At 40.9% G+C, this 137,769-nt stretch overlaps 2 protein-coding genes and 2 long non-coding RNA genes across 10 annotated transcripts; 2 read left to right on the plus strand and 2 right to left on the minus strand.

Annotated features, from left to right (window-relative positions):
• Positions 1-13,267: 13,267 nt before the first annotated feature.
• On the minus strand, positions 13,268-15,771 carry LOC140524864 (uncharacterized). Its single transcript, XR_011973859.1, has 2 exons — positions 15,445-15,771; positions 13,268-14,582 (listed from the first exon to the last, which is right to left on the minus strand). It is a non-coding gene; the product is annotated as an uncharacterized lncRNA (long non-coding RNA).
• Positions 15,772-15,793: 22 nt separating this feature from the next.
• On the plus strand, positions 15,794-87,083 carry LOC140524855 (golgin subfamily A member 3-like). Of its 7 annotated transcripts, none has more exons than XM_072639698.1 (12): positions 15,795-16,106; positions 45,053-45,251; positions 45,627-45,823; positions 48,771-48,889; positions 50,185-50,278; positions 76,475-76,675; positions 77,011-77,208; positions 80,246-80,362; positions 80,652-80,791; positions 81,682-81,775; positions 82,609-82,769; positions 86,721-87,083. In XM_072639698.1, exons 4-12 carry the CDS (start codon positions 48,867-48,869, stop codon positions 86,815-86,817), a joined length of 1,125 nt encoding a protein of 374 aa, XP_072495799.1. In that variant the 5' UTR covers positions 15,795-16,106; positions 45,053-45,251; positions 45,627-45,823; positions 48,771-48,866; the 3' UTR covers positions 86,818-87,083. The 7 variants fall into 7 exon arrangements, with proteins under 7 accessions (XP_072495805.1, XP_072495799.1, XP_072495800.1 ...); XM_072639699.1 differs by having other exon boundaries at positions 45,627-45,719; XM_072639704.1 differs by lacking the exon at positions 77,011-77,208 and having other exon boundaries at positions 15,794-16,106.
• LOC140524862 (uncharacterized) lies at positions 51,239-58,682 on the plus strand. The gene is made up of 2 exons (XR_011973857.1): positions 51,239-54,648; positions 55,151-58,682. It is a non-coding gene; the product is annotated as an uncharacterized lncRNA (long non-coding RNA).
• Positions 87,084-130,601: 43,518 nt separating the features above from the next.
• On the minus strand, positions 130,602-137,737 carry LOC140524861 (golgin subfamily A member 3-like). Its single transcript, XM_072639723.1, has 6 exons — positions 137,555-137,737; positions 137,323-137,439; positions 136,894-137,033; positions 135,911-136,004; positions 134,917-135,077; positions 130,602-130,964 (listed from the first exon to the last, which is right to left on the minus strand). Exons 2-6 carry the CDS (start codon positions 137,371-137,373, stop codon positions 130,868-130,870), a joined length of 543 nt encoding a protein of 180 aa, XP_072495824.1. The 5' UTR covers positions 137,374-137,439; positions 137,555-137,737; the 3' UTR covers positions 130,602-130,867.
• Between the last annotated feature and the right edge of the window lie 32 nt (positions 137,738-137,769).

Raw genomic sequence — 137,769 nt, forward strand, 5'->3', positions numbered from 1 at the left:
TGACAAGGACGTAACATTTTGAATTGTTCATTGTTTTTCTTTTGCTTCTTTAGGTAGAGGACAGAGTCTATGTGAGAAGCTTCTGTGCTCCTGTGATCAGACTGCTGCCAAATGTATGGCTGCTGCAACATTCAATGAAAGTCACAGGCGCTGGCGTATATCCAGGTGCCAGGAGAATGGAGCACTCTGTGAAGACAATAACTCTGAATGGCCTTTGCCTCCCACTGGTTTAGTGACCAGGAGCTTAAGCTTTGATGAAAACAGCAGTGAAGAGTTGTTGCTTCTCTCACAGGGGGTTTCAGAAGAAAGAAAAGATTTCTGGGAAACTCATTTGACAATGCTGGTTCCACACCAGCCCGCGGACAAGTATTTGAGTTTCCTTCTTCAGTGAAAAACACCAAAAGTAGGTCATCTAGATCTATATTATTTCAAATTTAAGGTTTCTGAAGCCTTGGATGCCTCACCTGCTGAATCATCATAATAATGACTCTGCTACATTTTCCTCCCACAGGCATGATGGAAAGATTGATTGAGAAAATAAAGAAAGTACTGTGAAAGTTAGAAGTCCTACACACATACACGTGAAACATTATTATTGCCAGACTTCTTAGAATGCAAGACCAGAGGGCTCTGGATGTACCACTTTGTCTGATTTGTACTGCATGTATTGTATCATGGGAATTAAAGAAAAATTCAAATTAATTGTGTTTTTACAACTTCACTTTTGATGACGATGCAGAAGTGCTCCTGGGGGCATATATGGGAGAGTGAGTGAGAGGATCACTACCAGAACACTTAGTCTTTGAATGCTATTCCTGGCAAAGTTGAACCAATGATAAACCTGAAGTTAGCAGTTTAGGTAAGGGAAGTTTTACTTAAGTTATACCACTTACTTTCAGCCAACTAGGTAGCAGAGTGGAGAGAGCGCTGTATCTGAAGTCAGGAAATCATCTTTCTGAGTTCAAATCTGGCCTTAGATACTTATTGTGTGACCCTGGGTAAGCCACTTAACCCTGTTTGCCTCAGTTTCCTTCCTCATGTGTAAAATGAACTGGAGAAGGAAATGGCACATCATTCCCACATCTTTGCCAAGAAAACTCTAAACAGGGTCATGGTGAGGCAGACACAGCTGAAAAACAACTGAACAACAAAAACCCCCACTTGTATAGAAGTACACACGTGACTGAGTAACTAGTCATTTCCCAGTCCTAGAGGTAGAAATGTAATGTGGTGCACTGAGAAGAACTGAGCTGGGAGGCAGAAGACATACCTCATGGTGCAGTCACTGAGCAAGTTGCTTTCCCTCCCTGTTCCTCCATTGAGGGAATTGGACCCTTTATTATCTCTAACAATATACGAGTACAATTCTACTCAATTTGAGTAAGATTCACCACCTGCATCAAGAGCTTTCTTTTATGGGGTTGTCTATGAGGAGCACAGTTTAGCTTTTGCTTCTTTAGGTAGAGGACAGAGTCTATGTGAGAAGTTTCTGTGCTCCTGTGATCAGACTGCTAGCCAGTGCAAAAAAAGATACTTCTTTAACAATAAAGTACGTTCTCAACACTATGAAAAGAAATTTCAATATATATGACTAGGCTTTTTTTGAGAGGATGAAGGCTTTCAGAGGTTTTGTGTAATTATGAACTATATGCTTCTATTTTACAACTTAAAGCCTACAAATTTTAGCTAGGAAAATTTTAAAGTTCTTATATGCTTACACCTTGGAGTGGGAAAAACATATACAATCTGAAAATACAATGATTAGAATTAGAAGGAACTTCAGAGTTCATGTGGTAGGTGCCACCCTTATTTTATTCACGAGTTTTTATATATTTGGTGTTTATCCAAAATCTGCTCCAACATTCTTCATGATGGAGACCTTGTTACTTCTTAAGGCAATCTTTTTGGACCCTTTGTTGGGAAAGTCTTATCTTGAGCAAAACCTGCACCTTCACCTTCAGCGATCCCATTAATTTTGCATTCTAAGCCAAGGCATGCCATGAAGTGTAACATTAAATAACTTCCAGCACAAGGCACTTTAAGGAAACTATTTTTCTTCCATCCTCAATACTAGCATTTTACTCTGCTGTCATTTGGAAACCCCCAAAATACCTCCCCCACCTCCAGAAGTGCAGGACTCAAATTCTATCTAGAATTCCATTTCTTTACATAAATGCTTTGTCAGTCTATGAAGTTAGAAAAACTTCTCATCCCTATTCCCTGCTAAAAGATAAAGATTTTTAAATCTTAGTCCTTTACATGTAGTGGAAACATATCCTTTCTAGAGAAGAGGTTTTCAAAAATATGGAAGGAATGTGTATACAGCATGAGCTTTTTGAGGCATCTGAAAGTGATCAGAGAAGGACCAATGCTGGAAAGAACACGGGAGGCTTGAGGGGGTGAATATCTATGAATTGATAATTTATGAAATTATGAAATGGGGACAGGCATATCCAGTGTTTCGGATACCTGCCAGAAAACACCATAAGTTGGCAGTGAGAAAGGAGGTGGCAATAACACTTTAATTAAACCGAGGATGGGGCAAAAAATCCTGTAAAAGCAGAGACAAATGATGAAGAGTGATACAGAGACAGATCTCATGGAAACATATGGAGTGGAAGGAAGGCAGGTGGTGTGGAGTAAAGGAGAGCGAAGGGGAGAGGCAGAGAATGTCACTCATGTAACTCTGGGCTAGAGTTAGCCAGCAGAGGCCTGATTCAGATGGAACAGTACTGTAGATGAGGAAGAAGCAAGAGTTTATTTTTTGTGGAAACAGACCAACTATCTATGACAGTTTGGAGATAGTTCATGGACATATCCACATCATCTCAAAGTCATCAACACCTCTTGGATATTCTGCTGATCTGAAACTGCAGAGTCTGGATTTTGTCTGGAATTCACATTTCCCAGCATCAAAATCTTGACATCACAACCTAGATGGTTTCCTCTGATCTAGCACATGTTACCGAGATATAAATTTTCGTTAATGTATGATATAATTTGCAAATCATGCTCCTTTGACCTTTAAGACAGTTTGTACATAACTTTCAGGCTCCTCTTTGCAACCTCATTTCCTGGTATTGTCCCTTTATAGCGGTTACCTATAAATTTACTTACTATATTGATTAGAAGGAGAGGACCAGAATAAGATACAATTTTCACACAATCCACTTCATTTGTTGCCTAATTTTACCAAAACTGTGTCCTGCTTAAACACATTTCCAGCTGGAGCTAAGTCATTAGGAATTCAATATTCCCTAGGTTGAGGTGGCTCAATATCAGTCCTTTAAACAAGTACTTTTTTGGAAGCTATACTTAGGTATTTTGGAACAAACAGCTTGGTTACTTTGTGAAAGCTCCAATGCAATTGTAATTCTCTCTCTTCCATTCTATTTCCAGGCTTCCCAGTCTTTCTCTGAGACCCAGCTAAAATCCCATGTTCTGCAAGAAGCCTTTCTCATTACTGCTACATGTAAGTGACTTCCTTCATTCCTTATCTAATATTTCACTTGATTATATTTTGTTTGCTCATAGTTCTTTGCCTGTTGCTTGCTTATCTGAAAGTTAAAAGGTCATAGAAGGCCACTTACCTTCAGATGAGTACGACATAATTTAGAAAGTGATGGTTTGGGTGGCAAAAGAAGAGAAAGGAGGAAGGAGGGTAAGGGGAACAAAAGGGAGAGGGAAGGCTCCTGTTCCAGGGGTGGGGGAAATCATAGCTTAAAAACTAGAAGTTGATCTGTAGAGAAATATTTCCATTTGCCACTTTTAGAGATGAGGAAACTGGGGCCCAGAGAAGAAACTGTCTGAAGTTAGCAAATGTTTCTTCTAACCCCAAGTCTGGTGCCGTTTCATTGGTTAGAGATTTTAGAAAAGTTAATTGAACAAGCACATTTTATATATGCTAAGTTCTCGTGATTCAAAGAAAGGCAAAAAATAGATCTTATTCTCAAGGACTTCGAATTCTAATTGGGGAAGCAACATGTTCAGAAAGAACCCAGTTTTTATGTCGTCAAACCTATGCCTAAAAGAGTCCCCACTGTGATACAGTCTATGGGAGGTCAGGTGGCCTTTGGAAAATCACTGCTTTACACAAGGCAGACCATTTCAAATTTGAAGAGTTCTAACAATTATTTTTTTTCGGACTGGAAGTCCAAATTTGTCGCTGAGACTTCTACCCACTTATTTTGCTTCCACCCTCTGGAGCCATATGGAACAATGTAAATCCTTTCCCATGTGACACAGTTTTAAATGTTTAAAGACATTGTGTTCCAGTTTTGTCTTCTACAAGTTAAATATCTCCAGTTCAACTGACCTTCTTTCATATGGTGGAATCACTACCATTTACAATCCAGTTTGCACTTCTTTAGGTGCTGTCTAACTTATTTATGGCCTTTCAAAAAAGGAGAACTCAGAATGGAACCCAATGCTCCAGATGTCATCTGACATGGGCAGAGTGCATTGGGACATCTCATTACTAAAAGCTACAATTCCCTTAACGCAGCTCAATCACATTGCCTTTTTTGATTGCCGCATCAGTGTTGACTCAGTTCGACCTTAAATTCTGTTAAAACATTTTCCCCCAAAATAATTATTACCCATGCCTACTTAACTTGTACCTGTAGAGTTGTTTATTGATGGAAAGTACAAATGGTTACAATTTTATTAAATTTGTATCCAATTTTATTTTTAATAATCCAATCCCTATATTCTATTGTGTTAAGATCTATTTTGGATGAATATTTTTTCTTACATTTTGCTAGTTATATCACACAGTTCGAATAATCTAATAATTAGTCATATCCGTCTATGTCTTTGGGTCATTGACAAAAGTATTAAACAAACTGAGCAAAGATGCATGGGACATGGTAATAGAGAATTCTTTCCTGGTTGGCATCAGCTCATTAATCAATACTCTTTGAGGGATGTCATTAATGTTCCAAAGTCATCTAATGTCACTTCTAAACTTATCTCTGCCATCTGATTATACTATACTCTCGATCTTCTCCATCAGAACAACATGAGATAGTTTATCAAACTCTTCACCAAAATCTAGTGTGAGAGGGTATGGGTTCTTTTTGGTTGACCCATGGAGATAATGAGAGCTTATGTGGGTCTGTCTAGATTTGACTTTCAGGGAGGCAAAAGCAGATATTTCTAGAATCTCTTCCTTCCATCCTTCTCCAAGGAGTCTTTGATTCTTGTCAGGAAGGAAAGCAGGAGATTGGAGGTAGTAACTAGTCACTCTGCTCTTCTTAGAAACGGTTAAGATTTATAGTTTCTTCCTTAAATACTGTAAGTCTAGGGGAAATAATTTTTAGGCTTAAGCTACTCTTTTAAAAAAATTTATTTTGAGTTCAAAGTTTTCTCCTTCTCTTCATTCCCCTCCCCCCATTAACTGAGAAGGTAATATGATACCCATTAAAATCATGTAAAATATCTTCACATGACTTATGTTGCAAAACAGCAAGAGAAATGAAGTGAAAAGATATATGCTTCAATCTTCATTCAGAATTAATCAGTTCTCATTCTAGAGGTGAGTACCATTTCTCATCATGGGACTTTTGTAATCATCTTGGATCACTATATTAATTAGAGTAGCCAAGTCTTTCATCGTTGATTAATGTTACAACAATGCTATTACTGTGTACAGTACTGTGTAGTTCTTCTCACTTCATTTTCATCAGCTCCCAGATTTTTCTAAAACCATCGAGCTCATCATTTCTAACAGCACAATAGTATTCCATCACAGTCATATACTACAACTTGTTCAGTCATTCCCCAACTTATGAGCAGCTTCTCAATGTTCAATTTTTCACCACCTTTAGAGCAGCTACAAATGTTTTTGTATATATGAATCATTTTCCTTTTCCTTTGATCTCTTGGGGTTATAGAACTAGTACTTCTACTTCTGGGTCAAAGAATTTGATAGCTCTTTGGTCTTAATTCCAAATTGCTCTCCAAAAAGGTTGGAACATTTCATAACTCCACCAATAGTGCCATAGTGTAACTACTCTTCTACATCCCCTCTAACGTCTATTATTTTTGCTTTCTTTCATATTAGCCGGTCTGGAAAGCATCTGAGACTTGTTCTGACTTGCATTTCTCAGATTCTTAGTGATTTAGAGCATTTTTATGACTCTTGATAGTTTTGATTTATTCTTCTGAAAACTTGTCTGTACCAACTGGATAATGGTTCCTATTTCTATAGATTGGGATCAGTTCCCCATATATTTGGGAAATGAAACTTTTATCTGAAGCAACTTGATGTCCAATATTTTCCCGTTTCCTGCTTTAACTCTAATTTGGACTAAATTAGTTTTATTTGTTTAAAATTTTATTACATGCAATCAAAATTAGCCATTTTACTTCCCTTGCTATCTATCGATTTTTTGGTCATAAAATTTTCCTTATCTGCCAGGTAACTTTGTCCCACGTTCCCCTAATTTGCGTATGATATCACCTTTGTCTTTCAACTTTTTCTCAGTACACGGTGAGAGAAATTGGTTTATGACTGGTTTCTGCCAAATTGCTTTCCAGTTTTCTCAGAACTGCTTTTTGGTCAAATAATGACTTTTTGTCCCCAAGGTTTGAATTTTTAAGTTTATCAAATTCTAGATGGCAGTGGTCATTTACCTCCCTCTATTGTGCACTTAATCTTTAACACTGTTTTACTATTGTCTTACCCAATGCTAGATTGTTTTGATGACTGTCACTTTGTAATATAGTTAAATCTACCTTCTGCCTGTATTTTCTATTGATTTCCTTGATATTCTTCACCTTTTGTTGTTCTACACAAATTTTGTTACTATTTCATCCAACACTATAAAATAACAGGGTAATTTGATTGGTATGGCACTGAAGAAATAAATGTCAGTAGAATTGTCTTTTGAGTTATATTGGTTTAGTCTGCCCACAAGCAATGAATAGTTCCCAGGTTATTTAGATCTTTTTATGTGAAAAGTGTTCTAAAATTGTATTCATATAGTTTTGTAAGTGTGTCTCTTCAAGTAGACTCCAAGTATTTTATACTGTCTGTAGTTATTTTAAATGGAATTTCTCCTTCCTCTTAATACTGCGTTTTGTTGGTAAAGTTTGGAAACGGTGATGATTTATTTGGGGTTTATTATATTTCCTGAAAATTTTCTGGAAATTTTAATTGTTTCAATTTGTTTTTTTTTGCTTGATTGTCTAGTTCTTCATTATCCACAAAGAATGACAGTTTTGTTTCCCCACTGTCCATTTTTATTCCTGCAATTTCTTTTTCTTTTATTATTATAGCTACAATTTCCAATGTAATAATGAATAGTGGTGGTGATAATGGACATCTTTGCTTCACACTTGATCTTCTTGGAAAGCCTTCTAACTTATGTCCATAACAAATGTATGCTCTTGGTTTTAGAGTGATACTACTTACCATTTTAAGAAAGGCTCCATTTATTCCTATGCTTTCTGATGTCTTTAATAGGAATGGATGTATTTTGTTAAAACCTTTTTCTGTATTCATTAGTATAACCATATGATTTTGGTTGTTTTTGTTACTTAGATGTCAACTACACTTATAGTTCTAGTGATGTAAAACCAGTTCTGCATTCCTGGTATAAATTCCACCTGATCACAGTGTTATGATCTTTGTGATATATTGCTGTAGTTTCCTTGGCGTTTTTTTTTCTTTGAATTAGGAGTTCTGGAATTTGACAGTAATATTCCTAGGAGTTTCTATCTTCATATTTCTTTCAGGAGATGATTCCTGAATTTATTTTTGATTTTCTATTTTGCCTTTTGATTCTAGGAAATCAGTATAGATTTTCCTTAAAATTTCTTGAAATGTGTCTAGGTTCTTTTTTATGGCTTTTAAAATTTCCTCCCATTGATCTACTTTTCAATTCACTTGTTTTTCCAATGAAATACTCATTTTTTCATACATTTTCATTCATTTGTCTTTATTCTGTTCCCTGATGTCTCATGGAGCCATTATCTTCTATTTGCCCAATTCTATTTTTTTTGAGGCAATTACGGTTAAGTGAATAACCTAGGGGCACAGAATTAGCAAGCGTCTCAGGCTGAATTGGAATTCAGGTCCTCCAGTCTTGAAGGCAAGAAAGTATTCTATCCACTGTACCATCTAGCTGCTCCTTAATTCTAATCTTTAATTAATCATTTTCTTCACTGAGGTTCTAAGGTTCTTTTTCCATTTGGACAATTCTACTTCTTAAAAGGTTTTTTCATCAGCCTAGTTTTGTATCTCTTTTACAATTTGCTCAATTAAGTTTTGTAAGGTATTTCACCCTCCCTCAACCCGTTATTTTCTGCTCATCTTTTACCAAAATGTTTCTCTTTTCATAATTGTCTTGCATCGCTCTCCCATTCTTACTTGGTTTTTAACATAATTTTTCTTTTGCTCTTTCTTTATCTCACTCAGAAATAATTTTTGAGCTTGTGTCTAGTCTGCATTTTTTCTTTGCGGCTTTGCTTCCAAATCTTTTTCTGCCAATGGCTTCTGAGTTTGTTATTGATTTGCCATTGCCAAAGCAGCTTTTTATGGTCAGGGTCTTTATTTGTTCTTTGCTCATTTTTCCAGCTTTTTTTTTATTGACTTTGAACGCTTTATATTAAAGTTGGGAAGTAGGAGAGCTGTCCCTAGCTCGTTTTTTCTCAATCTGCTGTTTTCACAAATAATTCTTTGTGAAAATTTAGGGTTTCCAAGGTGTTGGAATGCAGAAAGACGCAGTCAATGCTACAACCTTCAAACCAAAGATCTGACAACACCACTGCACTCCTGCATGCCACCCCCACCAATGTCAAAGACCTTTTTTCATACCTCTTAAGTAAGCTGTCCTGTTCTGAAAAAAATATCTTACCCTGAGCTTTTGTTAGCTATACTACTCCAAAATTTAATTTGAGGGATTATTTTGAAGTTTTTGGTGTGGAATGTTAGGAGAGTTCAGCAGGAATGCTTATCTTGGTTGCACCCTCCCAGCTTCACTTTGGATAACTATTCCTTAATGGGAAAGAGGGTCCCAAGCACTGTGTGTGTGTGTGCGTGTCTCTCTCTCTCTCTCTCTCTCTCTCTCTCTCTCTCTCTCTCTCTCTCTCCCTATCTCTCTCCCTCTCTCTCTCTCTCTCTCTCTCTCTCTCTCTCTCTCTCTCTCTCTCTCTTTCTCACACACACACACAATGTGTAGATGTGTGCATTCACTAGTGCATGTATAGGACGATACATTTAGTTATATCTACACATACACACAGGCATATATGTATGCACATATGAACGTACATGTGTGCATACACACATATACATATCTCCAAGTTTGACCCCATTCTGACGAAATGTGTATTTCACAATGGACAAATATAGCATAGCAGATAAATCCATTTGTCCAGGTTAACAAATTGGAAATTAGAGAAAAAATATGTAGAATATATGACAATCAATATACACAGTAGATGAGTCCTCCCATTGGGATTAAAAGAATTCAGCTCAACCAAGTGAGAGAGTCTCAGATATCTCCTATTCTGCACTCTTGTGATTCCAGTCTTCATAATTTTTCGAAGATCCCTGATAGTGATCAAGCAATCATTTTTTCCTCCAGTATCTGAGGATGTGTGTGAATCAATACTTGGACTGATTAAAGACAACAAAGTGACCTTATTATCTTAGACCTCACGTTCCTAGTAGCCATTTTTGCTCTGTTTTTTTTTTTCTAATCCAAGTCATGCTCCTTGGCAGAGAAAACAGAAGCAAAATAAACATTGGAGAAACACTTCAGCCCATAGACCTCTTGCCAGTAATTGTCTCATCCATCTGGAAGAGCTGTCTTTATACCTACCTCCACTCATCCTCTTTCCTCTCACATGGCTTTAGAAACAAAAATTCTCATTTTCCTGCATTTAGCTTTCGTGGGCTAACTTGCTTCTGATTAAGGTAAAAGAGGATTCTTCAGATCAGCACTTTAACTTTGAGCTCATGTGAGACTAAATCAGTCTTAGAAATTCAAAGCTAGTAATTTATAAATTACCAATTAATTTAATAAAAATGACTGTATAAAGAAACAGAACTATGGAACTATAACCATCACTATATAACTATATATAAATATGTATATTCATATATGTCTGCATACATGTATATAGATATATAGATATGTATATGTCAATATATATAGATAGGTAGATAGATATGTGTATATATATCTATATATAGAGATGTATATATGTGTGTGTATGTGTAGATACACACACACATACACACATATATACAACTGTATATATGTATGCAGTTATATGCAGGAGATCTTCCCTGTGTGAACATGATTGGTACCTGGAAAAGGCCACTTCAAGCAAATCAATGGACAATATAGACCGGTATGTTTCATTGAAACAGTGGGAAAAATTTTGTTTCTGACCCTTTATTATACATTTTATTATTCTAGGACACTGGCTCTGGAGTCACATCATTTCACTCCAAATCACACCTCTGTCATTTGCTACTTAGGTGACTTTCAGCGTTAATTAACCTCCTTCGCCCTTCATTTCCTCATCATAAAATGAGGACTCAATAACTAAAAGCTGGAGGACACTAAACGATTTTTAAGGTCTCTTTCAATTCTACACTTACAATCCTGAAAAATGAATCTAAAATCTACGAACAGAAATTTATTTTATTTTATGTTTAACACAACGTTGGTGATGACTGCAACCCAGAGGTAATTCTTAGAATGAACAGAGATTAAATGTTACCAGAGAAAAAAGGGTTTCATCAATGTCCCCAAGATCTTCTTATATTCGTATCATTCGCTTCTGAAATATCTACTGACAATTAGGAAGAAAAGGACCAGACAAAGACAAAATAGGATGGTCTTGGAAATATGTCAGTCTTAAGTATGAATGGTGGCATCTAATTGTATAAGTGGTCAATCCCTGAATATATATTCATGTTACAATTTTGGTTTGCCTCATCAACTTCCAGGGGAGGCAGCGTTAACGGATCTCTGTAGCATGAAATTTTGTGTTCAGATTGTGCCAGTAAAACGCACTAGACTATTACCATCACCTTTCAATTATTTGGGCAATATTCTGTGATCATAAATAGCAAGATAATTTCTCATCTGCGGACTGGTTAAAGTTTTCTCACTGGGAGTCCCCTAAGCAGCTCCCATGAAACAAATCCAGACTCAAACAAAATGTAACCTCATAACTTGGAGGACTCAAATAATAAATACCCAAATGATGACTAACATGTATTTGTATGTATATGAATACATAGCTTTTTCTGACTAAAATAAAATAAATAATAAAGTATTTAAATAGATGTATGCATACATACACAAATATGGAATTCATTGCTTCATTACTTGGCCATGAATTTATCTATTTATAATTACTTCTAATAAATAGGTTTGTGGGGGTGTGTGTATAAAAAATGATCAATTTTATTTCCCCACATTTTGAATTAAGCACCACTGTGTGCTAGAAAGTGCACTGAATTCCAAAAGGCGTCCCTTGTTTCAATGGAGAGTGGCAGAGCCCATTAAAGGCTCTGCCCGAACCCCAGTAAGCGTTCCTTGTGCACGAGTTGAACCTCAGCTATAGGGCAAGGAGAGGGGAAAGCTCAGCAAGCTTAAGGGAAAAGAAAGCTCACCTTGACTTGGAGAGGACTTGAGATGTCAGATTATCCTCTGGAGGAGTCGCCAAAAATATGATGAGGGTCAAGAAAGGTTCAGGAAGCGCTAGAGATCCCTGTCAACCTAGTCTGGAAAGGATTCACTGGACTGAAACAATCTTAAGTCAAGTAGGCAAAACAGTTTATTATTATTACACTTTTTAGCGGGCAAGAATACTTAGGGAACCTGCCATTTAAAGGAATTATAGATAAAGTTTATACAGATTATTGTATAGTAAGATGGGTGCCAAATACGCTAACTAGGTATTCTGTGGTGTGATTAGGGAGTAGTCAGTTCTTAAAAGAACATGTACTTTAGGTATGTACTGTGTAGGTATTTTACTCAATATTTATCGGGAAATAGCCCAAGGGGGAGCTACATGGAGGTGTGGTTTTAAGTCTGAAACGTCACTAAGTCAAACGATAGTCAGGATTGATCATAAAAAATCATACTTCTGTCACCAATGTCTTCTTAGACAAGATTTATGTAAAGGAGCTCACATAAATCTAAGTTGAAGATGCATATCACTGGTCAGCGAGGAATTAATGTCGCCATGAACCAGTGCACAGCTAGTTTAGTCAGCACGCAGCTGGCTCTAAGTGATAAATTCTATAGGTGCAGCTGGCTACTATGGTAGGAAGGGAAATAACGGTTCCTGCTGGGGCAGGCTGTCCTTGAACTGGAGGGAGACTGACTGAGAGAGTGTTTTGAGGTTAGAGAGAAATGTGATTTTAAAGAGAAATGTGATTTTTAAGAGAAATGTGATTTTAGAATTGGGGTCCAAGCACATGCACCCAAGCACCCCATCATAGTCATCCACCAGTTGTGAGTCCTCACTGCGTTATTCCTGCTCTCTCAGGGGAATTTGTGGTTAGCTCCTCAACCACAGCATGAAGTCTCTGGAATATTTAGGGTCTGGTTCTTCCTGCAGGCAGGACTGATGTGGGTAGAAACAGTGCCCTGAGAGGTAAAGTAATATTGATTGACTTTGTGAAGCCCTTGGTGCCCTAAACATCTCCCCTTACCACAACCTCCCCTTATCCTGGACCATATGATTCCCCATTCTCACCCCTCATCCTGGGGAAACAAAAAATTCCTGTTCCTACCCCTGATCCTGGGGAATGGGATTTCCTTACCATGTGTCCATCATAGTCCTCACCCTGTGTCTTTATCTTGCAAGACCCTAGATCTCCTACACCCACAAGGAAACCCTAAAGTCATCCTACATAAAACTGGTCCTTTTTCTAAAGCAAGGCCTTTGTTTAGCTCCTTACTAAATCTCAGCTTCTGCATCAATAAACCTCCCAATGGCTACAGAGAAGATCTAAGTGAATTCATTCACATTCTGAAGCAGTTCTCCCATCTCTCTTTCTTCAACAGGACCTGAGAGAATTCCAACACATGTTGGAATGATTACATGTAGAGGGCATGGCAGACTTTTTGATGATCTGTTTTCCTGGACAAACATTAGTCACTACAATTCAAACTGCTTCCTTTTTTCCTCTGTTCTCTAAGATGGTGTCTTCTTTTTCTTGACACCATTGCAGTCATAGTCTGTGGATTCTCCTGGTTCTGTTTACTTTGTATGAATGAGGAACAAAGAATGAATGGGAAAGCTTTTATTAGACGTTTATGAAATGAACTGGGAATACATTTAGAAAAGTAAGTCTGTCCTCAAGGAGTTTATATTTGAAGACAAAAAATAGAGGACATTCCAATTGTGAGTCAGATGGAAAGAGCTTCATTGACCTCAGGTTGCAGCATACAAAGGACCACAGGTGAGTATTTCTTAGCAATAAAAAGTTCAGAGGTTTCACTCTGGTGCTGGAGTTGCAGTTTCGCTTTTAAGCAAGGCTCCCTGACTGAGGCCAAAGTATTTGAGGCTGAACAGTGAGGAGCCAATTTCCAGGAAGGAAGGAGGGAAAAGATGGGGAGCTATGAGAAGGCTTTGGAGGATGCCTTTAGGAGGGGTTGGAAGGAAGATCAGTCATGCTGGTCACTCATGGCAGGTAGGTCCATGGTCTCTGCCTCTCATTATATATATATATATATAATACACACACACACACACACACACACACACACACACACACACATCCCTCCACTGTTTAGATTGATCTGGTCCTAGTAGGTGCCATGGCTGCATTGACATTGAGGCTGAAAACCAAAATTGTTCCACCTTCATGGTAGCAGTCTTGTCCTTTGTGGAAATGGTAGCATGTGGAAAGTCTGATCTGACAACCAAGCTCTTGATCATGGATAGATCTTTCCTGTCATCACAGGATTCCCATGTGAAGACAGGAATAGCCATTTACTACCTTCAGCAGGGGGAAGCAGCTAGATGATTAAGTGAATAGAGTGCTGGGTTTTGAGTCAGGAAGACCTGAGTTCAAATGGCCTCAAACATTTACTGTGTGCCCTTGAGCAAGTCACTGAACCCAATTTGTCTAAGAGCCAACTAGGTGGCTCATGGTGTAGAGTACTGGGCCTTTAGGAGTCAGGAAGCTCTTAGGTCACATGGCCTCAGACATTTACGACCTGTGTGGCATTCTGCTCCCACAGTTCCTCATCTCCACAGAGTGGGAAGGCAAGCTTCATTTCCTAAATCTCTTGGACTAATCTCGAAGCTTAGTCATCAGAATTACAATGCTACTGTCTTTGGGCGTTTCATTTCCACTGTGATTTTCCTTTTTTGTGCTGTCCTCCTGATTATGTTCACTTAATTCAATTAGTCCACATACTTTTTCCCATCTTTCTCTGAATACCTGTCATGCACTATTCCCCTTTTGTTTTCTTTTCCATTTTTTTTCAGACCTGGGATTTTACTAGCAATTCTAGGTGTGTTAACTCCTTCCACTTGCGTAGATTCAATAACTCATCCGCAATCTTAGGGGCTTCTAGGAGAGCTGCCTCAGAACCCTGAAAGGTTAAATGACAATCCAATGGTTATACAGTTTGAATATGGCAGGGTAGAACCTGAACTCTCATTTTCCTGAACTCAAGGTTAGCCTTCTATCTACTGTGGCCTCCTGTGTCTCATCATTTTTTTCTGTGCAAATAATCTAGCACTTTCATGTAGGTATGTATTAGGTACATTTTGAAGAATTTATTTTATTGCTTTTTTCAGAAAGATATCTACCTTTTCTCGTCCAATTGCCCTACTCCTCATTGAGAAAGAAACCAAATCAAAACTCCTATTATGTGCTTGTCAAGTCAAGCAAAATAAATTTCTGCATTGGCCATGTTAAAAAAAAATAGTCTCATTCTGTACTCTAGCCTTACTTATAATCAGCTGAACCTGACATATCTTTTCCCAAACAACTGCTGTAACTCCCTCAGCCCCCACTCTAATAAAAGCATCAATAGGGCAATTGCAGTTCTGCACAGGCTGGGCTCGAACCCAGGGCTGCCTGGTTAAGGCCAGCTCCACCCTCCCTGTGCCAGGCTCCCTGTCCCAGAGGAATCATTGCCCTGTCCTCCTGAAGGGAGAATCAGAGGAGAGAGGAACCTAGACTGCGTTTGTCCCAGGGCGTCCATCAGGCATCAGAGCACCAACATGGTGCTGGCTTTCAGTCTGGGCTTCACAGAATTATTCATGGCTGGCAGACACTTGGGAAGTTATCAAGACCGAAGTCTGCGTTGTACAGAAGAAGGAACTGGGGCTCAGAGAGGAAGTGCTTTGCCCACCTTCACAAATGGAAACAACAGAGCGGGTCCAGGATTCGACGTTCGAACCCAGTTCCTCCCAATCCACATGCCCCACCCTCCCCTTAGGTTTCACCTGGCCCCCATCGCCTTCCCCCGTCTTCTATGCATCCTGTCACAGCTCCAGGCTCCAAAGAACCTCCAGCACAGGAAGCAGCCAGCCCAGGGCTCAGCCACCCTCGCGATCTTGAGCTGTGGACCCCTCCCGCGGAGACCTAACTGACCTGGCACGTGTGCACTCGCCCAGGCTTAGCTTTACCGTTGGGCCCATGCGCGTGACTCCTGCATCTGGAGAACGCGTGCTCATTTCGGTCCCCCTCGAGGCGTTGCTAGGGCTACAGCCGTCTCTAGGATCGATTCCTTGCTGTTACTGGCTTAGGAGTCACTTCACTTGGAGCGGTTGACGTTCTTTTTGGAGAATAGGTGAGGGCCCAGAGGAGGCCAATACATCAAGGGAGAACTCCTCGTGACTTCCCCCACCCTCTCTGTGACCCCCTGCCAACATGAAGAACATTTCTAACATCTTTAGGAGGAGCGTTGTGTCCCCATCTTCCTCCTCCTCCTCCTCCCCCCGCGCAGGGACAGCGGGGTCCCACCCTTCGGCCCGGATTCTTACATCATCAGAGTCAAGGACCTCGATAAGATACACAAAGCTGCCGAGCTTGGGGATGTGAAGAAGGTGCAGGAACTGCTGCTCCACGAAAAGGCCGGAGTCGACGATCTGGATAAAAAGGGCAGGTGAGAGGGCGGTGGGGGAGAGTGAAGGGAAGGCCCCCAGGAACAGCCTCAGACACCCCCCCCTCCACGGGGGCGCCTGTGCCTCGGCTACCCCTTGGCCAAGCTCTTCCCCTCAGCATCTGGGACAGAGCAGGGTCAGGCTCTGCCTGCTGGAGAGTGGATCCCAATCGTGACCACTGGCGTCCCCTCCCCCTCCTGCCTACCATTTTGAATGAAGGGAAACTCCTTCACTTTTTCCTTTAGCCAGCCTCCAGCTGACTTCCGCCTCCTCAGTGGTGAGGTGGGAGCAAATGCTACCCTGTTCTAGTGAAATGTTGTTTTCAGCCTTTCAGTTGTGCCTGACTCTCTGGGAAGACTTTGGGAGATTTCCCTGGCACAGATACTGGAGTGGTTTTCCATTTCCTTCTCCTGGTCCTTTTACAGATGAGCAAATTGAGGCAAATAAGGTTAAGTGACTTGCCCGGGGCCACACAACGAATATTTGCCTAAGGCTAGATTTGAAGCCAGGAATATGAGTCTCCCTGATCCAAAGCCAGCACTCCTATCCCCTGGGCCACCTAGCTGCCCCATCTGGAGAAATATGGTCACTGTATGTGGAATGTAAAAGCAACAAGGCAGAAAAGAAATTTCTGCTTTTATTAATCGCGTTCTATGTGTCAGTCACCCAGCTAATCACAACCGATAGAAAGAAATCTGGAGGCTGTCTCTGCTTGCTAGGAGGTCAGTCGAATGGAGATGGTAATCTACAAGGGAGGCTAGGAAGGAGAGGATCAGATACTTAGGAGGAGATCCGGGGAAAACTAGTGTTACAAAACGAAGACTGTAGGGAATATCAAGCAGATAAGTGTTCTAGTTTGACAAGGCTTCAAAGAGATCAAGTCGGATGAGAAATGAGAAAAGACCATTAGATTTGGCAGTTAAGGCAGCATTGGTATCTTTGGAGATTTTACAAGCCAGACTAATGTTAAAAGAAAGAGTCCAGAAAGGAAGTGGAGACACGTGTTTTCAGGAATCCTCTTAGAGCACAAATTAGGCAAAAATGCCAAGAGAAATGTGAGATGAGAGTGAGGACAGGTTGACGAAGTAAAGATGTTTTTGGGAATGGGGAAGGAGGGAAGTAGCCATTAGGCAGGGAAAGATTGAAGAAAGCAAGAATAGGAATGAGAGAGGGGCGATACGCTGGAGGAGATAAGATAGAATGCGATGAGTTGGACCTATAGAAGCATTTTCTTTTTTTTTTTTTCCTCTTTCCTTGACTTGTCTAATAGCTTTTTTTTTTAATTTAACTTTTAACATTTATTTTCACAAAATTTTGGGTTACAAATTTTCTCGCCTTTTATCCCCTCCCCCCCAAACCCAGGCATTCTAATTGCCCCTGTGACCTATGTGCTCTCTCCTCTATCCTCCCTCCCTGCCCTTGTCTCCGTCTTCTCTTTTGTCCTGTAGGGCCAGATAGCTTTCTTGACCCCTTAACCTGTATTTCTTGTTACCCAGTGGTAAGAACATTACATTTGGTCCTAACACTTTGAGTTCCAACTTCTTTAGCTCCCTCCCTCTCCACCCCTTCCCCTTGGAAGACAGGTAATTCAATATAGGCCAAATCTGTTTAGTTTTGTGCCAGGCCTAGAGGCCTGTGGGCTACCCGAGTCTTACCTTACCTCTATCGGAGGTCTTCGGTTGGCCAAACCGGATGCTCGTATGAGAGAAAGGACGTTCCAGAGTCGAACAAGGGTTGAGCTTTATTTCAGGGTCTAGTTACAAGTGCAGGGGAATTCTTCCTTAGGAGGGAGCGAAGAATCTCCCAAGGAGGCAAAGATCTTATAATAAGAGATTGGAAGTAGAAGTGTAAGTGGGGAGAGAGGGGGAGGGGAGAGAGGAAAAGCGGAGCCTTGTTGTCCTCACACGTGGCCCCTCCGCCCAAGAGAACTTTCTGGCTTTCCTGATCCTACTTAAGCTCTCCAGCCGCATAGTTTGCATCTGAATATCGTGCTGTTAGGTGTGCCCAGGTCCGGGACAATCTCGAAGGCGGGGAGAGCTCTCTCCCATCACGTTTTTCACGGGAAGAGGCGGAAATACACGAGATAGCTCGGTTCACCTCGATTCCCAGTCGTTTCCTGGGGGGGCCTCGTGAGAACTCTAAGATTTAGAAGTTCCCACCTTTACCCGCCCGAGGCTGTCCACATGGAATTGAGCTTCCATCTCCAGCAGTTTTGCAAATGATTTCCATACTAGTTGTGTTGTATAGGACTAACTATATTTCCCTCCATCCTATCTTGTCCCCCATTACTTCTATTTTCTTATGGTCCTTTCCCTCCCCATGAGTGTCGACCTCGTATTGCATTCTCCTCCCCCTGCCCTCCCCTCCATCTTCCCCCCCACCCTGCTTGTACCCCTGTCCCCCACACTCCTGTATTATGAGATAGGTTTTCCTATCAAAATAAGTGTGCATTATATTCTTTCCTTTAGTGGAATGTGATGAGAGTAGACCTCATGTTTTTCTCTTCCCTCCCCTCTTTATCCCACCACTAATAAGTCTTTTGCTTGCCTTTTTTATGAGAGATAAATTGCCCCATATAACTTCTCCCTTTCTCCTCCCAATATTTCTCTCTCACTGCTTGATTTAATTTTTTTTTAAAGATATGATCCCATCCTCTTCAATTCATTCTGTGCACTCTTTCTCTATGTATGTGTGCGTGTGTGCATGTGTGTGTGTGTACTCCCACCCAGTGCCCAGTTACTGAAATGTTTCAAGAGTTACAAATATTGTCTTTCCATGTAGGAATGTAAACAGTTCAACTTTAGTAAGTCCCTTATGACTTCTCTTTGCTGTTCACCTTTTCATGGTTCTCTTCATTCTTGTGTTACAAAGTCAAACTTTCTTTCCAGCTCTGGTCTTTTCATCAGGAAAATTTGAAAATCCTCTATTTCATTGAAAGACCATTTTTTCTCCTGAAGCATTATACTCAGTGTTGCTGGGTAGGTGATTCTTGGTTTTAGTCCTAGTTCCTTTGACTTCTGGAATATCCTATTCCATTCCCTTCGATCCCTTAATGTAGAGGGTGCTAGATCTTGTGTTATCCTGATTGTATTTCCACAATACTTGAATTGTTTCTTTCTAGCTGCTTGCAATATTTTCTCTTTCACCTGGGAATTCTGGAATTTGGCCACAATGCTCCTAGGAGTTTCTCTTTTTGGGTCTCTTTCATGCGGTGTTCTGCGGATTCCTTGAATATTTATTTTGCCCTCTGGTTCTAGAATCTCAGGGCAGTTTTCCTTGATAATTTCATGGAAGATGATGTCTAGGCTCTTCTTTTGATCATGGTTTTCAGGTAGTCCCAGAATTTTTACATTGTCTCTCCTGATTCTATTTTCCAGGTCAGTTGTTTTTCCGACAAGATATTTCACATTATCTTCCATTTTTCGAATCTGCACGCTATGTTCTGAGATATCGGTCTTTCTCATAAAGTCTTTAGCGTCCATCTGTACCATTCCAGTTTTGAAAGATCTATTTTCTTCAGTGAGCTTTTGAATCTCCTTTTCCATTTGGTTAATTCTGCTTTTGAAAGCATTCTTCTCCTCATTGGCCCCTTGCACCTCCCTTGCCAACTGAGTTAGGCTAGTTCTCAAGGTGCCAATTTCTTCAAGATTTTTTTGGTTCTCCTTTAGCAGGGAGCTGATCTGCTTTTCATGCTTCTCCCTCATCCCTCTCATTTCTCTTCCCAGTCTTTCCCCCACCTCTCTAACTTGATTTTCAAAATTCCTCTTGAGCTCTTCCATGGCCTGAGCCCATTGGGTGGGCTGGGACACAGAATCCTCGATTTCTGTGTCTTTGCCTGATGGCAAGCTTTGTTCCTCCCCATCAGAAAGGAAGGGAGGAAGTGTCTTTTCTCCGAATAAGTACCCTTCAATAATTTTATTTCTTTTCCCTTTTCTGGGCATTCTCCCCAACCAGTGACCTGACCTCTGAATGTTCTCCTCACACCCACCTCGCCTCCTGGTCCTCCCAGCCAGCGTTTGGGGACTGAGATTCAAATGCTGCTTCCCGCCTTAGGGTTTTTGCGGGGGCAGGGCTGCTATTCAGTGTGAGAATTAAGTTCAGGTGGTCAGGGGCAGGGCCGCCTCTCTGGCTCAGTTCCCTCAGGGGGTTTATGCACAGACCTTCCACTATGGATCCAGGCTCCCGCCCGTTTGGGGAGCTCCTGTCTGTAGCCGCCTCTCAGCTTCTATCTCCTGGGGGGGCCCGGCCATGGGGGCACCCCACTCCCCTCTCGACCCGCAAAAGAGACTCTCTCACCTATCCCCGTCAGTCACCTGTTGGTGGGGGTCTTGTGCCGCCGCTGGAGATCCCGTCCCGTAGCCTGCTCGGATCTTTTCCTCACGGTGTCTCGGCCACGACAGGGCTGCCCTCTGCTCCCAGTCCCGGCGCCCAGTCCACGGCGCGAAGGACCCCCCGCGAGAGGTTTGCAGGTCTCTCCGGAACAGAAATCTCCCTTGCTCCAATATTCCGTGGTCTCTGGGTGCAGAATTCGCCCTGGGTTGGTCCCCTCTAGCCGTTCTGTGGTTTGTGGGTTCGGAGCTATGTGTATGTGCGTCTTTCTACTTCGCTATCTTGGCTCCGCCCCCTGAAGAAGCATTTTCATGTGGGATGAATGAAGGAGGAGATACTGACAGAAGGCATTTGGATGATGTTAGATGAGAAGAAGTGGGGACAGGGTGGTCTCAAGTAATAGCCTCAATTGTTTTCAGCCAAATATGAGACAAGATTTTTAGCTGAGGAGGTGCAGAGTGAAATATGGGAGCTTTGAGGAGGGATGAAAAGGTTTGGAAGAGCAGCTGTGGTAAGTGTAAGGTGACCGGTTTTTCAGGTGTAGTTTATAGAATCAGCTTCCTTACTCTCTCAGCATACCTAATATAGCTATCCGATTAAATGTGTATGTTTGAGTTTCTCATGTGGTATGGACTGGATATATGGTGTCATGCTATAGGGAACTCCCTTTGCACTGCAGGCCAGTATCTTTCAGCAAATTAGAATCTTAGATAGTTACTTAGATCCCTGAGAGGTTAAGTGACTGGCCTAGGTCACACTGCCAGTGGGAGTCAGAGGTAGTTCTTGCCAGCTCCAAGGCTTGCTTTCTCTCCCCTGTGCTGTACTGCCTTTCTGGAGTGTAATTGACGACGCAAGCAAGGGGATCTTTAAACATGAGTCACAGAAATTATCCATGGGAAAATTAAGTTCCAAGTGTATTTATAAAAGACATATATGTTTTATTTTGTCTGTGAAACATTGGAAGTCTGTGGAATCCAGGATGGGCATTTGATGGTTCCCAGCGCATTATTCATTTGCCCCAATCTACGTTTGTACATTTTCATAATTGTTGAAAATATACACAAATTATTAGATGTGTTCTTAGAAACAACGAAATGCTGTCCTGTTGTTACCATACCCCTATGTTGAATGTAATTTCCAACATTAGTCATTCATTACCTTTCAAAATTAGAAGTGATAACTATATATTGAGTTTCAATTAATATTTTTGCTTATCCTAAAAGCCAAGAAATGCCAGTATTGGCATGATCCTTGTGAACCGCTGCCTTCACAATTACAGGCCCAAAGTAGGAATGGCTGAGAGAGAACAGCCTCATAGGTTAAAGCAGCTGAGGTACTGGCTCATTGAAATGGCTGAAGTCAAAGGCTTTCATGATTGTCTGGCTATCCTCATTGACCTTGTTCTGATACATAAGCTGTGATTTGCAGACTAATATAATAACTTTTGCCCTTCCCATAAATATATATTGTTTTATTGAGATGGTTATTAAAAAGCATTTCAGCAGAGTAATGATAACGGAAATGAGTGTAGTAACCTATTTGTTTAATATACAAATGTAGTCTAAAACTGAAGAAATACAAAAACATACAACCAGTCACTGTACAGTTTGAAAAATGCTAGTCCCTTTTCAAGGTTGAGATACTTTTCACTGTGTTCAGTCGTGCTGAAAGAAGTGAACCCTAGCCCGTTGATCCTGCATGGTATGGCAACTAGATAATTATTGCCTAGTTGGAAGATTAACTGTAATTACCATGGATAGAGACATTCCCAGAATGATGAATGTTGTAATTGCTAACAGCAACTACAGGTGAAGTGAGGTTGAAAGTTGTCACAGACTTTTGTCGCCCCTGTCTTTGTGGTTATATTCTTCCCTAAAATACACAGCAACCAAGGTGCCCTCCCCACATAGTGCCACTCAGGTAGTATGATGGCTGACCCACTTATCTTTCACTTTCTTCATCTTTCCCCTAACAATAAACATTTGAGGCTGTTTTGCTTCCTTCCGTTCTCATTTCTTTTACCACTCATAACTAAGTTTGTTATTTCTCAGATGTATATCAACACATTTTTAAATTCCTTTCCCTCTCTTATCAGTGCCCTCCTAGGAATATCTCTATCTACCCAGGCTCTTTTACCCTGCTTCCCTTTTCCCTTTGTGCCTTTTATGAGTAAAATGAAATCCTACCCTAATCATACCTGATAGGGATGGGATACAACTGGATTAAGAAGAATTAGTGCAGATGGCAGAGTAGAAAGACACACGTATGGTAGCTCTGAACCCACAGCCCATAAAATATCTGTAAAAAAGAACTCCCAACAAATTCTGGAGCAGCAGAAGCCATAGAACAATGAAGCGGAGGAGATTTCTGTTTCAGAAAGCCCTGAAAAACCTAGGAAAGGTCTGTCGCGCCCTGGACCCGGCGCCCAGCTCAGCCCTACCTTGGCCTCGACGCACCGAGAGGAGCAGATCCAGGCAGGCTTTGGGGAGGGAGTCTCCAGCAGCCTTGCAGATCCCTCCAGCCACAGGCGCCAGGGTGAATGAGGGAGTCTTTTTGGCTTGCCAGGAGGGGAGTAGGGAGTCTCCATAGCTCGGGCCCCCTTGGGAGGCAGCAGCGGGAGCAGAAACGAACAGGGGCTCCCCAAGCAGGCAGGAGCCTGGATCCATTGTTGAAGGTATCTGCATAAACCCCCTGAGGGAACTAAGCCCTGTGTGGCAGCCCTGCCCCCACCTGAGCACCTGAACTTAATCTCACACTGAATAGCAGCCCCGCCCCCTCCCAAAGCCCTGAGGCTGGGAAGCAGCATTTGAATCTCAGACCCCAAGCGCTGGCTGGGTGGATCTGGAGGTGAAGTGGGTGTGAAGAGGACATTCAGAAGTCAAGTCACTGGCTGGGAAAATGCCCAGAAAAGGGGAAAAAAATAAGACTATACAAGGTTACTTTCTTGGTGAACAGGTCTTTCCTCCCTTCCTTTCTGATAAGGGAGAAAAATGCTTACCATCAGAGAAAGACACAGAAGTCAAGGATTCTGTATCCCAGCCCACCCAATGGGCTCAGGCCATGGAAGACCTCAAAAAGGATTTTGAAAATCAAGTTAGAGAGGTGAAGGAAAATCTGGGAAGTGAAATGAGAGAGATGCAAGTAAAGTATGAAAAGCAGGAGGGGCGGAGCCAAGATGGCGGAGTAGAAAGACGCACATACACATAGCTCCGAACCCACAACCCATAGAATGGCTACAGGGAAGTAACTCACGGCGAATTCCGCACCCAGAGGCCACGGAACATTGGAGCGAGGGAGATTTCTGTTCCAGAGAGACCTGCAAACCTCTCGCGGGGGGGTCCTTCGCGCTGCGGACTGGGCGCCGGGACTGGGAGCTGAGTGCAGCCCTGCCGCGGCCGCGGCACCAAGAGGAAAAGATCCGAGCAGGCTTCACAGACAGGATCTCCAGCGGCCACGCGGGTCCCTCCACCCACAGAGGGATCTGCAAACCTCTCGCAAAAGGTCCGTCGCGCTGTAGACACAAAGCCCAGCCCAGACCTGCTGCGGCCACGGCTGCGGCACCGAGAGAAACAGATCCGAGCAGGCTTCAGGGACGGGATCTCCAGCGGCCGCACAAGTCCCTCCACCCACAGGTGACAGGGGTGGGTGAGAGAGTCTCTTTGGCGGGTCGAGAGGGGAGTGGGGTGCCCCCATAATACAGGCCCCCCCCCGGGAGGTAGAAGCTGAGAGGCGGCTGCAGACAGGGGCTCCCCAAGCGGGCGGGAGCCTGAATCCATTGCGGAAGGTCTGTGCATAAACCCCCTGAGGGAACTGAGCCTGAGAGGTGGCCCTGCCCCGATCTCAGCACCAGATCATAATCTCATACTGAATAGGAGCCCTGCCCCTGCCAAAAGCCCTGAGGCTGGAAGCAGCATTTGAATCTCAGACCACAAACACGGGCTGGGAGGATCAGGAGGTGAGGTGGGTGTGAGGAAAATATTCAGAGGTCAAGTCACTGGCTGGGAAAATGCCCAGAAAAGGGAAAAGAAATAAGACTATAGAAGGTTACTTTCTTGGCGAACAGGCATTTCCTCCTTTCCTTTCTGATGAGGAAGAACAATGCTTACCATCAGGCAAAGACACAGAAATCAAGGCTTCTGTGTCCCAGCCCACCCAATGGGCTCAGGCCATGGAAGAGCTCAAAAAGAATTTTGAAAATCAAGTTAGAGAGGTGGAGGAAAAGCTGGGAAGAGAAATGAGAGACATGAAGTCAAAGCATGAACAGCAGATCAGATCCCTGCTAAGGGAGACCCAAAAAAATGTTGAAGAAATTAACACCTTGAAAACTAGCCTAACTCAATTGGCAAAAGAGGTTCAAAAAGCCAATGAGGAGAAGAATGCTTTCAAAAGCAGAATTAGCCAAATGGAAAAGGAGATTCAAAAGCTCACTGAAGAAAATAGTTCTTTCAAAATTAGAATGGCACAGATGGAGGCTAATGACTTTATGCAAAACCAAGAAATCGCAGAACAAAGAGAGAAGAATGGAAAAATGGAAGATAATGTGAAATATCTCATTGGAAAAACAACAGACCTGGAAAATAGATCCAGGAGAGACAATTTAAAAATTATGGGACTACCTGAAAGCCATGATCAAAAGAAGAGCCTAGACATCATCTTTCATGAAATTATCAAGGAAAACTGCCCTGAGATTCTAGAACCAGAGGGCAAAATAAATATTCAAGGAATCCACAGAACACCGCCTGAAAGAGATCCAAAAAGAGAAACTCCTAGGAACATTGTGGCCAAATTCCAGAGTTCCCAGGTCAAGGAGAAAATACTGCAGGCAGCTAGAAAGAAACAATTCAAGTATTGTGAAAATACAATCAGGATAACACAAGATCTAGCAGCCTCTACATTAAGGGATCGAAGGGCATGGAACAGTATATTCCAGAAGTCAAAGGAACTAGGACTAAAACCAAGAATCACCTACCCAGCAAAACTGACTATAATACTTCAGGGGAAAAAATGGTCTTTCAATGAAATAGAGGATTTTCAAGTATTCTTGATGAAAAGACCAGAGCTGAAAAGAAAATTTGACTTTCAAACACAAGAATGAAGAGAACCATGAAAAGGTGAACAGCAAAGTGAAGTCATAAGGGACTTACTAAAGCTGAACTGTTTACATTCCTACATGGAAAGACAATATTTGTAACTCTTGAAACATTTCAGTATCTGGGTACTGGGTGGGATTACACATGCACACACGCTCACATACATAGAGACAGAGTGCACAGAGTGAATTGAATAGGATGGGATCATATCTTTAAAACAAAATGAAATCAAGCAGTGAGAGAGAAATATATTGGGAGGAGAAAGGGAGAAATTGAATGGGGCAGGTTATCTCTCATGAAAGAGGCAATCAAAAGACTCATTAGTGGAGGGATAAAGAGGGGAGGTGAGAGAAAAACATGAAGTCTACTCTCATCACATTCCACTAAAGAAAAGAATAAAGTGCACACTCATTTTGGTAGGAAAACCTATCTCACAATACAGGAAAGTGGGGGATAAGGGGACAAGCAGGGAGGGGGGGATGATAGAAGGGAGGGCATGAGGAGGAGAGTGCAATTCGAGGTCGACACTCATGGGGAGGGATAGGATCAAAAGAGAATAGAAGTAATGGGGGACAGGATAGGATGGAGGGAAATATAGTTAGTCCTATACAACACAACTATTATGGAAGTCATTTGCAAAACTGCACAGATATGGCCTATATTGAATTGCTTGCCTTCCAAAGGGAAGGGGTGGGGAGGGAGGGAGGAAGAGAAGTTGGAACTCAAAGTGTTAGGATCAACTGTCGAGTAATGTTCTTGCCGCTAGGAAATAAGAAAAACAGGTAAAGGGGTATAGAAAGCTATCTGCCCCTACAGGACAAAAGAGAAGATGGAGACAAGGGCAGAGAGGGATGATAGAAGAGAGAGCAGATTGGTCATAGGGGCAATTAGAATGCTTGGTGTTTGGGGGGGGAGGGGATAAAAGGGGAGAAAATTTGTAAGCCAAAATTTTGTGAAAATGAATGTTAAAAGTTAAATAAATAAATTTAATAATAAAAAAAAAAGTATGAAAAGCAGGTCAACACCTTGCTAAAGGAGACACAAAAAAAATGCTAAAGAAAATAACACCTTCAAAAATAGGCTAACTCAGTTGGCAAAAGAGGTTCAAAAAGCCAACGAGGAGAATAATGCTTTCAAAACCAGAATTAGCCAAATGGAAAAGGAGGTTCAAAAGCTCACTGAAGAAAATAGTTCTTTCAAAAGTAAAATGGGACACATGGAGGGTAATGAGTTTAGGAGAAACCAAGAAATCACAAAACAAAACCAAAAGAATGAGAAAATGGAAGATAATGTGAAATATGTCATTGGAAAAACAACTGACCTGAAAAATAGATGCAGGAGAGACAATTTAAAAATTATGGGTCCACCTGAAAGCCATGATCAAAAAAAGAACCTAAACATCATCATCTTTTCAATTTTGAAAGAATCCACAGATCCCCTCCTGAAAGAGGTCCATAAAGAGAAACTAATAGGAACACTGTGGCCAAATTCTATAGTTCCCTGGTCAAGGAGAAAATATTGCAAGCACCTAGAAAGAAACAATTCAAGTATTGTGGAAATACGATCAGGTTGACACAAGATCTAGCAGCTTCTATGTTAAGGGATAGAAGGGCTTGGAATATCATATTCCAGAAGTCAAAGGAACTAAGACTAAAACCAAGAATCACCTACCCAGCAAAACTGAGTATAATACTTCAGGAAAAAAAAATGGTCTTTCAATGCAATAGAGGACTTTAAAGCATTCTTGATGAAAAGACCAGAGCTGAAAAGAAAATTTGACTTTCGAACACAAGAATGAAGAAAAGCATGAAAAGGTAAACAGCAAAGAGAAGTCAGAAGGGACTTACTAAAGTTGAACTGTTTACATTCTTACATGGAAAGACAATATTTGTAACTCTTGAAGCTTTTCAGTATCTGGGTAGTGGGTGGGATTACAGACACACACACGCACATGAGCACACACACAAACAGAATGCACAGAGTGAAACGAAGAGGATGGGATCGTATCTTAAAAAAATGAAATTAAGCGTTGAGAGAGAAATATATTGGGAGGAGAAAGGGAGAAATGCAATGGGGCAAATTATCTCTCATAAAAGAGGCAGGCAAAAGACTTTTTAGTGGAGGGGAAAAGAGGGGAGGTGAGAGAAAGACATGAAGTTTACTCTCATCACATTTGACTCAAGGAAGAAATAAAATGCACACTCATTTTGGTATGAAAACCTATCTTACAATACCTAAAGTGGGGGAGAAGGGGATAAGCAGGGTGGGGGGGATGATGGAAGGGAGGGCAATGGGAGGAGGGAGCAATTTGAAGTTAACACTCTTGGGGAGGGACAGGATCAAAAGAGAGAATAGAAGCAATGCGGAGCAGGATAGGATGGAGGGAAATAGAGGTAGTCTTTCACAACACGACTATTATGGAAGTCATTTGCAAAATTACACACATATGGCCTATATTGAATTGCTTGCCTTCCAAAGGGAATGGGTAGGGAGGGAGGGTTGAAGAGAAGTTGGAACTCAAAGTTTTAGGAATAACTGTTGAGTACTGTTTATGCTACTGGGAAATAAGAAATACAAGTAATGGGGTATAGAAAATTATCTTGCCCTACAGGACAAAAGAGAAGATGGGGATAAGGGACGGGAGGGATGTTAGAAGAGAGGGCAGATTGGTGATAGTGGCAACTAGAATGCCCAGCGTTTTGGGGTGGGGGAAGGAGAGAAATGGGGAGAAAATTTGGAACCCACAATTTTGTGGAAATGAATGTTAAAAGTTAAATAAATTAATTAATTCAAAAAAGAATGATATAAGCACTGATATGCTTGTCAGGTTTGGTAAAAGCACTTGACATCAATGACCTTGTTTGCCTAAAGCCAAAACAATAGCAAAAATAAGGTTGAGAACTACCCTTCACATCTTCAACTCTCTTTGCCAAGTCTTCAAAGAAATTCCTTTTTCTGTTAGGATAGGAATTACACTCCTGGTTGCAGTCATAGGACAGAAAAGGGCTAAACTATAGAAAGTATGATAGTTCTCCCACTTATGTGAATACAGTGTGGTGAAAGGGCTCACTTTTGTAAAGGGAAGGCAGGTCATTCCATTTCATTTCATTCTTTAACCTGGAAGGAAGACCTACATAGGTAAATTCATTCATACACATGCATATATATATACATATATATGTATATATATGTATATATATGTACGTATGCACACAAAAATACACACTTGTATATGTATATACGGATACGGTACAAAAAATACTCCAGAGCAAAGCAAATTACTTCAAAATTGCTAATAGCAAATCAAGCCAAAAAGCAAAAGAAATCCATTTTTTCCCTTATTAGATAAGATTAAGTACCTTGTAAAAATAAATCTAACTAAAGTTTGGTAAACTTTTTAATGAAAATGTAAAGTTTAAAGAAGCCAATGTAAAGTTGTGAAGGGTAAATTTGGCATAATTCATTGAATTCCTCCAACTACACTAAATTCTTGTATGGAATGACTAGATTAAAACACATGATCATCTATACTATACATAACATTTTAAAATTTTTTATACAAAATTGCTACCCAGTTTAATATTTCTCAGAAATGGCACCCATTGCATATGTGAAAAATCATAGATAATGGGAACTGCTATTAGACTGTACGAAGCTATTCATCTTCCACAAATAAAAGCCAGTGATTACACAAACTGCAATTTTGGACACAGAGCAAGAATTGTTATTAAAGGGTAAAAAATAAATACTGAGATAAATAAAAAATTAGTAGGGAAACAAAAACAATTTTTAAAAAACAGAGTTAGTATCACATAAAAATAATTAATGCTTAAAGCATAATGATACTTTTAAAAATAGGATTCCTGTTCTAAATTTTATAGGAAAATAGTGCCTGATCTTTGGAATTTCCATGGATCTCTTCTAACACTAGGAGGAAAAGATGTATCTCCAGTCACTGGTCCAAGTTATCTGGCTGGCTCCTCAGAATGCAAAGTCTCCCTGTGTTCATTGGTAGGAGGTAGAGTTTGGCTTGTCTGGGCTCTTGTCGTGTTGGGTGAGGGGATAGTTGTAGAATGGTTGGCTCCCTGTCTTACATCATGGAGGGCAACAATGAATGTTGTCTCTGGCCTTGTAAAAGTTGGAGGTCTCAAGGAATGTGTTTGATATTTGAGAGTTGTGTGGGGTTTGAGTATATTCTCCACAAAGGTAACAGACAATGTTATGGGCCCAGATATCCCTTTTGTGGGTGCCAAGGACAAACATGTATTGGGATGATCCTTATACCAGGATGGTTCTGGGCAGCTGAGCCAGATTCTCTTCACATCTGAGAGTCTGACCTCTCTGGGGTAGTGACCTCAGGTTGTCCTGGAGTTGGTGCAGGGTTTTCTCCTGAAAGTTGAAGGAGAGAAGGACATGGAGGCAGGAGGACTGGTGCCCATCCCTGAAGCTGAGGCAGTTGTACAGAGGACATCTGGTGGAATTGCTATAGATATTGATCCCATACTGGAGTTCTCCATGGTAGTTGTTGGTGCTCTAGATGGGATGATTGGGAGAAGAGAGGAAAGTCTCCCAGTCAGGCTGGTTTGTAAAGGAGTACTTGAGTCAGAGGTAGCTGTTGTTTCATCTGAAGTCAAGGCGAGCAACAGGCTCCTGGTTGCCACGTTCACTCCTGCAGATGTCTTAGGTACAGCAGTGGCTCTTCTTGAAAAATAGGTTGACTGTGTGTGAGAGAGGGTGTCTTGATTTCTGGCCAATTGTCCCAGTGGGAATCTGGTCGCTGGTGTCCTGAATTGAAGATAGTAGAGGATATATTCTATATGTGATTCATAGACTGAAATGCAACATGATAATCAAGTCTATTAAATGTCCAATGTAAGGCACAGGTTTTACAAGTATTAAATCTAGAGCTCTGACTTTGACATTTTAACTTCTCTTAAATGTACTCACTCCCTGCAACAATGAAATAATCAGCCTACTTTGGCCAAGAGTAGACTTCAAGTGACTGAGTCTGTATCTCTTAACAATAAGAAAACAGCAAAAGGTACTAATAAAGCAATTTATAAAACAACTAAATTATGATTACCCCAACCTTATTTTTTCATTAAAAAAATTAGCAATACTAACAACTGGTAAAAAAAATTAAAATAATGATAAAAGCATGGCACATCCTTATCATCAGAGGACAAAATGCCCCATGGTATAGACATCAAGCCTTCATGAAACATATAAGGCCTAGCAAGAATATCAGGAAGATGAAAAACTGCAAAATCTCTTCTTAGACATTCAAAATTCCTAATTTGTGTGACACTTCAAAAAGCAAGTTGGAATGATCGTGGATTGTCATTCGATTATGCCTAGTTTTACTGAGATGTGTTCTACTGGAGGACAATGGAAAAAATAGCTTCATGGGTTAAATGAGTCATTTGGAGTTTTTCAAATAATTATTTAACAAAATAAAATTAAACACATTACGTATTCTATTTGACACAAATCATGTTGTTAATGACAAACTATTTCCAAAAATAAAAGCTAAAATGTCAACATTTTCAACTTACAGTTGAGAGATTCAGTCTCTTTTCAACCAAACCATTATTTGGCCATTTCCTCACCAAATTCCTGTTACTATATAAGTTTGTGTGTATATGTACATGTGAATATACACATATATGTATGTATTCATCTATTCATATACACACACATGTATTCAGATAGGGAAATCCAGCTACTTCTCTATAACTCTGTTGACGGTCTCCAAAAGAATCTGCAACAGAAAAATTCGTCATCATCAAGCCCACCTGATGATGAACCTCAGACTAAAAAGGACATGTCTTAACAAAAAAAATTTTTGAATGATTCTATTCTCCTTTCCACAACTGCTTTGGAAAATATGTATCTGTATATGTGTATGGGAAAGCTGCCTCCTCAAAAACCTTATCTCAGAACAGGAGGTAAGGAAACTTATTTCTCTAATTGCAAGCTCAGTTCACATCTTTGGGATAACCCCATAGAGCCTAGCAATGACCTTGGTAAAGTAACTGCTAGAGAACTAGAGAATTCTCTGACCCACTGGTATTTAAATTTCCATGGGTTCAGCTTTTCAGTGATAAGCTTATTCCCAAAAGCAAATTTTTTTTTTTTCTGGACCAAAGTAGACTCTAGTCATCAAAATCTGGAATGTCATTGTAAGAGTAGCCCGTGTAGCATTTGGGAACATAGTAGGCAATGCACAAAAGGTAGAATCCTGGCAGGAATACCAGAATTTCAATTACCAGAACAGAAATGACTCATTCTGCCCCACCTTTGCTGATATATCCAGCTAATAGCAGAGCGCCTATGACATTGTGAAAGGTGCCAATCATAAATAGTACTATGGCAACAGCAATAACCTTGTAAGGGATTTTGGGAGGGCTCTTCTTAAAGTTTTCGAATTTCCCTGATTAAGTGATGAAGTTTTCATTATTTTATATTTATCATATTATTTGTATAAGTAATACCTTTATTGAAATCAAATGAGAACTTTCATTGACATACGTTTCAAAAAAAAAAAAAAAAGAAATGCTTTGTAGTGAAGTCCCAGTAAAGCTTTGTTGTTTTACGTAAGATGAATCATTTTCAAATCTCTCCATATTTGTTTTGGTTTACTAAACTATGTTTAAGCTAATATTTATAGATGCTCTGATCTTTTCTGTGTTCTCTTTTGTGAATTTACTATTACAAATTTGGGAATTTTCTTTTCTCGAGACTAAATACAAATAGGATCATTTTCTATATAAGGATACTTTGTTTTGGTACTTTCCCCACATGCTATATATATTGCAACATTTACCTCCTCTCTATCTATACTATACTGTTTCATTTGTCTCTGAAAAGGAAACTATACTGTTTTAATGGTGATCGGGAGAGCTCTCCCATTTCATCTCTTCCCACTTCTGTGAGGTCGTAAGAATTAAAGAACTGCATGCACTTAGCTTTTAAGGGCATCATGTCTATTAAGATCGCATCTTCCTACAGACAGGAAGAGGATACCTTTCTACAGTAAGGGGGGAAGATTAACAAGGGCTTGAAGGAAGCCAGAAAAATACAGAGGGAAAGGACTCCAGGGATGGAAGACAGTCAGTAAAAATATATTGAGTTGTGAGATGGTGAGTCAATGCAAGGAAGATCAAGAAGGCCAGTGTCACTGGCAGAATGCAGGAGTAAAGTACAATTAGATTGACAAATAAAAGGAGGGACAGGCTCTGAATGTGAACTAGCACTTTCTATTTGATTCTTGAGGGAACAGGAAGCCATTATATTTCATTGAATGGTAAAATGACATGGTCAGACAAGAGCTTTAGGAAAATCATTTTGGTGGCTGAGTAGAGGATGGACAAGAGTGTCTTATGACAAGAAAATCCACAAGAAGGGTACTGCAATAGTCCAGGAATGAGGTGATGTGGGCTTGCACCAGGAGGATGATAGGGTCATATGAGTAAAGGAGCATATAGGAGAGTTGTTAAGAGAGCAAGACCTATATTCCTTAACAAAAGATTGGATATGGGTTTGGGCGTGAAAGTAAGTAGTTCCGGGCTGTGAGCCTGGGTGATTGGAAGATGGGGAGTGCATGAAACTGGGAAATTGAGACGAAATGAATTTTGGGGGGGAAAGGAAATGAGTAGAGTTTTGGATGTGTTGCGATTCAGATACGGACAAGACAACCAGTTCAAGATTTCTAACAGGCAGTTGTCCAAAAGGAGTAATGAGTTTGCAGATCACTAGAGAGGCTAAAGGTAGATGAGTATATCTGAGAATCATCCGTTCTCAGGACGGATTTCCAGGAGCTTACAAAATCTCCTAGAAAAAGAAAAAACAAGGGCCCAACTCAGAGCCCTAATATACAATACCCAAAATTCGCATTGATGACTTGGGTGAGAATGTAGCAAAAAAGACTGAGACAGGATTCAGCCAAAGAACCAGGAGAGTATTGTCATAAAAATCTAAAGGGAAGAGAATATCAATGAAAGTAGGAGAATGGAAGGAAAGGCTGCAATGAGATGAAGAAGAATGAGGATTGAGAAAAGGTCATTTCTTTTTGCAATGACGAGTTTTATAGTAACATTAGCGAGGACAATTTCATTTTGCTTATGAAACTTAGCAACCAGACTGTAGAGATAAAAAGGGAGTGGGAGAAATGGAAATGGAAACACCTTTTGTAAATAGCTATCTCAATGAACTTGAAGAGAAAAAGGGAAGAACTAAGGAAGAATATTATCAGGGAAAGAATGAAAAACTGAAGGTGCTTTTTTTTGTGGGAATTCATGTTTTGCAGATAGGTTAGTAGGGAACTAGATGACAGTGCAAATTGACATGGTAGTTTGGCCTCTCGCAGCACATCAGTGTGGAAGACCATCAGACCATCCCAGGGATGTTTCTTCTGGCTGAGAGCACAGCTAACTCCATGTCAAGTCCTTTGTGAGGGTCTAGGCCAGAGTCAGCTGCCTACATAACTCCATCACACACTCCAACTACTTCCAGGGTCAGGCTTCAAGGAGAAACAGAATCATCCTTGGTTTTGACTTCACCAGCACCTGCTGACTCCATCACCCGCATTGATGGGGCTCTGCCTGGAATGAAAACAAAGGTCCTCTAGTCCTTGACCTCTGCCGAAGCTACAGATCTGACCAGGATTGTTAGATATTATGTCTATTTTGCCCCTTTGTCTCCAGTCATTTTCTCTGAGGGATACTTACAAGTCCAAGGCCATAAGCTTGAATATTCCTGGAACTGAAAGCCCAATTGTCATCCTCAGCAGCAAGGTCACAGATGTGGGCTTTCTTTATTTTGAGACCACTAGAACCAAGGGCTTCTGGGTACAGTGGGAGAAAGTAACAAAGGTGCTTCACTGATCACTCCTTTACCTGGATCTCCTATGTCCTCAGCTTCCCTTTTGGGAGAAGAACCAAGGAGGTTAGGTACCACTCTTTGCTCCCTTCCACCGGTGATTGCGGCTAACCATCTGCAGTCCCAATTGGACACTCAGAGAGGACCTGAGTTCTCCCTTTGGCCACAATGGAGCAAAGTCCATACTGTCACAGTCAAGATGACTGGAGATATCTCTGTGGCTCCAGAGTGACAGCACAGGAGCTCAAGTGAACTCAACCCTGCTTCTTACCACCAGCAGCAGTTGCATGGTTTTTCCTGGACAAAGCACAATTTCTCCCTCACCTACTAAAGGTGACGCCAGTGATCTCACCATCACTGAGACAGATGCCACCCCTGCATGGCCATGGACACTCTCTTCTTCAACTTCCCTAAATTCAACTGAAACGATTCCCTTTACAGTGAACATTAGCTCACCTGCCCCAAGACCTGATACCATAAGTCTCACCTTTATCACCAAAATCCCAGATATTGACCCTCTCAGACTGTGGCCACTCTCAGCACTGATCTCCCAAGTAGAGTGTCAGAGAAAAGCACAAATGAACCATCGACCACCACTTCTACTGAAGATCAACTCTTCTCAAACACTAATCCTGGAGGTTCATTGGTGAACACGACTGGCTCAATTTTGTTGGGACTGGTGCTCATATTGTTCCACGTGCAGGCAGAAGGGAGCTCAGAGGTTCCGCTGACTACAGAGAGCATGATTCCATGCAGGATGATAATAAGTATCACGTCAACTCCTCCAGGGCTCAACACAGCAGCTGAATTGAGCTCAGCCATACCTCCTCCAACAATTGCCCAAGAGACTCCAATAAGTCCTGAGGTCATTCTGACTGCCAGGGATATAAGCCCTTCCTCTACTTGGCAATGGGTAGGAGGGGGGACTGCAGGGTCTCCTGTCCATATGAGATGAGGTTCAAGTGTGTCTGCTGTGTCCCAGACCATCCTCTCTGAAATTCAAAGTTCATTTATCATCACCAAAGCCCCTTAGGAGATTCACACATAATGTCCATTGTCTTGTACTGCAATCGAGGTCACTAACACAGTTACTCTATCAGATTCCACTCTGATCTCAGGGCTGGAGGAAGGCCAGGATTCCAATGGTGCCATCTCATGGACAGAACCCAGCAGGACCTATCTCACCTTGGATTGCCCTTCAGAAAACCCCATAACACATGGCACTAGTCCTGTGGACACACGCTGACTAAGCATTATCCACTGGGCCAAGTGAGCACTTGCTTGAAAGAGGCACCAGTGCTGCTACTTTTCTTTTCAAAATGCTTGCTGAAGTCACTGTTCCAGCACCACAGAAAACTACCCAGGAGCTTGAAAGTCAAATGCATTTCTGCCCTAGATGGTCACACTGCCCTTGCAGTGGACACTGGCCTTATTGGGAACCTTATCTCTGCATTGTCAAAGGTCACAGCTTATATCAGCAAAGATAGGGAAACTGTGAAATTGAGCTCCTCTGGCAGTAAGCCTTCAAGGAATTTGCATCTAATGGGGGAGACAAGGCATAGAAAGGAGTGGTAGCCAGTGAGATGCAACTGAGTTATACATCATGAAGGAGTGTTACCTGGGGAACAAGTGGAGTACATGGACACATGACATTAGAGAAGAATGAGAGACAGGATTGGGTAACATTTTCAGATCTGGAGAGGATCCGGGGGATGAAAGTGTACCCGTGTACAAGAGAGAGTGAAATGAAGCATGACCTTGAATTTGATAAAAAAAAAAAATAGATGAGTAGGGTGACACACCAATGGGGATCGCGGAAGTCCAGGGCAGACGTTCTAGGGACTAAGCTTGAATCCTGCAAGACTAGTCTTTAGTGTGGGCATCAGGACAGTAATGACGTTCGAGGAGAAATGGCCAGAGCTTAGCTTCAGGGCCAGAGCAGAGCTGATGAGAGTACTCTACAGGAAGAAGTGCCTGTGATGTGCATTGCAGAGGAAAGCGAGGTTCAGGTGATTGGGTGTTATCCCAAGGAATGAAAGAATCCCACTGAGAGGAAATGTATATCCCTATGAGAATAACACCAAACCTGTCCACATACTAACCAACTCCTCTGCTTGTAGTATTCTCCAGGAGCACAGTTCATGGATTAGTGAGTCTAATGTGACAAGCAAATGAAAACAGTCTACCAGCATCCTCATGCCTAGCTCCATAGTGAGAGATTCTGTTTCTGAGACTGTAAGAAAGACAGTTAGCATAGAAATCCCTCCAGGCTCAGCTCCCATTTGGGGTACACTTCTCATTGCGGCCATGATCACAAATGGGCTCAGATCTGAGACACCCAGAGGATCAGTAGATTTTGTCATAGAAATATCAGCTTCACCTGAGAAATCCTCTTGTTTGTCCTGTAAACCTCCCACGTTCCTTGAATCCAGCAGAGCCCACAGTCAGCCAAGGATCTAGTGAGCCTTGGAAGGCCATACTATTATGGGATACTCGGGCAGGAGCAGAGGCAAATTCAGCTGCCTTGTCTTTCACTGCTCCCAGCACCATGCCAACAGATGGTGGAGGGGACACAAGCCCTTTCTTGGTGTCTACAGAAGGGCCAACAGAACGTCAGACAGTGTCCAGCCCCTTCCTAGAAGACACAAACATTCTGCAAGCACTCACAGGGAGGACATGCACTTTCTAAGCACGTGAGTAAGCCACTGCCCTGACACAATCTCCACTTCTTCTCTGCTCAGCCTAACTGAAGTACTCAGCTACCCAGGACTTTGCCTTCAACCTCTTTGGGAAGCCTGAGGAATTAGGCTAGGAATGTAGCTAAATGCCCCAACTCAGCGTCCATATGCTCCTTGATCATCCTTCTTTATATGAGAAGACATAGGTTCCTACAGAAACTGACATATGAAGAACCATTTAAACCATGTGCACAATCATTTAACAATGTGAATGGCAAGAACTACTATACAAATTGAGCTGAATGCTGTGAAATACTAATGACCTTCTTGTTCATTTAGAATAGATATTGAAATTTATTTCCCTCCCTTCATTGGAATGTTGAAGTGTATGAAATAATTATTAGTATGAAATATTAGTATTAAATTTAGTATGAAATAATGCATTTAATGTAAAAACTTTTTGATGTATCGGCTAGTTGTGCTATACGTTTTTGAATCTTTTATATTAAAGGAAGTCTCTAGGAGGGAGATGGATATATTTCAAGATAAATATTACCTAAAAAACAAAATGCAAACATCACTTTATCACTAATTAATGTAAAGTTAAAACAATTTAAAGGAGATGTTATATATCAATATATGAAATAATTTTAGAGAAAGACGTGAATATTTACGAAAATGTAATTTGTCCGGACCAACAGAAGAGAAAATAAAATACTTAGTCCCATCTTAATAAAGAAATTGAAAAAGCTTTTAATGAGGTCCCTAAGAGAAACTCCCAGAATCACCTGGATTCACAAGTGAATTCTATCAAACATTAATCTACCTAACTCGAAAGATGCTACCAAGGGTTGGTACTCTCCCAACTTGCCCAGTCATGGATCAAGCCCTTTAAAACAGAATTCCCCTCACTCTCTTTGGCAGTCCTACTGCACCTTCTTCCACACAACCAGGGCTTTTATTGAAACTCTACCTGTTGTGGTCGTCCTTTGTTTTTGAAAGACTTGGACTCCAAGGCCTCTGAAGGACAACAGAGAAATGATAACATGACTTGCACTAGACACTGTTTTGAATGAGGGAGGGCTGTGCAAAGTCACCAGCCTCACCTTTTCCTCCTAAGTCTTCTGGATCCTGTGACCAGACATTAATGATGATGACTGGAGATTGGCCAGGATGCAATGGGAGATTTTGGTCTTTTCTGCTAAGTCCTATTCAGGGACTCTCTCAGAGAGTGGTTATGCACATTTAATGAATAGGTCCCCTTAAGAAATAATCTAGGAATGGCCCCTTTAATGAGCAAAAGAAAAAAAAATGAGTAAATCTCACTGGAAGGAATCAGCAAAAGTGACTACTGATAATCACTCTTCTGTCAGAAAAGTTCAGAAAAATATTAAGTGGAGTTTGGGCAGGGACTTATTGGTGTGCCATGTATGAGGGCACTTGGTTTAAAGTTTGGAGAGAGAGAGAGACAGAGACAGACAGACAGAGACAGAGAGAAGGAAGGAAGGAAGGAAGGAAGGAAGGAAGGAAGGAAGGAAGGAAGGAAGGAAGGGAGAGAAAAAAAGAAAGTAAGACAGACAGAAAGAAAGAAAAAAGAAAGAGAAATGAAGAAAGAAAGGAAAGAAAGAAGGAAGAAAAAGAAAAAAGAAAGAATAAGAAAGAAAGAAGAGAGAAAGAAATATGCTCTGTTAACATCATGTTAACTAGTGACCCACTGGCCATCCAAATTTACCTTCCTTTGGAGAGGAGACGGAAGGAGTCAACAAAAGCTAGAAGATGAGCTGAGGTACCCAGCTAGTTGAACCCCCATTCAGACATCTAGATCTACTCACAGGTCTGTGTTTGTCCTTAGTTTTAGAAGACCATGTCGTCAGAGAAATGATGACATGACTTGCAGCTGACTTTGTTTTGAGTGAGGGAAGGCTGTACAGCCTCACCAACCTCACTTTCTCCTGCTGAACTTTCTGGGTCCAGTGACCAAATATGCATCAGGATGCCCAGCATGCAATGGGTGAGGCACTGGGAATACAGAAAGAGGCCAAAGACATTGCCAGCTCTGAAAGGAGCTCACATTCTAACACAGGAGACTCCATGCAAATAACTCTATACAAAGCAAGCTATGTACAGGATACATAAGGAATGAAAAGAGAAGAAGAGCCCTGGTTGAGAGATCTGGCCGGCGAACCATCTCTGAGTCCCCATTTCCAAAGGTGAGCTTCTCCTCCTCCAGCACCTTTGTCTAATGATAGTGGTGTTCCTGATGAGGATACTGCTGTTGCAGAACCCCTTGGTTCCCCTGATGGGTTCAATAAGTTGGACTCAAGTGGGGTGTATAGAGATCATCATCATGCCTTAGGAGGGTTAGGACATGGGAAAATCTGATCAGATCTGACCTGTCTTAGATGGTCCTAGAGAATTCAACTGGGGGCTCAGTTGACTGAGGGATCCCTGGGGTGGGAAAGGAGGCTCCTGTGTGACCAGGCCCCTGGGGTTAGTAGTTATGGTGGACTGGGAACACTGGGGTGGGTTCAGTGGAATCCATTGAACTGGGTTGGGCAGAACTGTCTGTAACCCATTCATGGGGTAGGATTGATTAGGTCAGTAATTGTGTCCCATCTCACCAGGACTGAGGGGATGGGGCTTGAGGGCTTGTAGGCACTGGCATTCCAGTGCCTAGGTTGAGCCTGTGTCTTGGGGAACTTGGAACGTTCGCTGCTTACCTGTTCCTCACTGGGAGCCCTCACTTGTCTTCACGATCCATCGACGAGGCAGAATGGAGGCTCTTGAAGGACGCTGGTGACCCTGAAGCTGCAAAGGGGGCCGGAGACTGAGTGGAAGTGTAAGCTTCAGTGGGAGGCAGTGTGCTTCCGGGTGACGATGTGGTGGGAGAAGGGAAATTTGGGGGCGTTACGGTGGGAGGCGAGGTGGGGGGAGGGCTAATTTGTGGGACAAGGGGTCAGGAAAGTGGCCAGCACTGGTCTGGGAGCTGCTGGGTGCTTTGTCTGTCGTTCTGCTGGTCTGCTGTCTCGTTCACTTCCGGGAACAGTGGACTAGGGCATTGTGCCATGGCATTGGTGGACACAGTAGCTACCTCGCCTAGCCCAGTGCCCTCCATCCTTGGCACTCAGGGGACACAGATAAGGTGAGACCATGGAGGCCCCAGTGATCTGCCTTCCTTCTGCCCCAGCCTAGCATCCTTAGTACAATAGCGTGCCTACAGCTGAGTGCTCAGAATCACAAGAATACTCCTGCTTTTCTTGTCTCCTTGCCTCAGGGGTCACGTCAGAGGCCCTTGCCTTCATCCCTGAGATCCACTTCAGCCCAGGGCTGCCAGCTACTCTTCAGATGGCCCAGAAGCAGCGAGGCAGCCTCCCATGTGGGATGGTCTGTCGCCCCCTTTCAGCCTGGCAGGACCCCCTGAGCTCTCTGAGCCACCATTTCCTAATACGTCAGTGAAAAATATGTTCAAAAACTTTCACAGCATCTAAGTGCCAGGAATATGGGGAGGAAAGCAGGAGGTGAGCTCCAGAAAGTGCTGTGGAAATCTTAAGGCAGGATGTAAATGCTGTTAGAAACTTTTCATTGTAAAAGCAACAATAGCCAGGTTGAAATCCTGCACTGGGCTCTTCCTTGCTATATGACCTTGGGCAAGTCATTGTGTTGAGGTTTGGGGGTGCTTGGAACTTGAAAGAGCAACCCCTGTCCTTCCCGGAGAAATTGAACCAAACCTTCTTTGTCAGTCAAAGACAAAGATGATTATAGGTCTCCCATTTGCAGTAGACTTCTTGGGAATCTGTGTCTTTGTGACTTACACGTGGGGCAGTTAGAACCTGAGCCCTGCGGATAAGGCCCAGATGCAATTCGGGCACTATCTGTGTGATTAAGGAAATTTATGGTTCAGATTCGCACCTACAATAAGACCCATTTGAGAAGAAGAAGCTGGATAATTTATTGATTTACAGAAAAGGCAAATGCATGAACAGTTTAGAGCTATAGCAGAAATAATTAATATAGCCTAATACCAATATAATTATAGCAATATTAACATAGATATAAGAGGAAATAGAAAAACATCACCAATTCAGGAAAGTACCGACACCTGAATTTTCTCACCTGGGGAGTCCCGGGATACAGCTTTCAGGGTCTGAATTGGGAGCAAGTAGTCCCAGGCAGAGCGTCCTCTCCGTGGGTGAGATTCCAAGAACTTACACTAAGCAAGGAGATTTTATAGGGACCTAGACAAAGACGGCTTTTTGCCAACGGCTCCGCACACTGTTCCAAGCTGGTCGGGAACATGGCCATGGGAATACAGATGTTTGTCCATCAGGGAGATATCATACAGGGGTCACAAGATATAAGTTAATTAGTCATATACTGGGAAGATTAGCCAAATCTTCCAAGTATTATCTATGTGTTCCAGGAGTGGCTAGTTCCCAAAACATTAATACATGGCTGACTCACCTATGTTATATTCCTTGAGAGGTCACCAAAAGGACAGAGTGAACTTACTTTATTCAAGGGATATGAAATATTCCTTCACTATCATGGACACAAGTTGGATCTTATGTTCAGAAAGACTGTGATAGGGATCTAGGCATGGTCAAGTAGTTTCAGGTGAGTGGAGGAGGGGTTTAGGGGAGCTCTTGAAGGGAGTGACCAGTAATTTCGGTGAGTAGCGTCAAGACAGCAGAAACCAAGAGAAAAGCATGTTGATAGCATGAAGAATGGGAAGTAGCTGAAGGTTCCCTGGAAATAAGACAATGGAGGGAGAGGCTAGGTAAGGGTAGCTGAAATTTGGGCCCAGGGATAATGAAAGACTTCTGACTTCAGCCAAACACCTGTTTCTGAGGCAGGAACATGAGAAATAACTTATTCCCACTCTGGAGGGGTGAAGATAGCACCCTCCAGAAACAAAAGTAAGCCTTAAAAACCTTTACCTGACTATAAAGATCCTCCCCTATCTCCCCATTGACTGGGGAGTGCAGGATGTACAATTTCCAGTACCATGTTCCCCCTTCTGCCACAAGTTATGTATGACCATGAAAATGGACATTTACCTTTCCTAGAGGAGGAGAAGTCAATATTTGTAAGCTTCATACTCATGAGAATTCCAAGCTATACTTCATGTTTATTCTACTTAGCTGCCTTCCAACGTCAAAACAAGTTCCAAACCAGTTGGACCCATGCTTTGCCTGTAATCTTCTCTATGAAACATAACTCCTTCCTTATGTCTCCCATTCTACTGGTGGCTCTTCTGAACTTAGGGAAACAAATATCATCGTGATATATCTCAAATTTCCCTCTTCCTCTGCTAGAAAATAATCTAGTACTAATTGTTGTTGATAGTATCTTCTACAATCACTTTATTTTCCTGCATTTCTTTGCAAGTCAAAACACTCTCTGGCCTGGATCACTTTGGTTTCATTCCGTATAGTACATAAGGTCTGTGGAAAGAAAAATTGTACTCATTCCTCCCAATCCATCCTCTTTTATTTATTCAAATCTTGTTTCCACATCTATCTCCATTCTGATGAATGCTCCCTCACTCTACTATACACATTCTTCCTTTCATCCATCTCCCCTTTAAGTAAGTATAGATTATTTTGAACAAATATACAAATGAGGAAAGGGAAGAGGTTGATCAACCCATACACAAATCAAAGGGAGCAGTCGCTTTGGTAAGGACAGATACAGAGACCCAACAGAAAAAGATAAACAATAAATTGCACATTTAGAAGTCTCATCTCATACAGCAGTCTAGGGGGTGGGGGAGACATCATCAGATCTGCATGTTCATCCAAGTCATCTTCAACTGAGGAACTTCTTGGCTGTCTTTATGTAGAAATCCTCTATCTTCGGTCAATTCTGCTACAAACGTCATCTTGACACAATTGTAATTTTCATTCACCATTTATACCCTCATTTTTCTTAAAGAAGTGTACGCTATTTCTCCTGTTTGGTGACCCCAATACAGCTAAATGAACATTTCTGAAGGATGCTTTTCTTGTTCTTCCATCAAAAATTTTTTTTCTTCAAAATCAGTTTCCTCTTTTGTGGCACTGCAGTGCCAAATGTCAAAGTACCAAATCTTGTATGATTTTCAAAATCTCTCCACCAGATAAGGGTTTCCCTGAGAACTTTCCAAATATAACAAATTATGAACTTTCTCTTCCCCAGCACTCAGGCTTTATAGATAGACTGTGTCCATCTCCCCATCACCACCTAGTCCAGTGTTTTCTGTAACACCAAAAGATCTCTTCACCTTTTTATAACCAAGGTTCCAGGAGCCTGTATCGCATTTATCCCTCCTTGAACACGATATGCTTCTGATTCCTGCCTCCACCTCTCTCTCTCCTTCTTCTCCTATCCCTTTCCCCTCCTATTTTCCAATAGTGTGAAATGGATTTCTATACCTAACTGAGTTATTCCTTGTTATGCTATTCCTTGCCTGAGCCAGTTCAGAGGAGAATAAGGTTCAAGGTGAAGGTTTAAAATAAAGGTTTTGCCACCTCCCCAATCTTCCTTTTGACTGTAAAACCTCGTTCTTGAATCTCTGTTGTGAGGCAATTTACTTCATTGTGCCTTTCCCTTTCCCTTTCTCCCAGTGCATTCCTTTACCTAACTACTTAATTTTAATTCCTTTAGACGTCATTGGTTGATTTGTGGGACCTTTTCTCCCTGAACCAAAGAGCCCTTTGTCAATAGCAGTATTCTGCCAATGTTGATAGATGGCTGCAGTGCAGAGAGCACAACAGACTCCATAGCCTGAAAACATATAGGGCAATAGTGTAGAAAAGTGGAAAGCAGCTGCCCTACAGATCAGCACCAAAGAAGTATGACTGGAAGCTGGCTTGTTCACGTAGTGCAGGTGGCATGCGCACAATCCTTTGGGTCCACCTGTGTCCTCATGGTGTCAGGAGAAAGAGAAGAAATCCCTTTACATGTGGGTGTCAGCTTCTGGTAGGCCTGTGTGTGGACAGAACATTTATTACGCCAAGTCCAGGACTCTATACATTGCAACCAAGCTGCCCCAGGAATACCTAAGTTCACATCCTACCTCAGACACTTCCTGGTTGTGTGCCCTTGAGGAAGTCACTTCATTGCTATATTCCCCAGAAAATTCTGTAATACACATTCCCAGTGAGCTGGACCTAGCTCACATACATGCAATTCTCTACACTAACAAGACCACAGATCTAGTGTGAGATAACCAAACAATTTTGTATGAGATGTGTACTCATATGACATGATAGTAAGCACTCAAGCATTTCTCTGTTTTTGGTTTGTGTATTAAACTTGGTTTTCCTGAAAATTAGGTTAAAAGAGGCAAAGTGCCTTGGTAGCATTTAATTTCCATTGTTCCTTCCCTTCAGGCTGGCCAAAGCTAGCGAACATGCATGTATGAGGACCAGGAATGTGAATTCTGATTTTATGCTCTAAAGAATGAGAAGGCTTTAACACATGCTAAAATAATCCTGATGCAGGACTCCAATTTGTGATTTCCATAAATGTTAAACCATAATATGCAAAAGAATTTTCTTAATTGAGTGGGTGGTAAATACAGTAAGACAAGAGAGTTGACAAGCAATTAATTGGAATATGACCTAGGATATCCATGTTTTCTTTACCATGAACATGACATAACATATATCCAAGGAATATGTATTTAAGATAGTGCCTTTTGGTGAGGAGCCTTGTCCTTGGTAGTCATTAATAGAAGAATGCCCTGGTCTTCTTCATCTTGCCTTATTGACACAGTAAGAGGCATTGTGGGAGTTTACTCAGAGAGCAGAGAAGAGATATCTGTGAGGCCAAGTGGCTACCCCTAGTTGATTAGTTCAGGCTCTGCCCCTTATTGAGGTTCACATGATATTAAATGATTATCAATCAAATGGCAGCCCAAAAAAGGGCAAGTGAACACTAGAGTTTTTGTGTTGGATGAAGGTGGCTTATGGAGTTGATTTCCCACAGGGAAAGGTGACTATGCCTCAGCGAAAGCTGTAGTTGGATGCCCAGTAGCAGAAGCCCCTGGAACTCATGAAACAGCTCATCCTGGTCCAGGAAACTGCATATCCGGGAGCAGACCCTCAGCGAGCTGCAGACTGACCATGAGGAGCTGCAGGCCAGGCTGGAAAAGTACCAGGAGAAATTCATCAATCTGGAAGATGAGGTGCTTCTCTCTGTTTTTTCGTGGGGGAGAAGTTAAGGGATGCTTCAGGGATGGAGTGTGGGGAATGGCAGGAAAGATGGGCTGGTGACTGTGGGGACTGCAGTAATATATTGGTCAGTAATTGGGTTTTGTGAAGCTGGTTTCATGGGACCTTGTGCACTCATCTCATGCTTTAGCACTGCTGACTATTGTCTGGTATTGTGTTGAGCAGAACTCTACTGATACAACTTCTGTACATCTGTAACGTGTTCTATTGGTGTGGTCTATTTCCTTGAACACTATTCTGAGTGATAAATGTCCATGAAAATATTTTACTCACTAAAGTCCCAAACCAGCTCAGGTCACAGTGAGCCTTTGAATTGTGATTTTTCCCAGCTCCAAGAACCAAGAGGCTTCAGAAAGCAAATACAGCGCCTGTAGAATGTATTTCAGAAGTTGTCTCTGGAGTTACATCAAGGGCAAGATAAGGTGAACATTTTGGGAGAGGCCAATGCAGCCCTTCAGGAAACCACAATATCTTGGTAATGGAATCAATCAAGAGGGTAGCACATTTAGCACAGCTGAACGTGCAGGTATGTGAAGCCTTATGCTAGTGGGTTGCTTCTCCTGGATCTTCAAATCAATACACATCTTTCTTTAGGAAGAGTTAGAAAGGGAAGACTTTGACAGTGAGGCATAAGTAAAATGACTATTTCTTCCCATCTCTCCTTGTGCAAACAGAATTTCCACAGTGAAAATGTGAACATTTTTCCTGGTAATTTTACTCAAAAAGGTTTTCTTAAGGTACAGCTTTATTGTCTAGGAGTACATCAACAAAAGGACTGACTCATGGGTTTGTTTCTATATTTCTTTTTTGGGGGGGGGGGTTACTTAGAACGGAAGAGGTTGCTATTGTCTCAACCATTGCTGAGGGTCATTCCTTAGCTCCTTGGTTTGAAAGTTTCTTCTGGGAACAATAGTACCGCACTTTTTTAAAAAAAAACCGCTTATTTATTTATTTTTAGTTGTCAACATTCATTTCCACAATATTTTGAGTTCGAAATTTTCTCCCCATCTCTCAGCTCCTCCCACCCCATAATGCTTTGCATTCTGATTACCCCTTCCCTCAATATGCCCTCACTTCTATTATACCCCCTCCCTTCCCTTACCCTCATCTTCTGTCTTTTCTGGTAGGGCAAGATAGATTTCTATCTCCCATTAACTGTATTTCTTATTTCCCAGTTATATGCAAAACCAGTTCTCAACATTCGTTCCTAAAACTTTGAATCCCAACTACTTTCTCTTCCTCCCTCCCCACCCATCCACACTGAGGAGGAAAACAATTCAATATAGGCTATATGTGTAGCTTTGCAAAAGACTTCCACAATAGTCGTGCTGTGTAAGACTAACTGTATTTCCTTCCATCTATCCTGCCCCCGTTTATTCTATTCTCTCTTCTGACCTTGTCCTTATCCAAAAGTGTTTTCTTCTAATTATTCCCTCCTCCCATTTGCCCTACTTTTTATCATCCCCCCACATACCCCCGTCCTCTCATTTACCCTCCTTTCTATCATCGCCCCACACCCCACTTCTCGCCTACTTTCCTGTAGTGGAAGATAGATTTTCATACCAAATTGAGTGAGCATATTATTCCTTCCTTAAGCTTAATGTAAAGAGAGTAAGCTTCCCTTTTCCCTCTCTCTTCCTCCCTTTTCTCATCCATTGAAAAAACTTTTTTTGCATCTTTGATGAGATAATTTTCCCCATTTTATTTCTCTCTTTATCCTCCCAATATATTCCTCTCTCAGCTGTTTTATTTTTTAGATATCATCCCTTCTTATGCAAGTCATCCTGTAATCTCTCACTCCATATATCTATCTATCTAAATATGTATATATGTCTCAGTGTGTGTGCGTGTGTGTTTGTCTCTGTATGTCTTCGTGTGTATGTCTGGTACAATCCGTTCAACTACACAAATACTGGCAAAAGTCTCAAGAGTTACAAATATTATTTTTGCATGTAGAAATGTAAACAGCTGAATTTTAGAAACTGCCTTGTGATATCTCTTTCCTATTTACCTTAGCTTGTTTCTCTTGATTCTTGTGCTTGAAAGTCAAATTTCCTCTTCATCTCTGATGTTTTCATCAAAAATGCTTGAAAATCCTCTATTTCGTTGAATAACCACTTTTTTCCACTGAAGTATTATCCTCAGTTTTGTTCATTAGGTGATCTTTGGTTTTAATCCTAGTTCCCTTGAATTCTGAAATATCATATTCCAAGGCCTTTGGTCCCTTAATGTTGAAGCTGTAATATCTTCTGTTATCTTGATTGTATTTCCAAAATATTCAAATTGTTTCTTTCTAGTTGCTTGCAATAGTCTCTCCTTGACTTGGGAACTCTGAAATTTGGCTACAGTATTCCTAGGAGTTTCTCTTTTCAGATCTCTTCCAGGAGGTGATTGGTGGTTTCTTTCAATTTTTATTTCACCCTTTGGTTCCAGAATATCAGGGTAGTTTTCCTTGATAATTCCATGAAAGATGATGTCTAGGCTCCTTTTTTGTTCATAGCTTTCAGGTATTCCCACAAATTTTAAATTATCTCTCCTGGATCTATTGTCCAGGTCAGTTGTTTTTCCAGTGAGATATTTCACAGTTATCTACAATTTTTTCATTCTTTTCTTTTGTTTTGTACTTTCTTGGTTTCCCATAAAATCATTCCTTTTAATGTTTGCTCCATTCTAATTATTATACAACTATTTTCTTCAGTGAGCTTTTGAACCTCCTTTTCCATTAGGCTAATTCTGCTTTTTAAAGCACTCCACATTCCTTTCTCCTTGGTGAAGGAGCTCTCTCACTGACCTTTGAAACTGTCATTGGTGTTTGTGGATTGAGCTATCTGGGAAATACTGCTGCTGGTGGTTCCCTGAAGGCTATTCTGGATCCTGTCCCTGCCTCGCCATGCTGTCCATGCAGGGCTGTGTGCCAGTCTGAACCTGGTACGATAGACCTTTCCTGGTGGCTTTCCAGACTGTCTTGGGCTGCAACTCTGTTGTTTTTTAGTTTCTTCAGCTTTAGAATTTGTTTACTCATTTTTACAGGTATTTTATGGAGTATTTGGGGGAGCTTCCACAGGTCCTTCTTTCTCCTCAGCCATTTTGACTTCACACCCATCTTCCATACTGCACTTCTCAGGGACTTGGCCAGGGAATCCACTACAGACCACTCCTGCTTGAGAAAGCTAAAAAGTAGTACTAAAGTCTCTCCATCCACCAGGCTATGTCATCCATTTTTACCTAGTTTCTCTGGGAAAGCATCTTAGTCTCTGCACAGAAACTCAGAATGCTGTGGCTTGCTTTTAAGTGGCACATTGAAATGTCCAGGGTCTAGGTAGCCAGTGCCTAGGAGAGCATACAGTCCCCACCCTAAGGTCTCCTGCCATGGCAGTGCTGTCATCCAACAGAGTTCTTGTTTTTACACTGATTGTGATTTCCCAGACACTTGACAGGACAATGTGCCGCACCACTTCCTTCCTGTGGTCTAGGTCCACTGCAGGTTTGCCGAAAAAAAGAAGAGGAAGACCTGAAAATCAGCCTGTTTATTCAGGGCTTGCAGAGGACACTGAAGACTGAGAAAGCCAATGTTCAAAGCCTCAAGGAGCAGGTATGTGGGTGCTCAGATGGATGTGGGTGAATGTGACTGCTTCTGCTGCCTCTGAATCTCAGACCAGCCCTCACCAGAGGCCATGTAGGCTTGACCATTGCCAGATCTAGAAATACATATTACAGAGATGGTAGTGCCAAAGCCTTTCTAAGCCTTTCAAGGAGTACTGTTGAAAGGTCCTTCAGTCTACACCAGAAGTAAAAAGCTCTACTTATTTGCCTGTTCATTGCACAAAAAATGAAATTTAATAGGCTTCTTAGCCTGACTCTTACCTTCCCCTGCCACAGGCAACAGCACCCAATGTCAAAGCCATATACAACCTCTATCATTTCAAAGCTACCACCTCGGGAGTGAGTGAATTTAAGAAGGAGCTGCAGGCCAAGGAGCAGCTGGCTATGAAGCTCCAAGCAGACACACACAGGCTGCTGTGAGGATTGCCCCACTGAGAATTATCTGGAGTCTGACACCAGAGTTCAAATCTGTCTTTAGGAACTTAGAGCACTAAGCCTTAAACCTCTGTCTGCCTCGGCTTTCTCAACTCTTAAGATGGGGATGTTGATAGCACTTACTCCAATGGGATTGTTGTGGTTATCATATGAGATGATCATTGTAAAGTGCCCTGCACAGTTCCTGGTACATGGTAGGCACTGAACAAATGTAGCCATTCATGGTATTATTATTAACACATCTCTGTATCTCCTGAGGTCCAGATGCCAGAGACACAGGCACAATGTCTTTTCATGTCTGGGTCATTACCAATGCAGACTTTCCAGGTTTGACCATGCTTGCCCTTGGACTTGATCTCTATCCAGCACTGGGAGGATGGGTATGATCAGGAGGAGAAGCTCAGTTTCAGTTTGGCTCCCTTTATGGGACAACTCCAAAAAGCAAATTTTAGCTGATTTAAGGGATAGACAGTGTTCATGCCAGCATAAAAATGCCGTGGTGGCAATACTTGAAGGTAACTAGAAAGGGCGTAGTAAATCACCCTTAAAACAGATCTGGTGTCTGTGAGCAGAGCAGACAGGACCAAGTGAAGATCATCAGGCAGGCTCATCAAAAACATGTAGTCATCAGACATCTGTGCTTACCTGTTTCTTGGAATCTGTGTGCTCATAAATCCCCAGTGCTCTGACATTATTGTATGTCTTCTATACATGACTTACACAATGATGCAGAATATACTGATAGGTGCTGTCGTTTCTAGACTGGATATAGACTTTTATAGCCAAAAGAAGTTGTAGATCAGCAGAGAAATAATATTTTTTGCTTGGTATTCTTGTGTCCATCCCTAGGATGCAGGAGGGAAAACACCGACAGGAAGTGTCCCAGTTGAAGCTGGAGTTGGCAGAAACACAGGCTGAGCTGCAGCAAGACAAGATGAACAAGGTAATGCCCCCTGACCTGAGCTCCATCATGGGACAGAAGACCCTCTCCAGAACAGGCCTTGTGGTTAGGCTGCATAGCCTTGACCAGCAGAATCATGTTCCCTCTGTAGCTGACAGTTTGTAGTTAGTTAATCACCCTAGAGGAAGAGGCTTTGTGATGGAAAGATCTTTAGGGCCCCAACAGGTGGCAGCTTCTGGACTTTATCCTGCTCAGGAGAAGTGGTGTGAGTGTAACCCAACCCAGAAAGCTGCTCCTGAATATCTTTGGTCAGAGGCCGAAGGTCCCAGTCTCCATTTGCTTTGGGCTTTAGCACACCCAAGGCTTACTCTGTATGGGCTCTTCCTGCTATATCTTTAGAGGACTTTCATAAATATGAGAAGTGCTGTACTTCATCCCTCTGAAATAAATGTACCAGTAACATAAAGGTGAAACCTGATGATCCACTGGATAAAAAAGAGTTGCTTATGATGCGAAAGGTCCTTCATGGAAAACTCTACTACTTCATATGTAAGAGGGGTTATATTGTTGATCATGAGCTTGACAAATCAATATAATTCCCAGTAGTTCCCACACGTCAAGTGCTTTACAAACATGAAAATCCAATGTAATTCTTAGCTACGACTTGGGGGGCATCAAACACGGGCATTTCACTTGCTGATTTTGGAGTCCCTCCTGTCAGTAACTGGGAAACATTATGCACATTTAGAAAGCTTGGGTTTCCACAGGTGTGCCATTATTTTCCCTGTCTCTCTCTGTCTGTCTGTCTCTAAAAGTTAGGCACTACTAACATGAATAACACCTTTGTTTTTCAGAGTAAGGAACTGAAGGGAGAGAAAAATGACTCCTGTGACTCCTCCCTGTCCCTGCCTCCCTTCGAGAGGGGCTGCTCAATCCTGAACCCGCTGTCAACAAAGATAAACTCTACAGCCTGCACATCTCTCTCCAGCAACTGACGTAGGACCTATTTGTTTATCATTCATTATAAAAAAGGAAATATGTTTGGAACATGCTTTCATGTCACTTATGCTAAATGCCCAACAAGTGGGTCTGCCAGGCTAAAAACCTCTTCATTCCCTTGTGTCCATGCCATGTTGCTACCTCTCACAAGATGAAAAAAGTTTCTGACTTGAATAGAATCACCTATGGACTCCCTCTGACAACTCACACCTGAACAAAATTCCTCTTGACCAAATCCCCAACACAGGGTGAGCCTCTAGCCCAGGGCTTCCCAACCTGTATCCCATGGGCCCTGTGCTGCCCACCAGAGCATTTCAGGCTTGGTCACTGGAAAATGTAGAGGAAAACATCCTTTGTATGAAAAGGAAGTCCTGGGGCCCACTGCTTCTAGCCCCAGGGCCCGAGGGCCACAGTTTGCACAGGCGTGCTCCAACTCCTACCAGGAGGCCTCCCCTTGTGTGGCAGCCCTGGCCAGAGTGGGATATCTCTAAGTGATTTTGGTTTTTCCACTCATCCGTGCTTTATTGATACATACTGTATGTGCACCCAGGATTGAAAACAGGAGATACAACTTAGGAGAGTCTTACAAACGAATCTAGTATACACACACATTTAATAGATAAAGACAGGTATATTTATGTTTTAGAGGGATTCAAAGGAAGGGAGAATGAATTGGACCATTCTCAGAGGAGTTTGGGGTTCTCCTCTGCAGAGACTGCAGACAATGGCTTCCAAGGCAAGGGGAATAGCATGAAGGAAAGCAAGACTAAACAGAACTAAGACACCAGAGAAGACCAGCTGACCTCTACTACCAGGAGAGAGGCTTCTTTAATCAGTAGACAGACATAGAGACAACTGGGTCACCCTCTTCCTCACCTGTTAACCTTCTCACTGAGACTGCTTTCTTCCTCTACAGTTCAGGACTATTTGAATCTATGTGAAATGCCAGATGGAGTCAAGAAGAGTTGGACAAGACAGAACGTCACAACCCTACATCGTTGATCAATATTCCTTGTTTTGACCAGTTTGGAGGATGCCTTTAATTTCTTTTAATTGGCATATCTTTGATTGTGAGGGAGGATGAACAGAAGAAAAGGCACACTTTTAAATTTTAACTTAAATTTTTAAATTTAAACTTCTTAGAAGATTTTATCTCATTGTGGAAATAGAGGAAGATTAAACAGGGTTTGGTACTAGGGCTCCAGCTGTATGATCTACCTGAGAGCCAAGAGGCAGCCCCTCCTACTGCACTTTTGTTTTCTTGACTAAGCAGAATCCATTTTATACTGAAATAGTTGTTCAACAAGAAGATGCCTGAGTTAACAAAGGTACCTGACTGCCTTTGGCAACTTCAGGGCACCAGGCACAGTTGAGCTCTTAAGGTACTGGGAAAAACAAGGCAGATGTCACTGGTGAGGCGACAAACTAGGATTTGGGGAAAATCATGGAGCACGGGAGAGGACCAAAGGAGGGCAAATGTCCCGATCTTCTACAAAGGAAAGAGAACGAAGTCTGCACATGGAGAATAAGGAGGGTCACCTCTGTTGCTGAGAAATTATAGATCATGCTATTCAGAGGGTGGCTAGAAAATGGCTAGAAAAGCAGGAAGTGTCAGCGGCTGGTGTTAGCTTTCCCAAAGTCACACCCAGTTCATTTCATCTCCCTTCTTCTCAGAGTCATTAGACTGCTCAGGAAGGGGAATGCTGGAGTTATCCTTTATCTAGATTGTAGCCAGTCATTTGGGCAAGTTTCCCATGCAGTCCTTTCCAAAGCGAGTGAAGAAAATGGCTAGAAGGTAATACGTTCAGATGGATTTACAAGAAGATGAAAGACCAGACTCAAGTCGTAGTCATACCTCAGTGACTTAGGCATAGATGGCATGCTTTTCCAAAACAGTTAACGGCTATAACAGTCAGGATGCCAAAAGATCTCACATGGTAAAATTATTAGGTCAAATCTAGTAAGATGAAATTATTTTTGGTCTCTTTAATTAAGAATTTGACAAACATCAACCAAAATGACTACATCTATCAAAGTTAGAAAAAAGAGAGAAAAGAGAATTGTGTATGAAACCATGAATCCCTTTTATACTTAGTTTGGGTAATTTTAAAGTGTATTTATTTTATGTGGCTTACATATGTCTGTGTCCCCTTTCTGAACTTGATTCTCTTCTTTGCTGGATGTTTTTAAATGTGTTTTGTACCTCATTTTTGTTTTATTTTTGGCATCAGTATCTTCTTGTTACACTTGCCCCCCAAGTATTTAATCCTTCCTTCTAATCCTCCCTGAAGCAAACGTAATCCGCCCCCATTCTCACAGACTAAGATAATAGGAGGGAGGGGGAATCACACATCTGTTATCGCTAAAAATAGTATGATTCTGCAATTATAATCTGTACCAAGAGGATGGAGGCCTGCTTCATTACTAGTCTTCTGAGTCACTGATTCATCATTGCATTGGCCAGAGTCTTAAGTCTTTTGGAGGAATTTCTCTTTACAACATTGCTGTCAGTGTATGTAATAGTGCTTCAATCTGTCAGCTCATATGTCATCCTAGATTGCACTTTATCCCTTTTATAACTCTATACTGTGAAGCAATGTTCTCTTCCATTGATATGCCATGTTTTCAGTCATTCTGTAATGGATGAACATGCCCTCAGTCTTCAGTTCTTTGCTGTAGCAACAAATGCTACCATAAACATTTTGCATGTATTAATCCTTTCCTTCTTCTTTGGTCTCTTTGGAGTATAAAATTATTAACTAGAATAAAATAATTAAGGATCAAAAAATCTACTTCACTAATAAATTACAGGGACAGGTATTATTAGGCAGTGATTGTCCTGAAAGAATCTGGCCTTTTAGGGCACTCCAAGCTCCAGGTGAGTCAGTAGTGTAATATGGCGGACAAGAGAGCTAGAGTGATCTTTGCTGAAATAAGAAATGAACATACCCAGACCTAGGAAGGCAATCATCTCTCTGTACCTTATCCCAGTAAATGCATATCCAAAAGGCAATATGAAGCTCATTGGTAAAGTAGAAAGTGTCGTCATAATGATTGGTGGTCTTCAGGCCCTGCCAGCTTATTTAGGGAGGAGCAGGCCATGAGTAGCTGGATAAAGAGGATATCTGCAGGAATTGTGGCAGTGTTCAAGTATTTGATAGGCAGTCACATGCAAGAGAGCAGAGTCCCATGCAGCAGAATGCCAAACAGTAGAATTAGCAGTGTCACCAAAATTCCAGCTGGCACAAAGGGGAATGGGCTTTCTCAAGACGTTGTCAGTTCTCTATCCCAGCAGATCCTTAGGGAGAAGCTAGCTGAGAGGCCCTAAGTTTATTCACTTTAGGGGGTGTTTTTGTCAAAGTTTGAGGTGGCAAGTGTGGATGCCTAGGTCTTCACAAGTCATCATTTCTGATGTATGTGTTGTCTATTGTCTCCGGATAGAACCTTTGATCCCTTAGTGGATGCATGTTTCCTTTGAATATTTGTGAGATTTTGAAACATCACAAGTTGATGGATTACACTTAATGAAGCTACTTAGACTCTGCTGATTTTGTTTCTCGTGGTGATTGGTGAAGGGATAAGGGTGTTGTGGGTTTCTTATGTCTAATCCTATCATATGTTCCTCTTTTCAACAGATAAAAAGTTTTGAAGTATAATTTCATTTTCATCTAATTTTGGGTTTTCTTAAATGGTTAACTGTACGATCTTGTTCCAGTTGATGTTAAGATACAGTAGAAGGTTGAGAACCCAAGTCTATATTCAGCCACATCCAGTTGTTAACAAGGGCTTTCTTCTTGCTTTGGAAGCTAATATTTTAAATGTTGTTGTAGAAAATGATTATAGCTCTTTCTGCTGTTCCTGTGTTTTGTTTTACATAGTATTTATTCCTTTGACCTGTTTCCTTTGGTTAAAAAGCAACAAATAGATAGTCTTCAACACCAAATGGAAGAACACAAGACCAAAATACATGAATCGATGCCTTCATGGACTCATGGATGGAATGTTACTTAATGGACCTCTCCATTACCTGCCCATCTGCTGCTTCTAGGGAACTTGAAAATTCCAGCTTTGACTGAAAGGAACAGAACCACCCTTTCAACACCCAGTCAGTAATGAAACAATGACCTTGCATCTGAATAAGCTTTCTTTTCCTCCAGAGAAGAAAACATTTCTTTCGGACCTTTTACTTTATTTTTCAAGTACATACATCGTATATAGTTGGTTGTCTATAAATAGTAAAATTACAACGATTTCATTGTTGCAAAATCCCCTTTTACAATTTCAAAATTACTTGGAATGTCTTTCTTGTTCTTCTGACTCATTGCCATGTTGAAGTCTGCTGCTAGAAAATCTGGTATACGGAGTATTTAGGGAAGCTGACGTACTGGTAAGGCTTTTAGTAAAATGATTATTTTCTTTAGTATACCTTTCCAACAAAAAAATGCCTGTATGATAGGGTTTTATTTTGTTTCCATCACCTTTCTTTCTCAGCTGTTTGCAAAAGCACATTACTTCTCTTTCAGTGGGACCAGCCTTTCTCTCTCTGGCTGAAACACCAAACTTCCTAAATGGTAGTTGGGTCCCCTGTCCCAGCAGGTCCTGAAGGACTTTAGGTCCCACACAAGGAGAGGAAAAAGATGGGGTAGATCTCTGGTCATAGTTCCAAATTGCTTTCCAGAATGGTTAGATCACCTTAGAGTTCCACCAACAACGAATTAGTCTTCCAAATTACTCGCATCTAATCCAACATTGATCATTTTCCTGTTTTGTCATGTTAGGGAATCTTATAGGCATAGCTTGTGTTTATTTGCCTCATTTTGCGCAAAAGTGATTTAGAGCATTTTCCTTATGAATATACGTAGCTTTAATTTCTGTCTCTGAAAATTCACTCTTCATATCTTTGACCAGTATTCAGTTGGGGAATGAATTGTATTCTTGTTAATTTGGCTAAGTTCTCTATTTATTTTAAAAATGAGTTCCTGACCACAGACACTAGTTTTCAAAATTATTTCCAGTTTTCTATTTCCCTCCTAATCTTGGATGACTTACCTTTGTACAAAATCCTTGCAATTTAATGGAAACAAAATTATCCATCTTGCATTTCATAATGTTCTCTATCTCTTGTTTGGTCATAAAATCGTGCATTCTCCATAATCTGAGAGATAAACTATTTCTTACACCCCTAATTTGTTTATGCAATCAATCAGCCTTTATACCTAAATTGGAAAACCATTTGTACTTTATGTTGGTATATGGTGTCACATGTCCAAATTTTCCTTGTTATTTTCCAGTTTTTCTAGCAGCTTCTGTCAAACAGTGAGTTCTTATCACAGAAAATGGCATCTTTGGGTTTATCAAACAGGTGATTACTGTACTCATTGACTACTGTGTCTTGTGAAGTTAACCTACTCCACTGATCTGCTGTTTTATTTCATAGACAGGACCAAGTCGTTTTGATGATTGCTGCTTTGTAATGCGATTTAATATCTGTTGTAGTACGTCAGCTTGACTCATATTTCTTTTCCTTACATAGCTTGATATTCTGGATCTTTTATATTTCCAGATGAATTTTGATATTGTTGTCTAGGTCTTCAAAGTAATATCTGGTTGTTGATTGGGATGGCACTGAAAAAGTACATTAATTTAGGTTGAATTATCATTTTTAGTGCATTAGCTCAGGCTACCCTGGAGTAACTGATGTTTTCCCAGTGGTTTAGATCTCAGTATATTTGTGAGAAAAGTGTTCTCTGATTGTGTTCCCACAGCTCCTAGGTTTATTTTGGCAGGTAGGCTCCCAAATATTTCATAATGTATACAGTACCTTCAATTGGAATTCTCTTTCCATCTCATGCCATTGGGCTGTAACGTGCAATACAAATAATTTTGATTACATTAAATTGAAAAACTTTTGCATAGGCAAACCAAAAGCAACCAAAAGTAGGAGGGAAGCAGAAAAATGGGAAAAACATTTTTGTAACTGTTGTCTCCTATCCAAATTTCTAAAATTATGATTTCTAAAATATATGGAGAGCTGAGTCAAATGTCCAAGAATACAAGTCATTTCCCAGTTGACAATTGGTCAAAAGATATAACCAGGCAGATTTCAGAGGAAGAAAATAAAACTATCTGTATTTATAAGAAAAAGTGCTCTAAATCACTATTGTTTAGAGATACACAAATGAAAACAACTCTGGGGTACCACATCACTTGCGTCAGATTGACTACCTTGACAAAAAAGAAGATGATAAATATTGGAGAAGATTTGAAGAGCCGGAACACTAATTCAATGCTGGCAGAGCTGTGAGGTGATCCAACCATTCTGGAGAGCAATTTGGATCTATGACCAAAGGGCTACAAAAATGATCTTACTCTATGACCCAGCAGTATCTTTTCTAGGACTCTATCTTAAAGAGAACAAAAAATAGGGACAGGTCCCACACGTACCAAATTATTTATAGCAGCTCTCTTTGTGTTGACTCAGAACTGGAGATGGAGGGGACACACATCAGATTGGGAATGGATGAACAAGTTGTGGTGTATGAACATAATGGAATTCTATTGTGCTATAAGATATGATGAAGTGAGGTTTTCTGAGATGTCTCATGTCCGACACTGGTCCCCTTCAGACACAGCAAGAAGGACCCTTCCTGTTAATCTCCCCAGTCTCCCCAGCTAAAAGACTGGTGTATCCCTTCTACTCGTTCCACTTCTCCTCGATATATCCTGGGCCAATATTCTCTGGAGTTTTCAAGATCAACAAGGCATGGTGACAGCACTTACAATGTACTCTGCCATCTTGGATCCTGGAAGTTCAGGAAGGCAACTTTCAAATGTTCAGTCTGTGTGCTGATAGGCCCAGAAGTAGCTGCTGCTGCTGTAAAGGCAGCAGCCTCCTCAAATCCTTCAAACATTTACTTTCCAAGGCTTCACAGTCACCATTGCCCTCACCTTCTCCACAGCATGCAATGGCTTCTCATTGCCTGAGAGCTCATCTGTAAAGAGTGGTTAGTGTTGTGAGAGATGATCTCTGAAGATTTCTCAGGAGTGAAGCAGGCCTCCTCACAGAGTCAATTTTTTCTTGTCCTGTTGACTTGTAAAGAAATATCTCAATATATTATGTACTTTCCCAGACTTCCCCCACCCCACCATGTTATAGGCACATAGCTAGGAGAAATAACACCTCTCCCCCCCCCACCTCCCTCCTGTCCTTGTCTCCAGGCAAGTTTGTGCAACTGTCTTTGTTCTCTGTCGCTAGCGTAGATTGCTGTGAATTGTACCCTCAGGGCTTGCACCCATGAGCCCTGAGGAAGGGGGTTAGTGAGGAGAGGATTGTTGTTAGAAGCTATAATCTGCTGAGCTGAACACACCTCAGCTCTCTTAGGTTCCAGCACTCTGAGGGAACCCTTTCTTGAGAAAGTCAATAAACGAACTATTCTCTTTGCTAATATCTCTGACTCTCTCATTCATTGCCAAGCGTCTCTGTACCCTACACAGTACGTTGTCTTCCCCATTGGCCTGGAAAGTTTTGGAGCACAGGCTCTTTCTTTCCCTTCTTTGTATCCACATCACTCACCCCAGTGCCTGCCCTGACTCTGTTAGTAAATAGACATTTATTAAAATCCTCCCATGTGCTAGTCCCCTGCTAAGCTCTGGGGATGTGAAAACAAATGACAGACCCTGATTACAATGTAATGGAGACAAGAAGCAAAGAAACATGTACTAACAATCTCTATACAGGGTAAGTAGAACATAATCAACAGAGGGAAGAGACTGAGAAAGGCTTCCAGTAAAAGATGACATGTTGGCTGGGACATAAAAGGAAGTCAGGGAGGTTCGTAAGGTAGAGTGGTGGGGGGGAGGGAGGGCAGAGGTCCAAGTATGGGGGGCAGCCAGAAAAAATGCCTGGAATTGGGTAGTTGAGGGTCTGCGTGATGAAACATCCAGGAGACCAGCATCACTAGATACAAGAGTATGAGTTGAGAGGTAAGGTGTGTGAATACCAGCAAGTTAGGAGGGTCCTAGGTTATGCGGGGCTTAAGGTCATACAGCATTTTGTATTGGATCCTGGAAGTGAAAAGGAGCCATTGGAGATTATTAAGTGGGCAAGTGGGAAGCAGTTTATGTGAAAATATAGGACCATTTTTTAGGAAAAACACTGGAATGGCTGAGTGGAGGTTAGATTGGAGTGGAGAGAGACGTGAGCAGACTTCAGAGACAGCACATATTCCTGCAAAGTATTGCAATAATCCATGTGAGATGATTAGCCCTTCACCAAGTACCACAGGAGAAAAGACTTGTAGAAGAGATGTTGCAACAGTGAGATTGTCAGGCTATGGTAACACTTTGACTATAGGGATTGAGAGATTGTGAAGCATCCAGGATTAGTGGACTAGACTGTGGTCTTATTTGTTACAGGGGTACAGAAAGGAGTAGTGGAAAATGGTTTAAGGATAAAGACAATGAGTTCAGTTGTGGACATGGTGAGTTTCATGTGTCTACTTGATATTCAGGTTGAGATATCTGAAACGCAGAGACACAAGATCAGTAGAAAGATTGGGGCAGGAAAGTTAGAGTTGGGAACCATCAGCATACAGATGATAATTGAATTTATGGGAGTTGATCAGATCACTCAGTGAAAGTGTATAGGGAAGAGGGCCCAGGATAGAACCTTGAGAGTCACCTATGTTTGGAGGAGGAAGCAACCCAGGAACCTGAGATGGAGCAATCAGAGAGGTTAGAAAAGAACCTTGAAAACTTGTAGAAGAGAGGGTATCAAGGAGGAGAGAATGGTCCTGGGGTTCAGAGGCTTCAGAGTGGTCAAGAATAATGAGGACAGAGAAAAGGCTGCTGAATTTGGCAACGAAGAGATCCCTGATAACTTTGGAGGAAGTAGTTTTTGTGTCGTAATGAGGTCATAGCAGGATGGTGAAGGCTTAAAAAGAGAGAATGGTGGAAGGGTCTTTTGTAGTGGCCTTTCCATGGAGTTTAGCCACAGAGGACAGAAAAGAGAGAAGATGAGAGTTAGAAGGGATGGTAGGATCAAGTGAGGGGTTTTCTTGGAAGGGGGAGATGAGGATATATTTGTAAGCAGCAGAGAAAGAGCAGGAGTGAAAGACTGAAAATAGGAGGTGGAGACAGATGGTAGAGTGGGATAAACTGTTGGTGGAGATGAGATGGAAAGAATTCCCCCTTTTCAGGTGTTAGACTTGGTGAGAAGACAGGAAAGAGGGGCAGAAGACACGTGAATGAGGAGCTCATGGGGAAAGCTCTCAATATTTTCTGTACAGTATGAGGTGAAGTTCTCAGCAGAGAGAGTATAAGGGGAGGGAGAACCATAGGACGTTTGAGGAGGGATGAGTAGGTTTGTAAGATTCACTGTGGAGAGAAGAAGAGTGAGCTGATGAGGGAGGTATAGAAGGTTTGCCTAGAGCAGTGAGGGCCCGGTTGACGTGGTGTTACCAATTTGTCGTGGACCTAGTCAGAACGATTGTGTGACTTTCTCCAACTTCATCTTGTAGCATATGTGTAGTATGCATAGTGGGAAAGGGGGGGACTGATCGAAGGCTGAGTTTTGAAAGGGAATAAGGAAGGAAATGATGAAGGGGCTAGGGATACAGGAGTGGGCTACAGTGTGGAAATGAATTGGTTTAATAAGGAGTCAGGATGAAAAAAAGAGGTGAGAGTGAACAGTAGAGGGAGACAATTGAGGAGTAAAGGAATCAGAGCTCATTGGGGTAGGAGAGGAGGAGGTTTGGAAGCAGAGTTGAAGAGAAAGGAGCAAAGTCTGATGCTTAGGTGGGACAGGGCCAGCATAACAGGTGAGGCTGGAGGGAAGCAGAGGGATGACTTGGCTAGAACTAAGTTAAGTAAAGAAGGTGGCAGAATTTAGGTGGCGAAGAGTGATGTTTACATGGCAAGGAGGGAAGTCAGAGAGCATCTTAACTGAATAGAAGAGGGGCACCGAGGTGAGCTTAGGAGAGGGACCATAGGTACGGGGACCAGTAAGAGAATGATATGAGGGGCCTGCGCCAGAGGTTAGGGTTCCTAGGTAAGAGCTCTAGTGAGGCTTGGGTAGTGGGCAGAATGGGGCTGGATTTAGGCCAGCTAGATATTGCATGCTGTACCCCAGAGTAGTATTAGTCATGGTCCCCAGTGAGCCCCTTTGGTGGATTAACTTACACATATCAGGGAAAATGTGTTTATGTTAGGCATTGAAGGAGAAAGTGAAGTGGTAGGGGTGGTCTCCCTAAGATGGAATTGCATTATTGAGGAGAAATGGGGATGAATAGCCTGCTGTCTTTGCTTCCCTGCAGCCTTCACATGTGCCAATCAACTACTCAATCACAGAATTCCCTAGAAAAAGAACCCAGGCAGGAGGCTCATCTCCTCAAACTTGTGACTTTTCAGGGCTGAACACCATCTTTGAGATCACCCTCTTTGTCAAATGCTCCAACAGAGTCAGTTGCCATGGAGGTACTTCCTTCACTTCAGTCCACCAGCCAACATGTTCCCACTGAGACAACTGGCCAGTAAATCAAGACACCCTCACACACAATCAACCTCTTCTTCAACGAGAACCCCTGCTGTACCCAAGACATCTGCAGGAGGGAACATGGCAACCAGGAGTCTGTTGTTCACCTTGACTTCAGATGAAACAACAACTACCTCTGAGTCAAGCACTCCATTACAGACCAGCGTCCCTGGGAGAATTCCTTCTCTTCTCCCAATCATCCTGTCTAAAGCACGTACAATTACCATGGAGAAAACCAGTATGGGATCAATATTTATGACAATTCGACCAGATATCCTCTGCACAACTGCCTCAGCTTTAGGGATGGGCACCAGTCCTCCTGCCTCCATGTCCTTCTCTCTTTCAACTTTCCATGGCAAAGAACCAGGAGAAAACCCAGCACTGAATCCAGTACAAGCTGAGGTCACTACCCCACCGAAGTCAGACTCCTAGACTTGAAGAGAGTCTGGCTCAGCTGCCCAGCACCATCGTGCTATAAGGATCATCCCAACACATGTTCTTCCTTGGCACCTACCAAGGGATATCTGGGCCTATAACACTGTCTGTTTTCTTTCTGGAATGTACACTCAAACACCACACAACTCTCAAATATCAAACACATTCAGAGGGATCCCCAACTTTTACCAGGCCAGAGACAACATCCACTGTTGGCTCCCATGATGTAAGACAAGGAGCCAACCTTTCTCAAACTATCCCCTCTCCTCTCACGACAAGAGCCCTGACAACACAAACTCTACCTCCTACCTCTGAACACAGGGAGACCTTGCATTCTGAGGGGGCAGCCAGATCAGTTGGACCAGTGACTGGAGAAACATCTTTTCCTCCTAGTGTTAGAAGAGATCCTAGATTTTTCATCACTCTTGCAAACAGACAGCTGGCTAGTTATATGGCTTCCATAAGCACCCCTTCATTTGAGATGAGTCGGGGATGGGGAGCAATGGTGACAGGGCATCTTTTCCTGCTGAGACCTCAGCTGACCTCAAGGCAAGTCATGCTGGAGTGTCTAGCACCAGGCCAGATGGCAATTCCACTCTACACTACACCCTCCTTTCCTGGGGTTCAGGCTTGGAGCAAAAACAGTCTTGTGTCCTGTATCAACAGTGGCAAGTCATGCTACTTTTAGCAGCAGTAGCTCTGTGACTCATATAGGAGAAAGAACTGACAGCACCTCATCTTCTGCTACATCTGAAGTCATATCTCTTGCCATGACTGGAATGGCAAACATCTTTACTTGGCCAACAATTCACCATTCTGCTTGCGCTTATGGACTCATATTACTAGGACTTGAAGGGAATTTAGTTGTCTAGTACAAATATTTTAAAGTAGAGAAAACTCTAAAGTAGATGTGAACCTTTGACCAAAGCCTCACAAGGATAAGCGTTAGCAGTGTAGATTGAATCATATTCCTTTGACATACTTCCTGAAATGTGGTACCCAGATTTTCCTGTCTAATTGCTTTCTCCAGTGAAGCCTGTAGGGTAATAGCAACTTTGGAGAATTGTGGGTAAGGGCTTGGGCAAGTATCAATCAGTCAGTTAATCTGAGCTTAATTTTCATTTGTTATCTTTTTGCAAGAGAGTTGGGGTTAAGTGTCTTTGCCAGGGTCACATGGCCAGTGTCAAATATCTGAGGCTGGATTTCACTCAGGTCGTCCTGATTTCAGAACCAGTGCTCTATCCCACTGAACAATCTAGCTGCCCCCGGGTCTAACTGTCTATCCTAATTCATTCCTGTGCCACAGATATCAATAAAATTGCAAGTAAGGATCAGTACCTTCTCCTCTTATCTCTGTTCTGCAAGTCGTCCTGGGATCTGCATGAGTCAAAAATGAATCTTGTCATGGGATTGGTTCACTTACATGGGCCTCACAGACAAACGTGGCCACACTAAGGTTAGCATAGCAGTGTATAGCAGTCTCTGATGGAATCCTTACACCATAGGTAAGGCTTATCCAGGAACTGAAGCTGAACTAATGAATGCAGGGGAAAGTGAGGCAGTGGTTTGGGAGATGTCTTGAATATAGAAGGCGCCATGTTAAGAGGCAATAAAAATCTGTCTAAATGAGGCCAAAATTTGTCCTTCAACACTTAGGCACACTTCAACCAACTGTCAACTCCAACTAACTTACATAAGCACAGAATTCTCCAACTCAAGAATAGTGACATTGGATAATGTCAGTGGATCCGACTTGGGAAGAGACTAAACAGGGTCCACCAGCATCCCCAAGATTGTCTCTATTGAGAGAGATACCATTTCTGTCACTGCAACAGAGATGATCATCATAGAGACAACTCCAGGTACAAGAGCCATTGAAGCTCCACCTTCTCACTGTGGCCACCATCACAGTTGGTTTCAGGCCTACAAAACAGAGAATAATCATGTACTCTTTCACAGAAGCCTCAATATCACATGAAACATTGGCTGGAGATGCCTTGGGCTTGCTGAAAGCCCAATACTTTCCTTGCCTCCAATAGAGGCCATAGTCAGCTCAATCTCCAGCAGTCCTTTTAAAGATAAGTACAGCCAGGACAATGTTTTCTGCATTCCCTTTGGACATGCTTCTATCAGAAATATCCCCTAGGAAGAGTCCCACTACCACCCAGGCTCCATGGCCCACTGGATTTGATTCTACCCATGTCTCTGTCTGAATAACAGGAATTGAAATCAGGCCCATTTTTTTCTCTACCTTCAAATCCTACATCCATCAGTGCCATGGGAGTTGGGCCAAACCCAGATATGTCTATGATGTGAATCACCCCAGAAAAGTAGGATGCCTGCCCTAGACAGTAACACAGTCAGGGTCAGTGCCCTGTCCTCCATTGCTCCCAGAATCATGCCAACATCTCCTGGAAGAGACACACGAACTTTTTTGGTGTCTATAGAAAAGTCAATGGAGTGTAAAAGAGTGGGCAACAATTTCCTATAGACCACATGATACTCTAAGACAAGCAGCCCACAGGTCAAGGAGCAACTTGAATGGCTTTATATGATCTCCAACTCTTGTCTGCCCAGCCTCAGTGAAGAGACCAGTTACTCCAGGACTTTCTTTTCACTCTCTGAAAGAAGTGTGATGAGCTCAGAGAATCCCACTTGTATCACTTGCGACTGAACCTACATAGCCCACAGCTTTTGAGAAGTATACTGTTTCTGTTACACCAGTGGCTACATGCAGTGCTGATTCTGCTTTCTCCACCAGGACCCTAGCGTGAGAGCTACTCCAACAGGCCACACAGCTCTCTCAGAGCCCAGTGAAATTGCATCAGGGATGTCTCTCCTGATGAGCTGAGAGCTGGCCTCTTGACAAGTCCTGTGGGAGGATGAGGTAAATACCTGATAAATCGGAGATTATCAATAAAAGAAGGACACTAGAATTAATAGTGATCCCTTAAGAATCAAGGGCATCATGTCTATTAAGATCACACCTTCCTATAGACAGGAAAGGAATACCTTTCTACAGGAAGGGGGGAATCTTAACAGGGGCTTGAAGGAAGTTAGTAAAATGAGGAGGGAAAGGACTCCAGGGATGGAAGACAGTCGGCGAAAATGTGCTAAGTTGGGAGATGGTGAGGCAATGCAAGGAAGAGCAAGAAGGCCAGTGTCACTACAAGAAGATTGGCAAATAAAAGGGGGGGCAGCCTGTGAATGTCTCTGAATGCCAACCAGCACTTTCTATTTGATTCTTGAGGGTAACAGAAAGCCATTGTATTTCATTCAATGGTAAAATGGCATGGGGAGACCTGGGCTTTAGGAAAATCATTTTGGTGGCTGAGTGGAGGATGGACAAGAGTGTCTTATGACAAGAAAACCCACCAGAAGGCTAATGCAATAGTCCAGGAATGAGGTAATGTGGGCTTGCACCAGGATGATGATAGGGTCACAGGAGTGAAGGAGCATATAGCAGAGGTGTCAGGAGAGCAAAATCTGTATTCCTTTTCACCAGATTAGACATGGGATTGGGAGTGAAAGAGAGTAATCTTGAACTGTGAGCATGGGTGATTTGGAAGATGGTGATAGCCTGAAATTGAGAAACTGAGGTAAAATGAAGGTTTACAGGGAGGGGCAATGAGTAGAATTTTGGATGTGTTGCATTTCAGATGTGTACAAGACACCAAATTCAAGATTTCTAACAGGCACTTGTCCAACAGGACAGATTTCACACCCCCTGAAGGAGGCACTCCCTCTGTTGCACCAATGAATGACTTCAGAACTAGGTGACAGTGGACATTGACATGGCAGTTTGGCCTCTAGTAGCACATCAGTGTGGGAGACCATCAGATCATGTAGCACTGCAGCATCACAGGCTGGCACACTCATCCCAGGGATGTTTCTTCTGGCTGAGAGTACAGCTCACTACATCTCAACTCCTTTGTGAGGGTCTAGGGCAGAGTTAGCTGGCTACAGTACTCCTTGCCACTCTCCAAGTACGTCCGGGGTCAGGCCTGAAGGAGAATCAGACTCATCCTTGGTATTCACTTCACCAGCACCTGCTATCTCCATCACCAGCATTGCTGGGGCTCTGCCTGAAATAAAAACAGAGGTTCCCTGGTTCTTGACCTCTACTGAAGCCACATATGTCAACAGGATTGGTAGATATTATGTCTACTTTGCCCCAGACCTTCTCTCCTTTGTCTACAGTCACCATCTCTGAGGATACTTACAAGTCTAAGGCTATGAGCTTAAATATTCCTGGAACTGAAAGCCCAAGTGTCATCCTCAGCAGCAGGGTCACAGATATGGTGTCTTTTTATCTCGAGTCCCCTCCCAACCAAGAGCTTCTGGGTACAGTGGGAGAAAGTAGCACAGGTGCTTCACTGATCACTCCTTTACCTGTATCTCCTATGTCCTCAGCTGCTTTTATGGGAGAAGTACCAAGGGGGTTAGGTACCACTCGTGGCTTACTTCCACTGGTGATTGCAACAAAAAATCTCCAGTCTCCATTGAAGAAGAAGGCTGGGGATATCGCTATGACTCTTACAGGGCACAGCACAGAATCTCAAGTGAACTCAGCACTGCTTCTTACTACCAGCACCACTTGCATGGTTTTCCCTGGACAAAGCACAGTTTCCCCCTCATCTACTGAAGCTGAAGCCAGTTATCTCACCACGGTGAACATCAGCTCAACTGTCCCAAGGCCGGATATCACCTTTATCACCAAAATCCCAGATATTGGCCCTCTCTGTCCTGTGGTCACTCTCAGCCCCGAGATTCCAAGTAGAGTGTCAGAGAAAAGCACAACTGAACCATAGACTACCACTTCTACTGAAGATCAACTGTTCTCAAACACTAATCCTGGAGGTTCATTGATCACCATGGCAGGCTCAACTTTTGTGGTGACTGATGCTCATATTGTTTCACAAGCAGACAGAAGGGAGCTCAGAGGTTCCTCTGACTACAGAGAGCATGATTACATGCAGGACAATAACAAGTATCAACTCAATTCCTCCAGGGCTCAACACAGCAGCTGAATTGAGCTCAGCCATACCTCCTCCTACAATTGCAGAGGAGACTCCAAAAAGTACTGAGGCCATTCTGACTGCCAGAGATATATACCCTTCTTCCACTTGGCAGTGGGTAGGAGGGGGAACTACAGTGACTCCTGTCCATATGAGATGAGGTTCAAGTGTGTCTGCTGTGACCCAGACCATCCTCTTTGAAATTCAAAGTTCATTTAAAATCACCAAAGCCCCATGGGAGATTGACACAAAGCATCCATTGTCTTGTACTGCAATCAAGGTCACTAACACAGTTACTCTATCAGATTTCACTCTGATCTCAGGGCTCGAGGAGGACCAGGATTCCAAAGGTGCCATCTCACGGACACAACCCAGCAGGACCTATCCCACCATGTTTTGCCCTTCAGAAAACCCCATAACACATGGCACTAGTCCTGTGGATACCCTCTGACCAAGCACTATCCACTGGGCCAAGGGAGCAATTGCTTGAAAGAGGCACCAGTACTGCTACTTTTCTTTTCAAAATGCTTGCTGAAGTCACTGTTCCAGCACCACAGAAAACTACCCACGGGCTTGAAAGTCAAAAGCATTTCTACCCTGGATGGTCAAACTGCCCTAGCAGTCCGCACTGGTCTTGTTGGGAACTTCATCTCTGCATTGTCAAAGGTCACAGCTTATATCAGCAAAGATAGGGAAACAGTGTGAAATGGAGCTCCTCAGGCAGCCAGCCTTCAAGGAATTTGCATCTAATGGGGGAGACAAGGCCTAGAAAGGAGTGGTAACCAGTGAGAGGCAACTGAGTGCCTCATCATGAAGGAATGGTACCTGGGGAACAAGTGGAGTACATGGACACATGACATTAGAGAAGTATGAGAGAGAGGATTGGGTCAAATTTCCAGACCTGGAGAGGATCTGGGGGATGAAAGTGTACCCATGTACGGTAAAGGAGAGAGTGAGATGAAGCATGAGCTTGGATTCGATGAAAAAATATATGAGGAGAGTGATGCACCTATGGGGACCATGGTAGGCCAAGGCTGAATTTCTGGAGACTAAGCTTGAATCTTTCAAGACCAGTCTTTTGTGTGGGCATCAAGGAAGTAAGGAGGCTTGAAAAGAAATGGCTAGAGCATAGGTTCAAGGCCTGAGCAGGGCTGATGAGAGTGCTCTACGGGAGGAAGTGCCCATGATGTGCATGGGGGAGGAAAGTGTAGCTCAGGAGATTGGGTATTATCCCACTGAGAGAAAATGGATATCCCTGTGACAATAACACCAAACCTGCCCGCATAAACTAACCAACTCCTCTGCTTGTAGCATTCTCTTCCAGGAGCACATTTCATGGGCTTAGGGAGTCTGATGTTACCAGAAAATCAGCAGAGTCTACCAGCATCCCCATGATGAGCTCCACAGTCAGAGATTCTATTTCAAATCCCTGTAGGCTCAGCTACCGTTCTGTGTACACTTCTCATTGTGGCCATGATCACAAATGGGCTCAGATCTGAGACACCCAGTGGACCAGCGGATTTTCCCCAAAAAACTTCAGTTTCACCTAAGAGGTCCTCCAGAGTGATCCTGATTTCTCCCATAAACCTCCCATGCTTCTTGACTCCAGTAGAGTCCACAGTCAGCCAAGGATCTAGAGAGCTTTGAAAGGCCACACTAGTGGCATGGGATACTCAGGCAGCAGCAGAGGCAGGGTCAGCTGCCTTGTCCTTCACTGCTCCCAGCACCATCCCAACAGATGGTGGAGGGGACACAAGCCCTTTCTTGGTGTCTACAGAAGGGCCAAAAGAAAGTCAGACAGTGTCCAGCACACTCCCAGAGAACACAGACACTTCTGCAAGCACTCACAGAGAACACATGCACTTCCAACTACATGAGTAAGCTACTACCCTGATAGAAGTTCCACTTCTTCTCTGCTCAGCCTAACTGAAGGACACAGTTACCCAGGACTTTGCCTTGAACCTCTTTGAGAAGCCTGAGGAATTAGGCTAGGAATGTGGCTAAATGCCCCACCTTATCGTTCATAAACTCTCTGATCATCCTCCTTTACATGGGAAGACACAAGATTAAATAGAAATTGACATATGAAGAACCACTTCAACAAGGTCCACAATCATTGAACTGTATGAATGTCAAGAACTGCTATAGAAATTTAACTGAATGCTCTGAAAGTCTAATGAACTCTTTATCCATTTAGAAGAGATATCAAAATTTATTTCCCTCCTTCCCTTGAAATATTAAGGGTCTATCAGTATGGAATATTGATTTAATGTAAAAACTTTTTGATGTATTGGCTAGTTGTGCTACACATTCTAAAATCTTTTATTTTAAGGGAAGTCTCTTCGTGGGAGATGGATATATTTGAAGATAAATATGTAAAAAACAAAATGTAAAGATATCTTTATAACTAATTAATGTAAAATTGAAGCAATTTAAAGGAGATGTTATGCTTAATAACGTGCCAATGTATGAAACCATTTTAGAGAAAGACATGAATATATATATAAATGTAAATAGATCAGATCAACAGGAGAGAAAATGAAATACTTAGTCCCATCTTCATAAAAAAATTGAATAAGCTTTAAATGAGGTCCTTAAGTGCAACTCCCAGGAGCACTTGCATTGACAAGTGAATACTACCAAACATTAATCTATTTAGCTCTAAAGATGCTCCCAAGAGTTGGTACTCTCCCACCTTGGCCAGCCATGGATCAAGCTATCTAAAACAGAATCCCCCTAAGTCTCTTTGGCAGTCTTACTGCACCTTCTTCCACACAACTGAGGCTCCTATTGAAACTCTACCTGTTGTATTCTTCCTTTGTTTGGGAAGGACTTGGACTCCAAGGCCTCTGAAGGACATCAGAGAAATGATAACGTGATTTGCACTAGACATTGTTTTGAGTGAGGGAGGGCTGTGCAAGGTCACCAGCCTCGTATTTTCCTCCTAAGCCTTCTGGATCCAGTGACAAGATATTAATCATGATAACTGGAGATGGGCCGGGATGCAGTGGGAGATGTTGTTTTTTTCTGCTAAGTCCTATTCTGGAATTCTCTTAGAGAGTGATTATGCATGTTTAATGAATAGAACTCTTTAAGAAATAATCAGGGAATGGCCATTGTAATGATCAAAAGAAAAAAATATGAGTAAATACGACTGGAGGGAAAGAGCAACAGTGACTACTGATAATCATTTAAACCAAGAAGGTTCAGAAAAATATTAAGTGGAGTTTGGTCAGGGACATATTGGTGTGCCATGTATGAGTGTACTTGCTTTAAGGTTTGGGGAGAGAGAGAGAGAAAGACAGAGAGACAGAGACGGAAGGAAGGAAAGAAAGAAGAAAAGAAGGAAGAATTTAAGGAAGGAGGGAAGGAAGAAAGGAAGGAAAGTGAAAGAAAGACAGAAAGTAAGACAGACAGACAGACAGAGAGACAGAAAGGAAGGAATGAAGGAATAAAAAAGAGAGAAATGAAGAAAGAGGAAAAGAAAGAATGGAAGGAAGGAAGGAAGAAAGATAGAAAGACAGAACAAAAGAAAGAAAGAGAAAGAAAGAAAGAAATATAGCCAATTAACCCCACGTTTATTGGTGGCCCTCTGGCCATTCAAATTTACCTTCCTTTGGAGAGGAGAAGGTAGGGGTCTACAAAATCGAAAAGATGAACTGAGGTACCCAGCTAGCTGCATCCCTATTCAAGCATCTAGGTCTACTCATAGGTCTGTGTTTGTCCTTAGTTTTTGAAGAAGACCATGTCATCAGAGTAAAGTTGACATGACTTGCAGTTGACTATGTTTTGAGCGAGGTTAGGGCGTACCGCCTCACCAACCTCCCTTTCTCCTGCTGAGCCTTCTGGGTCCAGTGACCAAATGTTCATCAGGATGACTGGAGATGACCCAGCATGTAATGGGTGATGCACTGGGAAAACAAAAAAAGACCAAAGACATTGCCTGCCATGAATGTAGCTCACATTCTACCAGAGGAGACTACATGCAAATAACGATATGCAAAGCAAACTATAAAGAGGATAAATAAGGAATGAAAAGAGAAGCACCCTGATTAAGAGAGGTCTGACCAGGGAATCATCCCTGAGTCCCCATTTCCAAATGTGAGCTTCTTCCAACCTCCTCTTGCACCTTTGTCTAGTGATGGTTGTGTTCCTGATGAGGATACTGCTGCTGCAGAACCCTGCTTGGGTACCCCTGAGGGGGTCAACAAGTTGGACTCAAGGGAGGTGTACAGAGATTGTCATCATGCCTTAGGAGGGTTAGGACATGGGAAAATCTGACCAGATCTGACCTGTCTTCGGTGGTCCTAGAGAATTCAACTGGGGGCTCAGTTGACTGAGGGACCCCTGGGGGTGAGGAAGGAGGCTCCTGTGTGGCCAGGTCCCTGGGGTTGGTAGTTGTGGTTGACTGGGGACACTGGGGCTGGTTCAGTGAAGTCCATTGGACTGGGTGGGGCAGAACTGTCTCCAATCCATTCAAGGGGTAGGAGTGATTAGATCAGTTAAGATGCCCCATCCTTAGAACTGAGGGGGCGGGGCTCAAGGGCATATAGGCTCTGGCATTCCAGTGCCTAGGTTGAGCCTGTGTCTTGGGGAACTTGGAACGTTCGTTGGTTGCCTGGTTCCCGTTTGTGCACGGTTCACTGGGAGCCCTCAGTTGTCTTCAGGATCCACAGAGGAGGTGGATTGGAGGTCCTTCAAGTACCCTGGTGACCCTGAAGCTGCCAAGGGGGCCGGAGACTGAGTGGGAGCACAAGCCTTAGTGGGAGGCAGTGTGCTTCCAGGGTGTTATGTGGTGGGGGATGGGAAATTTGGGGGCGTTACGGTGGGAGGAGAGGTGGTGGGGGGCCAATTGGTGGGACAAGGGGCCAGGAGAGTGGCCAACACTAGTCTGGGAGCTGCTGTGCGCTTTGGCTGTCGTGCTGCTGGTCGGCTGTGCCGTGCACATCTGGAAACAGTGTAGCGGGGCGTTCTGCCATGGCATCGCTGGACACAGCAACTACCTTGCCTGGCCCAGTGCCCTCCATCCCTGGCACTCAGGGAACACAGATCGGGTGAGACCATGGAGGTCCCAGGGACCTACCTTCCCCCTTCCCCAGTGTAGCGCCCTTAGTACAGCAGATTGCCAGTGGCTCAACACTCAGAATCACAAGGACTTTCCTGCCTTTCTTGTCTCCTTGCCTCGGGGGTCACTTGAGAGGCCCTCACCCTGGTCCCTGGGCCTGCTTCAGCCCAGGCCTGCCTGGTTCTCTTCAGCTGGCCCAGAAGCGGCGAGGCAACCTCCCGGGTGGGAGGACCCATCTCCCCCTTCCAACCTGGTACGGGCCCCTGAGATCTCTCAGCCACCATTTCCTAGTATGTCAAAGAAAAATCTGTTCAAAAACAGTCATAGCTTCTAAGTGCTAGGAATATGTGGAGGAAAGAAGGAGATTAGCTCCAGAAAATGCTGTGTAAACCTTAAAGCAGCATGTAAGTGCTGTTAGAAACTTTTCATTATAGAAGCAATAATAGCCAGGTTGAAATCCTGCACTGGACTCTTCGTTGCTATGTGACCTTGGGCAAGTCATTGTGTTGAGGTTTGGGGGTGGTCGGAACCTGAAATAGCAAACCCCTGCCCTTCCCAGATAAACTGAACCAAGCCTTCTTTGACAGCCAGAGAAAAAGTTGATTATAGGTCTTCCATTTGGGGTAGACTGGTTAAGGACATGTACATTTGTGACTTACACATGGACCAGTTAGAAACTGAACCCTGGTGATAAGGTCCAGATGGAATCTGAGCACTATCATGGAGGCAAGTTGGGTCTTATATTCAGAAAGACTGTGGTAGGGATCTAGGCATGCTCCAGTAGTCTGGGGTGAGTGGAGAATGGATTTATGGAGGGTCTTGAAGGGCGTGACCAATAAGTTGGCATCAGGACAGCAGAAACCAATAAAAAAGCATTTTGCTAGCATGAAGAATGGGCAGTAGTTGAAGGTTCCCTGGAGGTAAGACAATGGAGGGCTAGGCTTGTAAGGGTAGCTGACATTTGGGCCCAGGGATAACGGGCCCAGCCCATTGATGACCTCAGCCAAACACCAGCTTCTGAGGCAAGACCATGAGAAATAACTTATTCACACTCTGGAGGGGTGAATAGAACAGCCTCCAGAAACAAAAGTAAGCCTTAAAAACCTTTACCTGACTACAAAGTCTGTCCCCTAGGACCTCATTGACTAGGTAATACAGGGTGTATAGTTTCCAATACCATGTTCTCCCTTCCCATACCTGTAGGTATGGGATGACCGTGAAAATGAACCTTTAGCTTTCCTAGAAGAGAAATCAACATTTCTTAGCTTCTTATTCATGAGAATTCCAAGCTACACTTCACATTTATTCTACTTAGCTGCCTTCTAACCTCAAAACAAGTTCCAGACCAGTTGGACCTTTGCTTTGTGTGTTACCTTCTCTGTGAAACATAACTCCTTCCTTATGTCTCCCATTCTACTGATGGCTATTCTGAACTTAGGGAAATGATTTCTCCATGATATTGCTCAAATTTCCCTCTTCCTCTGCTAGAAAATAATCTAGCACTAATTCACGTTGATAGTGTCTCCTACAGTTAGTTTATTTTCCTGTATTTCTTGCAAGTCAAAACTCTCTGGCCTGTATGGATCCCTTTTGGTTTCATTTCATATATTACGTAATTTCTGTGGAGAGAAAAATTGTAGTCATTCCTCCCAATTCATCCTCTTTTATGTATTCAAATCTTTTTTCCACATCTGTCTCCATTCTGATGAATGCTATCTCACTCTCTTTTCCATACACAACCTTCCTTCCATCCATCTCCCTTTTAAGCAAGAATAGATTGTTCTCAACAAATGTAGAAAGAGGGAAAGAGAAGATGATGATCAACGCATTAATAAGTCAAAGGGGCAGTCCCTTTGGTAAGGACAGATATAGAGACCCAAAAGAAAAAGATAAAATATAATTGCACATTTAGAAGTCTCATCTCACACAGCAGTCTAGGGGTTGGGGGAGACACAGTCTGAGGCAGATTTCTGATCTGCATGCTCATCTAAGTCATCTTCAAAAAAGGAACTTCTTGCCGTCTTTATGTAGAAATCTTCTATCTTTTGTCAATTCTGCTACAAACTTGATCTTGACACAATTTAAAATTACCATGCAGCCTTCATACCCTTATTTTTCTTATGGAAGTGTATGCTATTTCTCCTGTTTGGTGACCCAAATACAGAAAAATGAATCTTTCTAAAGGATGCTTTTCTTGTTCTTCCACCAAAACAAAATTTTCTTAAGACTCAATTTCCTCATTCATGGTACTCCAATGCCAAATGTCAAAGTACCAAATCTTGTATGATTTTCAAAATCTCTCCACCAAATAAGGATTTCCCCGAGAACTTTCCAAACCTAACAAATTATGAAATTTCTCTTCCCCCAAAATCAGGCTTTTTAGATAGACTGTGTCCATCCCCCCGTCACCACCTAGTCCAGTGTTTTCTGTAACGACTAAAAGGCCCCTTCATCTTTTTATAACCAAGCTTGGAGGAGTGTGTGTAACATTTATCCCTCCTTGAACATGAACTGCTTCTGATTCCTGCCTCCACCTCTCTCTCTTCAATGAGAAGCACCCCCTTCTCCTAGCCCTTCCCCCTTCAATTTTCCAACAGTGTGAGATGGATTTCTATACATAACTGAGTTATTCCTTCTGGTGCCATTCCTTGCTTGAGTCAGTACAGAGGAGAATAAGGTTCACGGTGAAGGTTCAAGATTAAGGTTTCCCACCTCCTCCATCTTCCCCTCAACTGTTATAGTTCATTCTTTATTCTTTGTTGTGAGATAATTTACCTCATTGTACCTTTCCCTTTCCCTTTCTCCCAGTGTATTCCTTTTTCTAACCCTTTAATTCTTATTCCTTTAGAAATCATTGGTTGGTTTTGGGGACCTTTTCTCCTCCATCCAAAGAACCCTTTGTGAATACCAGTATTCTTCCAGTGTTGATGTATGGCTACAATACAGGGAGCACAGTAGAGTCCACAGCCTGAAAACATAGAGAGCAATAGGGTAGGAAAGTGGGAAGCAGCTTTCCCACAGAGCAGCCAGAAAGAAGTGTGACTGGCAACTGCTATGGCCATGTAGTGAAGCTCGCATGGGCACAATCCAATGGGTCCACCTGTGTCCTCATGGTGTCAGGAGAAAGAGAATAAAACCCTTTTCATGTTGGAGTCAGACTCTGGCAGACCTGTGTGTGGATAGATATGAAATCATTTCTTCATCACTCGAAGTCCAGGGTTCTATATTTTGTTCAACCAAGCTGCCCCAGGAACACCTAAGTTCCAATCTTACCTCAGACACTTCCTGGTTGTGTGAACTTGAGGAAGTCACTTCACTGCTGTATTCCGCAGAAAATTCTGTAATACACATTTCCAGTGAGCTCGACCTAGCTCATATACATGCAATTCTCTACACTGACAAGACCAGATTTAGTGTGAGAAAACCAGAAAATTAGGCATGAGATGTGTACTCCTAAGACATGATAGTCAGCACTCAAATATTTGTCTGTTTTTGGTTTGTGTTTTAAACATTGTTTGCCTGAAAGTTGGGTTAAAAGAGGCAAACAGGCTAGGTGGCATTTAATTCACATTGTTTCTTCCCTTCAGGCTGGCCAAAGATAGAGAACATGCATATCTAAGGAGCAGGAATGTAAATTCGGATTGTGTGCTCAAAAGAATGAGAAGGCTTTAACACATGCTAGAACAATCCTGATGCAGGACTCAGATTTATGATTTCCATAAATGTTTAACCATAATATGCAAAAGAATTTTCTTAACTGAATGAGTGGTAAATACAGTAAGACAAGAGAGGAGACAAACAATTAATTGAAATATGACCCAGGATATCTGTTTTCTTTACCATGAAAATGACATAACATAGCATATGTCCATGAAATATATATTTACGATAGTGCCTTCTCTTGAGGAGCTTTGTCCTTGGTAGTCATTAATAGCAGAATGCTCTGGTCTACTTCATCTTGCCTTGTTGACACAGTAAAGGGAATTCTGGGAGTAGAGAAGTAGAGAGTAGAGAAGAGATATCTGTGAGACCAAGGGGCTACCTCTAGTCATTTAGTTCAGGCTCTGCCCTTTCTCGAGGTTTACATGATATTAAATGATTAGCAATCAAACAGCAGCCCAAGAAAGGACAAGTGAACACTGGAATTGTTGTGTTGGATGGAGGTGACTTATGGAGTTGATTTCTCACAGGGAAAGGTGACTATGCCTCAGCGAGACTCGCTATTGGATGCCTTGCAGCAGAAGAACCTGGATCTCATGAGACAGATCACCCTGGTCCAGGAGACTCTGCACATCCGGGAGCAGTCCTTCAGCGAGCTGCAGACCCAACATGAGGAGCTGCAGGGCAGGCTGGAAGAGTACCAGGAGAAAGTCATGGACCTGGAAGATGAGGTGGTTGTCTCTGCTGCTTCTTGGGGGAGATGTTAAGGGATGCTACAGAAACGGAGTGTGAGAAATGGCAGGAAAGATGGGCTGGTGACTGTGGGGACTGCAATAATGTACAGGCTAGTGATTGGGTTTTGTGATGGTTGAAGCTGGTTTCTTGGGATGTCGTGTTGAGTACAACTCTATGGATACAACTTCTGTACATCTGTCACATATTTTATTGGTGTGGTCTATTTCCTGGAACATTACTCTGCCTGATAAGTATTCATCAAAATATTTTACTCACTAAAGTGTCCAACTAGCTCAGATCACAGGGAGCCTGTACCGTAATTTCTCCCCAGCTCCAAGAGCCAAGAGGCTTCAAAAGGCAAATACAGCGCCTGAAGGATATCAATAAGAATTTGACTCTGCAATTACATCAGGAGCAGGAAAAGGTTAACATTTTGGAACAGGCCAATGAAGCCCTTCAGGAGAAAAACAATGTCTTGGAAATGACTTCAATGAAGAGAGAAGCCGATTTAGTAGAGTTGAACCTGAAGGTATTTGGAGCTTTATGCTAGTGGGTTGGTTCACCTGGATCTTCAAATCAAAACACATTTTTCTTTAAGAATAGTTTGGAGGGAAACAATTTGACTGTGAGGCATGAGTAGAATTACTATTTCTTCCTATCTATCCTTGTGGAGATAGAATTTCCACAGTGAAAACGAGAACGTTTTTCCTTGTTTCATAAGGTTATAGTATATATGGTAATTTTACTCAACAAGGTTTTATTAAGGCACAACTTTAACCTCCGGGACTAAATCAACAAGATGAGTGACTCATGAATTTGTTTCCTTCTTTGTTTCTTCTTCTTCTTCTTTTTATTTTACTTAGAAAGGTGCTATTGTCTTGGCCATTGCTAAAGGTCTTTTCTTAGCTCCGTAGTTTGGAAATTTCTTCTGGGAAAAATTGCACTACACATATATTTTTTTTAAGTTTTTTTTATTAATTTTAGTTGTCAACATTCATTTCCACAATGTTTTGAGTTCCAAATTTTCTCCTCATCTCTCCCCTCCCCCATCCCATAATACTTGGTATTCTGATTGCCCTTTCCCTCAATATGCCCTCCCTTCTATCGCACCCCTCCCTTCACTTATCCCCATCTTCTCTCTTTTCTGGTAGGGCAAGATAGATTTCTATATAACATTAACTATATTTCTTATTTCCCAGTTATATGCCAAACAGTTCTCAACATTCCTTCCTAAAGCTTTGAGTTCCATCTTCTCTCCCTTCCTCCCTCCCCACCCATCCAGACTGAGAAGGAAAGCAATTCAATATAGGCTATATGTGTATAGTTTTGCAAAAGACTTCCATAATAGTCATGCTGTGTAAGACTAACTATATTTCCCTCCATCCATCCTGCCCCCTATTTATTCTATTCTCTCTTTTGACCTTGTCTCTCCCCAAAAGAGTTTACTTCTAGTTACTCCCTCCTTCCATCTGCCCTTCCTTTTATCATCCCCCCACATATCCCCGCGCTCATTTGTCCCCCATTCTATCATCGCCCCACACCCCACTTATCACCTTCTCCTCTACTTTCCTGTAGTGTAAGATAGATTTTCATACCAAATTGAGGGAGCATGTTATTCCCTCCTGAAGCTTAATATAAAGAGAGTAAGCTTCACTTTTTCCCTCTCAACTTCCTCCCTTTTCTTCTCAATTGAAAAAATATATTTTTACCTCTTTTATGTGAGATAATTTCCCCCATATCATTTCTCCCTTTCTCCTCCCAATATATTCCTATCTCACCTCTTAATTTTATTTCTATAGATATCATCCCTTCTTATTCAATTCACCCTGTTCTCTCTCTCTCTCTCTCTCTCTCTCTCTCTCTCTCTCTCTCTCTCTCTCTCTCTCTCTCTCTCTCTCTCTCTTTCTCTGTCTCTCTCTCTCTCTCTCTCACTCTCTCTCTCTCTCTCTCTCTCCAGACAAGTGTGAGTATGTGTGGCACAATCTGTACAACTACACAAATACTGAGAAAAGGCTCAAGAGTTACAAATATTATCTTTCCATGTAAGAATGTAATGATTTGAACTTTAGAATGTGCCTTGTGATTTCTGTTTTCTGTTTACCTTTGCATGTTTGTCTTGATTCCTGTGTTTAAAATTCAGATTTTCTATTCATTTCTGGTCTTTTCATCTAAAAGGCTTGAAAATCCTCTATTTCATTGAATACCCATTTTTTTCCACTGAAATATTATCCTCAGTTTTGCCCTTTAGGTGATTCTTGGTTTTAATCCTAATTCTCTTGAATTCTGGAATATTATATTCCAAGCCCTTTGATCCCTTAATGTAGAAGGTGTTAGATCTTCTGTTATGCTGACTGTATTTCCACCATACTCGAATTGTTTCTTTCTAGGTGCTTGCAACACTTTCTCCTCGACCTAGGAACTCTGAAATTTGGCTGAAGTATTCCTAGCAGTTTCTCTTTTCGGATCTCTTTCAGGAAGTGATTGGTGGTTTCTCTCAATTTTTTATTTTACCCTCTGGTTCTAGAATATCAAGGCAGTTTTCCTCGATAATTTCATGAAAAATGCTGTCTAGGCTCTTCTTTTGTTCATGCATTTCCTGTAGTCCATACGTTTTAAATTGTCTCTTCTGGATCTGTTTTCCAGGTCAGTTGTTTTTCCAGTGAGATATTTCAAATTATCTACTATTTTTTCATTCTTTTGGATTTGTTTTGTAATTTCTTGGTTTCCCATACACTCATTCACTTCCATCTGCTCCATTCTAATGATTATGCAACTATTTTCTTCAGTGAGCTTCTGAACCTCCTTTTCCATTAGGCTAATTCTGCTTTGTAAAGCATTCCACATTCCTTTCTCCTTGGCAAAGGAGCTTTTTCATGACCTTTGAAACTGTCTTTGTCATTTGTGGATTGAGCAATTTGGAAAATGCTGCAGCTGGTGGCTCCCTGAAACCTCTTCCATATCTCGTCCCTGCCCCATCATGCCGTCCACCCTGGGCTGTGTGCTACTCTGCATCTTCTGTGATAACACTTTCCTGGTGGCTTTCCAGGCTGTCTTGGGCTGCAATTCTCTGTCCTTTTATGGTTTCTGCTGCTCCAGAATTTGTTTAGTCATACTTGCAAGTATTTTATGGGCTATGTGGGGCGCTTCCACAGCTTCTTCTTTCTACTCTGTCATTTTGACTCTGTCCCCTATCACTCAGGCTGCCTTTATCAGGGACTTGGCCAGGGAGCCCACTAGAGACCATGCTTGCTTGAGAAGGCTAAGAAACACCACTAAATACTCCACATTCTGCAATCTCTGTAGTCCATTTTTACCTAGTTTCTCTGGAAAAGTATTTTAGTCTCTTCACAGAAACTCAAAACTCTGTGGCTTGCTTTTAAGTGGCACGTTGGAATGTGCATGGTCCTGCTTGGAGCTAGTGCCTAGAAGAGCATACAGCCCCCACTCTAAGGTCTGCTGTTGTGGCAATGCTGTCACCCAACACTAGTTCTACTTTTTACACTAACTGTGGTTTCCCAGACACTTGACAGGACAATGTGCCACCCCTCTGCCTTCCTGTTGTCTAGGTCAAGGTGGTTCTCCAGAAAAAAGTAGAGGAAGACCAGCAAATCAACCAGCGGATTCAGGCATTCATGAGGGCGTTAAAGACTGAGAAGGCCAATGTTCACAGCCTCAAGGAGCAGGTATGTGGTTGCTCAGGTGGATGTGGGTGGATGTGGCTACTCCTGCTGCCTCTGAATCTCAGAACAGCTCTCACCAGGGGCTATGTGGTTTTGGTCGTTGCCAGATCTGGAAAGACATATCACAGAGATGGTAGTGTCAAAGGCTTTCTCAGCATCTTTCAAGGAGTACTATTGAAAGGCCTTTTTGTCTACACCAGAAGTAGAAAGGTCTGCTTATTTGCCTGTTCATTTCACAGAAAATGCAACTTAATAGGCTTCTTGGCCTGACTCTTGCTTCCCCTTGCCACAGGTGGCAGCAAGTAAGATCAAAGCCGTTCACAACAAGCTGCATTACAAAGCTGCCACCTTGGAACTCATTGAACTGAAGAAAGAACTGCAGGCCAAGGAGCAGCTGGCTAAGAATCTCCAGGCAGACACACATAGGCTGCTGTAAGTATTGCCCCACTGGGACTTGTCTGGGCTCCGACTCCAGAATTCAAATCTGGCTTCAGGCACTTAGTGCTCTAAACCTTCACCCTCTGTCTGTCTCAGCTGTCTCGACTCTTAAGATGGGGATGTTGATAGCATCTGTTCCAACAAGGTTGTTGTGACGATCATATGAGATGATCATTGTAAAGTCTTCTGCACAGTTCCTGGCCCATAGTAGGTGTTGAAGAAATGTAGCCATTCGTGGTATTATTATTATTACATTCCAGTATCTCCTGAGGTCCAGAAGCCAGAGACACAGGCACAATGTCTTTTCATGTCTGGGTCATTGCCAATGCAGTCTGGGTCATTACCAATGCAGTCTTTCCTGGTTAGACCATGTTTTCCCTTGGACTTGATCTCTAATCAGCACCGGGAGCATGGGTAGGAACAGGAGGGGCTCAGGTTCAGTTTGGCTCCCTTTCTAGGTCAACTTCGAAAAGAAGCTTTTAGCTGATGTAAGGGATAGGCAGTGTTTATGCCAGCATAAAAATGCCTTGGTGGCACACTTGAGGGTAACTAGAAAGGGTACAGTAAATCACCCTTGAAACACATATGGTGTCTGTGACTAGTGCAGACAGCACAAGGTGAGGATCATCAGGCAGATTTATCAGAAACATGTAGTTATCAAACATCTGTGCTTAAGTGTTTTTTTTGGAGTCTGTGTGCTCATAAATCCCTAGTGCTCTGGAACATCACTGTACGTCTTGTATACATGACATTAAGAAAGATGCAAAATAGAATACCAGGTGCCATCACTTCTAGACTGGACATAGATTGCTTTATAGCCAAAAGCAGTTGCAGATCAGCATAGAAATGCCATTTTTACTTGATATTCTTCTGTCCATCCTTAGGACACAGGAGGAAAAACACCACCGGGAAGTGTCCCAGTTGAAGCTGGAGTTGGCAGAAGCTCAGGCTGAGCTGCAGCAAGGCAAGATGAGCAAGGTAATGCCCCGTGACCTGAGCTCCCTCATGGGGCAGAATACCCTCCCCAGGACAGGTCACGTGGTCATGCTGCAGAGCCTTAGCCAGCAGAATCATGTTCCCTCTGTAGCTGCCAGTTTGTAGTTAGTTAATGTCCCAAGAGGAAGAGGTGTTGTGATGGAAAGATCTTTAGGCCCCCAACAAGTGGCAGGTTCTGGAATTTATCCTGCTCAGGAGATCTGGAATGAAACCCAATCCAGAAAACTGCTCCTGAATGTTTCTGTTCAGAGGCCAGAGGTCCCAGGCATCCTTTGCTTTGGGCCATGGCACGCCCAAGGCTCACTCTGTATGGGGTCTTCCTGCTATGTCTTTAGAGGACTTCCATACGTTTGAGGATGATTGCTGTAATTCATCCATCTGAAATAAATGTCCCAGTAAAATAAAGGTGAAGCCTGATGACCCATTGTACAAGTAACAGTTGCTTATGATGCCAGAAGTGCTTCATGGAAAATCCTCATCTACTGGTTCATATCTAAGGGAGATGATATTGATGATCATGAGTTTGGCAAATTCATATAATCTCCATCAGTTCCCACATGTCAAGTGCTTTACAAACATGAAAATGCAATCCAAATATTAGCTACAACTTGGGGGCCATCAAAACACCAACATTGTACTTGCTGAGTTTGGGGGCCCTCCTGTCAATAACTGGGTAACATTGTGCACATTTAGAAAGCTTGGGTTTGCACACATGTACCATTATTTTATGTCTCTCCCTCCTTCACCCCTGCAGTTTTTCTCTGTGTCTCTAAACGGTAGGCACTAATAACACAAATAACACCTTTGTTTTTCAGAGGAAGGAACTGAAGGGAGAGATCAAATCCTTCCCTGTGACTCCCATTCAACTTCCATCCTGCCCTGTCCCTGCTTCCCTTCTAGAGGAGCTGCTCAATACCCAGCCCACTGTGAGCAAGGAGAAGCTCCACAGCCTGCACATCTCTCTCCACCAACTCAGGTAGGACCTTTTGTTTATCATTTATTATGGTATGTTTGGAACATCCTTTCATGTTACTTATGCCAAATGCACAACAAGTGGATCTGCCAACCTAAAAATCTCTTCCTGCCCTGTGACTGTGCCATGTTGCTTCCTCTCACAAGATAACAAAAGGTTCAGATTTGAACAGGATCACCTATGGACTCCGTCTGCCAACTCACACCTGAAGAAAATTCCCCTTGAACAGATCCCCAACATAGCGTGAGCCTCTAACCCAGGCCTTCCCCACCTGTGGTTCATGGGCCCTGTGCTACCTACCAGAGTATTTCAGGTTTGGCCACTGACAAATTTAGAGGAAAATGTGGAGAGGAAGTCCTTGGACTCATTGCATCCAGCTCCAGAGCCCGAGGGCCACAGGTTGCACAGACCTGCTCCAAACTCTACCAGGAGACCTCCCCTTGTGGGCAGCCCTGGCCAGAGTGGGATATCTCTAAGTGATTTTGTTTTTTCCACTCATCTATCCTTTATTGATACATACTGTGTGTGCACCTAGGATTGAGTATAGGAGATAGAACTTAGCAGAGTCTTACAAACAACTCTAGTATATAGACACACATAATACAGAAAGACAGGCACATTTAAGTTTTAGATCGATTCAAAGGAAGGGAGACTGAATTGGACCATTCTCAGAGGCGTTTTGGATTCTACTCTGCAGAGACTGCAGACAAGGGCTTCCAAGGCAAGGGGAACGGCATGAAAGAAGGCAACACTAAGCAGACTTAAGACTCTAGAGAAGACCAGCTGGCCTCTGATGCCAGGGGAGAGGCTATGTTAATCAGTAGCTAGACATAGAGACAGCTAGTTCACCCTCTCCCTCACCTGCTTGCCTTCTCTCTGAGACTGCTTTCTTCCTCTGTAGTGCAGGACCATTTTAAGCCATGTGAAATGCCTGATGGGGTCAAGAAGAGTAGGACACTACAGAACGTCACAACCCCACATCATCTGGTCAATATTCCTTGTTTTGACCAGTTTAGAGGATACCTTTACATTCTTTTCATTGGAATATCTTTGATTGTGAGGGAGGATGAACAGAAGAAAAGGCTCTCACTTTTAAATTTTAACTTAAATTCTTAAATTTAAATTTTAACTTAAATTTAAACTTCTTAAAAGATTTTATCTCAATGTGGAAATAGAGGATGAAGAAACAAGGATCGGGACTAGGGCTCCAGCTGTATAATCTACCTGAGAGCAGAGAGGCAGTCCCTCCTACTGCACTTTTGTTTTCTTTACTAAGGAGAATCCATTTTATACTGAAATAGCTGCTCAAAAGGAAGATGCGTCAGTTAAGAGAGGTACCTGATTGTCCTTGGCGACTTCAGGGCACGAGGCACAGTTGAGCTCTCAAGATGGGAAAAATAAGGCAGATGTCACTGGTGAGGCCACAAACTAGGATTTGGGGAAAATCATGGAGCACAGGAGAGGACCAAAGGAGGGCGAGTGTCCTGATCTTCTCAAAAGGGAAGAGAGCGAAGTCTGCACATGGAGAATAAGGAGGGTGACCTCTGTTGCTGAGAAATTATAGAGCATGTTATTTAGGGAGTGGCTAGAAAACTGCTAGAAAAGCAGGAAGTGTCAGCGCCTGGTGTTAGCTTTCCCAAAGTCACACACAGTGCATTTCATCTCCCTTCTTCTCAGGGTCATTAGACTGCTCAGGAAGGGGAATGCTGGAGCTATCCTTTCTCTAGATTGTAGCCAATCATTTGACCAAGTTTCCCATGCGGTCCTTTCCAAAATGAGTGAAGAAAGTGGCTAGAAAGTAATACGTTCAGATGGATTTACAAGGAGATGAAAGACAAGACTGAAGTCGTAGTCATACCTCAGTGACTTAGGCATAGATGGCATGTTTTTCCAAGACAGTTAACACTTCTAACAGTCAGATGCCAAAAGATCTCACATGGTAAAGTTATTAGGTCAAATCTAGTAAGATGAAATTATTTTTGGTCTCTTTAACTAAGAATTTGACAAACATCAACCAATATGACTATTTCTATCAACGATAGAATAAAGAGGAAAAAGAGAATTGTGTATGAAACATGAATCTCTATTATATGTAGTTTGGGTAATTTCAAAGTATGTATTTATTTTGTGTGGCTTACATATGTCTATGTCCCTTTTCTGAACTTGATTCTCTTCTTTGCTGGATGTTCTTAAATTTAAATTTAAATTAAATGTTTTGTAGCTCATTTTTTTTTATTTTTGGAATCAGTATCTTCTTGTTACACTTGCCCCCCAAATATTCATATCCTTCCTTCTAATCCACCCTGAAGAAAACGTAATCCGCCCCCATTCTAACAGACTAAGGTAATAGAAGAGAGGGGGGAATCACACATCTGTTATCACTAAAGACAGTATGATTCTGCAATTATAGTCTGTACCAAGAGGATGGAGGCCTGCTTCATTACTAGTCTTCTGGACTCATTGATTCATCATTGCATTGACCAGAGTCTCAAGTCTTTTGGAGGAATTTCTCTTTACCACATTGCTGTCAGTGTATGTAATTGTGCTTTAATCTGTCAGCTCATATGCCTTCCTAGATTTCACTTCCTTTTATAACTCCGTACTGTGCAGCAACACTCTCTTCCTTTCATATACCATGTTTTCAGTCATTCTCTAATGGATGAACACACCCTCAGTCTTCAGTTCTTTGCTGTAGCAACAAATGCTACCACAAATATTTTGCACGTATCTATTCTTCCCTTCTTCTTTGGTCTCTTTGGAGTATAAAATTATTTGCTAGAATAAAATAATTAAGGATCAAAAAATCTACTTCACTAACAAAGTAGGGGCAGGCATAATTAGGCAGAGATTTTCCTGAAAGAATCTGGCCTTTTAGTGCACTCCAAACTCCAGTTGAGTCAGTAGTGTAATATGGCAGACAAGAGAGCTAGAGCGATCTTTCCTGAAATAAGAAATGAACATACCCAGACCTAGGAAGGCAATCATCTCTCTGTACCTTGCCTCAGTAAGTACACATCCAAAAGGCAGCGTGAAGCTCATTGGTAAAGTAGAAAGTGTAGTCATAATGATTGGTGGTCTTCAGGCCCTGCCAGCTTATCTAGGGAGGACGAGGGCATGATTAGCTGGGGAAAGAGGATATCTGCAGGAATTGTGGCAGTTTTCAAGTATTTGAAAGGCAGTCACATGGAAGAAAGCTGAGTCCCATGTGTCAGAATGCCAAACAGTGGAATTAGCAAATCACCAGAATTCCAGGTGACACAAAGGGGAATAGGTTTTCTCAAGAGGTGATCAGTTCTCTATCCCAGCAAGTCTTTTTGGAGAAGATATCTAACAGGCCCTAAGGATATTTGCTTTTGGGGGTTCTTTGTCGAAGTTTGGGTTGGCATGTGTGGATGCCTACGTCCTCAGAACTCATAATTTCTGGGGGGGTTTCAAGAGATGATTTTTGATGTATGTGTTGTTGATTGTCTGTGGATAGATCACCTTTGATCCATTAGGGGATGAGTGATTCCTTTGAATATTTCTACGATTGCAAGACATCCTAATTTGACAGATTACGTTTAATGGAGCTATTTAGTCTCTGCTGATTTTGATTCTCTTGGTTATTGGTGAAGGGATAAGGGTGTTTTGCTCTTTTTTTATCTAATTCTATCATATGTTCCTCTTCTCAACAGATAAAAATTCTTGAAGTATGATTTCATTTTCATCGAACTTTGGGTTTCCTTAAGGGCTTAACTGTACGATCTTGCTGCAATTGATGTTAATATATAGTATAAGGTTGAGAACCCAAGTTTATATTCAGCCACATCCAGTTGTTAACGAGGACTTTCTGTTTGCTTTGGAAACTAATATTTCAAATAATTGCGATAGAAAATTATTATAGCTCTTTCTGTTGTTCCCGGGGTTCATTTTACACAGTATTTATTCCTTCGACCTGTTTCCTTTTCTTAAAAGGCAACAAATGGATAGTCTTCAACACCACATGGAAGATCAAACGATCAAAATACATGAATCGATGCCTTCATGGACTCATCGATGGACTGTCACTTAATGGACCTCTCCATTACCTTCCCATCTGCTGCTTCTAGGAAACTCGTAAATTTCATCTTTGCCTGAACCACCCTGTCAACACCCAGCCAGCAGTGAAGCAACGACCCTATATCTGAATAAGCTTTATTTTCCTCCAGAGAAGAGAACATTTCTTTGGGACATTTTACTTTATTGTTCAAATACATACATTGTATATAGTTGGTTGTGTAAAAACAGTAAAATTATAACGATTTAATTGTTGCAAAATCCCATTTTGCAATTTCAGAATTCTTGGATTGTCTTTCTTTTTCTTTTGGCTCATTGTCATGTTTAAGTTTGCTGCTAGAATATCTGGTATAAAGAGATTTAGGGAAGTTGACATGTACTGGTAAGGTTTTTAGAAAAATGATTGGTTTTTTTTAGTATACCTTTCCAACACAAAAGTGCCTACATGACAGGGTTTTATTTTGTTTCCATCACCTTTCTTTCTCAACTATTTGCAAAGGAACATTGCTTCTCTTTCAGTGGGACAAACCTTCCTCTCTCTAGCTGACGCACCAAAGTTCCTAAGTAGCAGTTGGGGTACCTGTCACCAGAAGGTCCATGAAGGACCTTTTGTCCCACACAAGCAGAGAAAAAAGATGGTAAGTGGGAGGATGAGGGAGTGCATAAGAGGGAGGGAGGGAAAGGAAAGGGGGATATGGACAAAGATTGGCAATAGTTAGTGGAGGGCACTATAGTTTGGCTAGCTCTTGGCTTGTATTCCTGGATCCATCTTACCTTGGCAGAGTGGTCAAAGACAGGATAACAACAAGGATCTCTCTTCTCTCCATCAGTTGTGAAAACCTGAGGTTTATACCTGAAACTGACAGCAGGTGAGAGTCGCCCCAGCCAAATGAAACCAGTGAAACCATGGAGAAAAGTACAATCCCAGGAGACTGGACTTTATGAGCATGGTAGGCAGTTTTACAAAAAAAAAAAAAAAAAGGGAAAACTTCCATTTCTGTCACTTTCCTGCTCAGGAGTCATTGTTTCTGATGCACAGGAATGGAAAAAATTAAGACACCACATCAGTTTAGACTTCTGCTTGCTCTGTCTTTGCATGGTGCTCTGGAAACATAGAATACATTCATTCATTTACAAATAAGCATCCCTGGATAGGCCACACTTCAACTCCTCCCACTACTCCACCAAAACTAAATATCATCAGATGGCTACGTCAGAAGGCTAGCAGTTTGCGAAATTTGGATTTGGTTGAGTTTTATTTTTTAAAAAACCGTAGAAATACAGTTGCAGTAAAGAGTTGGAGATTTCTGTGTTTGTAATCTTTAGGGATGAGAGGGAGTAATCCCTGAATGGGGACTTCAGATGACTATTCTGCATAATAACTGGCCTGCAAATGATGTAATGCAGGGGTCCTGATCATTCCAGACATGTTTATGTGTACTCTGTATGTGACAGAAGCATAATTGCTCTCATGGAGTAAACAGTACTGTATTTTTAAGCCATTCATGGTGTTCTCTTTTTTATTTTTAATTTTCAAAGTTCACTTCTATACGTTTTAAATTTTCTCCCCCTCCCTTCCCAAGGCTGCATGCAATCTGATATAGGCTTTACACATACATTCCTATGCAAAACATGTTCATATCAGTCAGATTGCATGTCAGAATTATAACGAATGGCAGAAATCATGAGAAAGAAAACAAAACAAAACAAAATAAAAAAGAAAATGGTCTTCTTTGCTCTCCATTATGACTCTTTAGTTGTTTTCTCTGAATGTGGATAGCATTTACCATCATAAGTCCTTTGAAATATTTAACCTCCTTGCGTTGCTGACAAGGGCTAAGTCTATGAAAATCAGTCATCATACACTGAGGCTGTTTCTGTGAACAATGATCTCCTGTTTCTATTCACTTCAATCAGCATCAGTTCATTGAAATCTTTGAAGGATTTTAAAAATTCTGCCTGTTTGTCATTTCTTATATCTAAATAGCATTTGATTATATTTATATGCCACAAGTTGTTCAGCAACAACCCAACTGATGGCCATCCCATGAATTTCCAGTTCTTGGACATCAGAAAAAGAGGTGTGAAAAATGTTTTTATATGTGTGGTTCTTTTCCCATTTTATAATTTCTTTGGCATACAGCCCTAGGAGTATTATTGCTGGGTCAATGGTTATGCACATTTTTGTAGATCTTTGGTCAAAGTTCCAAATTGCTTTCCAGCATGGTAAGATCAGCTCATACTTCCACCAACAACGAATCAGTCTTCCAAATTCCTCACATCTATTCCAATACTGATCATTTTCCTCTTTTCATGTTAGCCAATCTCATAGGCATGATGGAATACCTCACAGTTGTTTTTATTTGCCTCATTTTATACAAAAGAGATTTAGAGCATTTTTCTTAGGAATATAGATAGCTTTAATTTCTTCCTCTGAAAATTGCCTATTCATATCTTTGACCAGTTATCAACTGGGGAATGAGTTGGATTCTCCTTAATTTGACTCAGCTCTGTATTTATCTTAGAAATGAGTCCTTTATTACAGACACTACTTGTCAAAATTATTTCCAGGTTTCTACTTCCTCCTCATCATTGATGACTTAGGTTTGCACATAAACTTTGCAAGTTAATGGAAACGAAATCATGCATCTTTCATTTTGTAATGTTCTCTATCTCTTGTCTGGTCATAAAGTCCTGCATTCTCCATAAATCTGACAGATAAACTACTTCTTGTTCCCCTCATTTGTTTATACTCTCAATCAGTCTTTATACATAAATCAGATAACCACTTGGACTTTTTTTTTTTTTGGTATATGGTGTCACACATTGTCCTATGTCCAAATTTTCCTTGTTATTTTCCAGTTTTTCTAGCAGCTTTTGTGAAACAGTGAGTTCTTATCACAGAAGATGTCGTCTTTGGGTTTATCAAACAGTTGATGACTGTACCCATTGACTACTGTGTCTTGTGAAGCTAACCTACTCCACTGATTTACTGTTTTATTTCATAGAACAGGACCAAGTCATTTTGATGATTGTTGCTTTATAATACAATGTAAGGTCTGGTATGGTACACCAGCTTGGGAATATTTCTTTTCGTTTCATAGCTTGATGTTCTGGACCTTTTAAATTTCCAGATGAATTTTGATATTTTTTTCTATCTCTTCAAAACAATACTGGTTGTTGATGGCACTGAGCAAGCAAATTAATTTAGGTTGAATTATCATTTTGATTGCATTAGCTCAGGCTATCCTCGAGCATCTGATGTTTTTCCATTGATGTAGATCTCATTATACTTGTGGGAAATGGGTTCTCTGATTGTGTTCCCATAGCCCTTAGGTTTATTTTGGCAGGTAAGCACCCAAATATTGTATAATTTCAATGGAAGTTCTATTTCCATCTATTGGTCCTGAGTTTTAAAAGGCAAAATGGAAAATTTTGATTACATTAAATTGAAAAGCTTTTACACATACAAACCAAAAGTAAGAGGGAAGCAGAAAAATGGGAAAGAATTTTTGTAACTACTGTCTGTGATAAAGGCCTGATTTCTAAAATATATAGAGAACGGAATCAAATATCCAAGAGTACAAGTCATTCTCCAATTGACAAATGGTCAAACAGACAGTTTTCAGAGGAAGAAATGAAAGCTGTCTGTATTCATAACAAAAAGTGTTCTAAATCCCTATTGCTTAGAGATATTCAAATGGAAACAACTCTGAGGTATCCAGATTGGTACCATGACACAACAGGAAGTTGATAAATTTTGAAGAAGATATGGAGAGTTGGAACACTAATTCATTGTGGGTGGAGCTGTGAGCTGATCCAAGCATTCTGGAGGGCAATTTGGTACTATCACCAAAGGGCTTCAAAAATGATCTTATTCTATGACCCAGCAATATCTTTTCTAGGACTCTATCCTAAAGAGACCATACAAATAGGAAAAGGTCCCACATATAAAACATTATTTATAGCGTCTCTCTTTGTGGTGGCCCAGAACCGGAAATCGAGGGGACACCCATCAAATGAGGAATGGCTGAACAAGTTGCAGTATATGAACATAATGGAATTCTATTGTGCTATAAGATATGATGAGGTGAAGTTTCCGGGATTGTCTCATGTCCTACACTGGTCCCCTTCAGACACAGCAAGAAGGGTCCTTCCTGTCAATCTCTAAAAGACCGTTGTATCACTTCTGCTGGTTCCACTTCTCCTGGGTATATCCTGGGAAAATATTCTGTGGATTTTTCAAGATCAACAAAGCATGGTGACAGTATTTACAATGTACTCTACCCTCCTGGATTCTGGAAGTTCAAGTAGGGAACTTTCAAATATTCAGTCTGTGAGCTGACAGGCCCAGAAGTAGCTGTTGCTGCTGCATCTGCTGCTGCTTACTCAGGCCCTGTGCTTCTCTCTCTCCCAACTCTGCCAGACTCCCAATGGCCTTTTTACAAACCTCAGTCTCCTTGAGGTCTTTGCAGCTTCTGCCACCAATAATCATTCTCTCTTCCTTGATACCCTCTTCTCTAGATTTTTGAGGTTCTCCTCCCACCTCTCTGACTTCTCCTACTCCCCTTCCTTTGTTGGATACTATTCTAAACATAGGTCTCCCTCAGGGTTCTGTCCTGGGCCCTTCTCTTCTCCCTCCACACCACGTCATTTGGTGATCTCATCAGCTCCCATAGATTTAACGATTTTCTCTATGCTGATTCCCAAATGGCCCTTTGCTGTCCCAATATTTCTGCCAATCTCCAGTCTTTTATCTCTAAGGGCCTTTCAGACATCTCAGACTGGATGTCCACTAAACATATGGAACTAAAAATGCAGAGAGATGAACTCATTATCTTTCCCCCTAGACCCTTCCCATCACATACCTCCCCCAAGAGTGCAGAGAGCAATTCCACCCTCCAAATCCCTCAGGATCATGACCTAGGAGTCAGCCTGGATTCCTCACTATGTCTCACCCCCTTGGCAACAAGCTATTGGCAAGGCCTGTCAATTACACCCTCACATCATCTCTCCCATGTCTGCACTTCTCTCCCGTGACACTGACACCCCCTGTTACAGACTTTCACACCCAGGACTATAAAAATAACCTTCTGCGGGGGGGGGGGGGAGGGGAGAAGGGGAGAGGAGGACATTCCTATCTGCCTCAATCCATGCTCTGTTCAGCCACGAAAGTGATTTTCTAAAGCTTAAGTCTGATCATATCACCCCTGTCAATACTCAATAAAGCCCAGGAGTTTCCTATTGCTGCCAGAATACAATACAAAATGCCTCATTAGGCATTCAAAGCCCTTCATAACCTGGATCCCTTCACCTTTTCCAGGTTTCTCCCACCTTACTCCCCAGCAAGTATTCTTCCAACGGGTGACACTGACTTTCTGCCACTTTGACAAAGAAGACCCTCCATCTGTCGTCTCTGAGCACTCACTCTGGCTGAACCCCATGCCTGAAAAGCTCTTGCTCCTCTACCCTGACAAGTGACCTCCCTGGCTAAAATCTCACCCTCCACAGGAATCTTTCCACAGCCACTAGACTGTAGTACCTCCCCTCTCTCAACTGTCTTGTATATATCTTGCTTTGCAAATATTATTTTATATTTTCTTCTTCACTATAATAATTCACTTAATAAAGATTTCTTAAGTGTGTCTACATGCTGGTGACTGTGCAGTCAATCTCGCAGTAAAAGAGATCTTTCATTCTTTTCTGTTAAAACTACTTTTCTATTAACTGGGGGCAACTATGTGGCAGGTGGTCTGGAGTCAAGACTATGTAAGTTCAAACCGGCACTTTTCTGCTGTGTGCTGATCAAGACAGAGTAAAATGAAAGTAATAATACCAATCTCCTACAATTGTTGTGAGGATCAAAGGAAATATTAGTTAAGAGATTAGCACAGTGTCTAGCACATAGTGGTGCTTAACTCAAAGTGTGGGGAAATAAAATTGATGATTTTTCAGACACATACACACACACAAACATCTGTATTAGAAATAATTAGAAGTAGATAAATTCGTTGCCAAGTACTGAACCAATGAATTCCATATGTGTGTATGTATGCATACATATATTTAAATACTTTCTTATTTTTTTGTTCTAGTCAGAAAAACCTTGTATTAGAATAAGGTATACATATATATATACATATATATATACATATATATATACATACATATATACACATATATATATACATACATATATATATATATATATATATATATATATATATATATATATATATATATATATATATATATGAATACATACAAATATATGTCACTCATTATTTGGGTATTTATTATTTGGGTCCTCAAAGTTATGAGGTTGCATTTTGTTTGAATCTGGATTTGTTTCATGGTAGCTGATTAGGGGACTCCCAGTGAGAAAACTTTTACCAGTCCACAGATCAGCAGTTATCTTGCAATTTGTGGTCATAGAATATTGCGGAGAGAATTGAAAGGTGAAGGTAACAATCTAGTGCATTTTACTGGCAGACTCTGAGCACAAATTTTCTTGCTACAGAGATCTGTTATACTGCCTCCTCTGGAAGTTACTGGGGCAAACCAAAATTGTAACATGAATATATTTTCACGAATTGACCACTTATACAATTAGATGCCACCATTCATACTTAAGACTGATGTATTTCCAAGACCATCCTATTTTGTCTTTGTCTGGTCCTTTTCTTCCTGATTGTCAGTAGATAGTTCAGAAAAGAATGATATGAATATAAGAGGATCTTGGGCAAATTGATGAAACCCTTATTTTTTGGTAACATTTGATCTTTGCTCATTCTAAGAATTACTTCAGGGTTGCAGTCATCACCAGTATTGTGTTAAACATAAAACAAAATAAATTTCTTTTCATAGTATTTAGATTCAGTTTTTAGGATTGTAAGTGTAGAATTGGAAGAGACCTTAAAAAATCACTTAGTGTCCTCTGAATTTTAGTTATTTAGTCCTCATTTTAAGATGAGGAAATGGAGGGTAAAAGTTAATTAATGCTGAAAGTCACCTAAGTAGCAAATGTCGGAGGTCTGATTTGGAGTGAAATGATGTGACTCCAGAGCCAGTGTCCTAATATAATAAAATGTATAGTATAGGGTCCCAAACGAAAATTTTCCCACTATTTCAATGAAACATACTGGTCTCTATTGTCCGTTGATTTGCTTGAAGTGGCCTTTTCCAGGTACCAATCATGTTCACCCAGGGATGACTGCCTGCATATAACTACCCTAACCCTAAATATATATGTATATACAGATATATAGATATAGATATAGATAGATAGATAGATATAGATATAGATAGATATGCATATACACATATATTTGTATATAGTTATATAGTGATTGTTATAGTTACATAGATCTATTTCTTTATACAGTCATTTTTATTAAATTAATTGGTAGTTTATAAATTACCAACTTTGAATTTCTAAGATTGATTTAGTCTCAGATGAGTTCAAAGTTAAAGTGCTCATCTGAAGAATCCTCATTTACCCTAATCAGAAGCAAGTTAGGCAAGGAAAGCTAAGAGCAGGACAATGAGAATTTTTGTTTTGAAAACTATATGAGAGGAAAGAGGATCAGTGGAGGTAGGTATAAAGACAGGTCTTCCAGATGGATGAGACAATGACTGGCAAGAGGTCTGTGTCTGAAGTGTTTCTGTAATGTTTATTTTGTTTCTGTTTTCTCTGGCGAGGAATATGACTTGGATTAGAAAAAGCAGAACAAAAATTGCTACTAGGAACATGAAGTCTAAGATAATAAGGTCACTATTTTATCTTTAATCAATCCAAATCTTGATTCACATACATCCTCAGATACTAGAGGAAATTGATTGCTTGATCACTCTCAGGGATCATTGAAAAATTATGAAGACTGGAATCACAAGAGTGCAGAGTAGAAAACATTCCCAATTTTTTGAAGGGAAAAGCAAGGAGTCTTCCATTTCATATATTCCAACACAAACCAGTTACATTGATTGCAGTGAGTAGAAAACGTACAAAACATTATTTAAAGAGATAGCTGTGAACCCCTAAAATGGAAGAGATGATCACAAAGACAAAGCATAGCTTCATCAACATTTTTCAGGCTTCTACTCTATGCCACAATACTAGGCACAATCCTAGCTTTTGGAGATACAGAGTATGCTTCCTACCTTCAAAACTCTACTCCAGGAGTTTATATGAGGGGAGACACTAAGTACACATATGAGTATATAAAAATTTTTCAAAAGAAATAGAAGGTAGGTGGAATGGTGCTAGCAGTTGGAATTGTAAAATGCTTTGTTTTGAAAATATTTGCCTTGCATCTTTAAGGAAGAGGAATTTTCTGAAGTAAAAGTTAAGAGAGAGTGGAATAGCAGCTAAAATAAAGGTTGGAGATGCAATTCTGTGTGGGGATTTAGCTAGACTATCACGTGATGGAAGAAAGCTGCAGTGAAGCAAATAGTCAGGCTGTAAAGGACTTTAAAGTCAAAGAGATGAGTTTGTATTTTATCCTAGAAGCAATAGGGAGTCACTGGAATTGATTGAGTAATGGGATAGACTGTGATGGAGCATTCAACAACCTTTTGTTAAGTGCCTATTATGTACTCAATATAGTAGTTAGTATATGAAATACTAGGCATCCAAAGGCAAAACAAAACAAAGTACTCCCTGCTCTCAAGGAGATCACAATCTAATGGAGGACACATGAACAAAATACACAGAGTGCAGGACAAATTGGAGATAATTGATGGAAAGTACTCACATTGAGAAAGATGGAAAGTACTCACATTAAAAGAGATCTGGAAAATTTTCTTATACAGGGTGGGATTTTAGCAGAGACCTTAGGGGGTCCAGGAGACAGAGGAGAAGGGAATAATTCTAGGAATGGGAGCCCGCCAGTGAAAATGTCTGGAGAGCAGAGCAACGAGTACAGACCAGCGCTGAGCAGCAGGTCAGGACCCAGAACAGGATTAAGGTGCCACTGGAAGCAGCTCCCACATTGCTCAACCCACTAATACCACAGACAGCTTCAAAGGTCAGTGGGAAAGCTCCTTCACCCAGAAGAGGGGAGTGCCATCTGGACCTTCAGCAGCAGGCATGGCAGCTGCCACTTTCTGAGCCCTTCACCCAGAGCCCTTGGGGAATTAAAGGGTTGATCTAATCTCAGCCCTGAGTGGCTGCCCTGGGAGACCTCTGCCTAAAGCCCATGAGGGATTTGAGCCTCTGATTTGATTCTTAGACCTGAGCTCCACCCAGGGGTGAGGAGGAGCAGTGGTGTGGAGCTAGTGAAGGATACGGAGAGGGATTTCAATTGCATATGCTGGGCAGAAAAGTTTTTGGTTGCTCCCAGACCAGAAAACAGCTCAGGAAAGAAGTAAATACCTCCTCCTTGTTTGTATACCACCTTGGAGGATGTGAGAAAATACAAGTCACCAGAATAGACCCTCCTCTCAACAAAGGAATCAAAAGTCAAGTAACTGCCTGGGAAAATGCCCAAAAAGGAGAAAAAATAAGACTTTAGAAGGTTATTTTCTTGGTGAACAGGTATTTTGTTCCATCCTTCCAGATGAGTAAGAACAAAGCGTAATCTCAGAGGAAGTCAAGACTTCTTCATCCAAAACTATCAACATAAATATGCCATGGGCTCAGGCCATGGAAGAATTCAAAAAGGATTCTGAAAATCAAGCAAGAGAGTTGGAGGAAAATTTGGGAAGATAAGTGAGAGCAATGGAAGGAAATCATGAAAAGGAAGTCAACAGCTTACTAAAGGAGACCTAAAGAAATACTGAAGGAAATAACCCTTTTAAAAATTGACTAACCCAAATGGCAAAGAGGTCCAAAAAGGCAATGAGGAGAAGAATGCTTTAGAGAACAGAATTAGTCAAATGGAAAAGGAGGTTCAAAAGCTCACTGAAGAAAATAGTTCTTTAAAAATGAGAATGGAACAGATGGAAGCTAATGACTTTATGAGAAACCAAGAAATTACAAAGCAAAACCAAAGGAAAGAAAACAATAGAAGATAATGTGAGCTATCTCATTGTAAAAACAATTGACCTGGAACGTAAATCCAGGAGAGACAATTTAGAAATAATAGGACTACAAGAAAACCATGATCAAAGAAAGAGCCTAGACATCATCTTTCATGAAATTATCAAGGAAAACTGCCCTGATATTCTAGAATCGGCGGGGGGGGGGAATAAATATTTAAAGAATCCACAGATCACCTCCTGAAAGGATCTGAAAAGAGAAACTCCTAGCAATATTGTAGACAAATTACTGAGTTCCCAGGTCAAAGAGAAAATATTGAAAGCAGTTTGAATATGGTGAAAATCAAATCAGGATAAAACAGGACCTGACAGCTTCTAAATTAAGGCATCCAAGGGCTTGGAATATGATATTTCAGAAGTCAAAGAAACCGGGATTAAAACCAAGAATCACCTACCCAGCAAAACTGTGTACAATACTTCAGGGAAATAAAATGGTCATTGAATGATATAGAGGACTTTCAAGCGTTCTTGATGAAAAGACCAGAACTGAGTAGAAAATGTGACTTTCAAACACAGGAATCATGAGAAGCATGGAACGGTAAACAGGAAAGAGTGAACATAAAGGACTTTGTAAAGTGGAACTGTTTACATTCCTACATGAAAAGGTAATATTTGTAACTCCTGTGACTTTGGGTAGTGGGTACTTGGAGGGATGGCACACACACAACACACACAGACGCAAACATACACGCATATGTGCGTGTGTGTGTGTGTGTGTGTGTGGACAGAAAACACAGGGGGAGTTAAATAAGAAGGGATGATAGTTAAAAAAATTAAATAAATTTGGGGTGTGAGTGAGGAATATATTGGGAGGAGAAAGGGAGAAATGGAATGAGGTCAATTTATTACGCATCAATGAGGCAGGAAAAATCTTCAGTGGAGGAAAAAAGGGAAGCCTACTCTCTTCACATTTGGCTTGAGGAAATGATATGCTCACTCAGTTTGATATGAAAGTATATCTTGCACTCCAGAGGGCAGGGGAGAAGAGGAAAAATGGGGTGAGGGGGATGATAGAAGGGAGGAGAAATGGGAGCAGGGAGAATTAGAAGTAAATACTTTTGGGGAGGGACAAGGTCAAAAGAGAGAATACAATACTTTGGGGGGCAGGATAGGATGGAGAGAAATATAGCTCGTCTCCAACAACATGACTATTAGGGAAGTCTTTTGCAAAACTACACTTATACAGCCTATATTGAATTGCCTGCCTTCTCGGTGGGGATGGTTGGGAAGGGAGGAAGGGAGAGAAATTGGAATTCAAAGTATTAAGAACCAATGCTGAGAACTGTTTTTGCATACAACTGGGAAATAAGAAATACAAGTAACGGAGTATAGAAACTTATCATGCCCTACAAGAAAACAGAGAAAAAGGGGATAAGGGAAGGAATGGGTGTGATAGAATGGAGAACTTATTGAGGGAAGGGATAATCAGAATGCAAGATTTTATTGGGTGCGTGTAGGGGAGAGATGGGGAGAAAGTTTGAAAGTTAAATTTTTTTGGAAATGAATTTTGAAAACTAAAAATAAATGAACAATAAAAAAGAAAAAAAATGTTGGAGTTTCGAGATGTACTATGTAAGCAACAGCAAAGAGACCGATGTCACTGGATCATGGAACATAAGATGGGAAGTAAGGTGTAAAGACTGGAAAGGGAGTATGAAGGAAGGTTATGAAGATATTTGCATGTCAAAAAATTTATATTTGTTCAGGAGGTGATGAGTCAGAAGATTTTGACCAAGGGTTGACATGGTCAGACTTGTACTTTAGGAAAACCATTTGACAGTTGAGTGGGAAGAGACTAGAAAAAAGGAGACCTATGAGGAGGTCATTGAAGTAGTGTAGACTAAGTGATGAAGGCTTAATATGGTGACTAGGTAACTAGAGACAAGTGTTCAAATATGAGATATGTTGCACAGATGAAAAGGGTAACATTTGGCACTTGATTTGTTATGTGAGATGAACAGAGTTGGGGGGGGGCATAATTATAGTTTTATGAGCCTGTAAGAGTGGAACAACAAGCGTGAATTAATGGTGATGCTTATAATAGGGAAGTTGGATAAGTGGGATTTGGAGGAAAGATGATAATTCTGTCTTGGCCATGTTGGTTTTGAAATGCCTTTAAGACATCCTGTTTGAAATGTCTACTAGGCAATTGGTGATGTCAGAGTAAAACTCATGAGAGCAAGGGAGGAAGGGAAGGGGAGAGAGAGAGAGAGGACAGACTGGGTCTGAGTATATAGATTTGGGATTAATATTAAAAGAAATGATAATTAAGTCAGCTCCTATTGCAGTTGAATGTTTACCACAAGAGAAAATGTAGGGAAAGAATTCCCAGGACAGCATCTTATGAAAGACCCACAGTTAGAAGGCATGATATCGATAATTAAAAAGAGACCTAAAAGGATTGGTCAAACAGGAAAACCAAAAGAAAGAGAATTGACGAGGAAAGGATGGTGAAGATTATAAAATGCAGCAGAGAGGTCAAAATGTATGAGGACTTAAAAATAAAAAGACTATCAAATTTGTCAATTAAGAGACCATTGGTCATTTTGGAGAGAGCAGTTTCATTTTGTAATAAATTCAGAAGCCAGATTGAAACACTTGAGGAATGAGAGGAAATTAATGTAATGAGCTTTAATTAATAACATTTTTGGCAGTTATTAAACTAGTACAACACAGAAATAGTATTTTTGTTGTAACCTTTGGTGCAAAAGAGCTCATTGATTGGGTTGCTCAGTGTCAGAAGTTGGGCAGAGTTGGTGAAAGTGAGAGAGAAGAGAAATTCGTAATCTTTAAACTTCCAGTTTTGAGAGAGAATGTGACATTCTAAACATTTTTCAGGTTGATGAAGGGAGGAAAAAGACTGGGAAGAAGCTGATATTGTGAAGGAGTTGTCAATCTCTTTCATGTCCTTATCCCCAGTTTGACACATTAGAGACTTCAGGAATTTTTCTTTAGGTTAGATCTGAGACTCTCTCTCTTGGTTGAGCTGAGTTATTTTAATCCCAATGGGAGGAATCATCTATTCTCTATATGGCTTGCCATATATTCTACATATTTTTCCCTGATTTGCAATTTGTTAACTTGGATAAATGGATTTATTTGCTATGCTATATCTGTCCATTGTGAAATATGCATTTGGTCAGAATGGGATAAGTCTTGGAGATATGTATATGTGTGTATGCACACATAGATGTACATGTGTGCATATACACATATGAACATGTATGTATGTGGAGATATATCTAAGTGTATCTTCATATACATGCATTTGTGAATGCACACATCTGCACGTTGTGTGTGTGTGTATGCGTGTGTGTGTGTGTGAGAGAGAGAGAGAGACAGACAGACAGACTCACACACACACACACACACAGAGTGCTTAGGACCCTCCTTCCCATTAAGGGATAGTTATCAAAAGTGGAGCTGGGACGGGGGAACCAAGATGATGGAGTAAAAGGAGCATTCCTGCTGAAAACTTTCTTAATATTCCACACCAAAAAACTTCAAAATAATCCCTCAAATTAAATTTTGGAGTAGCATAGCTAACAAAAACTCAGGGTGAGATATTTTTTCCAGAACAGGACAGCTTACTTAAGAGGTATGAAAAAAGGTCTATGACACTGGTGTGGGTGGCATGCAGGAGTGTAGTGGTGTTGCCACTGAAGGCTGTAGCATTGACTGCATCTTTCTGCATTCCACCATCTTGGAAACCTTAAATATAGAGACTCAAAGAATCATCTATGAAAACAGCAGATTGAAAAAAAATGAGCTAGGGACAGCTCTACTACTTCCCAACTTTAATATAAAGCATTCAAAGTCAAGAAAAAAAGCTGGTAAAATGAGCAAAGAGCAAATGAAGACCCTGACCTTAAGAAGCTGCTATTGCAATGGTTAAGATCAAGAAAAAACTCAGAAGCCATTGACATAAAAAGATTTGGAAGCAAAGCCTCAAAGAAAAAATGCAAATTAGACACAAGCTCATAAATAATTTCTGAGCGAACTAAAGAAAGAGAAAAAGAAAAATTATGTTAAAAATCAAGTAAGAAGTGTAGAAGAAAAATAGGGAAAGAAATGAGAGCGATGCAAGAAAATTATGAAAAGATGAGCAGAAAATATGAAGTTGGGGGGGGGTGATATACCTTAAAAAACTTAATTGACCAAATAGTAAAAGAGGTACAAAACTAGGTTGATGAAAAAAATTTAAGAAGCAGAATTGCCCAAATGGAAAAAGAGCCTTAAAACCTCACTGAAGAAAATCATTCATTAAAAATTATTATTAAGGAGCAGCTAGATGGTAAGGTGGATAGAATATTTACTTGCCTTGGAGTCTGGAGGACCTGAATTCAAATTCAGACTGAGACTCTTACTACTTCCGTGCCCCAGGATTATTCACTTAACTCTAATTGTCTCAAAAAAAAAAATAGAATTGGGCAAATAGAAGCTAATGGCTCCATGACACATCAAGAAACAGAATAAAGCCAAATGATTGAAAATGTATGAAAAAGTGAATATTTCACTGGATAAACAACTGAACTGAAAAGTAGATCAATGGGAGGTAATTTTAAAAGCCACAAAAAGAGCCTAGACACATTTCAAGAAATTTTAAGGAAAATCTATCCTGATATACTGGAAACAAAAGGACAAATAGAAAATGAAAAAAATACACAAATCATCTCCCGAAAGAAATATGAAGATGGAAACTCCCAGGAATATTACAGTCAAATTCCAGAACTCCCAATTCAAGGAAAAAATAACGCCAAGGAAACTACAGCAATATATCACAAAGATCATAACACTGTAATCAGGTGGAATTTACACCAGGAATGCAGAACTGGTTCTATATTACTAGAACTGTAAGTGTAGTTGACTTCTCAATAACAAAAACAACCAAAACCATATGGTTATATCAATGAATGCAGAAAAAGCTTTTAACAAAATACATCCATTCCTATTAAAGATATCAGAAAGCATAGGAATAAATGAAGCGTTTCTTAAAATGGTAAGTAATATCTGTCTAAAACCAAGAGCATACATTTGTAATGGAGATAAAGTAGAAGCCTTTCCAAGAAGATCAAGTGTGAAGTAAAGATGCCCATTATCACCACCACTATTCATTATTATACTGGACACTGTAGCTATAATAACAAAAGAAAAAGAAATTGCAGGAATAAAACTGGGCAGTGGGGAAACAAAACTAGCATTCTTTGTGGATAATGAAGAACTAGACAATCAATTAAAAAACTAATTGAAACAATTAAAACTTCCAGCAAATTTTCAGGAAATAATATTAACCCCAAATAAATCATCACCATTTCTAAATATTACCAACAAAATCGAGGAGAAAGAGGAAGGAGAAATTCCATTAAAAAGAACTACAGACAGTATAAAATACTTGGAGTCTACCTGAAAAGACACACTTACAAAATTATATGAATACAATTTTAGAACACTTTTCACATAAAAAGATCTAAATAACCTGGGAACTATTCATTCCTTAAAGGCAGGCTAAATCAATATAATTCAAATGATAATTCTACTGAAATCAATTTATTTATTCAGTGCCATACCAATCAAATTACCATGTTATTTTATAGAGTTGGATGAAATAGTAACAAAAGTTATGTAGAACAACAAAAGGTGAAGAATATCAAGGAAATCAATAGAAAATACATGCAGAAGGTAGCATAGCCATACCTTATTTAAACTATATTACAAAGTGACAATCATCAAAACAATCTGGCATTGGGTAAGTCAGTAGTAGAACAGCATTAAAGATTAGATACACAATATAGGGAGGCAAATGCCCATTGTCATCTAGAATTTGATAAACTCAAAATTTCAAACCTTGGGGACAAAAAGTCATTATTTGACCAAAAAACAATTCTGAGAAAACTGGAAAGCAATTTGGCAGAAATCAGTCATAGACCAATATCTCACACCGTGTACTAAGAAAAGCTTGAAAGAGAAGAGTGATATCATATGCAAATTAGGGGAACATGGGAAAAAGTTGCCTGGCAGATAAGGAAAATTTTATGACCAAACAAGCAATAGGTAGCATGGGAAGTAAAATGGCTAATTTTGATTGCATATAATAAAATTTTAAATGAACAAAACTAATGTAGCCCAAATTAGAGTGAAAGCAGGAAACTGGGGAAAATATTTGACAGCAAGTTGCTTCAGATAAAAGTTTTATTTCTCAAATATTTGGGGAACTGATCCAAATCTATAGAAATAGAAACCATTATGCAGTTGATATGGACAAGTTTTCAGAAGAATAAATCAAACCTATCAAGGTCATATAAAATGCTCTAAATCACCAATAATCTGAGAAATGCAAGTCAGAACAAGTCTGAGATGCTTACCAGATTGGCTAATATGAGAGAAAGCAAAAATAATAGACGTTAGAGGGGATGTGGAAGAAGAGTTACACTAAGGCACTGCTGGTGGAGTTATGAAATTATCCAACCTTTCTGGAAAGCAATTTGGAATTATGACCAAAGAGCTATCATCCTGTACATATTCTTTGACCCAGAAGTACAAGTACTTGCTCTATAACCCCAAGAGATCAAAGGAAAGGGAAAATGATTTATATATACAAAAATATTTGTAGGTGCTCTAAAGGTGGCAAAAAATTGAAAATTGAGAAGCTGCTCATCAACTGGGGAATGACTGAACAAGTTGTAGTATATGACTGTGATAGAATATTATTGTGCTATTAGAAATGATGAGCTACATGGTTTTAGAAAAATCTTGGAGCTGATGAAAATGAAGTGAGAAGAACTACACAGTACTGCACACAGAAATAGCATTATCATAACATTAATTAACTGTGAAAGACTTGGCTACTCTAAGTAATATAGTGATCCATGGTAATTCCAAAAGTCCCATGGTGAGAAATGGTACTTACCTCTAGAATGAGAACTGATTAATTCTGAATGAAAATTGAAGCATATATCTTTTCACTTCATTTTTCTTGCTTTTTTGCAACATAGCGCATGTGAAAACATTTTATGTGATTTCACATGTAAAATGGGTATCATATTATCTTCTCAGTTAATGGGGGAGGGGATTGAAGAGAGGGAGAAAACTTCGAAATTGAAAATAAATTTTTTAATTTATTTAATTAATTTTACAACATTGATTTCCACAAAATTTTGGGTTCCAAATTTTCTCCCCATTTGTCCCCTCCCCCCACCCCAAAACACCGAGCATTCTGATTGCCCCTATCACCAGTCTCCCCTCTCTTCTATCATCCCTCCCTTCTCTTATCCCCATCTTCTCTTTTGTCCTCTAGGGCAAGATAACTTTCTATACCCCTTTACCTGTATTTCTTATTTCTTAGCTGCAAGAATAATACTCAACAGTTGTTCCTAAAACTTTGAGTTCCAACTTCTCTTCATCCCTCTCTCCTCACCCATTCCCTTTGGGAAGGCAAGCAATTCAATATAGGCCATATCTGTGCAATTTTGCAAATGACTTCCATAATAGCCGTGTTGTGTAAGACTAACTATATTTCCCTCCATCTTATCCTGCCCCCCATTGCTTCTATTCTCTCTTTTGATTCTGTTCCTCCCCAAGAGTGTTGACATCAATTTGCTCCCTCCTCGCACTGCCCTCCCTTCCATCATCCCCCCCGCCCTGCTTATCCCGTTCTCCCACACTTTCCTGTATTGTAAGACAGGTTTTCATACTAAAATGAGTGTTCATTTTATTCCTTCCTTGAGTCGAACGCGATGAGAGTAAGCTTCATGTTTTTTCTCTCACCTCCCATCTTTTTCCCTCCACTGAAAAGTCTTTTACTTGCCTGTTTTGTAAGAGATAGTTTTCCCCATTCCATTTCTCTCTTTTTCCTCCCAATATATTTCGCTCTCACCACTTAATTTCATTTTTTAACATATAATCCCATCCTATTCAATTCACCCTGTGGTCTTTGTCTCTGCGTGTATTTGTGTGTGTGCGTGCGTGTAATTCCACCAACTACACAGATACTGAAAAAAGTTCCAAGAATTACAAATATTGTCTTTCCATGTTAGGAATGTAACTCGTTCAACTTTAGTAAGTCCCTTATGATTTCTCTTTGCTGTTTATCTCTCCATGCTTCTCTTGATTCTTGTGTTGGAAGGTCAAATTTTCTTTTCAGCTCTAGTCTTTTCATCAAGAATGCTTGAAAGTCCTCTATTTCATTGAAAGACCATTTTCCCCCTGAAGTATTATACTCAGTTTTGTTGGGTAGGTGATTCTTGGCTTTAGTCCTAGTTCCTTTGATTTCTGGAATATGATATTCCACGCCCTTCCATCCCTTAATGTAGAAGCTGCTAGATCTTGTGTTTTCGTGATTGTATTTCCACAATACTTGAATTGTTTCTTTCTAATTGCTTGCAATATTTTCTCCTTGACCAGGGAACTCTGGAATTTGGCCACATTGTTCCTAGGACTTTCTCTTTTTGGTTCTCTTTCAGGAGGTGCTTGGTGGATTCTTTCAATATTTGTTTTGTTCCCTGGTCCTAGAATCTCAGGGCAGTTTTCCTTGATAATTTCATGAAAGATGATGTCTAGCCTCTTTTTCTGATCATGGCTTTCAGGTAGTCCCATAATTTTTACATTGTCTCTCCTGGATCAATTTTCCAGGTCAGTTGTTTTTCCAATGAGATATTTCACATTATCTCCCATTTTTTCATCCTTTTGGTTTTCTTTTGTAATTTCTTGGTTTCTCATAAAGTTCTTAGCCTCCATCTGTTCCATTCTCTTTTTTAAGGAGTTATTTTCTTTAGAGAGCTTTTGAACCTCCTTTCCCATTTCACTAATTCTGCTTTTTAAAGCATTCTCCTCCTCATTGGCTTTTTCAACCACTTTTACCAATTTAGTTAGACTATTTTTCAAGGTGTTATTTTCTTCAGCATTTTTGGGGTCTCCTTTAGCAAGGTGTGGACCTGCTTTTCATGATTTTTTTGCATCTCTCTCATTTCTCTTCCCAGTTTTTCCTCCATGTCTCTTACTTGATTTTCAAAATCCTTTTTGAGCTCTTCCAAGGACTGAGACCATAGAGTATTTATTTTGGATATTTGGGATGCAGAAGCCTAGACTTTTAAGTCTTTCCCTGATGGTAATCGTTGTTCTTCCTCATCCAAAGAATGAGAGAAGACTATGGCCTTATTTTTCTCCCTTTTTTGCACATTTTTGCTACCAGTTACTTGACTTTTGGGTCCTTTGTCAGGAGTACGTTATACTCTGGGAATCCTTAAAATCTCAGTTCCTCCAAGGTGGCACAATCAAGCGTGTACTGGTCTGGGCGCAGAAAGGGATTTTTGTGCCGAGAATCTTCACAGAGTTTCTTCTCCCCAGCCACCTGGCCTCCAGTTCAGCCAAGCCAGCACTGGGAGGGGTGGGGGGGGGGGTGGGATTCAGTCAAGCTGTGGGGGCAGAGCCACCATTCAGTGCGAGACAAAGACCAGTTCCCCCAGGGCCTCTATACAGGGCTGAGGTAAGACTCAGCTCCTCAGTGTCCCCAGGGGTTTTGCAATCCAACAATGGTCGCAGACTGCTGTAGGGGCTGCTGGGCGTCTGCAGTTGCTGCCTGAGGCTGGAGCTATGGGAAGGCCCTTCTCCCTTCTTGACCAGCTGAAAAAACGCCATTACTGACCTTTGTCCCCTGTGGGTTGAGGGATCTGAAAACCTGCTGCTACTGGGACTGGGGATTCTGGGACTGGAGATTCTGCCCCCGAGTGCTGTTCACAACCGGGCAGCCAAGACTAGGCTCCACTCCGTGTCCAGTGTAACAGACAATAGACGGTTCCCGTGGGCCTTTCAGGTCACTCTTGGCTGGAAATCTCCTCCACTCTGTTGTTCTCCACTTCTGCTGCTCCAAAATTTGTTGAGAGTCCCTCTCTATAGGTATTGTGTGCGCTGTTTGGGGAGAGCCTGCATTTTTGTGTCATTCTACTCCACCATGTTGGCTACACCCCCTAAAGTTTTTTTAAATCAGTAGCTTAAACTTAAAAACTATTTCCCCAGATTTACTGTTTTTAAGGGAGAAGCTATAAATCTTAACCCTTTCCAAGAAGGGCAGAGTGGCCAGCTACTACCTCCAATCTCCTGCTTTCCTTCCTGGCAAGAATCAGACTCCTTGGAGAAGGGTGGGAGGAAGAGATTCTAGAAATATCTGCTTTTGCCTCCGTGAAAGTCACATCTAGACAGACCCATATAGGCACTCATAACGTACATGGGTCAACAAAAAAGAACCCATACCCTCTTACACTAGATTTTGGTGAAGAGTTTGATAAACTATCTCATGCTGTTCTTATGGAGACGATCGAGTGCATAGTACAATCAGATGGCATAGATAAGTTTAGAAGTGACATTGGATGACTTTGGAACTGGTTGAATGGCATCCCTCAAAGAATATTTATTAACGAGCTGATGTCAACCAGGAAAGAATTCTCTATTAGCATATCCCATACATCTTTGCTCAGTTTGTTTAATACTTTTGTCAATGACTCCAAGACATACATGGATATGACTACTTTTTAGGTTATTCAAACTGTGCGGTATAGCTAACATACTGTAAGATAAAATATTCATCCAAAATAGACCTTAACACAATGGAATATAGGGATTGAATGTTTTTTTAGACAAAATTGGATACAAATTTAATAAATTGGTAACCATTTATACTTTGCATCAAAAAACAACTCTACAAGTACAAGTTAAGTAGGCCTGGGTAGTAATTATTTGGGGGAAAAAAGGTTTTAACAGAGTTTAAGGTCAAACTGAGTCAACTCTGATGTGGCAATCAAAAAAGGGAATGTGATTGAGCTTCATTAAGGGAATTGTAACTTTTAGTAATGAGATGTCCCAATGCACTCTGCCCTTCTTAGATGACATCTGGAGCATTGGGTTCCATTCTGAGTCCTACTTTTTTGAAAGGCCATAAATAACTTAGACAGCACCTAAAGAAGGGCAAACCAGATTGTAAATGATAGTGATTCCATCATATGAACGAATGGCAGTTTAACTGGAGATATTTAACTTGTAGAAGACAAAACTGGAACGCAGTGTCTTTAAGCATTTAAAACCGTGTCACATGGGAAAGGATTTAGATTTTTCCATATGGCTCCAGAGGGCAGAATCAAAAGAAGTGGGTAGAAATCTCAACGGCAAATTTGGACTTGAAGTCCGAAAAAAAGTAATTGTTAGAACTCTTCAAAAGTGAAATGATCTGCCTTGAGTAAAGTAGTGGTTTTCCAAAGGCCACCTGATGTCCCATGGACTGTATCATAGTGGGGACTCTTTCAGGCATAGGTCTGACTAGATAAAAACTGGGTTCCTTCTGAACATGTGGCCTCCCCAATTAGAATCCGAAGTCCTTGAGAATGAGATCTATTTCTTGCCTTTTTTTGTATCATAAGAACTTAGCATATATAAAATGTGCTTGTTCAGTTAACTTTTCTAAAATCTCTACCCAATGAAAGAGCACCAGAATGGGGGTTAGAAGAAACACTTGCTAACTTCAGACAGTTTCTTCTCTGGGCCCCAGTTTCCCCATCTCTAAAAGAGGCAAATTGAAATGTTTCTCTACAGATCAATTTCTAGTTTTTAAGCTATGATTTTCCCCACCCCTGAAGCAGGAGCCTTCCCTCTCCCTTTTCTTCCCCTTACTCTCCCTCATCCTTTCTCTTCTCTCCCCACTCAAACCATCAATTTCTAAATTATGTCATACTCATCTGAAGGTAAGTGACGAGCAACAGGCAAAGAACTATGAGCAAACAAAATATAATCAAGTTAAGTATTAGATAAGGAACGAAGGAAGTCACTAACATGTAGCAATATTGAGGATGGCTTCTTGTAGAACATGCGATTTAGTTGGGACTCAGAGAAAGACTGGGAGGCCTGGCAATAGAATGGAAGAATGTGCATTGGAGCTTGCACAGAATAACCAAGGTGTTTCTTCCAAAATACCTAAGTATAGCTTCCAAAAAAGTATTTATTTAAAGGACTGATATTGCATCACCTAAATCTAGGGAATATTGAATTCCTAATGACTTACCTCCAGCTGGAAATGTGTTTAAGTAGGACACAGTTTTGGTAAAATTAGGCAACAAATGAAGTGGATTGTATGAAAATTGCACCTTATTCTGGTCCACTCCTTCTAATCAATATAGTCAGTAAATTTATAGGTAACTGCTATAAAGGGACAATAGCAGGAAATGAGATTGCAAAGAGGAGCCTGAAAGTCATGTACAAACTGTCTTAAAGGTCAAAGGAGCATGATTTGCAAATTGTATCATATATTAATGGCAACTCATATCTAGGTAACATGTGCTAGATCAGGGGAAACCATCTAGGTGGTGATGTCAAGGTTTTGATCCTGGGAAATGTGAATTCCAGACAAAATCCAGCCTCTGCAGTTTCAGATCAGCAGAATATCCAAGGGTGCTGATGATTTGAGATGATGTGGATATGCCAACGAACTATCTCCAAACTGTCATAGATAATTGGTCTGTCTCCACAAAAAATAAACTCTTGCTTCTTCCTCACCCCCAGTACCCTTCCGTCTGAGTCAGGTCCATGCTGGCCAACTCTAGCCCATAGTTACATGCAGGATATTCTCTGCCTCTCCTCTTCCCTATCCTTTACTCCACACCACCTGCCTTTCTTCCACTCCATCCGTTTCCATGAGATCTGCCTCTGTTTCACTCTTCATCATTTGTCTCTTCTTTTACAGGATTTTTTACCCCCATACTCAATTTAATTAAAGTGTTATTGCCACCTCTTTTCTCACTGTCAACTTATGGTGTTTTCTGGCAAGTACCCGAAACACTGGATATGTTTGTCCCAATTTCCTAATTTCATAAATTATCAATTCATAGATATTCAGCCCCCCAAGCCTCCACTGTTCTTTCCAGCATTGGTCCTCCTCTGATCACTTTCAGATGCCTAAAAAGCTCATGCTGTATACACATTCCTTCCATATCTTTCAAAACCTATTCTCTGGAAAGAATATGTTTCCATTAAATATGCAGGACCAATATTTAAAAGTCTTTATCTTTTAGGAGGTAATGGGGGTGAGGAGTTTTTCTAACTTAACAGACTGACAAAGCATTTATATAAAGAAATGGAATTCTAGATAGAACGTGAGTCCTGCACTTCTGGAGGTGGGGGAGGTATTTTGGGGGCTTCCAAATGACAGCAGAGTAAAATGATAGTGTTGAGAATGGAAGAAAAATGGTTTCCTTAGAGTGCCTTGTGCTGGAAGTTATTTATGTTACACTTCATGGCATGCCTTGGCTTAGAATGCAAAATTAATGGGATCGCTGAAGGTGAAGGTGCAGGTTTTGCTCAAGATAAGACTTTCCCAACACAGGGTCCAAAAAGATTGCCTTAAGAAGTAACAAGGACTCCATCATGAAGAATGTTGGACCAGATTTTGGATGAACACCAAATATATAAAAACTCGTGAATAAAATAAGGGTGGCACCGACCACATGAACTCTGAAGTTCCTTCTAATTCTAATCATTGTATTTTCAGATTGTATATGTTTTTTCCCACTCCAAGGTATAAGAATATAAGAGCTTTAAAATTTTCCTAGCTAAAGTTTGTAGGCTTTAAGTTGTAAAACAGAAGCATAGAGTTCATAATTACACAAAACCTCTGAAAGCCTGCATCCTCTCAAAAACAAGCCTAGTCAGATATACTGCAATTTCTTTTCATAGTGTTGAGAACGTACTTTATTGTTAAAGAAGTATCTTTTTTTTCACTGACTAAACTGTACTCCTCAAAGACAACCCCATAAAAGAAAGCTCTTGATGCAGGTGGTGAATCTTACTCAAATTGAGTAGAATTGTACTCGTATGTTGTTAGAGCTAGTAAAGCGTCCAATTTCCTCAATGGAGGAACAGGGAGGGAAAGCAATTTGCTCAGTGACTGCACCATGAGGTATGTCTTCTGTCTCCCAGCTCGGTTCTTCTCAGTGCACCACATTACATTTCTACCTCTAGGACTGGGAAATGACTAGTTACTCAGTCACGTGTGTACTTCTATATAAGTGGGGGTTTTTGTTGTTCAATTGTTTTTCAGGTGTGTCTGATTCTTCGTGACCCTGTTTAGAGTTTTCTTGGCAAAGATGTGGGAATGATGTGCCATTTCCTTCTCCAGTTCATTTTACACATGAGGAAGGAAACTGAGGCAAACAGGGTTAAGTGGCTTACCCAGGGTCACACAATAAGTATCTAAGGCCAGATTTGAACTCAGAAAGATGATTTCCTGACTTCAGACCCAGCACTGTATCCACTGTGCTACCTAGTTGCCTGAAAGTAAGTGGTATGACTTAAGTAAAACTTCCTTCACGTAAACGGCTAACTTCAGGTTTATCATTGGTTCAACTTTGCCAGGAATAGCATTCAAAGACTAAGTGTTCTGGTAGTGATCTTCTCAGTCCCTCTCCCATATATGCCCCCAAGAGCACTTGTGCATCGTCATCTAAAGTGAAGTTCTAAAAACACAATTAATTTGAATTTTTCTTTATTTCCCATGATACAATACATGCAGTACAAATCACACAAAGTGGTACATCCAGAGCCCTCTTCTCTTGCATTCTAAGAAGTCTGGCAATAATAATGTTTCACGTGTATGTGTGTAGGACTTCTAACTTTCAGAGCACTTTCTTTATTTTCTCAATCAATCTTTCCAACATGCCTGTGGGGGGAAAATGTAGCAGAGTCATTATTATGATGATTCAGCAGGTGAGGCATCCAAGGCTTCAGAAAGCTTAAATTTGAAATAATATAGATCTAGATGACCTACTTTTGATGTTTTTCACTAAAGAAGGAAACTGAAATACTTGTCCATGGGCTGGCGTGGAACCAGCATTGTCAAATGAGTTTCCCAGAAATCTTTTCTTTCTTCTGAAACCCCCTGTGAGAGAAGCAACGACTCTTCACTGCTGTTTTCATCAAAGCTTAAGCTCCTGGTCACTAAACCAGTGGGAGGCAAAGGCCATTCAGAGTTATTGTCTTCACACATTGCTCCATTCTCCTGGCACCTGGATATACTCCAGTACCTGTGACTTTCATTGAATGTTGCAGCAGCCATACATTTGGCAGCAGTCTGATCACAGGAGCACAGAAGCTTCTCACACAGACTCTGTCCTCTACCTAAAGAAGTAAAAGCAAAACAATGAACAATTCAAAATATTATGTCCTTCTCACCAAGAATAACTCATGGGTGTATAGTGAAACTTTACCTTTTACCAAGGCTTTCCTTGTAACAGCCTTGAGACACAGGTAGTTTGATATTATCACCCCCATTTTAAAGATAAGGAAATTAAGACTCAGAGAGTGACATGACTTGCCTGTTCTTACAAAAAAACTGACAGTATCTGGATTCAGACTCAGATCTTCTCAAATTTGAAGTTGAGCACTCTTTCTACCTCATTACCTTTTACAGAGAAATTTGTTAACTGCAATGCCTCTTCAAGTACAATTTCGTATTATATAATGTGGTGAAATGGAATCCCCTGCTAGATTATAAAGTACCTGAGGAGTTGGGAGGGACTTTGGAGATAGTCTTGTCTAGCGTCTACCTAAAGCAAAGCTACCACCTATAGCAACTATGGTGACCAGATAGCCTCTGCTTGAACATTCCCAACCTATTTAAGCATGACCCTCATATTTAGGAAATTTTTATGTTTTTTCAACCTATTCTTCCCTATAAATTGTACTCATTAGTCCTAGTTTTGCCTTCTAGAGTCAAGTAAAACAAACCTTTGATTTCTCTTCTGAATGATAGCCCTTGATAGATTTGAAGATCCCTGTATCTTCCTCTAATCTGGTCTTCTTTAGTGCAGTCTAAACATCTCCAATTCCTTTAGCCAGTCATATAGTAGGGATTTCAGTTCCCTTACCATCCTAGTCACATTTCACTGGACATACCCCAACTCAACTGAGCTCTTTGTGTTATGTGATGCAGAGAACTAGACACAGTACACCAGCTGTATTATGACTGGTGTGGAGGAAGAGAGAATGATCACCTCCCTTACTCAGCATATTTGTATTTCAGAATTCATATCTGCCCTAGAATCAGGTATAGTAATCGTTACGCAACAGGCACTGAATAAATTGTTAATTTATTGAATTTATTGAATTTCAAGGTCTGATAGGAATGACAATTGCTCTATTCGAACATAGTCATTTCTCAAGGCATATATATATGTGTGTGTGTGTGTGTGTGTGTGTGTGTATGTGTGTGTGTATGTATGTATGTATATGTATATCACACGGAGATTCACAGAGTTGTTACTAGGCTCAGATGAGAAAAGCAAGTGCGAAGGCACCTTGTAATTATAAAGTCTCTCCCCTACACCAGGATGTACATCCCCCTCCTCCACTTCCCAGCACTGCGTTTATGTGTTGTCTTCACACATTAGAATGTAAGCCTCTTGAAGGCAGAGGCCTTCTCTTTTATTGTATTTGTATCACTACAACTTGGCACAGTACCTGGCACATACTGAGTGATTGGTAAATGCTTTCTCTCTCTTATCGATCCACCTATCTATCATTTATGTATGTATGCATGTATGTATGTATGTATGTATCATTTATTTCTGTCTATCTGATTGTCCTCTCTTTAAAGAGTTACCAGAATGAAAACTATTATTATTAATCATATTATTATTATTTCACCTGGCAGCCTAACCTGCCCTTGATCTCCCAGTTCTTTGACCTGATCCTGATTTTCAGTATTTCTAAATCACCCATTCCAGGCTATTTTCTCTCTTACATATAGCCCTTAATTTAGCCATGTTTATTCACTGATCGTCCCCTTGTACTTTCTCAACTCTGCATCTTCTTCGCTTGCAAATCATGCTATTGCAGTGCCTCAAAATCTTTCCATTTGTAAATCCTGTCCATTTTTCAAAAGTCAACTCAGATCCCATCTCATGCATGAAGATTTTCCCCTACGAAACTTTTTAAGTCTGATCCTTACTTTTCACCTTTTGCTACCTGGCTTCTAGCCTTGTCATTTAATTGAAACTAAGATAATTTTTTTAATACCAGGTTCAACTCCAATTTTACTTCTTCCATGAAGACTTCCCAGATGATGTCAGCTGCTCTCTCCTTTCTTTGATCACGTGAATACAGTTCTACAAGGCTTCAGTAAGTGCCTACTCTGCTGGAAACCCTGTTTTGGCCACTCGTTTGACCCTTATTATATGATGCTTTGTATTGTTAATTCTTCTTCTTTGTGTATGTATGCTCCTTGATGAAAGGACTCATTCTATTTTTACCTTTTTGTGCTCAGAGTTGAGCACTGTGTAAAGTGCATGACAGGTACTGAACGAATGTTTATTGGTTGACTATCTCTTCTGCTAGATAACCAATGACTTAGGCACAGTGGCTCTGCCTTCTTGGAAGAATAGACTCTTACAGTTGGAAGACATCACAGAGGTAGCCTACACCCTTGTATCCCTGAACAGTCTATCCTATTGCCTCTATAGATTCCTCAGTAAGTGGTCATCCAATTTTGACTTAAATGCTTCCATTGATAGGGACTTTATTATATCGCAAGAAGTTGACTCATTCCACCTAAAGTACTAGTAAATTTTCCCTCATATTATTCCTCAATTTGCCTCTTTGCAATTTTTTAATTGTTTTTAGTTCTATCTTCTTAGGTGAAGCAATATATAGCATAGAAGTATTACCCTTCAATATTACAATCCTTGGTGTAATTGATAATAGCTCCACTGAAGCCTCCTCTGCTCCACTTTAGACTTTCCTCCCTCCCTTCAATTGTCTTCATCTAATATCACCTCCTTCCATTGTATACTTGTTGATAGGCCTCAGAGTGCCTAAAAGACAAAATAGATGTTCAGTGAATATTCTTTGGTTGATACACTGAGAAATGGTGCTTCCAGTAGGAGCTAATGCCATTGAAAATAACAATTGCATGGAATTAGGGAAGTTTAGAGTCATCTTCTCTGGTGTCTAAGTGAAGCATAAATATCATCACCATAAGATGATGGTGAGCATCCAGCCTCCATTTGAAGATCAAAATTCAGAGCCAAATAAATAGAATGGGGGGGGAATAACATATGCAATGATTACCATAACCTAGATAAGGTAGTCAGGCTCAGATCAGTCACAGTCATCAGTCTTCGGAGAGTACATAATGAAACACATCTGACAAAAAACTAAGAGACTATGGAGGCAGAATATACGTATATTATTGGACCACTGTTTTGTCCATGGAAATGAATTAATTTCGTTATTTGTATGGAGGATTGGGGTGGGTGGGGAAAAATTGTGCAAAAAACAAAGGCATCGGTAAAAAACTTTTAAAAATTCAGCATAGTTACATTTGAATTATTTAGAGTTTTGTTAGGGCTCTTGTATTTACTTTTCCCATATTAATTTTTCTTAAGTTTCTCTTATTGCATAATTACTTTATAAAATACTTGATATTTATTTCCTCTGTATTTACACATACATTTATACATACGAACACAAATATATTTACACATTTTTGTGTACTTATTTTTTCTTTTCTTTATTTCCTGTCTCTAACCAGATTATTCAACCATTTGGAGGGAAGGGCCATGAGAACATGCAGCTTGTACTCAATGATTCCCTGCTAGCCTGACCTGAGCAACAGCCTCCGTGGTATCACTTACATTGTATTTTGTGATTCTCATATGTCACTTTGAATTTTGGACTCCTCTATAACTCACGGTGAAATTTCTTCCCTCGTTCCAATCACCAATGATGTGAAAAGCAACACCTGCAACAAAGCAAAAGGTTTCTTGTTCAAAGGTATCAAGTGCCCAGGCACAACTTTGTTTTCTCTTTAAAAACAAACTCCTATGGCTCCTTCTTTATGGAAAAAGCAGTATATTAACAGTGCTCTCTTGGAAACCAGGCATATCAAAATAGCATCCCTAAAACTATATTCTATGAATCCCTGGGGTAGGGGAAACAGCCAAGGAATTCTTTGTGGAAACAAAGTTAGAATGGTCGCCAAAAAAAACAAAACAAAACAAAGCACAAAAACTGTCATCATTTTCTTCTGTACTGCTCTCTGGGCCAGGAGTGCACAACTTGTGTAATAAGCTGATGCAGATATTGATTGAAAATTTATTGGTGTCCCCACAATTGTTGAATACTTTTAAACAGAATGTGATGCAACCAACAACCTGATTGTTCGGTTAGTTCAGGAGAGTTCAAGTAGGATAATGTGTCCATCTGTACTCACACCGGCAACATTTCTGACAATTAGTATTGCCAAGCTCTATGCTAAGTTACAAGGGTGCAAAGTAAGGTAAAAAACAGCCCCTTCTATAAAGAAACTTAAATTCTAATGAGAGCAATGTCAGAAAACAGGTGCACACAGGTTACATATGGAACAAAAAACACTTAATCTCAATGGAGAAAGCACTAACAGCTGGAGTGCCCAGGAAAGGTGTCTTGCAGAAGCATGCATTGGATATGAGACATGAAAGAAGTCATGGAAACTCAAAGCTGGAGGTGAGGAGGGGGAGCATTCTAATCATGGAAAGTAGTACATGCCAAGGTAGGTGGAATGCCAAATGTGGGAAGCAGCCAGTAGATGAGTGTGGCTGGATTTAGAGCATGTCAAAGGGAGAAAACTGTATTAATGTTGGGAAGGTAGGTTGAGGCCAGGTAGTGAAGACTTTCAGTTTCAGATGGCCGTGGAATGACTTTCATTACCTGTGTGATTTTGAACCAATTTGTTCAGTTAACCCTGAAGATACTTAACCCTGTTTGCTTCAGTTTCTTCATCTTATAGTGATCTAGGAAAGGAAATGACCAACTGTTTCAGTATCTTTGTCAAGAAAACCCTAAATATGATCAAGAAGCATCAGACATGACTGAAAATGACTGAACAACAACTTTGTATTCTCAATAAGTTCAAAATAAGCTTGTTTTGTTCTCTTTGTTGGGCCTTTTTTATCCAGTAGAAACAGGAGTAGTCTGACATCGACAAGGAAGCAACACAGGAACAGTAAAGACTTGTGATAAAAGGAAAGGCAAAAACATAGTCATTACTATCCAGGTACTCACATTCAAATGGGAGACATAAGCAGTGAATTATTATGTACGTACAAGTCACATGTAGTCTAAATGGAAGATAATCTTGAAAACAAAGAAGCAGGACAGAGGAGGGGCAGACATAATTTGGGGAAGGGACAAAAGGACTTGGACATGATGGATTTGGTCACTTCTCACATTATTTTCTTCACAAACTTTGCAACTATCTAGTTCTATATAAACGGAGATCGTTTAGAACATGAATATTCCTTTGCCCACATTTGTAAAGAAGTCTAGCAGGTATCCTAGTACTTCATGATGGGCTTTGCTGATAAGAGAAGCTTAGGATCACTCATAGCAGAGGATTTTAACAAAGATTATATAAATCCCCAAGACAGCTATGAATAGATTTCAGGGGGTCTGTGGACTTGGATAGGAAATTATATATATATATATATATATATATATATATATATATATATATATATATATATATATATATATATATATTCAATATAATTTGCTTTCCTTGTAGCACTTTGTAATTTATTTCATGTATTCAAAACCATTATTCTGAGAAGGGGTGCATAGGTGTCACCAGACTTCCACAGAACCCATCTCTCTCTCTCTCTCTCTCTCTCTCTCTCTCTCTCTCTGTCTCTCTCTCTCTCTCTCTCTCTCTCTTACACACACACACACACACACACACGCACACACACACACACACACACACAAACAACGTGCAGATGTGTGCATTCACAAATGCATGTATATGAAGATACACTTAGATATATCTCCACATACATACACGTTCATATGTGTATATGCACACATGTACATCTATGTGTGCATACACATATACATATCTCCAAGACTTACCCCATTCTGACCAAATGCATATTTCACAATGGACAGATATAGCATAGCAAATAAATCCATTTATCCAAGTTAACAAATTGCAAATCAGGGAAAAATATGTAGAATATATGGCAAGCCATATAGAGAATAGATGATTCCTCCCATTGGGATTAAAATAACTCAGCTCAACCAAGAGAGAGAGTCTCAGATCTCACCTAAAGAAAAATTCCTGAAGTCTCTAATGTGTCAAACTGGGGATAAGGACATGAAAGAGATTGACAACTCCTTCACAATATCAGCTTCTTCCCAGTCTTTTTCCTCCCTTCATCAACCTGAAAAATGTTTAGAATGTCACATTCTCTCTCAAAACTGGAAGTTTAAAGATTACGAATTTCTCTTCTCTCTCACTTTCACCAACTCTGCCCAACTTCTGACACTGAGCAACCCAATCAATGAGCTCTTTTGCACCAAAGGTTACAACAAAAATACTATTTCTGTGTTGTACTAGTTTAATAACTGCCAAAAATGTTATTAATTAAAGCTCATTACATTAATTTCCTCTCATTCCTCAAGTGTTTCAATCTGGCTTCTGAATTTATTACAAAATGAAACTGCTCTCTCCAAAATGACCAATGGTCTCTTAATTGACAAATTTGATAGTCTTTTTATTTTTAAGTCCTCATACATTTTGACCTCTCTGCTGCATTTTATAATCTTCACCATCCTTTCCTCGTCAATTCTCTTTCTTTTGGTTTTCCTGTTTGACCAATCCTTTTAGGTCTCTTTTTAATTATCGATATCATGCCTTCTAACTGTGGGTCTTTCATAAGATGCTGTCCTGGGAATTCTTTCCCTACATTTTCTCTTGTGGTAAACATTCAACTGCAATAGGAGCTGACTTAATTATCATTTCTTTTAATATTAATCCCAAATCTATATACTCAGACCCAGTCTGTCCTCTCTCTCTCTCTCCCCTTCCCTTCCTCCCTTGCTCTCATGAGTTTTACTCTGACATCACCAATTGCCTAGTAGACATTTCAAACAGGATGTCTTAAAGGCATTTCAAAACCAACATGGCCAAGACAGAATTATCATCTTTCCTCCAAATCCCACTTATCCAACTTCCCTATTATAAGCATCACCATTAATTCACGCTTGTTGTTCCACTCTTACAGGCTCATAAAACTATAATTGTGCCCCCCCCCAACTCTGTTCATCTCACATAACAAATCAAGTGCCAAATGTTACCCTTTTCATCTGTGCAACATATCTCATATTTGAACACTTGTCTCTAGTTACCTAGTCACCATATTAAGCCTTCATCACTTAGTCTACACTACTTCAATGACCTCCTCATAGGTCTCCTTTTTTCTAGTCTCTTCCCACTCAACTGTCAAATGGTTTTCCTAAAGTACAAGTCTGACCATGTCAACCCTTGGTCAAAATCTTCTGACTCATCACCTCCTGAACAAATATAAATTTTTTGACATGCAAATATCTTCATAACCTTCCTTCATACTCCCTTTCCAGTCTTTACACCTTACTTCCCACCTTATGTTCCATGATCCAGTGACATCAGTCTCTTTGCTGTTGCTTACATAGTACATCTCGAAACTCCAACATTTTTTTTCTTTTTTATTGTTCATTTATTTTTAGTTTTCAAAATTCATTTCCAAAAAAATTTAACTTTCAAACTTTCTCCCCATCTCTCCCCTACACGCACCCAATAAAATCTTGCATTCTGATTATCCCTTCCCTCAATAAGTTCTCCATTCTATCACACCCATTCCTTCCCTTATCCCCTTTTTCTCTGTTTTCTTGTAGGGCATGATAAGTTTCTATACTCCGTTACTTGTATTTCTTATTTCCCAGTTGTATGCAAAAACAGTTCTCAGCATTGGTTCTTAATACTTTGAATTCCAATTTCTCTCCCTTCCTCCCTTCCCAACCATCCCCACCGAGAAGGCAGGCAATTCAATATAGGCTGTATAAGTGTAGTTTTGCAAAAGACTTCCCTAATAGTCATGTTGTTGGAGACGAGCTATATTTCTCTCCATCCTATCCTGCCCCCCAAAGTATTGTATTCTCTCTTTTGACCTTGTTCCTCCCCAAAAGTATTTACTTCTAATTCTCCCTGCTCCCATTTCTCCTCCCTTCTATCATCCCCCTCACCCCATTTATCCTCTTCTCCCCTGCCCTCTGTAGTGCAAGATATACTTTCATATCAAACTGAGTGAGCATGTCATTTCCTCAAGCCAAATGTGAAGAGAGTAGGCTTCCCTTTTTTCCTCCACTGAAGATTTTTCCTGCCTCATTGATGCGTAATAAATTGACCTCATTCCATTTCTCCCTTTCTCCTCCCAATATATTCCTCACTCACACCCCAAATTTATTTAATTTTTTTAACTATCATCCCTTCTTATTTAACTCCCCCTGTGTTTTCTGTCCACACACACACACACGCACATATGCGTGTATGTTTGCGTCTGTGTGTGTTGTGTGTGTGCCATCCCTCCAAGTACCCACTACCCAAAGTCACAGGAGTTACAAATATTACCTTTTCATGTAGGAATGTAAACAGTTCCACTTTACAAAGTCCTTTATGTTCACTCTTTCCTGTTTACCGTTCCATGCTTCTCATGATTCCTGTGTTTGAAAGTCACATTTTCTACTCAGTTCTGGTCTTTTCATCAAGAACGCTTGAAAGTCCTCTATATCATTCAATGACCATTTTATTTCCCTGAAGTATTGTACACAGTTTTGCTGGGTAGGTGATTCTTGGTTTTAATCCCGGTTTCTTTGACTTCTGAAATATCATATTCCAAGCCCTTGGATGCCTTAATTTAGAAGCTGCCAGGTCCTGTTTTATCCTGATTTGATTTCCACCATATTCAAACTGCTTTCAATATTTTCTCTTTGACCTGGGAACTCAGTAATTTGTCTACAATATTGCTAGGAGTTTCTCTTTTCAGATCCTTTCAGGAGGTGATCTGTGGATTCTTTAAATATTTATCCCCCCCCCCCCCCGATTCTAGAATATCAGGGCAGTTTTCCTTGATAATTTCATGAAAGATGATGTCTAGGCTCTTTCTTTGATCATGGTTTTCTTGTAGTCCTATTATTTCTAAATTGTCTCTCCTGGATTTACGTTCCAGGTCAATTGTTTTTACAATGAGATAGTTCACATTATCTTCTATTGTTTTCTTTCCTTTGGTTTTGCTTTGTAATTTCTTGGTTTCTCATAAAGTCATTAGCTTCCATCTGTTCCATTCTCATTTTTAAAGAACTATTTTCTTCAGTGAGCTTTTGAACCTCCTTTTTCATTTGACTAATTCTGTTCTCTAAAGCATTCTTCTCCTCATTGCCTTTTTGGACCTCTTTGCCATTTGGGTTAGTCAATTTTTAAAAGGGTTATTTCCTTCAGTACTTCTTTAGGTCTCCTTTAGTAAGCTGTTGACTTCCTTTTCATGATTTCCTTCCATTGCTCTCACTTATCTTCCCAAATTTTCCTCCAACTCTCTTGCTTGATTTTCAGAATCCTTTTTGAATTCTTCCATGGCCTGAGCCCATGGCATATTTATGTTGATAGTTTTGGATGAAGAAGTCTTGACTTCCTCTGAGAGTACGCTTTGTTCTTACTCATCTGGAAGGATGGAACAAAATACCTGTTCACCAAGAAAATAACCTTCTAAAGTCTTATTTTTTCTCCTTTTTGGGCATTTTCCCAGGCAGTTACTTGACTTTTGATTCCTTTGTTGAGAGGAGGGTCTATTCTGGTGACTTGTATTTTCTCACATCCTCCAAGGTGGTATACAAACAAGGAGGAGGTATTTACTTCTTTCCTGAGCTGTTTTCTGGTCTGGGAGCAACCAAAAACTTTTCTGCCCAGCATATGCAATTGAAATCCCTCTCCGTATCCTTCACTAGCTCCACACCACTGCTCCTCCTCACCCCTGGGTGGAGCTCAGGTCTAAGAATCAAATCAGAGGCTCAAATCCCTCATGGGCTTTAGGCAGAGGTCTCCCAGGGCAGCCACTCAGGGCTGAGATTAGATCAACCCTTTAATTCCCCAAGGGCTCTGGGTGAAGGGCTCAGAAAGTGGCAGCTGCCATGCCTGCTGCTGAAGGTCCAGATGGCACTCCCCTCTTCTGGGTGAAGGAGCTTTCCCACTGACCTTTGAAGCTGTCTGTGGTATTAGTGGGTTGAGCAATGTGGGAGCTGCTTCCAGTGGCACCTTAATCCTGTTCTGGGTCCTGACCCTGCTGCTCAGCGCTGGTCTGTACTCGTTGCTCTGCTCTCCAGACATTTTCACTGGCGGGCTCCCATTCCTAGAATTATTCCCTTCTCCTCTGTCTCCTGGACCCCCTAAGGTCTCTGCTAAAATCCCACCCTGTATAAGAAAATTTTCCAGATCTCTTTTAATGTGAGTACTTTCCATCTTTCTCAATGTGAGTACTTTCCATCAATTATCTCCAATTTGTCCTGCACTCTGTGTATTTTGTTCATGTGTCCTCCATTAGATTGTGATCTCCTTGAGAGCAGGGAGTACTTTGTTTTGTTTTGCCTTTGGATGCCTAGTATTTCATATACTAACTACTATATTGAGTACATAATAGGCACTTAACAAAAGGTTGTTGAATGCTCCATCACAGTCTATCCCATTACTCAATCAATTCCAGTGACTCCCTATTGCTTCTAGGATAAAATACAAACTCATCTCTTTGACTTTAAAGTCCTTTACAGCCTGACTATTTGCTTCACTGCAGCTTTCTTCCATCACATGATAGTCTAGCTAAATCCCCACACAGAATTGCATCTCCAACCTTTATTTTAGCTGCTATTCCACTCTCTCTTAACTTTTACTTCAGAAAATTCCTCTTCCTTAAAGATGCAAGGCAAATATTTTCAAAACAAAGCATTTTACAATTCCAACTGCTAGCACCATTCCACCTACCTTCTATTTCTTTTGAAAAATTTTTATATACTCATATGTGTACTTAGTGTCTCCCCTCATATAAACTCCTGGAGTAGAGTTTTGAAGGTAGGAAGCATACTCTGTATCTCCAAAAGCTAGGATTGTGCCTAGTATTGTGGCATAGAGTAGAAGCCTGAAAAATGTTGATGAAGCTATGCTTTGTCTTTGTGATCATCTCTTCCATTTTAGGGGTTCACAGCTATCTCTTTAAATAATGTTTTGTACGTTTTCTACTCACTGCAATCAATGTAACTGGTTTGTGTTGGAATATATGAAATGGAAGACTCCTTGCTTTTCCCTTCAAAAAATTGGGAATGTTTTCTACTCTGCACTCTTGTGATTCCAGTCTTCATAATTTTTCAATGATCCCTGAGAGTGATCAAGCAATCAATTTCCTCTAGTATCTGAGGATGTATGTGAATCAAGATTTGGATTGATTAAAGATAAAATAGTGACCTTATTATCTTAGACTTCATGTTCCTAGTAGCAATTTTTGTTCTGCTTTTTCTAATCCAAGTCATATTCCTCGCCAGAGAAAACAGAAACAAAATAAACATTACAGAAACACTTCAGACACAGACCTCTTGCCAGTCATTGTCTCATCCATCTGGAAGACCTGTCTTTATACCTACCTCCACTGATCCTCTTTCCTCTCATATAGTTTTCAAAACAAAAATTCTCATTGTCCTGCTCTTAGCTTTCCTTGCCTAACTTGCTTCTGATTAGGGTAAATGAGGATTCTTCAGATGAGCACTTTAACTTTGAACTCATCTGAGACTAAATCAATCTTAGAAATTCAAAGTTGGTAATTTATAAACTACCAATTAATTTAATAAAAATGACTGTATAAAGAAATAGATCTATGTAACTATAACAATCACTATATAACTATATACAAATATATGTGTATATGCATATCTATCTATATCTATATCTATCTATCTATCTATATCTATATCTATATATCTGTATATACATATATATTTAGGGTTAGGGTAGTTATATGCAGGCAGTCATCCCTGGGTGAACATGATTGGTACCTGGAAAAGGCCACTTCAAGCAAATCAACGGACAATATAGACCAGTATGTTTCATTGAAATAGTGGGAAAATTTTCGTTTGGGACCCTATACTATACATTTTATTATATTAGGACACTGGCTCTGGAGTCACATCATTTCACTCCAAATCAGACCTCCGACATTTGCTACTTAGGTGACTTTCAGCATTAATTAACTTTTACCCTCCATTTCCTCATCTTAAAATGAGGACTAAATAACTAAAATTCAGAGGACACTAAGTGATTTTTTAAGGTCTCTTCCAATTCTACACTTACAATCCTAAAAACTGAATCTAAATATTATGAAAAGAAATTTATTTTGTTTTATGTTTAACACAATACTGGTGATGACTGCAACCCTGAAGTAATTCTTAGAATGAGCAAAGATCAAATGTTACCAAAAAATAAGGGTTTCATCAATTTCCCCAAGATCCTCTTATATTCATATCATTCTTTTCTGAACTATCCACTGACAATCAGGAAGAAAAGGACCAGACAAAGACAAAATAGGATGGTCTTAGAAATACATCAGTCTTAAGTATGAATGGTGGCATCTAATTGTATAAGTGGTCAATTCGTGAAAATATATTCATGTTACAATTTTGGTTTGCCCCAGTAACTTCCAGAGGAGGCAGTATAACAGATCTCTGTAGCAAGAAAATTTGTGCTCAGAGTCTGCCAGTAAAATGCACTAGATTGTTACCTTCACCTTTCAATTCTCTCCGCAATATTCTATGACCACAAATTGCAAGATAACTGCTGATCTGTGGACTGGTAAAAGTTTTCTCACTGGAAGTCCCCTAATCAGCTACCATGAAACAAATCCAGATTCAAACAAAATGCAACCTCATAACTTTGAGGACCCAAATAATAAATACCCAAATAATGAGTGACATATATTTGTATGTATTCATATATATATATATATATATATGTATGTATGTATATATATATTTATGTATATATATATGTATATATATATATGTATACCTTATTCTAATACAAGGTTTTTCTGACTAGAACAAAAAAATAAGAAAGTATTTAAATATATGTATGCATACATACACACATATGGAATTCATTGGTTCAGTACTTGGCAACGAATTTATCTACTTCTAATTATTTCTAATACAGATGTTTGTGTGTGTGTATGTGTCTGAAAAATCATCAATTTTATTTCCCCACACTTTGAGTTAAGCACCACTATGTGCTAGACACTGTGCTAATCTCTTAACTAATATTTCCTTTGATCCTCACAACAATTGTAGGAGATTGGTATTATTACTTTCATTTTACTCTGTCTTGATCAGCACACAGCAGAAAAGTGCCGGTTTGAACTTACATAGTCTTGACTCCAGACCACCTGCCACATAGTTGCCCCCAGTTAATAGAAAAGTAGTTTTAACAGAAAAGAATGAAAGATCTCTTTTACTGCGAGATTGACTGCACAGTCACCAGCATGTAGACACACTTAAGAAATCTTTATTAAGTGAATTATTATAGTGAAGAAGAAAATATAAAATAATATTTGCAAAGCAAGATATATACAAGACAGTTGAGAGAGGGGAGGTACTACAGTCTAGTGGCTGTGGAAAGATTCCTGTGGAGGGTGAGATTTTAGCCAGGGAGGTCACTTGTCAGGGTAGAGGAGCAAGAGCTTTTCAGGCATGGGGTTCAGCCAGAGTGAGTGCTCAGAGACGACAGATGGAGGGTCTTCTTTGTCAAAGTGGCACAAAGTCAGTGTCACCCGTTGGAAGAATACTTGCTGGGGAGTAAGGTGGGAGAAACCTGGAAAAGGTGAAGGGATCCAGGTTATGAAGGGCTTTGAATGCCTAATGAGGCATTTTGTATTGGATTCTGGCAGCAATAGGAAACTCCTGGGCTTTATTGAGTATTGACAGGGGTGATATGATCAGACTTAAGCTTTAGAAAATCACTTTCGTGGCTGAACAGAGCATGGATTGAGGCAGATAGGAATGTCCTCCTCTCCCCTTCTCCCCTCCCCCCCCCCCCCGCAGAAGGTTATTTTTATAGTCCTGGGTGTGAAAGTCTGTAACAGGGGGTGTCAGTGTCACGGGAGAGAAGTGCAGACATGGGAGAGATGATGTGAGGGTGTAATTGACAGGCCTTGCCAATAGCTTGTTGCCAAGGGGGTGAGACATAGTGAGGAATCCAGGCTGACTCCTAGGTCATGATCCTGAGGGATTTGGAGGGTGGAATTGCTCTCTGCACTCTTGGGGGAGGTATGTGATGGGAAGGGTCTAGGGGGAAAGATAATGAGTTCATCTCTCTGCATTTTTAGTTCCATATGTTTAGTGGACATCCAGTCTGAGATGTCTGAAAGGCCCTTAGAGATAAAAGACTGGAGATTGGCAGAAATATTGGGACAGCAAAGGGCCATTTGGGAATCAGCATAGAGAAAATCGTTAAATCTATGGGAGCTGATGAGATCACCAAATGACGTGGTGTGGAGGGAGAAGAGAAGGGCCCAGGACAGAACCCTGAGGGAGACCTATGTTTAGAATAGTATCCAACAAAGGAAGGGGAGTAGGAGAAGTCAGAGAGGTGGGAGGAGAACCTCAAAAATCTAGAGAAGAGGGTATCAAGGAAGAGAGAATGATTATTGGTGGCAGAAGCTGCAAAGACCTCAAGGAGACTGAGGTTTGTAAAAAGGCCATTGGGAGTCTGGCAGAGTTGGGAGAGAGAGAAGCACAGGGCCTGAGTAAGCAGCAGCAGATGCAGCAGCAACAGCTACTTCTGGGCCTGTCAGCTCACAGACTGAATATTTGAAAGTTCCCTACTTGAACTTCCAGAATCCAGGAGGGTAGAGTACATTGTAAATACTGTCACCATGCTTTGTTGATCTTGAAAAATCCACAGAATATTTTCCCAGGATATACCCAGGAGAAGTGGAACCAGCAGAAGTGATACAACGGTCTTTTAGAGATTGACAGGAAGGACCCTTCTTGCTGTGTCTGAAGGGGACCAGTGTAGGACATGAGACAATCCCGGAAACTTCACTTCATCATATCTTATAGCACAATAGAATTCCATTATGTTCATATACTGCAACTTGTTCAGCCATTCCTCATTTGATGGGTGTCCCCTCGATTTCCGGTTCTGGGCCACCACAAAGAGAGACGCTATAAATAATGTTTTATATGTGGGACCTTTTCCTATTTGTATGGTCTCTTTAGGATAGAGTCCTAGAAAAGATATTGCTGGGTCATAGAATAAGATCATTTTTGAAGCCCTTTGGTGATAGTACCAAATTGCCCTCCAGAATGCTTGGATCAGCTCACAGCTCCACCCACAATGAATTAGTGTTCCAACTCTCCATATCGTCTTCAAAATTTATCAACTTCCTGTTGTGTCATGGTACCAATCTGGATACCTCAGAGTTGTTTCCATTTGAATATCTCTAAGCAATAGGGATTTAGAACACTTTTTGTTATGAATACAGACAGCTTTCATTTCTTCCTCTGAAAACTGTCTGTTTGACCATTTGTCAATTGGAGAATGACTTGTACTCTTGGATATTTGATTCCGTTCTCTATATATTTTAGAAATCAGGCCTTTATCACAGACAGTAGTTACAAAAATTCTTTCCCATTTTTCTGCTTCCCTCTTACTTTTGGTTTGTATGTGTAAAAGCTTTTCAATTTAATGTAATCAAAATTTTCCATTTTGCCTTTTAAAACTCAGGACCAATAGATGGAAATAGAACTTCCATTGAAATTATACAATATTTGGGTGCTTACCTGCCAAAATAAACCTAAGGGCTATGGGAACACAATCAGAGAACCCATTTCCCACAAGTATAATGAGATCTACATCAATGGAAAAACATCAGATGCTCGAGGATAGCCTGAGCTAATGCAATCAAAATGATAATTCAACCTAAATTAATTTGCTTGCTCAGTGCCATCAACAACCAGTATTGTTTTGAAGAGATAGAAAAAAATATCAAAATTCATCTGGAAATTTAAAAGGTCCAGAACATCAAGCTATGAAACGAAAAGAAATATTCCCAAGCTGGTGTACCATACCAGACCTTACATTGTATTATAAAGCAACAATCATCAAAATGACTTGGTCCTGTTCTATGAAATAAAACAGTAAATCAGTGGAGTAGGTTAGCTTCACAAGACACAGTAGTCAATGGGTACAGTCATCAACTGTTTGATAAACCCAAAGACGACATCTTCTGTGATAAGAACTCACTGTTTCACAAAAGCTGCTAGAAAAACTGGAAAATAACAAGGAAAATTTGGACATAGGACAATGTGTGACACCATATACCAAAAAAAAAAAAAAGTCCAAGTGGTTATCTGATTTATGTATAAAGACTGATTGAGAGTATAAACAAATGAGGGGAACAAGAAGTAGTTTATCTGTCAGATTTATGGAGAATGCAGGACTTTATGACCAGACAAGAGATAGAGAACATTACAAAATGAAAGATGCATGATTTCGTTTCCATTAACTTGCAAAGTTTATGTGCAAACCTAAGTCATCAATGATGAGGAGGAAGTAGAAACCTGGAAATAATTTTGACAAGTAGTGTCTGTAATAAAGGACTCATTTCTAAGATAAATACAGAGCTGAGTCAAATTAAGGAGAATCCAACTCATTCCCCAGTTGATAACTGGTCAAAGATATGAATAGGCAATTTTCAGAGGAAGAAATTAAAGCTATCTATATTCCTAAGAAAAATGCTCTAAATCTCTTTTGTATAAAATGAGGCAAATAAAAACAACTGTGAGGTATTCCATCATGCCTATGAGATTGGCTAACATGAAAAGAGGAAAATGATCAGTATTGGAATAGATGTGAGGAATTTGGAAGACTGATTCGTTGTTGGTGGAAGTATGAGCTGATCTTACCATGCTGGAAAGCAATTTGGAACTTTGACCAAAGATCTACAAAAATGTGCATAACCATTGACCCAGCAATAATACTCCTAGGGCTGTATGCCAAAGAAATTATAAAATGGGAAAAGAACCACACATATAAAAACATTTTTCACACCTCTTTTTCTGATGTCCAAGAACTGGAAATTCATGGGATGGCCATCAGTTGGGTTGTTGCTGAACAACTTGTGGCATATAAATATAATCAAATGCTATTTAGATATAAGAAATGACAAACAGGCAGAATTTTTAAAATCCTTCAAAGATTTCAATGAACTGATGCTGATTGAAGTGAATAGAAACAGGAGATCATTGTTCACAGAAACAGCCTCAGTGTATGATGACTGATTTTCATAGACTTAGCCCTTGTCAGCAACGCAAGGAGGTTAAATATTTCAAAGGACTTATGATGGTAAATGCTATCCACATTCAGAGAAAACAACTAAAGAGTCATAATGGAGAGCAAAGAAGACCATTTTCTTTTTTATTTTGTTTTGTTTTGTTTTCTTTCTCATGATTTCTGCCATTCGTTATAATTCTGACATGCAATCTGACTGATATGAACATGTTTTGCATAGGAATGTATGTGTAAAGCCTATATCAGATTGCATGCAGCCTTGGGAAGGGAGGGGGAGAAAATTTAAAACGTATAGAAGTGAACTTTGAAAATTAAAAATAAAAAAGAGAACACCATGAATGGCTTAAAAATACAGTACTGTTTACTCCATGAGAGCAATTATGCTTCTGTCACATACAGAGTACACATGAACATGTCTGGAATGATCAGGACCCCTGCATTACATCATTTGCAGGCCAGTTATTATGCAGAATAGTCATCTGAAGTCCCCATTCAGGGATTACTCCCTCTCATCCCTAAAGATTACAAACACAGAAATCTCCAACTCTTTACTGCAACTGTATTTCTACGGTTTTTTAAAAAATAAAACTCAACCAAATCCAAATTTCGCAAACTGCTAGCCTTCTGACGTAGCCATCTGATGATATTTAGTTTTGGTGGAGTAGTGGGAGGAGCTGAAGTGTGGCCTATCCAGGGATGCTTATTTGTAAATGAATGAATGTATTCTATGTTTCCAGAGCACCATGCAAAGACAGAGCAAGCAGAAGTCTAAACTGATGTGGTGTCTTAATTTTTTCCATTCCTGTGCATCAGAAACAATGACTCCTGAGCAGGAAAGTGACAGAAATGGAAGTTTTCCCTTTTTTTTTTTTTTTTTGTAAAACTGCCTACCATGCTCATAAAGTCCAGTCTCCTGGGATTGTACTTTTCTCCATGGTTTCACTGGTTTCATTTGGCTGGGGCGACTCTCACCTGCTGTCAGTTTCAGGTATAAACCTCAGGTTTTCACAACTGATGGAGAGAAGAGAGATCCTTGTTGTTATCCTGTCTTTGACCACTCTGCCAAGGTAAGATGGATCCAGGAATACAAGCCAAGAGCTAGCCAAACTATAGTGCCCTCCACTAACTATTGCCAATCTTTGTCCATATCCCCCTTTCCTTTCCCTCCCTCCCTCTTATGCACTCCCTCATCCTCCCACTTACCATCTTTTTTCTCTGCTTGTGTGGGACAAAAGGTCCTTCATGGACCTTCTGGTGACAGGTACCCCAACTGCTACTTAGGAACTTTGGTGCGTCAGCTAGAGAGAGGAAGGTTTGTCCCACTGAAAGAGAAGCAATGTTCCTTTGCAAATAGTTGAGAAAGAAAGGTGATGGAAACAAAATAAAACCCTGTCATGCAGGCACTTTTGTGTTGGAAAGGTATACTAAAAAAAACCAATCATTTTTCTAAAAACCTTACCAGTACATGTCAACTTCCCTAAATCTCTTTATACCAGATATTCTAGCAGCAAACTTAAACATGACAATGAGCCAAAAGAAAAAGAAAGACAATCCAAGAATTCTGAAATTGCAAAAGGGGATTTTGCAACAATTAAATCGTTATAATTTTACTGTTTTTACACAACCAACTATATACAATGTATGTATTTGAACAATAAAGTAAAATGTCCCAAAGAAATGTTCTCTTCTCTGGAGGAAAATAAAGCTTATTCAGATATAGGGTCGTTGCTTCACTGCTGGCTGGGTGTTGACAGGGTGGTTCAGGCAAAGATGAAATTTACGAGTTTCCTAGAAGCAGCAGATGGGAAGGTAATGGAGAGGTCCATTAAGTGACAGTCCATCGATGAGTCCATGAAGGCATCGATTCATGTATTTTGATCGTTTGATCTTCCATGTGGTGTTGAAGACTATCCATTTGTTGCCTTTTAAGAAAAGGAAACAGGTCGAAGGAATAAATACTGTGTAAAATGAACCCCGGGAACAACAGAAAGAGCTATAATAATTTTCTATCGCAATTATTTGAAATATTAGTTTCCAAAGCAAACAGAAAGTCCTCGTTAACAACTGGATGTGGCTGAATATAAACTTGGGTTCTCAACCTTATACTATATATTAACATCAATTGCAGCAAGATCGTACAGTTAAGCCCTTAAGGAAACCCAAAGTTCGATGAAAATGAAATCATACTTCAAGAATTTTTATCTGTTGAGAAGAGGAACATATGATAGAATTAGATAAAAAAAGAGCAAAACACCCTTATCTCTTCACCAATAACCAAGAGAATCAAAATCAGCAGAGACTAAATAGCTCCATTAAACGTAATCTGTCAAATTAGGATGTCTTGCAATCGTAGAAATATTCAAAGGAATCACTCATCCCCTAATGGATCAAAGGTGATCTATCCACAGACAATCAACAACACATACATCAAAAATCATCTCTTGAAACCCCCCCAGAAATTATGAGTTCTGAGGACGTAGGCATCCACACATGCCAACCCAAACTTCGACAAAGAACCCCCAAAAGCAAATATCCTTAGGGCCTGTTAGATATCTTCTCCAAAAAGACTTGCTGGGATAGAGAACTGATCACCTCTTGAGAAAACCTATTCCCCTTTGTGTCACCTGGAATTCTGGTGATTTGCTAATTCCACTGTTTGGCATTCTGACACATGGGACTCAGCTTTCTTCCATGTGACTGCCTTTCAAATACTTGAAAACTGCCACAATTCCTGCAGATATCCTCTTTCCCCAGCTAATCATGCCCTCGTCCTCCCTAGATAAGCTGGCAGGGCCTGAAGACCACCAATCATTATGACTACACTTTCTACTTTACCAATGAGCTTCACGCTGCCTTTTGGATGTGTACTTACTGAGGCAAGGTACAGAGAGATGATTGCCTTCCTAGGTCTGGGTATGTTCGTTTCTTATTTCAGGAAAGATCGCTCTAGCTCTCTTGTCTGCCATATTACACTACTGACTCAACTGGAGTTTGGAGTGCACTAAAAGGCCAGATTCTTTCAGGAAAATCTCTGCCTAATTATGCCTGCCCCTACTTTGTTAGTGAAGTAGATTTTTTGATCCTTAATTATTTTATTCTAGCAAATAATTTTATACTCCAAAGAGACCAAAGAAGAAGGGAAGAATAGATACGTGCAAAATATTTGTGGTAGCATTTGTTGCTACAGCAAAGAACTGAAGACTGAGGGTGTGTTCATCCATTAGAGAATGACTGAAAACATGGTATATGAAAGGAAGAGAGTGTTGCTGCACAGTACGGAGTTATAAAAGGAAGTGAAATCTAGGAAGGCATATGAGCTGACAGATTAAAGCACAATTACATACACTGACAGCAATGTGGTAAAGAGAAATTCCTCCAAAAGACTTGAGACTCTGGTCAATGCAATGATGAATCAATGAGTCCAGAAGACTAGTAATGAAGCAGGCCTCCATCCTCTTGGTACAGACTATAATTGCAGAATCATACTGTCTTTAGTGATAACAGATGTGTGATTCCCCCCTCTCTTCTATTACCTTAGTCTGTTAGAATGGGGGCGGATTACGTTTTCTTCAGGGTGGATTAGAAGGAAGGATATGAATATTTGGGGGGCAAGTGTAACAAGAAGATACTGATTCCAAAAATAAAAAAAAAATGAGCTACAAAACATTTAATTTAAATTTAAATTTAAGAACATCCAGCAAAGAAGAGAATCAAGTTCAGAAAAGGGACATAGACATATGTAAGCCACACAAAATAAATACATACTTTGAAATTACCCAAACTACATATAATAGAGATTCATGTTTCATACACAATTCTCTTTTTCCTCTTTATTCTATCGTTGATAGAAATAGTCATATTGGTTGATGTTTGTCAAATTCTTAGTTAAAGAGACCAAAAATAATTTCATCTTACTAGATTTGACCTAATAACTTTACCATGTGAGATCTTTTGGCATCTGACTGTTAGAAGTGTTAACTGTCTTGGAAAAACATGCCATCTATGCCTAAGTCACTGAGGTATGACTACGACTTCAGTCTTGTCTTTCATCTCCTTGTAAATCCATCTGAACGTATTACTTTCTAGCCACTTTCTTCACTCATTTTGGAAAGGACCGCATGGGAAACTTGGTCAAATGATTGGCTACAATCTAGAGAAAGGATAGCTCCAGCATTCCCCTTCCTGAGCAGTCTAATGACCCTGAGAAGAAGGGAGATGAAATGCACTGTGTGTGACTTTGGGAAAGCTAACACCAGGCGCTGACACTTCCTGCTTTTCTAGCAGTTTTCTAGCCACTCCCTAAATAACATGCTCTATAATTTCTCAGCAACAGAGGTCACCCTCCTTATTCTCCATGTGCAGACTTCGCTCTCTTCCCTTTTGAGAAGATCAGGACACTCGCCCTCCTTTGGTCCTCTCCTGTGCTCCATGATTTTCCCCAAATCCTAGTTTGTGGCCTCACCAGTGACATCTGCCTTATTTTTCCCATCTTGAGAGCTCAACTGTGCCTCGTGCCCTGAAGTCGCCAAGGACAATCAGGTACCTCTCTTAACTGAAGCATCTTCCTTTTGAGCAGCTATTTCAGTATAAAATGGATTCTCCTTAGTAAAGAAAACAAAAGTGCAGTAGGAGGGACTGCCTCTCTGCTCTCAGGTAGATTATACAGCTGGAGCCCTAGTCCCGATCCTTGTTTCTTCATCCTCTATTTCCACATTGAGATAAAATCTTTTAAGAAGTTTAAATTTAAGTTAAAATTTAAATTTAAGAATTTAAGTTAAAATTTAAAAGTGAGAGCCTTTTCTTCTGTTCATCCTCCCTCACAATCAAAGATATTCCAATGAAAAGAATGTAAAGGTATCCTCTAAACTGGTCAAAACAAGGAATATTGACCAGATGATGTGGGGTTGTGACGTTCTGTAGTGTCCTACTCTTCTTGACCCCATCAGGCATTTCACATGGCTTAAAATGGTCCTGCACTACAGAGGAAGAAAGCAGTCTCAGAGAGAAGGCAAGCAGGTGAGGGAGAGGGTGAACTAGCTGTCTCTATGTCTAGCTACTGATTAACATAGCCTCTCCCCTGGCATCAGAGGCCAGCTGGTCTTCTCTAGAGTCTTAAGTCTGCTTAGTGTTGCCTTCTTTCATGCCGTTCCCCTTGCCTTGGAAGCCCTTGTCTGCAGTCTCTGCAGAGTAGAATCCAAAACGCCTCTGAGAATGGTCCAATTCAGTCTCCCTTCCTTTGAATCGATCTAAAACTTAAATGTGCCTGTCTTTCTGTATTATGTGTGTCTATATACTAGAGTTGTTTGTAAGACTCTGCTAAGTTCTATCTCCTATACTCAATCCTAGGTGCACACACAGTATGTATCAATAAAGGATAGATGAGTGGAAAAAACAAAATCACTTAGAGATATCCCACTCTGGCCAGGGCTGCCCACAAGGGGAGGTCTCCTGGTAGAGTTTGGAGCAGGTCTGTGCAACCTGTGGCCCTCGGGCTCTGGAGCTGGATGCAATGAGTCCAAGGACTTCCTCTCCACATTTTCCTCTAAATTTGTCAGTGGCCAAACCTGAAATACTCTGGTAGGTAGCACAGGGCCCATGAACCACAGGTGGGGAAGGCCTGGGTTAGAGGCTCACGCTATGTTGGGGATCTGTTCAAGGGGAATTTTCTTCAGGTGTGAGTTGGCAGACGGAGTCCATAGGTGATCCTGTTCAAATCTGAACCTTTTGTTATCTTGTGAGAGGAAGCAACATGGCACAGTCACAGGGCAGGAAGAGATTTTTAGGTTGGCAGATCCACTTGTTGTGCATTTGGCATAAGTAACATGAAAGGATGTTCCAAACATACCATAATAAATGATAAACAAAAGGTCCTACCTGAGTTGGTGGAGAGAGATGTGCAGGCTGTGGAGCTTCTCCTTGCTCACAGTGGGCTGGGTATTGAGCAGCTCCTCTAGAAGGGAAGCAGGGACAGGGCAGGATGGAAGTTGAATGGGAGTCACAGGGAAGGATTTGATCTCTCCCTTCAGTTCCTTCCTCTGAAAAACAAAGGTGTTATTTGTGTTATTAGTGCCTACCGTTTAGAGACACAGAGAAAAACTGCAGGGGTGAAGGAGGGAGAGAGATAAAATAATGGTACATGTGTGCAAACCCAAGCTTTCTAAATGTGCACAATGTTACCCAGTTATTGACAGGAGGGCCCCCAAACTCAGCAAGTACAATGTTGGTGTTTTGATGGCCCCCAAGTTGTAGCTAATATTTGGATTGCATTTTCATGTTTGTAAAGCACTTGACATGTGGGAACTGATGGAGATTATATGAATTTGCCAAACTCATGATCATCAATATCATCTCCCTTAGATACGAACCAGTAGATGAGGATTTTCCATGAAGCACTTCTGGCATCATAAGCAACTGTTACTTGTATAATGGGTCATCAGGCTTCACCTTTATTTTACTGGGACATTTATTTCAGATGGATGAATTACAGCAATCATCCTCAAACGTATGGAAGTCCTCCAAAGACATAGCAGGAAGACCCCATACAGAGTGAGCCTTGGGCGTGCCATGGCCCAAAGCAAAGGATGCCTGGGACCTCTGGCCTCTGAACAGAAACATTCAGGAGCAGTTTTCTGGATTGGGTTTCATTCCAGATCTCCTGAGCAGGATAAATTCCAGAACCTGCCACTTGTTGGGGGCCTAAAGATCTTTCCATCACAACACCTCTTCCTCTTGGGACATTAACTAACTACAAACTGGCAGCTACAGAGGGAACATGATTCTGCTGGCTAAGGCTCTGCAGCATGACCACGTGACCTGTCCTGGGGAGGGTATTCTGCCCCATGAGGGAGCTCAGGTCAGGGGGCATTACCTTGCTCATCTTGCCTTGCTGCAGCTCAGCCTGAGCTTCTGCCAACTCCAGCTTCAACTGGGACACTTCCCGGTGGTGTTTTTCCTCCTGTGTCCTAAGGATGGACAGAAGAATATCAAGTAAAAATGGCATTTCTATGCTGATCTGCAACTGGTTTTGGCTATAAAGCAATCTATGTCCAGTCTAGAAGTGATGGCACCTGGTATTGTATTTTGCATCTTTCTTAATGTCATGTATACAAGACGTACAGTGATGTTCCAGAGCACTAGGGATTTATGAGCACACAGACTCCAAAAAAGCACTTAAGCACAGATGTTTGATAACTACATGTTTTTGATAAATCTGCCTGATGATCCTCACCTGGTGCTGTCTGCACTAGTCACAGACACCATATGTGTTTCAAGGGTGATTTACTGTACCCTTTCTAGTTACCCTCAAGTGTGCCACCAAGGCATTTTTATGCTGGCATAAACACTGCCTATCCCTTACATCAGCTAAAAGCTTCTTTTCGAAGTTGACCTAGAAAGGGAGCCAAACTGAACCTGAGCCCCTCCTGTTCCTACCCATGCTCCCGGTGCTGATTAGAGATCAAGTCCAAGGGAAAACATGGTCTAACCAGGAAAGACTGCATTGGTAATGACCCAGACTGCATTGGCAATGACCCAGACATGAAAAGACATTGTGCCTGTGTCTCTGGCTTCTGGACCTCAGGAGATACTGGAATGTAATAATAATAATACCACGAATGGCTACATTTCTTCAACACCTACTATGGGCCAGGAACTGTGCAGAAGACTTTACAATGATCATCTCATATGATCGTCACAACAACCTTGTTGGAACAGATGCTATCAACATCCCCATCTTAAGAGTCGAGACAGCTGAGACAGACAGAGGGTGAAGGTTTAGAGCACTAAGTGCCTGAAGCCAGATTTGAATTCTGGAGTCGGAGCCCAGACAAGTCCCAGTGGGGCAATACTTACAGCAGCCTATGTGTGTCTGCCTGGAGATTCTTAGCCAGCTGCTCCTTGGCCTGCAGTTCTTTCTTCAGTTCAATGAGTTCCAAGGTGGCAGCTTTGTAATGCAGCTTGTTGTGAACGGCTTTGATCTTACTTGCTGCCACCTGTGGCAAGGGGAAGCAAGAGTCAGGCCAAGAAGCCTATTAAGTTGCATTTTCTGTGAAATGAACAGGCAAATAAGCAGACCTTTTTACTTCTGGTGTAGACAAAAAGGCCTTTCAATAGTACTCCTTGAAAGATGCTGAGAAAGCCTTTGACACTACCATCTCTGTGATATGTCTTTCCAGATCTGGCAACGACCAAAACCACATAGCCCCTGGTGAGAGCTGTTCTGAGATTCAGAGGCAGCAGGAGTAGCCACATCCACCCACATCCACCTGAGCAACCACATACCTGCTCCTTGAGGCTGTGAACATTGGCCTTCTCAGTCTTTAACGCCCTCATGAATGCCTGAATCCGCTGGTTGATTTGCTGGTCTTCCTCTACTTTTTTCTGGAGAACCACCTTGACCTAGACAACAGGAAGGCAGAGGGGTGGCACATTGTCCTGTCAAGTGTCTGGGAAACCACAGTTAGTGTAAAAAGTAGAACTAGTGTTGGGTGACAGCATTGCCACAAGAGCAGACCTTAGAGTGGGGGCTGTATGCTCTTCTAGGCACTAGCTCCAAGCAGGACCATGCACATTCCAACGTGCCACTTAAAAGCAAGCCACAGAGTTTTGAGTTTCTGTGAAGAGACTAAAATACTTTTCCAGAGAAACTAGGTAAAAATGGACTACAGAGATTGCAGAATGTGGAGTATTTAGTGGTGTTTCTTAGCCTTCTCAAGCAAGCATGGTCTC

Source organism: Notamacropus eugenii, chromosome 2, assembly GCF_028372415.1.
Source record: "Notamacropus eugenii isolate mMacEug1 chromosome 2, mMacEug1.pri_v2, whole genome shotgun sequence".
NCBI classification, from domain to species: domain Eukaryota; kingdom Metazoa; phylum Chordata; class Mammalia; order Diprotodontia; family Macropodidae; genus Notamacropus; species Notamacropus eugenii.

Bases quoted from the DNA above. Each gene is read 5' to 3' on its own strand.
- LOC140524855 (XM_072639698.1), top strand. From the start codon at position 48,867: ATGTTCAAAGCCTCAAGGAGCAG. The intron at 77,209-80,245 runs GTATTTGGAGCT...CCTGTTGTCTAG, and splicing joins TAGTAGAGTTGAACCTGAAG to GTCAAGGTGGTTCTCCAGAA. The intron at 81,776-82,608 runs GTAATGCCCCGT...TTTGTTTTTCAG, and splicing joins AGCAAGGCAAGATGAGCAAG to AGGAAGGAACTGAAGGGAGA.
- LOC140524861 (XM_072639723.1), bottom strand. From the start codon at position 137,373: ATGAGGGCGTTAAAGACTGAGAAGGCCAATGTTCACAGCCTCAAGGAG. The intron at 137,034-137,322 runs GTATGTGGTTGC...CCCTTGCCACAG, and splicing joins TTCACAGCCTCAAGGAGCAG to GTGGCAGCAAGTAAGATCAA. The intron at 130,965-134,916 runs GTAGGACCTTTT...TTTTCTTAAAAG, and splicing joins ATCTCTCTCCACCAACTCAG to GCAACAAATGGATAGTCTTC.